The following is a 116932-nucleotide window of genomic DNA, read 5'->3' as shown; positions in this document are numbered from 1 at the left end:
GAGAGAGAGAGAGAGAGAGAGAGAGAGAGAGAGAGAGAGAGAGAAGGGAGGGAGAGGGAGCATGGGTGGAAAAGAAAAGACAGCCTAGGACAAAATTTTGTGGTAACATGAGAAGTCAGTGGGCATGATATGGATTATGAGTCAGGAGAATGAGGAATGCTAAAAGAGGTAGGAGGACCAGAAGAGAGTAACATAAAGAAAACCCAGAGAGGGGAGAGTCTACGTTAAAGAGAGGGTGGTCAACAGGATCAAATGTAGGAGATAGACCAGAAAGGATGAAGTTTGAGAAAATATAAGATTTGGCCATTAAGATATCATTGGTAATGTTAGTAAGAACATTTTCAATTGTATAGTAAGGTTGGAAGCCAGATTGTGGTGGGTTGAGGAGTGAGAGGAGAGGAAATTGAGTCAATAAGTATGGGTTGTTGTTATTTTCAAAGAATTTGGTTGATAAATGCAGGGCATTATGGAATTATAGCTTGAGAGGATGGTAGGCCCTAGTGAATGGTCTTGTGACAGTTTTCTGGCATAAGGGAGTCCTGAAAAGGAATATCCTTTAAATAAGTTAGTATGGATAACTTTGATTTATTTTAAGTTAATTATAGGATTAAGCTCCTTTCTTTAGGAAAAGCTAGCCCTGTCAGTTAAGCTAACATAGATATTCTCTTAAGTCTAGGTTACCTATGGAATAGGGATTAGGGAATAGTAGATTGATAAGACTTTATCATTTAGTAGCAGATAATTTAGAGTAAGACATATACCTTTGTAGAAATAAAATAATCACAGGATTATAAGACTTTTTGAAGGCTAATTTCCCCTTTCTGACAGCTGGAGAAAGAGGGGTTGACTAAAAGTTAAGTTCCTCTTTCTAGTCTTAATAGATAAACTCACCTTTTTCTGGAGCTAGAAGTTGTATAAATTGAGTAATGTAATCTTCTAAGGTGGGCCGCTAGAAGATAGGGAGTATCTGCTAACTACAAGCCACAAGTTCCTCTTTGCCAGTAAGCTTTCTGGTTATAAAAGGTATCAGTGGCAGGAAAAGGACTTCTGGTGTGATCTCACTTTGACAGCTAAATATTACCAATGAATTTTGGGTTAAGAAAACCTGGTAGAAGCAAACCAGTCAGATAACTTGTTTTGTCCAATTGAATTATGTTCAAAGCAAGTTTCCTATTTTTTTATTCCTCATTTCTGTTACAAAAATGAGCCCTGTAACACTTTTGTCACTTACTGAGAAATTAGTTGACCTGATTTAATGATAATATGCTAGTTTTACTATTAAATTATTTTCACTCAGAAGTAATAAGACTCAGAATTTTTCTTATTTCAGATAATTAATTTTAACAGTCCCACTTGGGAGGACAGATGCTCCGCTTTTGACTCTTGTTTTCTAGGGCTAGGGTTACAGAGCCCAAGCCCCTACCAGAGGTAGGAAGGAAAGTCGAGAAGGAAAGTCTCTGTCTGGAGACTAGGCTTACGTCTAAGGAGAGGCCTAAGGGCCAGCCAGAGACATCAGGGAAAACATACACCCCTTAATGAGTTCATTTGCCATGAATAATATGTCATAACAATGGGGACTAGTTTAATATTCAAGTTTTATTGACAAACAATAGAAAAAATGGGAAAGAAGGGAGAAAGTAGGAAGAGGAGAAGAATAAAACTCATGTAAGCTTAACATTGCATTGGGGAGCACAAGGATATGGGTCCATTCAAGTGGTCCATTCAGGTGGGAAGGCTTGGTCCCATGGGAACAACATGCTTCCAGGGAAGGGAGATGTGCTTCCAGGGAGGAGAGATGGACTCCCAGGGAGGGAAGATGTACTCCTAGGGAAGTGAGATATATTCCAAAGTACTTTTCTGAGAGTGGGATACTTCAATCCTGATCTCAGTGGCCACCTAAAGCTGGCAGATTTGCATGTTAAGGTTTAGGGCACATAGCAGATTTTTGAGGTACACAGGTGCAAAGGTGGGTAAAGGACAAAGTGGTAGTTGGCAAGATAGGACATACAGCTATAGTAACCTTAAAATATTACCATCCCTATTTTTCCATGGCCTAATCTTATAGCAATGATTTCCCTGCATAGATTTTATGAACTACAGTCTCCTATAAGATGAGATTGTCATGGTAGTCTCAAGACCACTAGACCTTATTTAACAATATGAAGGTTTTTTAAAGATAGGGTGAACTTCTATATGTCTGAAAAGCAGTAGGGATGAAACCAATTAATAGGATAACATTGATGATATAAGAGGGGGGAAATAGGTGAGGATGTAAACTAATAGACAAGGTAGAAAAAGATGGAAACAAGTAAACATGTAGAGATGTTGCCCTTGGTAAAGAAAATGATCTTTTTTTTGTCACAGACTGGGGCAACGAGGGGAGATTAGAAGATTATGTCAAGGAGTTTTGAGATAAAGAGAATGGTAAAAGAGAGAACTCCTGTGGAATGGCTCTTAATTTTCTTAGGAGAGTAAGACACATGATCCTTAGCTGTAAATCAGTGGGGTCAGGTAGGTGTTGTGGGGATAAAAATTATCCAACCTACAATAAGAGAAACTGAGGCAAAGCTCTGAGTCAATGGCACTTTATTAAAAGGTCCATGGTCCCCTCTAATGAAGTGGACCTCAGATCTTCCTTATGATCTAAGATGCCACCTCCTTCAAGGGTCCTATTTTTATAGGGCTCGATATGTAAACATTCAAGAACAGCTATAACAGATGGAGAATAATTTCATTGGTTGACATATGATGCATAAACTAAAATAAGCAAAACAATATATCAACAGAGTCATGAGCTGGGCAAAACAAGGAATATCTCCACTGACTAGGATGGCCATCTGCTCATGTTAGACAAGAGAGAATGGTCCAGAGGTACAAAAATAATTTTGTGGGACTTTTCATGTAGTTGAGTCACCTCTGCCACACTGGGCTCAGTCACCATGACCAGGAAAAACAAGGGTGGAGAGCCTCCAGTCATCTTCCCACAATTACACACGTGATTTTACAATCTGCAGCTCACCACTCTGGGACCAAATATACAGAACTTAAAATCATATAAAATTGATTAATACTGATTGGAACAGAATAGGGAATAAGATAGAGAATCAATTAGGAAGACTAATAGGACTGTTGTTTTATGTGATGGCTTAGTTGAACTTGAATAGTATGACTTCATAATGTATGCAGTCAACTTTGTAACTTCTAGCTTCATTCAACAAGGTAGTGTGAGTGAAGGAGTTAGATGATAGTAATCCAGAGCTGATATTAGGCAAGAGAGAAGCGATGACAAGACAAAGGGACAAGACATTCAAGAGCTGAGGACAGTCTAGATTTGAAATAACTAATCATTGGGTTGAGATTGAAGGGAGGAGAAAGTGAATCAGGGCAGAAGTAATGGACTGAGGTAGTACAGCAGGGTAGAGAAATTAGGGAGCTTGTTGAGGGTGAAGAGTAGGTTTAAGAGGTTTGAGATATTGGGAGAATTGGAATGATAGTAGGTTATGTTCAGATAGCTAAATGTCAGTTCCTAATTAGAAAGTGGAAGACTTGTGGGTAAGAGTGAGATCTAAGGTGAGACCATCCCTGTGTGGCCGATGGAAGGAAGGGTAGGTCATGACATTTATGGAAATGTTCATGACACCCTGTTACTACTAAAGTGAGCTGAAATTGCAAGATCTCATCTTAATACCTAAGTTATAGAAAGAAAATTAAACCACCAAATTTATACTAGCACCAATGACAGAGAAAAATAGCACCCAAACAGCCTCTGAAATGCTTTGGGGCATATGAAAGGAGATCCCTTTCGCAGTGATATAAAAGGAGCACAGAATTTGGAGTCAGAAGACCTGTGTATTTGTCAACATTTAATCTCTTATAGTGTTCCCACAACTTTGCCTCCCTCTACTCTACCTAATCTCACATTCTTTGGTTTTATTTTTATTATTTCTTTCTCTGTCTCTCTGTCTCTCTCTGTCTCTCTCTCTCTCTCCCCTTTTTTTCTTTTCTCAGCTCAGATAAAGTGGGTTACATAACACTGCCTGCTCTCCTACTTCATATATTCTTCTATTTCAATTATTTAAATGTATAATACCTCTTTCTAACAAGTGTTGTTTTCTTTCCAACTCCTTTCATATTCCTTACCCTGTTTAGGAGCCATTAGAATCTATTTCCAGGAGTGCTCAAGGTGGAGGCAGAGATGCAATGAGAAGAGGTCAAGAATCTTCATCTGTTGGTGAAGACCATTATCTTTTACAAACTTTTTATTCTTTTTAAGGTCCTGTCATCCTGCCTTTAAATACCTTTTCTATCCTCTTTAAGTCATGATTGCCCAAGGACTTTCTCTACCCTCGTGGAGCTAGTCTTCCCTGGATACCCAAGCACTTTCTTCATGCTTGTGAGGGGTTAGACTAAGACATGACTCACAACCCTATTTTGTAGAAGCTAATTTCCTGAAGTATACAATCTTCTGCATATTTTGCTACTTAGTTCCTTTAGCTTATTGATCCTCTTTGTCTTTTCACTGAATATCAATTTATGGAATTAAAAAAATAAAACTCTTAAAAAAGAAAAAGAACACTTTAAAAATAATACTCAATAATACTCAATAATCAATACTCAGTGATCTCATTGTTTTTGGATCTCTTTCCATTGATACTTATTGCAACCTACCTATGCTTGTTAATCCTTTGTATTATTCTCCAAGTCTTTACATAAGGTCACTAGAAGAGGCCTACTCAATATAAGTAGGTGCCCATGCTTTAAAATCCTTATTTCTTACTGCCATGTTTGGGTTCTCAATATATACCTTTAAAATGATGGGACAGAGTCTCAGAATATGACTCTTATCAGAAACTTTGTTAAAGCTGCTTCTGAAAGGATTTATCACAAATGTAGCAATTACTTTGACACTGTCTTAATCCTTAGAAATCAGGCACTCAGAGAAGAGATACACAAATGCACATACTTTTTCCATTGCTATTGCTACCCCCCAAACCCCACTTCTCAATGTATCCAGCACAAAGACACACTTATGTCAAGAAATTAAAAAATTGCAGCAACATCATTCTAATACTCTCACTAGGTTTTACTCTAGCTCCATGAATGATTCTTTTAAAGAATGATTTAAATGCTTCCTTTTTATTGAACTTCCAGTTATTTTCTTTGATGGTTAGGCTGAACTTTGCAGTTAGGTTACTTTTGAGTGCCAGTTTGTTTATTTCTTTTTCTCTTTGGAATATAAAATTCCAATTTTTCATTTGATGTCTTGTAAGCATAGAGTAATCTTGTGAAGTTCTGATTATTTCTTCTTGCAATATTTAGGATTTCTTTCCTTGACTCCCACACTATACTCTCCCTTGGTGATTTTAATTCTAGGTCTTCCTTCCTTCCTTCCTTCCTTTGTTCCTTCTTTCCTTTCTTCCTTTCTTCCTTCCTTCCTACTTTTCTTCTTTCCTTCCTCTCTTTTTTCTATTTTTCTTTCTGTCTTTCTTACGGATTCTTTCAATCTGATCTTTGCCATTTGCTCTCAATATTTTGAACAATTTTTATCTATAATTTCTTATAGAAATTTAATTTGCTGAATTTGCTATTTAGGGTTTTTTCATTTTTTCCCCCCTGAAAAATCTATAATTCTTAGATTATTCCTCCCTATCCTATCTATAAGTTCAGTGTTTTTGTTTTGTAGAACTAACATGCATTCTACTTTGGTTGTGTTTTAATTTTGCTACATTATTTTTCCTTTTGTCCATGTATTTGTATATTCTAATTTTGTCTCTTTTTCTCAAAGTATCTACTGATACAGAGAGTGTCATGATATTTTTTTATGACTTTTCTAGTTTTGTTTGGATTTCCTGATTTTATCCTTAAGGACACTAAGTTCTATCTTTATTTATTTCTTGATCTTGACTGAAAGATGGATAATTATTAAATATGAGTTGTCATATACAATAAACAATTTCTTTTAAAAGTTCATAATTTAAAAACAAAATCTTTTACAGAATTCACTTCAGGGTGCCACAAAATCTGCCTTTGTTTGAAGTCTTTCTTAAGTGTTCCCTTGTTTCCTTTCCTCCCCTTTTAACTTCCTTTTGCGTGTTGTCTTCCTCTATTAGACTGCAGGCTCCTTGAGGGTAGATATTTTAAAAAAAACAAATAAACTTGTATTTGTTTTTCCAGTGCTTAGCACAGTGTCTGGCACATAGCACATGCTTAATAAATGTTTATTGACCAACTGATTAACAGAAAACTGGCCTTGGAGTCAAGAAGATGTGATTCTAGTTCTGTGTCTGTCGCATACTGGCTGTATGACCCTGGACAATTCACCTAGCTTTTCAGTGATCTAGGAAACTATGACTATAAGTTACAGAGAATATGCCAAGAGGAATGTTAGAGTACATGTGTCACCAAGAACTCACTATGCCAGTATAATCAAGGTTTCAGTCAAAACAAGTCTTGGACATCTTCCCTTATTTCTTTCATCCTTCTTCTGAACAATTTTAGAGTTTCTTTAAATTACTCCTTTGTCATTTCAAGGTTCTTTTAGAATTTGTTGTATCTTTTACCTTTCAAAGGATATTTTTGACTCAGTTTCCTTTGCTGCCAAGTACTTTTTCACTTAGATTCACTTTTCTTTGAATACTTGCACATTTACCCTCCTTAGTCAGCTTTTGTCTGTCCCAAACAATTATTATTTTGAATTTTTTAATGATGCACTTGCCGAAAGTTTGCATACTACCAAATACTTTAAGATAACCTAGTCATGTTGTGTCTCTCTGCTAGCATCTGTTGCCTATTTTATGGTCTTTCAGACTCCCACAGTTGGATGAAGAAGGACTCTTTCTTCTGTTTTTTAAATTTTATTTATTTATTTTTAGTTTTCAACATTCACTTCCACAAGATTTTGAGTTCTAAATTTTCTCCCTCTCCTTCCCCTTCCCCCTCCCCAAGACAGTGTGCAATTTGATATAGGCTATACATATACATTCATATTAAACATATTTTCACATTAGTCATGTTGTAAAGAATTAGAACCAATGAGAGAAACCATGAGAAAGAAGAAACAAAGAAAAAAGAGCAAATAGTATTCTTCGATCTACATTCAGACTCCATAGTTCTTTTTCTGGATATAGATAGCATTTTTCATCATGAGTCTTTTGGTCTTAGATCCTTGCATTGCTGAGAAGAGCTAAGTCTATCAGTTAGTCATCTCACAATGTTGCTGGTACTATGAACAATGTTCTCCTTGTTCTGTTCACTTTATTTAGCATCAGTTTATGTAACTCTTTCCAGGTTTTTCTAAAGTTCACCTGCTCATCATTTCTTATGGAATAATGGTATTCCATTACATTTGTGTACCACAACTTGTTCAGTCATTCCACAATTGATGGGCATCCCCTCAATTTCCAATTCTTGGATACCACAAAAAAAAGCTGCTATAAATATTTTTGTACATGTGGGGTCCTTTTCCCATTTTTATGATCTCTTTAGGATACAGACGTAGAGGTAGTATTGCTGGGTCAAAGGGTATGCAGTTTTACAACTCTTTGAGCGTAGTTCCAAACTGCTCTCCACAATGGTTGGATCAGTTCACAACTCTACCAACAATGCATTAGTGTTCCAATTTCCCCACATCTTCTCCAGCATTTGTCATTTTCCTGTTTTGTCATGTTAACTAATCTGATAGGTATGATGTGGTACCTCAGAGTTGTTTTGATTTGCATTTCTCTAAACAGTAGTTATCTAGAGTACATATCTCTTTCATGGGGTGAGAGTGGTCAGTGGCCCCAGTTACCTCTATTCCCCACCTTTACCTGTCCCATTCTTCTGTTTTCCATAGTTCTTCTCCGATGGGCTTTCTGCAATCCCTGAAGCTAACTAGAAAGGGGAGGGGTCTAAGAAAGGTCATTCAATACTGTGATGAGAGGGTGCTTCCAGAAACCTTGGCACGTAGATTTCTTCTATGTCTTTCTCTCCCTCCCAATACTGACTGCTTGTTACCTCCTTTACTGTATTGATTAGTATTAATTAGTCATGTGTTTCTGGTCTTCTTCATGTTCCGCTTTCTTGTTTCCCAAGGTTCATATTCTTTGCTGCTCACTCCCTTTTCCTTCTTCTCAGGTGGTCTGATTCATGGAACTCAACTTGTCTTAGTAGTTTCAGATTTAGAGCTAGAGGAAGCCTCAGATGTTATCTACTCTCTCATTGGTTTATACATGAGGAAACTGAGGATCAAAGAAATTGCCATGTTACACTTGTAATTATACTTGTAATAAATAAATAGTAGAACTGGGATTTAAACCTAAGTTCTCTGACTCAAAATCAGATTCTTTTACCCTTGTGCCATGATGCCTCTTTGGTAATGTGGACATTGTCAGAGTGTTATCTTCAAAATCTGGGTGATCCAAATTGCAGCATCACAAGCTTGGGGCAGTGGAGGCCTTTGGGCAGCTATATGGAAGAATGGAAGCCAAAGAAGAGAGGCCCAGGATTCTGCCCACCCTAAGAGTAGTAACCTCTTTGGCAAACTGAAAGTATTAATTTCAAAAGTTAGGTAGCCACTGTCATACTTGGGCTACTGGAATCCTGTTCTATCCATTGTGGGAGAGGGCAATGGGGAATCCAGGAACCCTAGGAGTGCTCTATCAAGGTGGTGAATTGGTCTTTAATTATTATTATTATTTTTTTTTGAGGGAGTGGTAAAAATTACCTTGTGACAGTTTCTTTCAATTTTCTTGTTTCTTTCCTGGCTCAGTTTTACTGCATTTGGGAGCTTTTTATTTGTTTATTTGAGGTTAGAGGTATGCTGGGGAGAAGAAGGTAGTCTCTAAATTACATCTAAATTGGTGATCTTCCCAGGATCTCACACTATTTCTTAATGTCTCTCAGCCCTCCTCTATTATTTCCTTCTTCTATTTATGTTAAACTCATGGTTATGAGTGTTTTTATACAAAGCGATTTTAATCAACTGATCACAAATACATATTTGAGCAGCTTTCTGCACTGTGTATTGAGATAGATACAGAAGAAGCATAAAACATAAAACCTGCCTTCAAAGAGCATACAAACTCGTTGGAGTGTTTCATGAAACACAGGAAATAATACTGAACAATATAGGACACAACTGATTGCCAAGTTGTATGATCCAGATAGACCAGCAATTCTGTAGGAATTCAGGATGGGCGATTCATGTTGATAAATTTCTCTTTCATCTTCTAAGGAAGATAAGTCAGAAGCCAAATTCATTCCAAGAAGATACAGTAATGAAAAGATCAATTAATTGTTTCTGATAGAAATGTTTCTTACTTTATGAGTTTGCTTCCCATATTGAGTTAGAAACAAGGACAACAGATGTGCAATAAACATTTTTATTTGTATTATAAATCTGAGCAGCAGAAGGTAATATTAATCCTTTTTTTTTCTCTTCAAATGTTTCTTTTTCATCTATTCTGCCAACAAGAAAGGAGGCTGGGGGAAGGGTTACAAAACAAGTAAGGCAATTAGAATTTCCAGTTACCTTAAAGATAGATGTTCTATTTCTTTAGAGATATATGTTGCTTGGTGCCAGTGACAAATTAAAATTCTGGGCCTGCCTCCCACAAAGCAAAATTTTGTAAAGAGAACTTCCTCTAGTTCTTGGTCTCATCTCTGCTATGCCCTCCATGATAATAATGAGAACTCACATTTTTATGTTTTAAATTTTACAGATCATTTCCTCCACAATGCCCTGTATTTAAGGTATTTCCCTCATTTTACAGATGAGAAAAATGGATATTCACCAGTATGAATGACTTTTCCATTGTAACACTGCTATGAAGTGGCAGATTTGGGACATCAGATCTCCTGTCTCCATTTCCAGTGCTTTTGCTATATCACTGAGGCAAGGAGTTCTTTCATTTGTCCCCAGAGTACTTTAGAGGCTTTTGTGGTGCTTTTTTTCCCTCTGAGATGGTTTAATTTCCCCTCTACTGTTTGGCTCAAGATGTGGCCTTGCAATTTCAATACTGTATGCTTTAGAAATGATATGCATCATAATTTTTGTTGGTTCACAGGCATTTTTTGTTATCATTGTTTTCCTTGTCTGTTCAATGAGAATGATAATACTTGCTTTGCATATCTCACAGGGCCATTGAGAGTATTGAATTACATAACAGACAGGAAAATTCTTTGTAAGGGTACTATGCTATAGAAATAGAAAGTGGTATTATTATTATTATTATTATTATATTTTGTACTGTTAACTTATTAATTCCATAGCACTTGGGAAGACTCCTCGTTCTGATGCCATTTCCCATATAAATATGGCAAAATTTTTGGATGGAACAAAATATGAAGAGCAGGACCAGATGACAAAATTTGTCTACAATTTTGTTCTCTCCCTAGTCTCCTTTCATGGCTAGTCAGAAAGTTAACTAATATTTATTAAGCACTTATTAGGTTTCAGGCATTGTACTAGCTGTAATAGGTCCATTCTTCTTTTTCCTTAATTTAGAGATCATAGAATCATAGATTTAGAATGAGAAAAGATTGTAGAGGCCATGAAGTCTGACTCCATGCTCCTATCTTGCTGATGAAGAAACTGAGACACAGACAATGACTTGCCTATAGTCAAACAACTAGTAAGGAAGTGCCTAAGGTAGGATTTGAAATCAGATCTTCCTTATTCCATGTCCAATGCCATATCTACTATACCATGCTTATTCTAGTATTGATGTATTGATTCCCTTGGGTAAGAAATCAATCTAATAGGCTAATTTACACTTGTGAGCTTACTATTTTGGCCCTATGTGAATGTTTAAATGTATTTTAAAAGGCAACTTTTTTTTTTGAGGTAGAGGAAGTATGTAGTAGAGGTCTGTGTTTAACTTAAAAAGTTCCAAAGTCGCTTGGAGGTTCACAAATGATTAAATGACTTGCCCATAGTTATGCAACTTAATGTGTGTTAGAAGCAACATCTAAACAGAGGTATTTCAGACTCCCACCATATCATGCTTCTTCTCAAGAGATCCATAAAGGAGTTGGAATGCTAGATACAAAAGTGGGCCATATTTGTCCTCCTTATATTGCTAAACACAGTCTTAGCCAGGCAGGCTCAAAATGAAGAATCTTTAGCAACAGGACCATCTTGCACAAAAGAGATGGGTGTGGCTAGTGATGGGAATAGATTTACTGAAACAAAAGCAAGAAAATCAGCTTATGATCTTTCTCTGCAACAAGAAAGGATTAGGAACTTGTCTAACCTTACTCGAGAATAAGCTGTCTACAAAGGTAGACGCCTTCCTTGAGTTCTTTGATATTTTGAAAAAAAAAGAAAAAGAAAAAGAAACTGAAGCTGTTTTAACTGTATTCTCTTTAGACCAAAAAAAAAAAAAGCCCTTATGCTGAAGGTATCTTAGAAGCAGGAAATGGGGTACTGAATTCAATGTCAGCCTACAAGTGCTTCCAGAGATGCATTGTCTTCCTTTCCTTTTTGTTATTCTTCAGGCACACAAAGGTAGGAATACCTTTTCTGGCTTTTTTTCTTTCTCTTTTTTTTAATGTGTATTTTTCCATATGTGTCCTAAAGAATCAGAATTTAAAATGATTCAAAGGTCACATAGATGTTTATTTTTTTCGGGTGTTCAGAGAAACTAGAAGCTTATAAAGATAACATCAGCACAATTTTCTTTAGGCTTACAAAGTGATTATTAGGTTATTTATTTGAATGACTACATTGACAATTTTGCTAGGTCTTAGAAAACTTCAGCTATTTACTTGGAATTTTGCGTATTTTTTTAAAAAATCTAATTGAATTACTGTTATGTTGTACTTCTCAGCTTTACCTGAAGAGGAATTTGTGGATACAACTGTAAAACTTGCCAAGAATATGATTTTCGAGTGTATGTATCCAGGATCGGACTTTGTAAGCCAGGCGGAATGGTTCAAGATCACAATAACAGGGAAAAATTCCATGGCTATTTTCAGTCCTACGTTTGGTGGGCTTATTAGGACAGACTATATCAGTAGGATTCACTTTTTGAACTCCAGTGTGACTGCAAACGATGTTTCCCTTTTTTTTCATAATGCCTCGAAAGCTGACCTTGGCCTTTATTACTGCATTCTCCAACTTTTCCCTCTTGGACGTTGGGAAAAGGTGATAAATGTTGTCCAATCAGGTAAGAACAAACTTCTTTGGCACTAACACTCGTTCCCCTTATCATTAGAAACTTCTACACTTTAGTAGAAATGGATGATTAGTCACAATCACTAGACTAGTCACACAGTATTTTGTAATCTGGGAGCAGAATTTTTAGAGGGGCTAACAATTCAAATCAATTTAATTGTTCTTAAAATATGATGAGTTTGTAATGGAATCATCTAACCAGTTTGAATATGAGATAAACGAGAGTACAAAAGTTATATATTGTAAGGCTTTCAATTGGCAAAGCCTATCCTAAGTAAAGTTGGGAAGTAGGTTGAGTTTGTCTTCTACTTTCCCTTTCAGTACTATTTTCTTCCGTCTTTACAACCTCACCTATATCTAGGCACTAATGAATCCATATTACTAACCGATGCCCAGGGCTCCCTTATTGCATCAAGGATAGGCCTTAATCAATGTCTTGACCCTGAATCCCTCTCATCCTCCCCAATGTTCCATTCATTAGGGAGTTATTCACTCTCAGCTTGCTATCATTTTGGAAATGAACCTAATAGAGCCCTGGCCTTGGAGTCAGGAAGATAGGGATTTGAATAAACAAATAAAGCATTTTTTAAGTACTTACAGTATATAAAACACTGTACCAAGCATTGGGGATAAGACTAGAAGAGGATTTGAATCATCTTACACTTACTAGTTATGTATCCCCGTTTTCTTCTCTTTTAAATATGGATAATAATTGTACATACAATCAGTGGGGCTGTGAGGATCACATGAGATAATGTATGAAATTAATTTGCAAACCTTAAAGTTCTATATAAATATCAGTTATTATTAATAATATGAATTAATTTAATAGCTGATCATGACTTATTGCTTTACTTCTTCCAGGACAATTTGAATTTTAATCCAAAGGGAAGTATTTCCAAAGATATAATTCCAAACTCAAGAGACAGGAGAGTAGAAGTGATTTTTCCTTAGTGAAAGGAGGAGATTCTTCTGAGTTTCCCTTAAATTATACTGTAGTGGCAACCACCTATTATTAAGTCAAGCCAGCCCTGTCCACATGACTTCTGTCTATTTCCTATTGCCCTATTTTTAAGGGAGTAACAGCTTGAAATTGTCACTGACATTGCCAATAGAAAACATCAAAAGGTAGGGAGTTAGGAAAGGACTCCAAGTCCTGTTGATATTCACTTGTACCTAAGCACAACATGTTCTCCCTCCCCCCTCACCCCTCCCACCGCCCCAGCCACTGGCATTCACTTGGTGTCTGTTGTTAAGATCCCTTTGCTCGACTATTCATTCACTAAAGAATCCATTTTACTATTCCAGTCCTTGTTGGTTTCAGTTTTCACTCATCTGTGAAGTACTTTTTGTAAGCTTATGGAGTACAGTCAACTCTTAGTTATCTGTGATAATAGAAGACAGCTTTGGCAGGCATGAGAAATATCAGTATGTTACCCACCAGATGTCCACAATTGGCTGGAGACAAACCTGGGTTTCACCTTCCTTCTCTGGGTAGCAGGTTATTGTACCTTTAGTCCCAAGTGAGATTTTCTGCATACTGCCAGAAGTCACCCAATTTAAATGGCCTCATCCCAGATGGGTAGGCTGTTGGGAATAGAGAAAAGGAGATGGATTTGCAAAGAACTAAATTGAAGTAGCAACCTTAAGGTAGGATTCGTTGAATCTTTATGAGTAACAAACTATGGCCATGCTTTCCCATTTTCTATCACAGGAGCAGAGGATATAGAAGTGAAAGGGCCTTAGAAGTCAACTCATCCAAATTTCCCTATTTTATAGATGAACAAACTAAAGTCTAGGGAAGTTAAGGGCCTGGACCAAAGGCACAGATATTAAATAGCCTTGGCAGGATTTGAACTGAGGACCTCTGATTCTAGATTCAATAGTCTTTCTGCTGCTGTATTATTACTTGAGCTGTAGGAGTGAGGGCGTTAGCTTTGCAGTTAGTGTGGAGGAGTGATTTTTGAATTTGTTCCGATGCTGCATTTGCGTTTTCTCCCCTCTCTTTATTTCTCTTTTTGTCTTTGTCTCTGCCTCTATTTCTGTCTCTGTCTGTCTGTCCTCTGTTTTGAAAGGCCAGATTAGAGAAAAATTATTAGTCTGTCAGTATTTGATTGGATATTTTCCCTTTTTTGTTTAGGAAGGAAAATGTGATTTCCAAAATTCCAGCTGCATTTTTGTAGTAGCGATACCAAGTCTAAGTAATCACACCGCCATAAAAGAAGTTTATTGAAAATGGCCAGTCGTCACACATAATGTATTTACTTCACAAATGCCTATTCTATAAGGAGGGCCAGGGGACTGTTTTTCATTCACTTCACAGAATATAAGGGGCAGGGGCTGTATGAAATATTGTGCCTGTGTGGCCCAGAAGATTTAAATAACAGGGCTAGGAAGTGAGAAAAAGTTCCTCCAGAGGCTGTCCCTGCATGGAGCGATACTTCTAAATATTCTAATTTGGTCAAAGCCCTGGCAAGGCTTTTCTGAAATTTATCCTTGGGAGGGCCTCAAAAATTTAACCTAATAGGCTAACATTTCAATCTGAGGCCTACTGGGGATGGAATGGAGTGAGAAGTTTTATGAAGAAGAGAAGAAATCAATAGCCTTAACTATATTGCTTTTCTCCTTTTCCTTCATGATCATTATTACACAGGGGGAAATCCTCACTCCCAGGTAGGCTAGGAGGTTGATATCAACAATACTTCCTTGAAATAAGCCAGCTTGGGCTCCTTTGAAGATATATCTTGAATAATAGGAATATTCCAAGGGAGCCATCTATACTTGTCTAGCCACGGTGGCTTAAAGTCACAAATGCAGTCATGCAGAGGTCACTTGCCCCCAAATATTTGTGAAACAAAGCTAAGGTTCAATCATTTTACCTTTTCTTTCTTCTTTCTTAATATCCTCTATTTCTTCCACTTTAAAAAATCTTTCACAACTTTTTTAGTTCCTTTTCAGTATTCATGCTCAGCCTCTTAGAGCAAAGCAATTTGTAGGTTTTACTATAGAGAACTCCATTTTTTAAAGGCCCGTTCTAGCACTAAAGTTCTGTGATTTTATGGTGATGCATAATTGTGTGGGGTTCAAAATACAAATATCTCAAGTAGAAGTTATTCTGGATGACCTAAGGAAAGGGAGTGAACTGCTAACTTTTCCATTTCCATTTGATAGGCTTAGGTTTGAAAAAGGTCTTTAGTATTTCAAACTTCTTTGTAAGCAATTAATCAAGAAATATTTATTAAAACCTACTATGTACCAGGCAGTGTGCAAAATTAAAGGAGGGAAGGGGTCATATAAAGACCAAAAAAATGAATGAACACTTGTCTTCAAGGAGTTTATATTCTATAGGGAAACACCATTGATGTATATTAGTAAATAGAAAATATTTTTTAAAAAAATAAAGTAATTTTAGAACAACATTAGCAACTAGAGTATTCAGGAAAAGCTTCATGGAAGAAATGGCACTTGACCTGAATTTTGAATTAAACTAGGGATTCCAAGAGGTGGAGGTGACAGGATATAGAATGTTGTAAAAGAATAACAGCAAATAGGTTCTAGGTGGCAACGAGGCTTTCTAGCGGGTATCGAGCCACAAGTGGCAAGGTCCTCCAGTACTTGAGAAGATTCAGTCCCCCTCCTCCCACCAGTAACATGAGACACCACTGGCTAGGGGGCTTAACATTTGAAAATCAATAATTCACTTACTTTTCCTTCAATTCAATAATAATTTCTTAACTACTTACTATGTGCCCTGTACTATGTTAGGTGTTGTAGATAAGAAGACAAATGTAAAAACAGTCTTAGTCCTCAGAGAACTTACATTCTATTGGAGAGGAAGAATCTAAGGAACATATATGCAGATTAATATTAAAAAATATGGACAAAGTAAACAGAGTAATTTGTGGGATTTGGAGTATGTGTGTGTATGGGTGAGAGGGCCAGGAAAGAAGGTTTCTTGAAGGAGGTAATACTTGAGTTGATCCTGGAATCCAGGTAGGGATTCCAAAAAGCAGAAATGAAGAGGTTGTGGGGGCCAGTTTGTGCAAATGTGTGAAGACTAGAGGGCAGCTAAGTGGTATAGTTGATAGTGCTGGGCCTGAAGTCAGGAAGACTCATTCTCCTGAGTTCAAATATGGCCTCAGTCACATAGAAGCTGTGTGACCCTGGACAAGTCACTTAACCCTGTTTGCCTCAATCTTGTCATCTGTAAAATGAGCTGGAGAAGGAAATGGCAAACCACTCCAGTATCTATGCCAAGAAAACCTCAAATGGAGTTATGAAGAGTAGGAGAAGACTGAAATGACTGAACAACAACAACAACCACCACAAATAAAAGACTAGAGATGGAAAATGTCCTTGTGGGAGATAACAAGAAGGTCAGTTTAGTTGACCTGTATATACCAAAGGCTTATATATTTGTTGAATTGGCTGACCCATTCAGTCATTCTTTCATCCAACAATATATTGAGCACTTAGTATCCTTTCTATACATTACAGAGGATACAGAAGAGAGTACAACTCAATGATTGCTTGCTAGAAGAGCTCATGATCTGCCTAGAGAGACACAAATAAGTACAGAACTTTCTTATAACTGGGGTGATAAGAGGAGGTTTTATGGAAGACAACTTCAAATTGAACTTGAAAGATGGATAGATTTTGTTAAGAGAAGATAGGAACAGAAAAGGGCATTTAAAAGAGAGGAAATTAGAAGGGTGAAGGCAAAGAGATAGAAAAGGACAACATGTATTTTGGGTTAGTGAGTACACAAATTTGATTAAAGCAAAGGGTTCTTATGGAGAGGAAGAAGAGGATAAACTTGGAAAAAGAGGTTTAGATCAACTTGTGAAGGGCCTTGAATGCCAAGCTAATGAATTTTGGTTTTATCCAGTAGGTTTTGAATAGGGGAGTGATATGATGAAAGGTGTGTTTTAGGATTATCTAGGTAATGGTGTGCAGGATGAGCTGAAGGGAAGCAATATCATAGGTATAATGGAAAGAGTCAAAAGATTCAGGTACATATCCTAGCTCAATCATTATATGACTGTGGATAAATTACATAAACTTTCTGAACCTTACTTGCCTCTTCCACAAAATGGGAATAATTATATTTATATTCCATTCTTTGCAGGGTTTAGGAAAACATTTTGTTAAAAATAAATCACCATTCAAATGTAAGTAGGATCATAGCTCTAGATTTGAAAGTCAGGTCAGAGGCCACCTAATCTAGTCCCCTCACTTTACAGATGAGGAAATTGAAGCCTATAGAGGTTGGATTGAAAATTCCTTGGGGGCAGGGACTGTCTTTTGCCTCTTTTTGTATCCCCAGCACTCAGCACAGTACCTAGCACATAGTAGGTGCTTAATAGATGTTTATTGATAGATTGATTGAAGTGACTCAACCAATTTCTCTTGGATTATAAATGGCAGAGCTGGATTCAAACTCAGATCTCACGACTGCAAATTCAGTGTCCTTTCTACTGTTACCATGCTTCCCTAAGTATTATTATTATTGTTGTTGTCTTCCTCATAATTGGAAAGATAGTTTAAAGGTTATTATAGTATTCCAGGCAAGAGAGGTTAAAGATATAAAGTTGGAGTGTGACATCAAAAATTTAAGGGAGGGGGCAGCTAGGTGGCACAGTGGATAGAGCACCGGCCCTGAAGTCAGGAGGACCTGAGTTCAAATCCAGCCTCAGACCAAACACTTGACACTTACTAGCTGTGTGACCCTGGGCAAGTCACAACCCCAATTGCCTAAAAAAAATTTAAGGGAAAGGACAGATTCAAGAGATATCATGAAGGAAGGCTTGTCAACTGATTGTATGTGAGAGAATCAGAGAGAGGAAAAATTAAAAAAACTAAAAATAACCAAAAAGCAAATGTCTAAAGTTTCCAATCTGAGTGACTAGAAAAATGGATCATAACATTAATAGCAATAGTAAACAGGATAATTAGTTTGATTTTGGCCACAATGATTTTGTTGTTATTGTTTGTCTTTCATTCTTGAAGAGGACTGTGACATCAGGAAGATGATGTCATGACTTGCAAGTGAATTGGATTTAAGTGAGGGAGGGTTGTGCAAAATCACCAGCCTCACTTTCTCCTCTGGAGCCATGAAGGTCCAGTGGGGAGATATAGATCAGGATTTTGAGATACTGGCGGAACACCCAGGTAGCGATGTCCAACTAGCAAGAGAAGATGTGAGAATAGAGTTTGGGAGAGACATCTGGGAATAGAGATGTAGATTTGAAAGTCACCCGTATAGATAACAGTAGCAGTTTGGGAAAGGATAGATCCCCAAGAGAGAGAATGTTATAAACTGAAAAGCCACAGAGGATCGATCCTTGAGAAATCTTTATGTTTAGGACTTGGGGAACGAGTAGGACCCAATGAAGGCAATTGGGCTCTGCCCTTTGACTTTGTTCTGTTTGTTGATAAAAATGCCAATCAATTATGCATTCATTAGATTTGGACAATATAAATGTGGGAAGGATAGCTAACATGTTAAATGATGGGATTGGATTCCAAAAAGAGCTCAATAAGCTGAAACGATTGGCCAAACTTAATATAATGAAGGGTCAGCTAGGTGGTGCAGTGGAAAGAGCACTAGGTTGGAGTCAGAAAGACTCATCTTCCTGAGTTCAAATATGGCCTCAGACACTCTCTAGCTGTGTCATCCTGTGCAAATCATTTAACCCTGTTTGCCTCAATTGTAAAATGAACTGGGGAAGAAAATGGCAAACTACTCCACTTTGCCAAAAAAACAAAAAAACACAAAAAAACCCCTCATGTAGTCCTGAAGAATCAGACATGACTGAAAAATGACTGAAAAACAACAAAATGATGAAAATGAATAGGGATGTATAAAATCTTGAACAAATACAGAAGCAACGAAATTGTAGTTCATGTGGCAAAGATCAGGGAATTTTAATGGACTGCAAATGGAACATGAGTGAACAGTGAGACTTCTGATCTTACTCAGATATTTGAAAATGATCTGTGATGCCATCAACACAGGGAACATAGGTGGAGCAGAAGCAGAATTAACAGACTAGGTTGTGAGAAAAAGCATAATACTAGTATAAACCAATTGTACGAAGTTTTGTTGTGAAGGAAGTAGGAAAATAAGGTGGTATTTCAAAGGAAGCAGCAGGGCCAAGTCAAAGTTGTTTTTTTTTAAAGAAAGGAAATTATACATATTTGGAGGTATAAAGGAAGGAGGTAGTGGAGAGAGAGAATGTTGAAGAGTGAGAGGGGATAACTGAAGGAACAAATTCCCAATGGAGTCCTTAGATGATAGGATGGAACATATGGGTGGAAAGCTTAATTTTCCAAAGGAAGAGAGGTATATTCTGTGATACGAGGGGGAAAATGAAGAGGATATATGAAGAGAAAAAGAGAGGAAGAAAAGATTGGGAGATTGGGGTATAGAAGCTGGAAATGGTCTAAGCTTGGATTGTAATCACATTTCACGTCCCCTGCCTTTTTTTTTTTTAGATATATAATTTCCTTGGTATAAGAACTTTCTATTGAAAAAAAATATCTTTTATAGGTGTGAATCAGAAAAAAAATCCTACAATTATAGTTTTAAAGAGTTGCCTGGGGGCAGTGAGAGGATTAGTGACTTACCCAATATCACTCAGTCAGTATGTGTGAGAAGTTAGACTTGAGCATATTTTCCAATAAATATATTTATGTAGCTTGTAAGTTATACCTCCTTCAGATGCCAGCAAATAAAAGTTCTCACAACTTCACCTCTGATGTCTTTATAAAACTCAGTGTTGTAGGTCTCCACTGATAATTCATTCAACCAAAACATGTGTTTTAAGGAATATGTCTCCAATGTTGTGATATTGATAGTAGTATGCATAGGAGTATAAACATGGATGGGACAAGTGGTTTTCACTTTGCTAAAGGAAAACCAGTGGTGAGTAGTTATTCCTGGCAATTCAACTTTTTTTTTTTTAAATAGAAGATATTTGAAATCCTGACAATATGACTGTAAAAAAAAGCAAATTGTGCTAGAGCCACAATTATTCTTTACCAATGAATTTTTTCATTAAGTTTTTCTCATTTCTCCATGGGAGATATATATTCCATCTGATGTTTTTATAAACCTAGCAGAGGATCAGAACATCTAATTGTCCTTTTTAGTTAAACTTCTTACATTACCTTTGAGGAAGGCTATAATTTGTTGTTGTTCAGTTGTTTTCTTTCTTGTCTGACTCTGTGACCCCATTTGGGGTTTTCTTGGCAAAGATACTGCAGTGGTTTGCCATTTCCTTCTTCAACTTATTTTACAGATGAGGAACTGAGGCAAACAGGGTTAAGTGATTTGTCCAGGGTTACACAGCTAGTAAGTGACTGAGGTCATATTTGAATTTAGGTCCTACTGACTCCAGGCCCAGCACTCTATCCACTGTGTCACCTAGCTGCCACAAGTCTACAATACATAGCAGCCCATATTTGACTTTTCTTGAAAATGTGCTTTGAAGCTTTATGAGATCAAACTTATGAGATCAAAGAATGTAACTATTTTATAGAACTTAAGTTGCTCATCTTTCAAGAGTCTGCAAATTTTAGCTGCTTGATCAGGAGTTTGATCAGGATCAGGAGAAAGATCATTAAATAGGCATTGCTTAGTAGATTTAAAGCAAAAAAGAAGAAAGTAGACTGAATTTGACTTTGGTGAATTAGTATGTTGATTTGTTTATATAGACACATATAGAGTACTTCAACTTGTCAATAAAGTATATGTGAAAATGATGTGAATCAGGATTCCATTACAGGGCTTTGCTAAAAATGCATAGTTATATAGTTAACAATATATTTCTGAACCATATTACTGAAACGTGGCAGCTACGTGGTGCAATGGATAGAGTGCAGGACTTAGAGCTGTGAAGACTTATTTTCCTGAGTTCAGATCTGGCCTCAGACACTAGCTGTGTGTCCCTAGGCAAGTCACTTAACCCTGTTTACCTCAGTTCCTTATCTGCAATATGAACTGGAGAAGGAAATGGCAAACCACTCTAATATCATTGCCAAAAAAACTCCAAATGAGGTCATGAAGAGTCAGATACATCTGAAAAATGACTGAACAACAAAAATTCTGAAAGTATAACAGAGACTTACTTTATTTAGAAATATGGAGAGAAAGAAACCTTATTTACGTCAGTGATTTGCCTCACTCTTACTATAAAATTAGGAGTTTCAGTTATCATGATGTTCAACTTTCAGATTTTTTTTTTTAATATCAGAAGAAAGCGTCCACTTAACTGAGAGACCTACACCAAATGAAAGATTAGTTCAGATTCAGGTGAGGAAATATTATAATATTCAAAATTTCAGAATATGTGTAGGTATCTTTCCAGTTTAAATGGTTTCATTAGGTTGTATTTTTGTTTTTGTAGGGATTTTTCTCTGTGGTTTTTTATTTTCTATTTTAAGTTCTGAAGTTAACTAAGATCAAATAAAATGAACATTTTTATATACAAAGCTAAATAGAAAAAAAAAGATTGTTCATGAAGGTGTGAATCTATGTTACAAATAGCTTGCTTTTCTCTTTATGTATGTAGTAAATTCAGTGTATTATTTTCAAAGCTGCTCTACTTGTCTGTGTTTCCCATTGACCTTTGATAAGTTTTCTTCCATTTTTTTTAATGCTTCAATGACATTCTTGTTTGATAACCACATTTCTCTTTTACTGTCTACCCTCCAATTGCTCCCACCCCACATTGAAAAAAAATATAAAGCCTTTGTATCATATATGGATAGTCCAGCAAAACAAATCACTATGTTAGCTATGTCTGAAATGTATGTCTTTTTCTGCACCTTGAGTTTGTTTTCTCTGTGTCAGGAGATAGGTAGTGTGTTTCATCACCAGTCCTTTGGAATCATGGTTGGTCATCACATTGATCAGTGTTCTTAAGTAATAATAATACAATAATAAGTCACATTTATACAGTGTTTCAAGGTTTGCAAAACACTTTACAAATATCTTTTTTCCTTATAACAATTGTGGGAGGTAGGTGATGTTATTATCCCCTTTTTACCAATAAGGAAACTGAGGCATAGAAAGATTAAGTGACTTGCCAGAGTCACAAGGCAAGTACCTGAGGCAGGATTTAAAACATCAGATTTCAAGTACTGAGCTCTATTCACTCTACTAACTACTGTCCAGTTGCCTCTAATAGCTAGCATTTGTAATAATGACTCAAGGTTTGCAAAGCACTTTACATATATTAACTCATTTGATTGTTACAATGACCCCATAAAGTGGTTGCTATTATTATACCCATTTTACAGATAAGTTTTTCAAAATTGTTTTTCCTTACAATGTTGTTATTACTGTATAAACTATTCTCCCAGGTCTGTTTACTTGATTTTACATTAATTCATACATATTTTTCCTGGTTTTCAGGAATCTGTTCTTTTCATCATTTCTTAAGGCACAATGATAGGCTATTACTGAACATTCGCATACTATAATTTGTTTAGTCATTCCTTAGGTGATGAATGTAGTTGTTATTTGTTTTTGTTCTTAATTTCATTTATTTTTAGCATTTAAAATTTTTTTGCATTCCAGATTTTTTCCTTCTCTCTACCCCTTCCCCTATCCATTGATAAGACAAACTATATGTATATGATTTCAATTATACATGTGAAATCATGCAAAACATATTTCTATATTAAACATGTTACAAAAAAAGGAAGAAAAATTAAGAAAGTTCAATTTGCACTCAGAATTCATCAGTTTTCTCTCTGGAGGTGGATAGCATATTTCAACATGAGTGCTTTGAAATTATCTTGGATCATTTTATTGATCATATCACCTAGATCTTTCACAGTTGATCATCATTACAATATTGCTGTTACTGTGTATAATGATCACCTGGTTCTGCTCCCTTCACTCTGAATCAGTTCATATAGGTCTTCCCAGGTTTTTCTGAAACTATTCTGCTCTTCATTTCTTATGGAACAATAGTATTCCATTACATTCATGTACCACAACTTGTTCAGTCATTCCACAATTGATGGACATCCCCTCAATTCCCAATTCTTGGCCACCACAAAAAGAGCTGCTATAAATACTTTTGTATATATAGGTCCTTTCCCTTTTTCTTTGATCTCTTGGGATACAGATCTAGTGGTTATATTGCTGGGTCAGAGTATGCACAATAGTTCCAAATTGCTCTCCAGAATAGTTGGACCATTTCACATCTTCATGAACAGTGCATTAGTGTTCCAATTTTTCTACATCCCTTCCAACATTTGTCATTTTCCTTTTCTCTCATATTAGCCAATCTGATAGGTATGAGGTGGTATGACAGAGTTGTTTTAATTTGTATGTCTCTAATCAATAGTGATTTAGAGCATTTTTTTATATGACTATAGATGGCTTTGATTCTTCTTCCTCTGAAAATTGCTTGTTCATAATTTTTGACCATTTATCAATTGAGGAATAGCTCTTATTTATAAATTTTACTCAGTTCCCTATATATTTGAGAAATGAAGCCTTTACCAGAGAAACTTACTGTAAAAATTATTTCCCAGTTTCCTGCTTTCCTTCTAATTTTGGCTGTATTATTTTGTGTGTGTATGTGGGGGTGTGTGTGTGCAAAACCTTTTTAATATAATATAATCAAAATTGTCCATTATACTTCCTGTGATCCTCTCCATCTTTTGTTTGGTCATAAACTCTTCACTTATCCATAGATCTGACAGGTGAAAGTTTCCATGCTCCCCTAATTTGCTTATGATATCATCCTTTATCTCTAAATCACGTACCCCTTTTGACTTTATCTTGGTATATGTTATGATATTTGGTCTATGCCTAGTTTCTGTCAAACTTCTTTCTAGTTTTCCCAGCAATTTTTTGGTTAAATGTTTAATTATTACCCTAAAAGCTTGGATCTTTGAGTTTATCAAAAACTAGAATAATATTATAATTTCCTGCTATGTAAGTATACTAATCTATTCCCCTAATCCACCATTTTATTTCATAGCAAGTGCCAGATTGTTTTCTTGATTACCACTTTGTAATATAATTTGAAATCTCGTATTACTAGGCCACCTTCTTTCACATATTTTTTCATCGATTCTCTTGATATTATTGACCTTTTGTTTTTTTTTCAGATAAATTTTGTTATTATCTTTTCTAGCACTATAAAATAATTCTTTGATAGTTTAATTTATATGGCTCTAAAAAGTAAATTAATTTAGGTAGAATTGTCATTTTTATTATATTGGCTCAGCCTGCCATGAACAATTATTATTTCTCCAGTTGTTCGGATCTGTCTTTACTTGAATGAAAAGTATTTTTTTTTTCATATAGTCCCTGTGTTTGTCTTAGCAGGTAGACTCCCAAATATTTTATATTGTCTTACAGTTATTTTAAATGACATTTTTCTTGCTATCTCTTCCTGCTGGTTTTATTGGTAATATAGAGAAATGCTGATTTACATGGGTTTATTTTGTATTCTGTAACTTTACTAAAGTTATTGTTTCAATTAGTTTTTAGTTGATTCTCTAGGGTTTTCTAAGTATAACATCATGTTATCTGTAAAAAGTGATTGCTTTGTTTCCCCATTGCCTATTCTTATTAGTTCAATTTCTTTTTCTTGTCTCATACTATAGTTAACATTTCTAATACAATATTGAATAACAGTGGTGATTATGAACATCCTTGCTTCACCTTGATCTTATTGGGAAAGCTGTTAGTTTATCCCCATTACAAATGGTTTTAGATCTTGGTTTTAGATTGATACTACCTATCATTTTAAGAAAGACTCCATTTCTTCCCATGCTTTCTAGTATTTTTAATATGAATAGGTTTTGTATTTCATAAAAAGCCTTTTCTGTATCTGTTGAGATAATGATATGATTTGTGTTGTTTTTGATATTGACATTGTCAATTATGTTTATAGTTTTCCTAATGTTGAACTGGCCTGCATTTCTGGTATAAATCTCACCTAGTCATGGTATATGATCTTTGTGATGTATTGCTACAATCTCCTTGCTAGTATTTTATTTAAATTTTTGCCTCAATATTCATTAGGGAAATTGGTCTACAATTTTCTTTCTCTGTTTTTGCTTTCTTTAGTTTAGGCATCAATTTGTTTCACAGAAGGAATTTGGTGGAATTCCCTATTGAGCTTTTTTTTTTTCAAATAGTTTATGTAGTATTGGAACTAATTGTTTTTTAAATGTTTGGTAGAATTCCCTTCTAATTCCATCTGGTCCTGGGGATTATTTCCTTAGGGAGCTCATTTATGACTTGTTCCATTTCTTTCTTTCTTTCTTTCTTTCTTTCTTTCTTTCTTTCTTTCTTTCTTTTTTTTTTTAGGCAATTGGGGTTAAGTGACTTGCCCAGGGTCACACATCTAGTATGTGTCAAGTGTTTGGTCTGAGGCTGGATTTGAACTCAGGTCCTCCTGACTTCAGGGCCAGTGCTCTATCCACTGCACCACCTAGCTGCCCAACTTGTTTAATTTTTTGCAGTTGCTGTTTAACAGCAACAAAAAATTATCCTTTGGTTTTGATATATAAAGAAATCTATGGTTTGATTGATGAATGAATGAATAAATGAATGAATGAATTTATTAAATAATTGAAAGCATCTAGGGAGCAGTATGCATGAAACACTGAAAAGTGCTAGTTGTATAAAGTTATATAAAGCAAAGAAAGTCCCTGACCTTAAGGAGCTTACATTATAATAGGGGGAGACACTGCCATATGGAAGACATTTTGGCTAGGAAAGTCCCTGGAATGGTGTGACTGGCCTTAGGGGAGTGAATTGTCACACCCCTTCCAGAGGCAATGGCAGAGTTTATATAATCATAGGTCTAGGCAGTTCAATTAAAAAATATTTGTCCTTGGGTTCAGGAATTCCACTTCCAACACTTGCTGCCTATGAGAACCTGGGCTAGAAACTTAACCTCTGTGGGAACACTGTCACTTGAACACCTGTGTCACAGGATCATGAGCAAAGTACTTTGTAAACATTAAAGTACTATATAAATATGAATTATTAATTCCTTTTATTCTGGTTTTTGCTTTCTATCTTGTTTTGATTACACCATCTTATTTAAAAAGCACAGCATTAAAAACAACCAATATTTATTCATTTATTTCTAATTTAAATCTTTCTTTCTTTTTTTTGTGAGGCAATTGGGGTTAAGTGACTTGCCCAAGGTCACACAGCTAGTACGTGTCAAATGTTTGGTCTGAGGCTGGATTTGAACTCAGGTCCTTCTGACTTCAGGGCCGGTGCTCTATCCACTGCACCACCTGGCTGCCCTAAATCTTTCTTAATGAGAAGGAAATAACCTCTTTTTAAGAAAGATTGGCATTCTAGCTTTAATTTTTCTATAAGGATTTGTCCTTCTCACCCCTTCCACTTCACATTGCAATGCTTTACTCTCTTTTCTCCATCTCAAATTCAGTAGCAGAATGTATAAAAATGGCCCCACCTGCTTCATATTTGTGACAGGTACTAAGTTGTGACTTGGGAGTGCTCCCTCTCTCAAATGTTGCTGTCTGTCAAAGGAGATGCCAAGAAACGTTAAAAAGGCCAAGGAGAAGAATTTGTTTTTTATTCTCTCTACTCTAGGGTCACCCATATGTACTAGCTTGGTTTCTTTCCCTGTGTATATTCCTTCAGTTTAGTCCATCACAGTCAGTTTTGTTGTTTGATGTTGGTTTCATTTGATTAAAAATAGGAAGAAAAAAATGTGGAAAAAAATCACCTTCAAACCTAACATTTAAAGAAATAAAGTCATAAAGTCTCTTTTATGGCCCATTCCAACTAGATCAGTAACAGGTCTTTTACTTTTTCATATATATATATATATATGTATGATTATATATGTAAATATATATGTACATACATACATACATATATATGAAAATAAAAGTGTTCTGTAAAAATGCTGCATTTCAGCAGTTTTTAGTTTTAAAAGGAAACAAAAATCTTCAAAAGCACCTGTAAGAAATATTTTCAGGATAGCTTATTGATGAAACTGAACTCTTAAGGGCTTGGAAATCTTACTCTTTAATGAAGCTAAGTAGTAAACATAGAAGATAGATGGTAAAGGAAATTTTAAGACTTGTAGAAGGCAAGGTTATGGTCAATGCTCTTCTCTAGAGTGAAATGAATAGGAATTTCCAAGAGAAGCTTTCCTCCTAAACTATCCCAAGGCTATTTTTAAAAATTGAACCCTAACTTTCCATTTACCATGCACAAGGAACTATACTCAAATATAGGAATCTTCCAGAGATTCTAGCTCCCTGTCTCTGATGGTGCAGTTCTCCAACCTAAAACAAAAAAAAATCAGGAAACTTTAAAAGGAATAAGATTATTTTTAATTGTACATAAGATTGAAAGACAGGGTGGTATATAGTGTAGAGAACTGGCCTTCAATTCAGGAAGACCTGGATTCAAGTCATAAGTCAGCCTGTCACGTATGGACTGGGCAGGTCATCTAATCTCTCAGGGCTCAATTATTCAGTTGTTCTCAGTCAGTTTCATCAAACTGGTTTGCCATTTCCTTCTTTATCTCCTTTTATAGACGAGGAAACCATGACAAAGGGGGTTAAGTGACTTGCCCAGGGTCACGCAGCTAGTGAGACCAGATTTGAATTTACATAGATGAGTCTTCCAGACTCCAGGCTTGGCACTCTATCCACTGTGCCACCTAGCTGCCCCATTATGTAAGGGGCATATATAAAACCAGAAAGCTTGTATGCGATCAAGGTTTCAAGTACTTAGCAATTTAGTCGTAGAAGAAGCCTCCAACTAAGCCCCTGAAAAAGGAGAAGAAACAAGCTAGCATCAACCTCAATTTCCTCACCCACCCCCAATTTGACCGAAGGAAGACCCTGAGTACTGCATATGTTCAGGAGATTCAGATTTCTCATCAGAGTTCTAGCAATGTCCACTCACCTCTAGGAGAGTTGTGGTTGGCAACAGTGTCTGCAATGGGAACTGAAGGCAGAAGGAACAAGATAAGGAAAAGCAGATACATCACTTTATGTATGAGGAACCTAGCAGAAAGGCTATACCACATTAAGAGGAACATCCTTAGGACTCTAGCAAAAGGACTTCCAGGAACTCTGTTACCACTTTATTTCATGTACTATGTAAGTTTGAACCCACTTTCTCTTGGACGGTATATGTACTGTGGGGATACCCTGTTGCAGACCTTGGGGACAGGGTGTGGCAGGACATTTTATACCAATTATACCACCATACTAAAGACCCATTTCTTCCTGGTAATTTATTCTGGTTAAGTAATTGATATTAAGAGATAATCATGCAAGGGAAGCACAGTGGTTGGGAGCTATAGAATTAGAAAAACTACCCCAACCTTTCAGAGCTACCCCAAGAGCCCTAAAATGATATAGCAACTACTCTTTGGAGACCCAGCCTGCAACTGTGGATTGGGGATGGGAGAGTAGCCTTAGAATATATATTTATAAATAAATATCAAATATATAAAAAAGTAAATACAAGGTAATTTCAGGGGACATGCACTAGCAGCTGGTTGTGGGGGTGGTGTCAAGAGGAATTAGGAAAAATTCATGTAGAAGGCACCACTTGTGCTGAGCTTTAAAGGAATTGAAAGATTGTCTGAGGTAGAAGGGAGGAGAAAGTGAATTCTAGATATGAGGGACAGGCTATGGCATGCAAAGGCATGAAGATGAGAAATGGAATTTTATCTATGAGTTGAATAGGCCAGTTGGGTTAGAATATATAGTGTGTGAAAGGAACTAATTAATAAGCCTGTAAAGGTTGACTGGAACCAGGCTGTGAAGGGTATTACATAACAAATAGAAGAGTTTGTGTTTTTTCATAGTCAATTGGGAATGGTTGAAACTTTTTGAGCAGGGGAGTGATGTGATCAGACTGATGCTTTAGGAATATCACTTTGGCAATTGTGTGGTGAATGAATTGGAAAGGGGAAAAACATCAATCAGGGAGAGAAATTAGAAGACTACTGCAATTGTTTAGGTGAAAATAAATATACAGGTAAAGTGTAAGTGTAGGGATAGATTAAGTCAATAAACCAACTCCCTGATCTAAGATGCGGAGGGCATTAACTCAGGAGGTAGCCATGGGAGTAGAGAGAGGGGTATAGATGTGAAAGATATTGTGGAGGTAAAATTGGCAAGAATTACCAAAGTGATGATGGAAAATAAGAGAAAAAGAAGATCCAAAGATGCCTCCCAGACTGCAAAACCTGGGTGACTAGAAGGATAATGGTGTCTTCAGCAGAAAAAGAGAAGTTAGGAAGAAAGATGGTTTTGACAGAAAGATAATTGAATTTGTTTGAGACTTCTTAAGTTCAATATGAAAAAAAAACTTAAGTATCTACTATGTGCTAAGGAAAGAAGACATAAATAAAAAAGTAAGTCAGTTATTGTGCTCAAGAAATTCACATTCTCTAAAGAAAGACAGCAGAGAGAGGAGAATTCAGCTACAGGGCAGATGGAAAGGCCTGGTGGTATTAACAGCTCAAATGACAATGCCTTGTGGACCAGAGAACTTAGTATGGAGCAGATGGTAAAGTCCAGTGGTCCACACTGTTACTGGGGATTCTCTGATTATCCAAGCAGTGGGAGCGGCCAGGTCCCTGACCTGGGGATTTTGGGGGAAGGTATGGTGGGCCTGAGAGTTTGAGTGGAGAAGTGTTGTGGGTTTACCGTCTGTGTGGTGGGGAAGGAGGAGTCAACATACAACGAGGAGGAAGCATCCAGTACCTAATGGAAATTGAAAATGAGGTCTGGAACAGGATAGCAGCCTGTCCTAGCTGGACTCTCAGACTGCCTGTTACTCTCTCAAATATCAACAGGATATCCACTTCAAAATATCTAAAACTTGGTGATACAACACTGGAGAACAGGAGACAAACTCATGCTGGATACATAAATATGAAAGAAATCTGCTTAGTGGTTATAATTTAACCTCCGGAAGCTGCTGAGAGGTGAGCTGTCATGACGGGGAGTTGATTGAGAAGTCGTATAGAGCAAGACGCTAGGGAGAGTTCTTTGGTATACATATGTTTAAGGGAAAGGACTTGGATGAAGATCCAATAGGAGACTAAAGAGTGGTCTGACAGGTAGGAGGAGAACCAAGAGAGAAGCATAAAGAAAATGCAGTATGGAGAGTAATTTTTTCCTATGGACTTCCCCTATGAGACCATATGAAAGTTACAAAAGCATTTGAAGAGGCTGACTAGTCCTTAAAGTCCTTTAACTTTCATCAGCCTTGTTCTTCACACCTCTTCAGCTGCTTTCACAGAATCAATCATTGATTCTAGAGGTGGAATGTGATCTCAGAGGCTATCACCTCTAACTTTCAGCAAAACTTCTATTGCAGCAAGCAACCACAACAGCTGTAGCATTTCCTCTTCAAAATTAGCACATTTTGGGTTGCTGTTTGGAGGAATTTGAGATGGGAGAATGAGAGACATTCTGAGTAAATGGGTATTTCCCGTGATCAGAAAACATTTTGTGGTTGGAAGCAATAGGTAGGCTTGACTCAATAGCATTTTAAAATCAAAGACACTTCGAGCTATAAGCAACTTCAAAGATCATTCAATCTAGCCCTAGAGTAGGAAACAGGTTCTTGCCCAAGCTACACACATAGTGAATCAATAGCAGAGACTAGACTGAGGTTAGTTCTTTTCTTACTATACCATTTCAATCTAATAAACATTTATTTAGTGTCTACTATGTTCCAAGTACTGTGCTAAGTGCTGAGGATACAATCAATAAAAAGACAGTCCCTGCCCTCAAGGAGTTTACAGTCTAATTCGGGGGGACAACATGTAAAAGGAAGGAGGAAAATGACAAAGATAGGGGGAAAGGCACCAAGGAATACCTAGCACGGAGGTGAGGGGTGCACTTTATTTTTGTGGCGTTGAAACCAGGCAGAAGAGCAGATGCAGAGTGGAGTGAATTGTATACTGTATCTGAAAGAGTGGAAGAGGCTGCCTAGGAAGGCATTGTAAACCTTTAAACAGAAGCTATATAACCAGTGTTAGAGATGTTACAGAGGAGATTCCTGTTTAGGTATGGGTTTAATTCAATGCAATAAGCATTAATTAAATACCTTTATGTTCCAGGCACTGGGGATTCAAAAATAAAAAGGAAAACTGTCCTTGCCCTCAAAATGCTTACATTCTGTTGGTTTAATCTAGAGCAATAGTCTTCAAACTTTTTGATTACTTGTCCTTATCAACAAAAGATTTTGACCATGTATATATATATATGTATATATATATGTATAATATATCTTCCCATAGAAAGGCATTCTACAGTTATGTGTATATATATATATGTATATATATATACACACATATATGTTGAATATAAGTGAAATGAATATATATTCACTTATTTATAAGTTATAAACATATAATATAGTATGAGGCAGTTTAGCACAGTAGATAAAGAGCTGGCCTAAGAACCAGGAAGAGCTAGGTTCAAGTCTGATCTCTGACACATATTGGTTGTGTGGCCCTGAGCAAGTCACTTAACTTCTCAGTACAATTTTCTCAATGGCATCTGCATAGCTGCTATTATGGGTTTCTGGATAGCTGTTATATTATAATTATCCTCAGATTGATATGTTGCCACTGGACCCAGATGGTTCTGGAGGAGAAACCAGGCTGGTGACGTTGCTTAGCCCTCCTTTACTTAAATCCAATTCATTTGCAAGTCATGGCATTACCTTCCTGATGCCATGGTTCTGTTCGAGAAGGAAGGACAAAAAACATCAACCATCCTCAGTGAGCAATCCCTGGTTAGAAGGGATGACGTTGGAACTTTACACAGGAGAGTGGGATGGAGTTGGGAGAGGAGGCCATATTAAGAGGTCAGGTAGGTATGTTTATGTTCAAGTCAAGCCCCAGTTATTGCCCTTTGTGGGAGGGTAGTAACTGACCCATATTCCTACCTTCCAGTTAGTTGGTCACCAGTTCTTCCTGTGAGCTGCAGATCCCCAGGGGACTGGAGACCCCTAGACTAGGGGACCCTCGTAGTCCAGAGATTCTATGAGAAATTTGTGAGCTATGGAGAAAATATCTTTTTTTTCCCATCATATAAATGTTTATATTTATGTAGGGAAACAAAGGAAAGGAATAAGATAAGTAAAGGAGATATATGATTAGAACCTTTAGGAGGACACTTAAAGCCATTCATTCTGAAAGGCCTAGGTGTGCATTGAACTTGGGCCAGGTGGGTGTATACTTGTGGGCCACTGGAATTCCTTTGGATTTCTCTCTGTAGTGAAGTGCTTTTTCTTTCAAATTTCTTGTTGTCATGGATTTGTACCTTTGTTTTTCATTTGTTACATTCTATCTTATGTTTATGAACTTCTGCCTCAGATTCTTACTATCTGTATGACTCTGGGCAAGTCACTTAAATTCTGTCTGGTTTATTTTCTCATCTATAAAATGTATATGATAGTACCTATCTTCCAGAGTTGTTATTAGGATCAAATAAGATATTTGTTGTGTGCTTTGCAAACTTTAAAATACTAGATAAATGCTATTGTTGTTATTATTACTATTATTATTATTATATTGTCATATGCAGGATCTGTCTTTAAAACATCTTTCTGTTTCTCATGTTTAGCAGAGTGCTATGTGCATATCAAATGCTTAATATGTCATCGTTAAATTGAATTAATGTTGTAATATGAAACTATCTGTCACTTCCTTACATCTCAAATGGAAATCCTTGATTTCCACAACATTGTAATGTGTTGGGTTTTTTTGCTTTGTTTTTAGACAGGCTTCACCTTTTCTTTGGGAAAATAAGTAACAGATTGTTTTATGAAAGCTTCAAGCAGGATATGGAGCATACGGAGAATTTAAGAATATCAGTTCAGTTCTCCAGTGACTATAAGAATATTCCTTAGAGAAATTTCTCTTCAATTTGCTCAAGGAAAGTTTTAATTACATAACTCAAGAGATGGGGCTCCTGGCACTTCCAATGAGAGATTATTCAAAATCTAATAAATCTCAATTTTTTTAAATTCCATGATTTTAGCTGTTTAGCTAATTTACTTCTAAATATTGTCTTTGTCTTTGTAATCAGCCCAAGGAGACAAGACCCATGCTCATACCAAAGAGGTGGGACCTGGCTTTTGTAAACATTCTCCACCACCCACTCCACTCAGCACTCTAAAGGGCTTCGTGAATTGTACTTACTGTTTTTGCTTTGGCAGTTGGTATCTCTGAGAAGAATGAAATCTTGTGCACAAATGCTATAGGCCTAAAGAACACCATTAAAGAAAAGACTCCTTAAGAAAATTGACAATTCTCAATAAGAGAACACACTAGTTCTTACACTTGTGTTTAATTTCTTAGGAAGCTACCAGGTCTCAGAGTAACTGAAGGAGACAGATATGTATGGGTCTCTATGTGTGAGTATGTATTTGTGTTGTATAGTTATTTTTATTACTTAATAAGGAACTATAACTAGCATTTTCATGAAATACTTCATTTTTACTGCTACTTCAGTGAGTACATTCAGATTTTCTCTTATTTCTATTACTGGAAGTGTAGCATCTTTCAGGAGACTTTTGAGTTCTGATCGTACTAATCATTTCACTTAGTCAACACATTTCCCCTTAAATGTGGATATCCCCAAGTCTTTATCTTTTACCCTCTTCTCTTTTCTCTTCACAGATCTCTCATTTGAGGCAGCTAGGTGGAATAATAGATGTCATTGTTGGTCCTTCTTCTCTAAAAGGACCATGGCATCAGGAAGGTGATGTCACAATTTGCAAGTGAATTGGATTTAAATGAGAGAGAACTGTACAAAGTCACCAGCCTCACTCTCCTCTGGAGCCATCTGGGTCCTGTGGCAATATATGAATCAGAATGACTGGAGATGGTCCCCAGAATAATAGGTAGAATATTGAACTTGGAGCCTGGAAGATCTGAGTTTAAATCTGGCCTTAGATATTTACTAGCTATGTGACCCTAATGAGCCCTTAATGTATTTTTTTGTGATGTTACCCATCTATAAAATGGGTAACATCATAAAAATTGTCATGAGGTGCAGATGAGAAAATATATGTAAAGTGCTTTGCAAACTTTAAAGCATTATATAAATGTTAACTATTATTATATTTAGGTGTTAACATATTAGAAAAATTTAGAGAATTCTTATCTAGGTAAATGTCTTGTTAGACACATAACTGTAGAATGCCTTTCTATGGGAAGATATATTATTAGAACTCAGGCAACAAGGTTTTAAACAGTTCATATTGTTTCTGCGATTCAGTCATTGCAACCAATACATTGGGTGAAATGTGAATTTGATATTAAAATCCAAATATCACATGTCAGTTTTAAAACATGAAACTCCATGCAGTAGAAAAAGTTTGCATTTCATTAGATATTTCACTCTTTTAGGGTCCATTTATATGGGTTAGAGGAAAAAGGGAGAAGAAGAAGATAAAGCAGAATCTTTCAGATTCAGGACTTACATGAATAAGGTTCTTGATTTTAGTGAGTAAATACGTTTTTAGGAAGTAACAAATATAATTTAGAGGACTGCTTTAATATCTTTAGACCCTTTGAACCAATGAGAGTGAAATTCATCTAAGGGCACACATATTAGCTTTGCAGATATGGATGAATCTTCAAGGCAGATAACTCGTGTCCCAAGATGGTAATGTAAACCTCAGTTAATAATACAAATAACTACTTAAATATAATACCTGATATTTGCCTGGTAAACTTTAAAGTTTACAAAAAACTTTCATTTGCACTTCACATTCCTATTGGGGGACAGTGAAGGGATTTTTGGCCCCCTTTACTGATGAACAACCTTGAGCTCAAAGTATTTAAGAGACTTACTTAAGGTTACACAGCAGAATGGCTTACACATAGACTCGAATACAATTCAACAAACATGTATTAATTCCTATGTACCATACACTGTACTATGCTCTGGGATTAAAAGGATGAACACGATACAAGTCCTGTCCCAAAGGAGCTTGTAGTTCAGAAGAAGGGGTAAGTAAATAAATTATTAGTGCATAGAGAAGTTAGATTCTGAGGTTTGCTCTCTATGTACTATGTTACATTACTTCACACAAAGTAGGAAATTAATAAATGTTGTTGAATTGAATCCTAGGTAAATGGAACAACATGAACAAGGGATGAAAGAAAGAAAGCTTGGAATATGTTTGAGCAATAATGAGTGATTCAGTTTGGTTAGAGCATAAAAAGGGTAATGTGAGACAAGGCTAGAAAGGTAGGTTGAAACAAGACTGTGGAGATCCTTTTGCATCAACTACTCTGACCTTGCTCTCAAAGACCAAAACCTGATATATCTCGTCTTCAGGTTTCTAGTGATACCCCTTTTGGCTGTGTTTTTGATCACTGTTAATGTCCAACTACCACTTAACCAATTAACATCAATTAGCTTAAACAAAGATTTTTTTTTTACTTTGAAGATTGGATAAAAACAGAAGTACAAACATGTCTTCTGAATACCATGGGGGATATTCTTGGTTTCTGGGAAAAGCATATGCTCTGACTTAGCACAATATCTACTCAATATTGGTCCCACCAAGTTCATGTCCAAATGTGCTGTCACTTGTAAATAATTCTGTCATCTCAGTTGTTGATGAGCAGAGTACTGAAAGCTGTCCTTCAGGAGCTTGATACTAGACTGGCTGGCCACAAAACCTGGCATGAACTCTGCTCATGGCCCTTCTGGGGGCTCACTCTCCTGTCCTTTCAAATCTCATGAAGGTTTAGCCATCTGAAGGTTCCTTCACCTAAAAGAGGAAAGAATAATCATAAAGGAGCAAAGAAAAGCTATGTGACACATATGTTGGCCATAGATGGGAAGGGCCAGAGGTCTCTCCCCTTATAGCATTGTTTTTCACTAGAAAATAGGCAAGAAAGAGGCAGATCAGGAGGATTAGGCCTGGTTGACTAATGCCTTTTGAATGTACTTCTGTTCTGTATGTAGCCAATTAAAAAAAACTCCTCTTTATCACATGGATAGTAGATTAGAACCAGATACAGGTTGTCTGTGCATGCTCCAAATATTTTCACTGGACTTCCATTAAACATCTTATTCCTCTCTAAAAGCAGGTGCCCCAGTGTCTTCCATATGGGGAATTACATCATCTGACCATGCTGATGCCTGTTCTCTAGCCCTCCCTATATCCCAATTATGCTTGAATGAGTTTAGATTTTATTTGTTAGGCAATATGAAGCCACAAAAGATTTTTTATTTTAGTGTTAAATGATCAGAGCAGTGCTTTAGGAATATTAATCTGGAATCAATATGGATGAGACCAAGTAGGAGCTTACCTCAAAGCAGTCTAGGTGGGAGGTAATGAAAGACTGAATTATGAAGCTGTCAATTAGAATAAATAAAAAGAAATGGAGGCTTAAGTCCTATTTGGGCACTAATGATCATATTTGTGATGTAATTAGAAAATAATTAATATTATCTTTATTTACCAGGCAAATAAACTTGTCAAGATCACCAAAAAAAAAAAAAAGTAATTCATCCAAGATCTAATGAAATCTCCTGATAGGCGTAAGCTAATAATGGCTCCTAGATCCTTTTTCATGAGTTATAATGGCTCAAAACACATCTCAATAATATGGCTTTGATTATTTCCCCCTAGATTTATTTCTTCAAATTAACTTGCTTCCACATGCCCTTATTAAAGTTCATGGACCATTTTTTCCTGCATAATCATTTAGCCTAAAGCTATCTGCCTACAATTTTCCCTTCTGTTTGGCATTTCCCTACCCCTAAAAATGTACTGTCATGGTAAGCTGGAAGATGATATAGTATTTACAAAAAACATTAAATGAGATTGGTGTGGTAAAACCAATGGATCTCCCTTATTCCCTTTAACATTTCTCCTTTGAAGATGTTTCTGTTTATCCCCACTTTTCTCATCTTTAAGACTCTTCTTTCATTCATAGGAAAATTCCTACTAATCCAGAAGCCACTTTCAAAATTTTTGTGGTTTAAATTTGTTTTTAACCTAAGACCTTGTAAAAAAGCTTTTTGAAAGTTTAGATATGTTAGTCACTGTCTTCTTTTGTTATTGAGATTATTCATCTCTGCAAAGAATCTTAGGAGTTTTGTCAGGTATCGTTTTCTTGTTACCATTTTCTCTTTTTGTTATAGTTTTTTATGTATTCATGATTTTACTCCTTTCAAACACAGATGTAAAACTTATGAAGTTGTGCTGCCCAATGTCTCCTCTATAGTCTTTTGGTTTTTTTTTTTGTGATAGTCACATTGGTCCTCTGGCAGTCATGTGTGACACATTTAGCAATCAGAATTAGATCTGCCTTCAGAATTCTTGAGTGGTTGCCATCTTGTTCCAGTGAAATATATTTGACCATTTTGCTTATTAGCTCTAACATTCACCATTATTGGATGTAGTACTTTTTATCTATATGCTGTAAATGATAATTATAGGATTCCCTCTAACATTTCCTCAGTGAGGCTAGAAGTCTGTCTCTTGACAGATCCTTTTCATTTCATTTTAATCCCTTTGTTGTCCTTCCTTTTTGTCATTAAATATCCTTGAGATGATTTGGCTGTGTTGAACATTCATAAAGCTTGTTTGTTTGTTTTAATTTACTTTTACTCTATTGCTTCTCACTGATTCATGCGCAATACTGTTAGTAGTAATCTGCTATACTCCTACATAAAGTTTTTTGAATGAGCTTATATTCTTTTTTTTATTCCACCTGCATTTATTTAGCCTTATTGAAGTCAAATCTCTTTTCCTTTTTTTCTTTTAATTTATTTATTTTTAGTTTTCATCATTCACTTCCAGAAGATTTTGAGTTCCAGATTTTCTCCCCATCTCATCCCTCCCTCTACCCCAAGATGGTATGCATTCTGAATACCCCTTCCCCTAATCTGCCCTCCCTTCTATGTCTCGTCGCCTTTTCTTAACCCCTTCCCCTTCAATTTTCCTGTAGGGCAGGATAGATTTCTATACCCCATTTCCTGTATATCTTATTTCCCAGTTGCATGTGAAAACAATTTTTTTAAACATTTGTTTTTAAAACTTTGGGTTCCAAATTTTCTCCCTTCCTCCCTCCCCACCCACCCTCATTGACAAGGCAAGCAACTCAATACAGGTTATACATGTGTAGTCATATGAAACATTTCCATGGTAGTCGTGTTGTGAAAAACTAAGTACATTTCCCTTAATGCTATCCTGACGCCCATTTATTCTATTCTCTCTTTTGAGCCTGTCCCTCCTTAGAAATGTTTGCTTCTGATTATCCCCTCCCCAAATCTGCCCTTCCCTCTATCTTCCCCCTGCTCTCTTGTCCTCTTACCCCTTCTTTTCCTTTAGGGTAAGATAGATTTCCATACCCAATTGAGTGTGTATGTTATTCCCTCCTTAATAATGAAGAATAAGATTCACTCATTCCCTCTCACCTTCCCTGATTTCCCCTCCATTGTAAAAGCCTTTTCTTGTCTGTTTTATGTGAGATAATTTACCCTATTCTACCTCTCCCTTTCTCCTTCTCCCAGTATAATCCTTTTTCATCCCTTAATTTATTCTCCAGATATCACCCCTTCATCTTCAACTCACCCTTTGTCCTCTATCTATCTATCTATCTATCTATCTACCTACCTATCTATCTATCTATCTATATTTTTTTCCCTCCAACTACCCTAACACTGACAAAGGTCTCAGTTACAAATATCATCTTTCCATGCAAGAATTAAGCAGTTCAAACTTAATAAATCCCTTATGGTTTCTCTTTACTGTTTTCCTCTTCATATTTCACTTGAGTCTTGTATTTGAAAGTCATATTTTCTATTCAGCTCTGGTCTTTTCATCAAGAGTGCTTGAAAGTCCTCTATTTCACTGAATGTCCATTTTTCCCCCTGAAGGATTATACTCGCTTTTGCTGGGTAGGTGATTTTTGGTTGTAATCCTATCTCTTTTGCCCTCTGGAATATTCTATTCCAAGCCCTGTAGTCCCTTAATGTAGAAGCTGCTAAATCTTGTGTTATCCTGATTGTGTTTCCACAATACTTGAATTGTTTCTTTCTGGCTGCTTGTAATATTTTCTCCTTGACCTGGGAACTCTGGAATTTGGCTACAATATTCCTAGGAGTTTTCCTTTAGGCATCTCTTTCAGGAGGTGATTCTTTCAATTTCTATTTTGCCCTCTGGTTCTAAAACATCAGGGTAGTTTTCCTTGATAATTTCTTGTAAGATGATGTCAAGGCTCTTTTTTTGATCATGGCTTTCAGAGAGTCCAATAACTTTTAAATTCTCTCTCCTGGATCTATTTTCCAGGTCAGTTGTTTTTCCAATGAGAAATTTTACATTGTTTTCTATTTTTTCATTCTTTTGGATTTGTTTTACAGTGTCTTGATTTCTCATAAATTCACTAGCTTCCAATTGCTCCATTCTAATTTTTAAGGAAATATTTTCTTCAGTAACCTTTTGGACTTCCTTTTCCATTTGGACAATTCTGCTTTTGAAGACATTCTTCTTCTTATTGGCTTTTTGGACCTCTTTTTGCCATTAGGGTTAGGCTATTTTTTAAGGTGTTCTTTTCTTCAGTATTTTTTTGGATCTCCTTTAGTTAGCTGTTGACTTGTTTTTCATGATTTTCTTGCATCACTTTCATTTCTCTTCCCAGTTTTTCCTCTACTTCTCTTACTTGCTTCTCAAAATCCTTTTTTGAGCTGTTCCATGGCCTGGGACCAGTTCATATTTTTCTTGGAGGCTTTGGATATAGGAGCTTTGACTTTGTTGTCTTCTTCTAGTTGTATGTTTTGATCTTCTTTGCCACCAAAGAAAGATTCTATGGTCTGACTTTTTTTGGTAGGTTTGCTCATGATCCTAGCCAATTACTTGAGTTATAAACTCTTTGTTAAGGTACGGGCTTGCTTCCAGTGTGGAGAATGTACTGTCCCAAGCTTTGGGGGTTTTGTGCAGCTGTTTTCAGAGATACTTCTAGGGACCAGCAAATTTTCAGTTCTTCCAAGGTAGTATGATCAAGGGCAAGGTGTTTAACTCCTTTCCTGGCCTGTGCTCTGGTCTATGAGTGACCACAAGCACTGTTTCCTGCCTTGGAACTGTGAGGAGGATTCTCTCTCCAATGCCAGTACAAGCTCCACCATACCAGTGCTCCTCCTTGCCCTAGGACCGCCACCCAGAACTGTGACCCAGATCCAAGCACAGGCAAAGCAAGAGAATCCTGCACCAGCAAAGAGATCCCTGCAATCCCCCTCTGATCAGCCACTGGATTCCCCCTCAGTCTGGGGTTGGAAGCTCAGCAAGCAGGTGCCACCCCAGGGCCCCACTCAGGGACTGGGGCTGGGACCAAGCTTCTCTCTCACTGCAGTCACAGACTTTTCCTACTGACTTTCTAACTTGTCTTTGGCGTTCATGGGTTGAGAAATCTGGAAACTGCCAGAGCTGCCCATGATTCAGTCCTCTGAGGGCTGCTCCAGGTTTGCTGAGTCCTGTTTTGCCTGAGTGCCCATGCCAAACTTCATTCCTCTCCCTGCCCAGCGTGATATACCTTTCTGATTAACCATCCAAGTTGTCTTGGGCTGGAAATTTGTTTCACTCTGTCTTTTTGTGGGTTCTGTTGCTTTAGAACTTGTTTAGAGCCATTTTTTACAGGTATTTGGAAGGGTTTGGGGGAGAGCTCAAGCAAGTCACTGCTTTTACTCCCATGAGTTAATGTTCTTTTGTTTGTTTGTTTGTTTTAGGCATTTGGGGTTAAGTGACTTGACCGTGGTCACACAGCTAGTAAGTGTCAAGTGTTTGGTCTGAGGTCAGATTTGAACTCAGGTCCTCCTGACTTCTGGACCAGTGCTTTATCCACTGCGATGAGTTTATATTCTTAACACGTATTATTATCCTTGTCTGCCATATATTCCTCTTGTCAAGGAGATCAAGAGTTTGCTAGGGGGTGAGGTAGTTTCTAGAAAAAAATCTTTTCAGTGTGGTAATTGAGTTACCTTTCTTCATCCAGGCTTAATCTCTCTTCTGACCTCTAGACTTTCAGCTCTAATTGCTTATTGGAATATAGAACTGGATGTCTAATAAATATATTACACTTAATATATCAAAAACTGAACTCGTTCTTTCCCTCAAAACCTCTTTGTCCTAACTTCTTAATTACTCTTGTGGGTACCACTACTCCCCTAGTTACCTAGTTTTACTACTTAGGTGTCATCCTCAATACCTCATTTTCTTTCCTTTTCCCTCTCTCCTAACATATCTAATCCATTGACAGATCTTTTGGATCTGCCTTTGCAACATCTTATATCCTATTCCCTTTTCTGACACTGCCACAAACCTGGTACAAGCCCTCATCACCTCACATGTGGACTATAATAGTTTGCTGTTTATCCTCCCTGTTTCAAGTTGCTCTCTACTCTAATACATCTTCTACTCAGCTATCAAAGTGATCTTCCTAAAGTGCAGGTTTGACCATGTCCCTTCTACCCTCCAGTGGCTCTCTATTACCTTCAGGATCAAATCTAAAATCTTTTGTTTGGTTCTTAAAGCCCTTCATAACCTGGTTAATTCCTACCATTCTAGTCATTTTACAATTCACTCCTAACCACATTCTCTGACAGTGGCATTCTTGCTATTTCTCAAAAGAACTTGCTTGAGTCTCACTGAACTTAGAGTCAAGAAGAGGGAGATTCAAATCCTAGCTTTCAAACACATTAGCTGGGTGATCCTGGGCAAATCATTTAACCTCTGTGTACCTTAGCCAACTCCTTAGGATTTATTTACTGTTACAAACAGATTAAAATCTGTGTGGGCAGGAATTGCCTGCATGAATGAAATCACAACTCCTTCCTTTAGTTGTATATATAAATGACTTAGGTGTATATCTCTTGGTGACTTACATAGATGTATATGTGATGGACATGAGGGAGGATAAGAAGTAAATAAATGAATAAACAAATTAATAAGATGTTGGAAAGCACTGTTTAGGAGTGAGAATCAAGAGAGTTGTGTACTACACAGAAGTCTTCCACCTATATATCATAAATAACTTCTTTGAGAAGAAAGTTGAGAGGTACTAGACAAGAAGACCACTACATAGTAACCCTAACAATGAAATCAGTCTTATTTTAACAGAAAAAAATGGGTTCGTGATGTGGGAGACATTGTCAAATCAGATGCCCGTATAAAGTAAGACCAGTGATATATTATGGAAAATAACAAATTGCAACCTAAAAAATAAATGAGAATAAAAATTAGTAGATAGAGTCAATTGAAAAAACTATATAACCTAAGTAAATTATTGACACTGAAAAGTGGAGTGATTGATACAATAGGCATTGCTAGAGACTATCACTATTTCCTAAGCAAATTTGGTAGATGCCAAGGTAATAAGTAAGCATTTATTGAGCAGTTACTTAATAAGTACCAGCTACTGTATGAAGTGCTAGGGATACAAAGAAAGGTAAAAACAATCCCTGACCTCATTGAGTTTATAATCCAGTGAGTGAGAAGCATGCAAACAACCATCTGTACAAGATACATATGAAATAAATTGGAGACGATCAATAGAGGGAAGGCATCAGCATTAAGGGGTATCTGGAAAGGCTTCTTGCAGGAGGTAGGATTTTAATTTAGACTTGAAGCAATTGAGGGAAGGCAGGTGGAGATGAGGAGGTGAGGTTGGTGAGAATTCCCGGTATGAGGAATAGCCTGTAAAAATGCCCATAATTGGGAGATGGAGTGTTTTGTGTGAGGAAAAGCCAGGAGACCAGTGTCACTAGATTACAGACTAATTGGGGGAATGAGAAGGTATATACAGAAATTTGAAAGGTCAATGGTGGAGGTAGATGTGGCAGGTTATGAAGGACTTTGAACTCCAAATAGAGATATTTAGATTTTGTCCTAGAGTTGTCAAGGAGCCATTAGTGTTTAAGTAGGGAGTTGACGTGGTCATACCTGCACTTTAGGAAGATCACTTAGATAGCTGAGTGGAGGATGTACTGGAGTGGGGAAAGATTTGAGGCAGGTGGACCATTGTGTTCCTTATCTCTAGACTGGGGATGATAATCCCTGTTTTATCCCCTTAACAGTTGTGAGGATTTAATGAAATAATGAATGTGAATGTGCTTTGTAAACTATAAAACCCTGCACCAGCATCACTTTCCTTCCTCAATCAAGTGGTATTTCAAATATATTGTCCTTGTTTTTCTAAAAACATTTTTCAATGGTACTTGTGTTTCTCTGGGATTACACTTTTAAACTGTTCCCTTCCATCTTTCCAAACTTAGGCCTGCATTTTTTTTGGTAGCTCCCATTGCTAAAATTAGGAAATTTTTCAGGGAATTGTTTTGGGCCTCCTATTCCAGCCAGAATTTAAGACCTTGTCATGGAGTGAGTATCATTTTTAGAGAGGAGTTCACAGATGCTTTTTACCCTAGATCCTTTGTGTAGTTCAAGACAAAAATTAAATATTTCCTTTCCTTGTAGATTCTAAAACTACTTGCTCTAGGAAGCAGCCTTGTGTGCAATCTAACACCCCTCCAAAGCCCAGAGGAAGAATTCTGATCATCTACATGTGGCTGATCTAACTACTCCATGTCTATTACCTAAGCTCAATTTGTGCTTACAGACTTCAGGCTCATCCTCTTTATTCTAATCAGTGGATCTATAGAATCTATAGGATCTATAGAGATTCTATAAATAGTATACTGCATTTTTATTATTTATACATTCAGTTTTCACCCCCTGTGGTTTTATATGCCATGGTATACCCACTATTATGTTATACCTCATATATAATGAACTTCATGTGTTTGTGTTTTCTGCAACATGACAGCAAAATATACCATTGGTCCCTCTGTCACTCAGTCTTTGAAATGCAAGTTGAAGCAATGTCCTCTCTTTCTACCAATGATTCTGATTCATCCATTTAAATTGATTAAATTTCTTTAAGTTAAAGAGATACATTTATGTTTTCTGTCTTTTCTGTCACTAATCACATCTGCCACTTCTCTGAATAGATGAATGAGTCAGAGAACTATTTCCAGAATATAGTGAATCCAAAAAATCACCAAATAAGTTGGAATTGAGTAATAATTCATAAAAATGGTCTTCTTTCAGCTCCAATATACTGATCTATAAAATGGGCATGAGAATTCTTGTACAATCTACTTAATAGAATTGGCATGAAGCTCAAATACTATCATGTATGTGAAAGAGTTCTGTAAAATGTAAGTCTTTGTCACAGTATCAAATCAAATCCATTTTGTCTTTTTTTCCTCCAAAGTTGTTCTTGATGTTATTTTTAATCTGATTTACATGTATTCAGTGTTTGGGAGTAGGGCACAAAACCTAAGACTCAACTGTCTCCCATCTTCCCCTTTCCCCAAATATGATGTTTGGTTTTAAATCCTTCCCACCATAGTAGATACTCTTCAGGCTTTTATCTTCACTGAATCGAAGTATACCACCTTAACTTTACTTTCACTAATTCAATCAGTCAGTCAGCAAGAATTTGTTAAGTGCTTACGATATTCCAGAAATTGTAAAAAAAGAAGACAAAAACAGTCACTTCCCTCAAATATTTCACTTTCTAATGGGGGAAATTGAACCTATAGGAACTAATGAGATCATCAAGAGAGATAGTGCAGAGCAGCAATGTCAAACAAAAACAGTGGGGCACTTTATTGGTACCTAAGGATACCTGTGAGCCATATATTGACTTAGTTTTTAAATGTGATATTATCTATGTTTTATTTTATTTTCTACCTGTGTTGTTAAATATCTTCCAATGACATTTTAAACTGGTCCAGGTTTCACTGAAGAATGCTGCGCGCTTCGTGTTCGACACCTCTTGTGTAGGAGAACGGAAGAAGGCCCATGACAGAAATGTGGGATAATTGCTATTGGGTATGGCATAGATGACGTGGATGTAACAAAGGAGATTTAGAAAACACCATCAGAAAAGTAGGAGAAGAACTTGCTCAAATTTTCCCCTTTCCAATTAATTTTGTTGCCTCAATTCTAGAGTTGGAAACTTAGAGATTAATTGGTTAAACCAACTCATTTTACACATGAAGACCCTGATGCTCAGAGGGGTTCAAGGACTTGCCTAAATTCAAAAAAGTAGTATGTAGTAGAGCTGATATTAAAATCTAGGCCTTCTAATTCCAAATCTTATTCTCTTTAGCCTCTGACACATTGCTAAAGACTTTTATTATATTTTGAAAGGGAAAAAATAGCATTTCTTCTCATTCTCAGTGACTTAAATTTTGTAAAATTATTTTTTTACTTATATGTCATATTTTAGCTATTATATAAACTCTTGTGAGCATTTCTGCTCCCCCCCCCCCCACTTGTTAGTATGTTTTTTGGCTCATTTAATTGGTAACAATTGGTCATTTGTCATGGGGAGATATTTCCTGTCTTAGTGAGATTGAATGAGTGGGTAATTAATGTAGTAGGGGTTTTCAGTGCCAATAAGAAGATCAGGCATTTTCACAGCTTGAATATAGTCATCTGTGATATCCGGTGACAGAAAAGAAAGATTAGTTTCTGGGTCCTCTGCCCAAATAAACCTAGAAGAATCTAAAGGGTAGTAGGATCATAAGGAAGAAAAACTAAATTGACCACATTAAGCAACTTTGATAATTTTTCTGGGGGAAGGAAATATATATTCATAATATTTATGGTATTTATAAATTGGGAAGAGCCTTTAATGTAATTTTATGACATTATAATTATGTTTCTACTAAAGTTCTACTCTGAAAGAATCAATTTGACTCTGGTATCTCAAAGATTATCCTCTGGTAGACAATTTTCTAATGGAAGAAAGTACCAAGAATTTCTTTTAGAGATGACTCCAATATCCTGAAAAAACACAGAACTTTCTAAAGATAATCTTTGACACAAATTTTCTATCTGGAAAAATGGAATATTTTCTATTTATTTAGTCAAAGTTGCTTTGGCAAATTATGAAAATGGTAACACTAGACCTTTAGTTTACTTTCCTAATTTCCTTAAAGGAACAAGTTTCAGACATGACAGTAATTTGTATGATGGATCATTGGGTATTAGAATCATCTTTAAAAGTATTCTCTTTTTTTGTGCTTCCTTACATTGGAAAACTGCTGAGTTAGACAAAGTTGAGAAGTTTTTCCTTCCTAAAAAAAGATATGTAGCTAGTATATAGTGTGAAGGTCCCAAAGCACTTTCACATATGTTACCTCATTTGATCCTCACAATAAATCTATGAGGTAGGTGCTATGATCTTCATTTTACAAATGAGAAAATTGAGGCAGAGAAAGATTGATTATGTGACTTGAGGGTCACATGCTAATAAATGTCTCAGGTAGGATTTGAACTCAGATCTTCTTGATTCCAGCCCTGGTGCTCTATTGACTGTACCATCTAGTTGTCCTTTCAAATTGCTTTAGGACAAAAGAGTAAGTATATGAATAAAGAAAATAAACTCATAATGGAAATTATTTATGTTAAATTCAAATTTATGTAGTGTTTAGAGGTTTGTATAGGTTGTTACACATATTAAAACAATAGCTTCCACCAAAAACCTCTTCCCAAGGACTTGGGAGTAAGAAGTCCTTCGTTGTGGTGCCAGATCTGCCACTTACTGCTTGTATGACCTTGGACAAAGCATTTAAGTTTTCTTGGTCTTCTCCTCCCTAAAGAAGTTTAGATTAAATGATCTCTGAGATTCTTTATTATTCTAACATTTCTGCAATTGGCATAAAATGTGTGAACAAGCAGTGGGTATCAAGCTTATTTCTTAAGAAGAAAGCGAGTAATGTGTAGGTGTAGAGCTTTTGAGTACGAAGGTGACTGCAAAGGGTCAAGTCTCTCATGCATGAGTCATAAAAAGAGAAAAAGAAAGCATATGGTTGGAGTTGTATCTTTGGCAAGATAAATGACTTTGACGCAACAGGATACATGGAGCATTGAATATATGTGAGGAGTGAATATGAGCATATGAATATAGTGGGCAGAGTGTATCATGGGGCAAATGCCCAACCTTGAGGGCTCTTCTAGCAGTTCACAAGGGTGAAGACAAAGAAAGGCAAGAGATGTTTACAATTAAGTGTGAGGCTGTGGGACCATTATTTCCCAGACCAAGGCAGAAGGAGAGAAATAAGTTAATTTTACACAGTTTCCCCAGGGCAAGCAAACCACTAAGCTACAGCTCCAAGTCCTTACAGATCCATTTTGTAGTTTGATTAGATGTGGAAGGGGAGCATAATGGGGGATGGAGGTGAGGTAATAGATAGCCCCATGGGGAAGCTATGATCACCACAGTTTTTAAAGAGCTGGTTTGCCAACTCCAACAGAGTCTGGTAGTACACAGAACACTCTATAACATATTATTAGTACTTGTGAATCAGTAATGATAAACAATTTTTATTGTCAGACCTAATAACCATTTACTGCATTGTTCAGCAAAATGATAAGGAAGGAAAGCTTTGCCAAACACCATTTGTGTCACATACTGATGATGCTCTTTTCCTCTTCAAAATTTGGTCCACCTTAAGAATTCAAGAAGTTAGTCTTTTTTCTTCCTCACTTTCAGAGTCAACAAACCAAGGCAACAAATATTTATTAATCATTTATTTTGTGCACTTAATAGGCACTGTGCTGGGGTTTGGGGATACAGATTGGAAAGGCAGAAAACAGTCCCTGCTGTCAAGGAGCTCATCATGCAGTTTAGAGGGCAGCTTCTTATCTATGTTATGATGATCCTTTAAATCTTATGGGGAAAATGAGCCTCATTGTTTACAATGGGACTCATCTTGGGACTTTCATCTTGTTCACTTGGGAACAAGATCATTATCTTGGGACTCAAATTTGTGACTTTCTAATTCCATTACAAGTGATTTTTTTCTCCCACCTTACTTTACACTAGTTCACCCAGTTCAGCAAATTAGCTTTTTCCTAGATATGTAGTTGGAGATTTTGCATTTTGCTCCACATTGTCTTGGAAGCTATCTAAAAATCAGGATATCAAGATAATTTTATCGCTTGCCATTTAAGCTAGTAATGATTTATTTATGTGTATCACTTAGGGGTCTAAATTGAACCTAGGAGTAAATGATATTTTCCTGTTGAATACAACTGAATCTATCAGTAAGCAAAATGGATACTTTATTCTTATACATTACTCTATAATAATGTGCTTTGGAAAGGAAATTGTAACAACTATGATTAACTCCACCTTGATTGAAGCACACATTACAGAGTATCTGTTATCTCTGCCACTGGCTTTACAACATCCTGTGATTAGACCTAGATTCAGAAATTTTATGGCTTTTGTTTTGTTTTTAAAAGGCAAACACATAAATGTGATAAATGCAATTTCAAGGTAATGGAGTTAGGAAACCATTACTGGAGGCAATTCTGAAGGAAAATAGAGAGTGTAAAATGATGACTTAAAAATGTTTAAAATTATGGAGGTAGAAATTAAATTGCAAGCTTTGGAGGGAACTGTGTGCTGCACTGGGGAAATGGAATTTGCCTTGAATCAAGGGAACTAGTTTAGAGTGAGTTGAAGTAGTCTGAAAGAATGACAAAAACTTGGAGATCTAGTCTTTTAAAGACTTCCATTTCTTTTCTTTAAAATTCTATCAAAGCTGATTTATTTTTATTTAGGGCATGCCTTCTGTTGGGATTCATTTTATGTCAAAAAATTGAATCTTTAGTTTTGGGATCATCTTTATTTCCATTTGTATCCCTCTTAATTCCTTACCCAAAAAGCCATCCCTGAAACAAAGAAAAAGAAGTAAAGAGAGGGACAACTAAGACAATACAATAAAACTAACCAACATATAGGTCAAATTTAAGGGTACATATAGCATCCTGCACCCAAAATCTCCTACCTCTTCAAAAAAGAGGAGCTATATTTTCTTATCTCTTCTTTGGGACAAAATTTGATCAAAGGCCTCAATTTCATTTTTTTCTAAGAAATTTTTATTGATATTCTTCATTTTTACATCACCATCAAGGACATGCTAGAGCCACCTTGAACCAGGTAGCAGGAACCAATTATTAAATTTTGAGTATGAGCATATTTTGTTCATACTAATTCTTAATCAATTAACTTAGTACTAATAAATCAAGCCCTGATTTTTAGAATTTCCCAATTTCTAAAGCAATGAAATTAGGAAATTCTACTAATCAGGAAAATCTACGAATTATTATTTTGTTAATTGTCTAGGCATAATAAAGTGATGAAGAAAATAATAATGTAGGTTAAACTTAAAAGTGTGTCTTTCACACATTTGTTGGGGGGAAGAACTGGTTACATTTATTTGCACAACCCTGTCATATTTCTCAATATATTCCTCATCCCTCCTCCTTCCACAGAATCATCCCTTGTAACAAAATTAAAAAAGAGAGGAAAATATTTTTTAAAACAATAGTAAGATATGGAAAAAGTCTGATATCATATGTAATGTTTACGTTCCACATCTCTCCTCCCTGCTTCACAAAGAAGCAGGATGAAGTGTCTTTTCATGTCTTCTTTGGGGCTAAACTTGGTCATAATTTCACAGCATTCAGTTTATAAGGTTTTGCTGTTGTTGTTAACATTTACATTGCTGTAGTCATACATATTATTTTCCTACTTTACATCAGTTACTTTACTGTTTACTTCTTTTTATATCAGTTAAGGCTTTCCATGCTTCTTTGCATCCATCATATACATTATTTATCATACTGTGGTAATATTCCATTGTATTAATATACCCCCAAGTTTAGGCATTCTCTGATTGAAAGATGTCTACATTTTTTCCAGTTCTTTGCTGTTACAAAAAAGTACAAAAAATACTCTAAGTATTGTGATGTATATGGGGCCTTTATGTTTTATCTTTTATTATTTATTATCATTATTTTGGTGAGGCAATGGAGTGAAGTGACTTGCCCAGAGTCACATACCTAGTAAATGTCAAGTGTCTGAGGTCAGATTTGAACTTAGGTCTTCCTGAATCCAGGGCTGGTGCTCTATCCTCTGTACCATCTAGCTGCCCTTATTTTTTATCTCTGAACTCTTCAGAGTATATCCCTTAAAACAGAATCTCTGGGTCAAAGACCATGGATATTTTAGTTTCTTTCTTAGCATAATTACTAATTACTTTCCAGAATGGTTGGACCAATTCATGGTTCTACCAACAATGCCTTAGTGTGTCTATCATTTTATAACCTCTTCAGCATTGATTTATTCCTATCTTGTGTCATTTTACCATTTTTCTGGTTGTCAGGTGAAATTTCAGAATTGTTTAATTTGTATTTCTCTTGGTAAAAATATCCAATCAAAAATATTTCTTTGGAAAAATATAGACATCCTTCAATTAGGAAATGCCTAAAGTTGAGGGCATATTAATTTTGTTTGTGCAAAAACTTTTTTTTTATTTAATGCAATAAAAATGATTTATTTTATCCTTAGCAATCACTCTTTGTTCAAGAATTTATTAAGTTAATTGGTTAAGAATTTCTTAAGTTAATTAAGAATTTATTCCATAACCATAGTTGTGAAATGTTATTGATCTGATTATCTTGTAATTTTTTTAGGATATAATCTTTAATACTCAGGTCATATATTCATTTTGAGTTTATTTTGCTATATAGCATAATTTGTTACTCTAAAGCTAATTTCTTCCAAACTCCTTTTCATTTTTTCTAGTAATTCTTGTAAAATAGGGAGTTCTTTCCTAGTTAATTTATGCTTTCAAATTTATAGAACATAGAGTTATTGAGGTCAACTCTTTCTGATTTCCTCTTAATTAATCTCTTCCATTAATTTACTTTTCTGTTTTTTAGCCAGTGCTGAATAGTTTTGATGGTTACTGCTTAAAGTATTGTTGAATCCTGGAAATGATCTATTTTCTTTTTACTATTATCTTCTGCCTCCCATTCATTTCCTGTGTTATTCTAGATATGTTATTCTTCTGAATGAATTTTGCTATTATTTTTAGTACTGTAAAGTATATTACTATTGGTTTGATTAGTATAGCATTCATTCTGTACATTATTTTGGGTACAATTGTCATTTTTGTTATATTTGCATGCCCTAGCTATGAGAATTGAATATTCCTCCAGTAATTTTTTCTTTTTTAATTTCTTTAGTTAATATTTAAAAAATTGTGTTCTCGTAGGTTTTGAATGTTCTTTCGACGACTGACTCATATTGTCATTTCTAGAACTATGTCAAATAATAGTGGGCTGGGAGAAAGAACATCCTTATTTTAACTCTCTTTTTTATTAGGAAAGCTCCTAGTGTTTCCCCATTGCATGTAACAGGTTTTAGATAGATACTTTTTAATCATCTTTTTAAAAAAAATCCAATATGCCTATATTTATAGGTTTCTGCTGGTTTTTCTTTTTTAACATAAATGAATGTGTACTTTTCTATTTCTATTCCTATGATTGTGTGGTTTTGAATACTTTTATATTTAATAATGTTTATGTTAATTATTTTCCTAACATTGAACCATCTGTGGTTCATTATACCATCTCTGGTATAAATCTAACCTGATCACAAAGAATGATTTTTGTCTGCTAAATTACTATAATATTTTTTACCAGGATTTTATTTAAATTTTAAAGCTTAATATTCATCAACATATATTTCTATAGTACTTCTTTTGCTTCATTCTTTGCCAGTTTAGTTATTAGAACTACATTTGTCCCATGAAAGGAATTGGGAAGTATTTTCTTTCTCAATTTTTGGGAGCACTTTATATAGTGTTGGTTAAAAGGTAGAGCTCTTCTGAAAATCCATCAGGACCAGGGTGTTCCCTTCCTCTTCTTACCCCTGGAATTCCTATAAAGCTAGTTTTATTTCTTTTCTGAAATTGTACTATTTAAAATATCTCACATAAAATGCACTAGAGAAAGTGACTAATCCATCATTCAGGTCATATGATCCCTAAATCCAAGTACATCAAGTTAATTTTTAAGAAACAAATGTTTTATAACAGATTTCATTAGACATCAGTGATCTTTGGCTATTATTTTGCTATCAAATCATTCTACTAATATAATTGAAAGATAACTTATTTCAGTAAAATTGTGAGAAAGAAAAATTATGTTTCTTTCTTCTCTATCTAGCATGTTCAAAGGATTTTTTTATTTTTGTTTTATTAATTTCAGTAATGTGGAGAATTCCAGGTATGGAACTCTTTTCAACCTGCCCAGAACTTAGTAGATAACTAATAAGGAATTGCTTGCCAGGGTCACACTGTTAGTAAGGCAAGATATAGAATTTGGACCCAAGCCTTCCTGACTCCAAGCCCAGGTTTCCATCTCATATGTTACCTTTACTATTATATGCAACTATAATCACCAGCAAGACACATTCCTTTTTTCTGAGTGGAGCATTGTAAATTGAATCCTAGAGTGCATTAAAATGTATGTTGTTGGGGAGTGATTCAAATAAAATTGATTTTTTGGATTAAAAGTTGGTAATATTTCAATAGTGATACATGAGGATATGATAAGGTGCTTCCCATTTCTCTTTATACATTCTTCAACAATACAGCAAGAATTGTAGTGGAGAGAACATTGTACTTAAAGTTAGGAGATCTTGTTTGAAAAATGGATTTTTTTTCAACATGGGGAGGTTCTGACACTATAGTGGCATGAACATGAAATGCTCTCAGAATTATATTATGAAGACACAAACAGAAACAATTCTGTTTTACAATGAGCAATGAAGAATTCTTTCCTCCTGTCAACTCTTCTATAGAAAATACCCAACAGAGGCCACGCAACCTTTGCTTAAAAACTTCTACTGATGGGGAAGCTATTAATGCTAAAACAACCCCTACTATTTTGGGATATGTATAATAATTTTGAATTTTTTCTTAAAACACATCTTAAACATAGTAATAACATATATGTACACATATATTATCCAGATATTTGCTTTAACTCCCTCTGACTGGAGAAATTGAATTCCTGACTTACTGGATTAAAATTTCATTATTCAAAAGGCTGAGGAAATGATAAACATTATTTTTGACCTGATTTATCAATAATTATCTTTTTAATTGCCAAAACTGAAATTATGGAAACATAAGTTTAAAGGATACATAGGTTATACATAGGGTAACATGAAACCTTTTAAAATACATATATATGTAATGTATATATATGATACACATTTAATATATTATATATAATATATAGCAAATTATATTGAGACAGAGAGATTGATACAGAGAGAGAACTTATGGTTAGTAAAATACTCAACATAAAATATTTCATTTGATTCTCACAACAACCTTGTAAAATAGGTGCTATTACCCAATTTTACAGCTGAGAACTTGCAGTAGGGAGAGGTTTAATGACATGCCTAGAAATACACACACATTAAGTATCAGAAACTATATTTAAACTCAGGTCTTCCCGATTCCAGCACTCTATCCATTGTGCTGCATGGGTGCCATATTTGTTGACTCTGTTTTCAAATACTGCAAATTTATACCTTGAGGAGGACTTTTTTTCATAACCAATCTGTTTTAGATAGCCAGGGTTTGAATTCCATCTCTGATATTAGCTTTTCATCTTTTCTTTCTCAGGAACCTTGAATTGGGAAAAATAGACCCAAGGAGATGAAAGAGGGATAGAAACAGAAATTTGTCTTGTAGTTTACCAAATGACTAGCTTTATTAAATTTTTCAGCATCAGCATACAAGCTGGTGTGTGTGTGTGTCTGTAGATTAAAAACAAAGAGCATTCCTATGTGTAACTATAAAAATGTGAATGCTTCATCACAAAGGCTAGAACTAAATGATGGTCCCAAGAAATGTATGGAGATATAAAAGTTGTCACAACAAGTATCTGCAAAATGAAGAACTCAAGGTATCAGATACCCAAAGCTTTTAGTGTTCTTTGAAAATTATTTAAAAGTTACTTGCATTTTTAATCCATAGGCTAGAAATAGGTAAGGAACAAACTGGTATAATTTTTCTAGGGCTCTAGTTTTAAGGAATTTAAAGCTTTCCTAGATAGACATTTGGAATTCTTTAAAACTGGGTTCCTGAAGCATTACTATTATCAGATGCTATTGGCTCAGGCTAAGGGGATGATGGCAGTGACCCAAGAGGTTGGCAAGACAGTGAGGATTTTGGTGGTTCTATTAGAGAGTATAGCAGATGGAGAGGAGTGCTATTGAATGTATCTCCCTACTACCTTGGTATGTCAGGGGGCACTGTGGTATTCTGCAGGCCAGCATGGGTGTAGTGTAGGGATTCTTAACTTTTTTATTTCTTGGTTTCATGGATCCCTTTGGCAGACTGGCGAAACCTTCTCCAAATAATGTTTCTAATTAATAAAATAAAACCTGTAGAAACACAATGGAAACCAATTATATTGAAATGCAGTTATTAAAAGATACCTATTTTGAAAAACAAGAACGTAATTCTGAGGTTTGGTACTCTGGCATAGTATATTGAACTCTGGGTTTGGAATCAGGAAGACAGTTTCTAATTTCATCTGTGGTACTTCCTAGTTGTGTGATCCTGCTCGAGTCAATTAATCTCATTCTGCAGGCAACTAACTAGAGTTTCTGATAGTGACAGAATCACTGTATACTTCAGTTTTAAGTAGCATTATGTTAAAGGACTGCTCATTCCTTGCTTATTTGCTGATGCTTTCTCCCCAGCCCTAGTCACAGGAAACATTTCTTTCTCGGATGAAAATGCAGCCTGATACAAATCCCCAACCAAAATTTTATTGCTAAGTTTTGCAAGCACAAACTGTACCATGTCCTCAGGCTAGGACATTCTGAGCCTGCCCAAGGCATGGAACTGGGATAGGGTGGGACGGGACTGGAGTGCCCAGTGAGGATATAGTTGCCCTGAGGGAGGAAGCAGGCAATTTGGTAGCTTCCTATTTTAACTCATTCTTCTTAATGAAATTAAAGTTAATTCTTCTAAGTTCTATTACTTTGGTTGCTGAAGGACTTGCTTGTGCTATCAGCACCCTCTAAAATAGGAGCCCTAGGGCAAAGACTGTAGTCTTCTGTTTACTTGTTGATTTTTCCCTTGATTTCTATTAAAAGAATGAGTTAAGTTTGGGTCTGGGAAAAGCTATATTTTTGTCCTCTGGCAAGTGTGGCTACTCCGTGGCCTATAGATAATACAGATTTCCTTTCATGCCTCAAGTGAAAGATACAGGCTTCAGACATTCTTTTTTTCTGTTCTGTTTATTTTATTATTTATTTATTCATTCATTTATTTATTTTAACGTTCTTTTTAAAATTTTGAGTTCCAGATTCTCTCCCTCTCTCCTACCCCTTCCCCACCCACTGAGAAGGCAAAAAATATGCTATCAATTATACATGTGAAATCACGCAAAATATATTTCCATATTACAGGCTTCAGACATGTTCCCTCTTGTACTATCTGGGTCTCTCCTTGTTTACTTGTCAGTTCTGTACTGGCCTGGTAACTACAACTACTCCTGTTATCACCCACAATTGCATTAAAAAAAATAATGACTGATTTTTTGTTTTAACTGCATTAAAACTTAAGCTAAATAATTGCAGCCTTTTCTGCAGCATAGCATTGTGAAAAATCATGCTTATTTTGTTGCTATTTGAAAAGCACCTGGAGCTTTCTTGAAGCAAGTTATTAAAGTAATAAATAGTCACCTGACAGATGCTTTAATGAGGCTGTGATGCAGAGATGGATTGGTTTCTACCACGACCATTTGTTAAGCCTATAGTTAAAGTCCTAGGCACTCAATAACACTGAAAATCTTATTAAGAAGTCAATTAGAAAATTAGACTGGAACAAAGACCCTCAGATTTCAAGTCTGAATGTATATTGCCTGGACTATCTAATGGTTTGTCACCTCTTAAACTGAGTTTATATGTAAGGGGAAAAAAGCTTATTATAATCCAAAGATAAATTAATATTTTACCCTTAAATTCTGCTTAGTTTAAAATTCACTATTCATATCCATGTGGTTTTTTCTCTCAAATGATAGTTGCTCACAGTTGTAATTGATCAACCAATAAATATTTATGAAGCATCTACCATGTGTAGGGCAGTATGGTGAATATGGCCATACCCTCTAGGTATCATTAAGAAGATTTGGATGTCAAGGGAATCAATGAAAAAAAATGTGAAGGAAGGCAATCTAGCTACACCAGATCTCAAATTATTATAAAGCAGTAATTATCAAAACAATCTGGTGCTGGTTAAGAAATACAGTGGTGGGTCAGTGGAATAGATTAGGTACAAATTATGTTATAGTAAATGACCATAATAATGTGGTATATGATAAACCCAAAGATCCAAGATTTTATACCAAAAACTCATTGTTTCACAAAAACTGCTGGGAAAACTGGAAAACAGTATGACAGAAGCAAAGTGTAGATCAACATCTCACACTGTATACCAATGAGTACGTGATTTACCATAAAGGGTGATACCATAAGCAGATTAAGAGAGTATGGAATAGTTTATCTGTCAGATCTATGGATAAGGAAAGAATTTATGACCAAAAAAGATAGAGGAACATTACAAAATATAAACTAGGTAATTTTGATTATGTAAGATTAAAAAGCTTTTGCACAAATGAAACCAATGCAACAAAATTATAAGGAAAGGAGAAAACTTGGGAAAAAATGATTGCAACAAGTATCTCTGATAAAGGCCTCATTTCTCAAATATATAGAGAACTGAATCTAATTTATGAAATTAGAAGTCATTCCCCAAGTGATAAATAGTCAAAAGATATGAAAAGGCAGTTTTCAAAGAAATCAAAGCAATTTATAGTCATATGAAAAAATGCTCTAAATCACTATTGATTAGAGAAATGCAAATTAAAACAACTCTAAGGTACCCCCTCACACCTATCAGATTGGCCAATACGACAAAAAAGGAAAATGATAAATGTGCAAAAACTGGGGTACTAATGCACTATTGGTAGCGTTATAAACTGATCCAACCATTCTGGATAGCAATTTGGAACTATGCTCAAAAGGATATAAAACTGTGCATACACTTTGATCTAGCAGTACCACTGCTAGGTCTATATACTAAAGACATCCAAAAAAAAGGGGGAGGGAGGACCTATTTGTACAAAAATATTTATAGCAGCTCCTTTGTGTGGTGGCTAAGGAATTGGAAATTGAAAGGATGCCCATCAATTGGGAAATGGTTAAACAAGCTGTGGTATATGATTATAATGGAATATTATTGTGCTATAAGAAATGACAAACAAGGCAATTTCAGAAAAACCTGGAAAGACTTACATGAACTGATGCAAAGTGAAGTAAACAGAACCAGGAAAATGTTATACATAGTAACAGCAATATTGTTAGATGAAAAACTGTGAATGACTTAGGTATTCTCGGCATACAATGATCCAAGAAAATCCTAAAGGATTGATGATGAAGCATATTATCTGCCTTTAGAGAAAGAACTGATATTGTGAATACGGACAGAAGCATGCTATTTTTCTACTTTCTTTCTTTCATTTTTTTCTTTTATTCAAGTCTTTTTATACAAAATGACTAATATGGAAATGTTTTACATGATTTCATAGGTATAACGACTGATTGCTTACCATCTCAGAGAGAGGGAAGGGAGGGAAGGTGGGAGGGATAGAATTTGTAACTCAAAACTTTAAAAAAATGTTAAAAATTGTTTTAAATGTAATTGAGGAAAATAAAATGTATGTTAAAAAAAAAGATCTGGATGCTGAAGATGAATGATCATTGGTTAGGCAGAATATAACACAGATGACCTGGACAGAAAGAGGAAATAGATAAGTCTGGGATACATCAGAGGCTTCACAAATAGGTATGAAATAGTTGTGATGGAGTACTGTGCATTCTCTCTGTCTCTCTGTCTCTCTCTCTCTGTTAAAAGGAGATGGGCTGATCATTTCTTGACTTCTTTTTGATGATGATTTAATCTTTTAAAAGATAGTCGAAATGCCAAGGGAAAACTATATTCTGGATCAGATTTTTACCCACGAGGAGGAACTATTTGATAGGGTGGAAATAATAGGAACCTTGGTGAAAATAAACAAACAAAAAATGCTACTCATTTTAGAATTTGTGGTACAGAAGAGGAAAGCCAGGAATAGTTTGATATATTTCCTAAATTTGAGAATAATAAATAATAAATTTTGAAGGTTTCAGCATAAGGATAGGTAATATACCTCTGATAAAATTCTTTGGGGGAAATTCAGCTCAACTAGGATGAGAAGCACTTGAGAATGAAATTCTGGAGGTACAAAGAGAGATAGTTCTAATTAGGAGGAAAAATGGGAGTTATCTAAAGAGACCAATGTGCATACATAGGGAATTCATAAACTAACTTAGATTTTTAAAATGCTATATAGTTCAATTCAACTATCATTTATTCAGATCCAACGGTGTGCTACATGCTGAAGATACAATGGCAAAAATTTAAAAGTCCAAATGTGCACAAATAAGCAAATGCAAAATGAATACAAAGTAAGTTTGATACATGAGGAGTAACAACTGGGAGAATCAGGAAAGGTCTGTTTCAGGCAGTGACACTTCATCTGAACTTTGAAGAAAGGTAAGGATTCTAAAAAGTAGATGTCAGGAGGGCAGGCATTACAGAAGTGGGCAAACAACCTGTTCAAAAACACAGAGATGGGTGAAGGAATGTTGTACACAGGGAATAGTATGTAGGCCAGTATGACTGGAATATGGAATGGAAAGAGCAAGGTACTCTAGAAAGGTAGGCTGGTGCTAGATTATGAAGGGCTCTAAATGCCAAACAGAAAAGTTTGAATTTTATCCCGAAGCAATAGGGAGAAATTGAAACATCTTAAGCAAATGAGTTACATGGCTAGAACTATGTATACTTCAGGAATATCTTTTTGGCAGCTGTGTGCAGGATGAAATGGAGAAAGAGGAGACTGGTGACATGGAGACTAATTAGGAAGCTATTGCAGTGTTTTAGGTGAAAAGTGATGGGACCTGGACTAGGGTAGTTATTGTAGGAGTAGAAATAAAGGTGAAGAATGAGAAAGATGTTGAAGAGGTCATACAATAAGACAGGGTAATTGTTTGGATATGAAGACTTCCAAGGTTGTGAACCTGGATAGGTAGAAGAATTTTGGTGCCATTGAGAGAAACAGAGAAGGTTAGAGGAGAGAGGTTGATTTGGACACAAGAAAATGAGTTCAGTTTTTGTTGTTTTTGAGTTTGAAATCTTTATGGCAAAACTAGTTAGAAAAGTCTAGGTGAGTTTGAAATGTGGAACTGGAGCTCAGAAGAGGGATGGAATACATCTGCATAGAGATAATAGTTGAACCCATAGCAGCTGATGAGACCACCAAGAGAGAATGTATAAAGAAGAGAAAAACACACATGACAAAGGCCTGTGGTAAGGGTATGTGTAAGGTTTGGGAAAGTAGATGCTATTATTATCCCCATTTTAGAGATTAGGAAATAGGCTGAGAGGATAAGTGGTTTGCCCATGGTCATAGACTTACTAAAAGTCTGAGGTAGGATTTGAATTTAGCTCTTCATAACTCTGAGTCCAGAATTCCTACTCATTGCACCAATTATCAGGAACCAGATTAAAATGTAATTAGATAATATTTAACAAAATAAATAAAAACACAGTAGCACATATAAGGTGAATTTGTGATTTTCTAAGTCAACATTTGGCTAGCAGGTTTCTATTTCTACTTTTGATACCACTGGTATAAGAAAGAAAGCTTAGAAGGAGAAGAGGTTGGTGAGAAAATCTATGGCAATTTTCTTTCTTTTTCTACTGACAAAGAGAAGATCAAAGAAGGGATAGAACTGCTCTCAGAGAGTATTTCATGATGATACCTGAAAAAAAGGGAAGCCTCTACTCACATTTCAATTTTGATTTCTCTGTCAAGGAGAATGACTGTTGAATGAAAGATACAGAAAATTAGTATTCAATAGGTAGCTAAAAAACAAGGTAAGTGAAGGATATGGCAAAAAAAAAAAAGCACATAGCTGTACTTGATGTACTAAATTCTGACCTCTCTGGACTATACCCTTGTTTTAAAGGAAGATGTGATGACTGAGCTATTGTCAATAATTTTCATGAGATTGTGGAGAACTGAGGTAAAGCAGACTTCAAGGATCACAAAAAATGTCCCAGTTTTCCAAACTGGAAAAGAATAAAATCTACAAATTAAAGACTAGTGAACTTGACTTTAATTCCTAGGAAAAAACCTCTTAATTGTATCAATAATGGGGTGGTTGGTGAACACTTATAAAGTGAAATGTTGATTATAATGGGCCAGCATATCTTCAAGAGAAGGTCAAGCCAGACTAAGTTTATTTCCTTTTTAGGATAAGATTACCAATCTGGCAGACGATGAATTCTGTGGATTATAGGATCATTGATTTAGAACTAGCAAGGATCTTAAAGCTCACTTAGTCTAACTGCTGATTTTGCAGATGAAGACATTGAGAGGTTGCATGAATTTCCGAAAGTCACACATATTGAGAAATTTCATAATTACGAAAAAAATGCGAAGATTGGGGTTGGGGATCAGATGACAGTGCAGATAGGTGGTCTTAGGACTGGTTGAATGGTTGATTCCAAGGAGTAGTCAGCTTGGAAGGAAGTTTCCCATGAAGGGCGCTAGGATACTTGGCCTTATACTGTTTAGCATTTTATCAAGAACTAGAGTTGTCACAGATCATATTCTCAGCAAATTTCAAAGAACCAAAATCTTGGAGGGAAAACAACATGTTGGATGACAGAATCATGATCCAAAGAGATCTTCACAGGCTAGAACATTGGGCTGAATCCATAATCCATTTTCATAACAAGGACAAATGTAAAATTGTACACTTGGCTTTAAAAAAATAAATTTCACATCTATAAGGTAAGGAAGTCAGGGCTAGACAGCAATTTGTCTGAAAAGAGATCCAGAGGTTTAATGGGACTGCAAACATAATATGAGTCAGTATGACAGCTGAGAAAATGAACGCAACTGCAGGCTACATTTTGGTGGAAAATAATGTCTATGACTAGGGAGATAATACTACAATTGTGCATTGTCTTGATCAGACTACAAGAATTTTATTTTTAGTTCTTAGTACTACATTTTAGGAAAGATCTTGAAGAGAACTGGCATATCTTTGTGGATAGAAAGCTGGCCTTGGAATCAACAAGACTGAGTTGCAAACCCTGTTTCTGGTGCATTCTGGCTTAGAACCCTGGGACAATCAACTTAATCTTTCAGTGCTCTAGGTAACTCACTAAGACTGTAAGTGTCAGAGGGGCAGCTAGGTGGCACAGTGGATAGAGCACCGGCCCTGAAGTTAGGAGGACCTGAGTTCAAATCCGGCCTCAGACCAAACACTTGACACTTACTAGCTGTGTGACCTTTGGCAAGTCACTTAACCCCAATTGCCTCACCAAAAAGCAAAAAAAAAAAAAAAGAAAGAAAAGAAAAAAAAGACTATAAGTGTCAGAGAAGGTGCATAGATAGAGGAAGTTCTCAAACTAGGAGTTTGCAACACAATGAAATAGCAAGTCTGGTGAGGAAAGAAAAAAATGGTAAGCTAAAGGGCATCCAGAAGAGAGCCATGAGGGTGGACAATGGTTTCAGTTTCATACTATAGGATAAGTTGAAATAATTCAAACTATTTCATTTGGAAGAGAGAAGAGATGGAGGATGAGGAGAGGAAGAATGCTAGCAGTCTTCAAGTATTTGAAGTATTAGAAAGGCTGTTACATGGCAGAGGAATTAAACATGTTCTGTTTGACCCCAGAGGGTAGAACTAGGAGCAATATCTGAAGCAAATTTAAGTTTGATGGGAGAAAAAGCTTCAAAGCAATTAAAATGATCAAAAACTAGAATCAGCTGCCTTGGGAGGTAGGTGCCATAGTAGATGCAATGCTAGAGTCAGGAAGATTTGAATGAATGAATGATAAAGCATTTATTAGTTACATACTCTGTACAAAGAACCATGCTAAGCACTGGGGAGTCCAAATAGAAAAGTAAGATAGTCTATGCTTTCAAGGAGCTCACATTCTAAAGAGGAAAACAAAATATATAGAAGGATTCAAGTCATATGGAAAAACCCAGTGGAACTTAGGGTGTAGTGGCAATGAGGATGTCAGTACGTTTTGTTTAATGTCATTTCCATTGATAAAACCACATCAATTTTTAATGTTAATTCATTTGAGTGTCAAAGACCTCAACAATAGGAACTTTCCTTTTTGTATCTTTAATAGCTGTGATTGCTGAGAATTCAGGCCCTTAAGAATTGGTAGAGGCAGTTGACAGGCCCTGGATGATGGCTGCAGGAGGTAGATTGGAAATAGAGTTGACTTGAGTTTAAATCCTACTTCAGAAGGATATTAGCTGTTCGGCCCTGTGCAAGTCACAGCTTTCTCAGATTCCTCATCTTTAAAATGGTAATCATAATAGCACTAAGCTCCCTGGGTGTGATGAGGATAAAACAAGATAATATGTATCAACCACTTTATTAACCTTAAAATGCATTATAGTTATATCTTTTAGGCTCTTGGCTAATATAATGATTAATTCTGTTTCCTGGGGGGTATGAAGACCACCAGAACCATTGTGGGGATTCTCCAGAGGCTCTGGGGTCAGGCTAATTTTAGGACTTGAGGCTAGCTGTTAGAAAATTGGAGAAAGCATGGTTTGTCTTCACTGCTAAACTATTTTCCATTTCAAGGACTCTTTCTCCTTTTCCTGGCCTTTCCAAATACCTAACACAGTCACATTGCCACCTAGCTACATAGAACTCCATTCTGGTCCCTCCTTCAAGGCTGCCCTCAATGTAGAAATGTTTTCTTTATTGTACTCTCCACCTCTCTAATTTAATAAGCATTATATGTATCTTTTTTGAAAGGAGTTATTCAGTTACTTATTGTAATCATTTTGTGAAAGTAATTCCCACTCTATTTCTGACTTATTAGGGGGAGGAATCTAATGAGAACATGACTATATTTGAGATCAATGAGGAGTTCTGATAAGAAGACATGTAAAAATAAGATGCAAGCAAATGTAGATAAGTGAAATTGGTTACAAAAGGGTGGAAAGGTCATGCAAACATAGCATAGATTTATGTAGCACTTCAAAGTTTTCAAAATGGTTTTGGTATATGATTTCATGAGACCCTACAAGAAATCCTATGAAAACAGGTGCTACAGTATTATTATTGATATTTTAGAGATAGGGGAATTGAGGCTCAGAATGGCTAAATTATTTGCTCCTGGTCACAGACCTAATAAATGTCATAGGTAGGGTTTGAACTTAGGTTTTTGTTACTGTAAGCCCAGTACACTGCCATGCTACCAGTAATATATTATTTTAGGTATGGTAGAGAAGACAGGAATCATAAGTAATGTATATAACCCCTATAGGAGTAGATGGGAAGGTCATAGAATCATAGATAATAACAGGCTATAAAGAGAAGAAATGAATAATCAATTTGAATTTTCCTTGTGTTTTCTCTACCAATAAAAATGATACTCAGATAAGAAAGAATATTTTAAAAGATAGTTAATAGCATTAAGTAAGGAACTGTTGAATCCCTAGTGGTTGTCAGTGAGTTCAAGTCAGCCGACTTTAAGAAACTGCATCCTATGGTTCTGAAAGATGTCGATAAATGGGACTGTTATAATGGAAGAGAGCTAGATTGTTGGATCTTTGGGATTTCTAGAAAAAAATGGGAAAGTGACATATGATTGAAGGCAGGCAAATATTATCTTGATTTTCAAAAACCATGAAGAAGGTAGATATCTGAAACCATGCAACAGAGAGAACGATGATGATTCCTAGTAAAATACAGAACAGATCATTAAAGGGATGATTTGTCAGAACTTAGAAAGGGAAGAATAAATACCCATGAGCCACGTCAGACTACTAATTTCCTTTTTTAAAAGGGTAATTAAAAGTTTTGATTTTTCTTCAGTAGATTGTAAGCTCATTAAGCACTGTCACTGATTTTATTTTTGTCCTTGATTTTCCAGCATCTAGCACAGTGTCATACATAATAAGTGTTAAGTAAATATTTTTTGAATGAAATTGTTAGGTAGTATGCCTGTATTTTGTTTGTTTGTTTTTTTGGGTTTTGTTTTTGACTGGGCATTGGGGTTAAGTGACTTGCCCAGGGTCACACAGGTAGTAAGTGTTATGTGTCTGAGGCCGGATTTGAAGTCAAGTCCTCCTGAATCCAGGGCCAGTGCTCTATTCACTGTGCCACCTAGCTGCCCCTGTATTTTGTTTTTTAAAGAATTTGACAAAGTCTCGCATAATCCAAGTGAACAAAATGGAGAGATAGGGGCTGGATGACAGTTCAAGGGGAAAGTTTCAGGACTGCTAGAATTAGAATATTGCTCTCCAACTTTGCTAAGTTTAAAAAATGGAGAGGAAACCTGGATTTACATGAATAGTTTAACAAGGCTAAATGACACTCTCTGCATAGTTTATATAATATGACAGCTGCACAAAGATGACTTAAATTAGTAATTCAGTTTAATAAGCATTTAATACTATATACCAGGCACTGTACTAGGGATACACAGACAAAAATAAAACAATCCTGCCCTCAATGAATTCACAGTCTATATGGAGACAGAACATTTTATATCTCTCTGTCTGTCTATCTATCTATCTATCTATCTATCTAGTAATTTCAGGAAGGTACTAGCAACTGGAGGTGGGGATCAGGAAAAACTTGATTTAGGAGGTGCTATGAAAGAAGCAATTTACTCCTACCCTAAGTGCACAAGACTTCTTTTCAGTAATATACATTACTTTGTCCTCTCACCTCAGATCTTAATGGACTGGCCATCCAACTGCATGCATTTATAATCAACATAATAGGCATTTATCATGTCTTTTGAATCATTAGGTTAATCTCTTTTGAATAATAATAGATCTCATTGATGAGGTCCTGTAATGTTCTGGACCTTGATGCAACTGGACAATCTTGTTATCTATAGGGTATTTCCCTTCCATGTATATCCTAGGCAGTATATCCTAGATGATAGTGAAGAATACCTTTGAAGAGTATATGTCTTCCATTTTATGCCTCCCATGATTCTAATAATAGAACCAATGAACTGTACTTTCACTACTTGCATTCATCAAGGAATCTTGAATGGTCTTAACATATGGATTAGTGACTCCTTATTGGAAAAAAAAAGTCTTCAGGGCTGTTTTTTTTCCTACAATGTCAGATACTTTATTGAAATCTCTAAAAGATAAATAGAAAGGATCTTGTACTCTCTGCACCTTTTAGTCAATTGTGTGATTGTAAAAATGTGGTCTCTTGGGTGATCTTAATATTTTCTGGAGTGAGGGAGGTGATAGTCCTATTGTATCTTGCTCTGGTAAAACTACATCTAGAGAATGTTTTTGACTTCCAGATTTTAGGAGTGATATTGACCAGTGACCAGTTGACCAGTAAGTATTTGAGGCCAGAGTTGAACTCAGTTCTTCCTCACTTCAGGCCCAGTACTCTGTCCACTGTGTCACTAGTTGTAAGCAATAAAGTGCTATATAAATGCCAATTATTATTCAAATAAGGAGATTTAAAACCATGCAACTGGAGGATTTGGAATTTTTATCCCTGAGAAGAGAAGCAGGGAGAACAGGGAATTTTTGAAATTCAAATATTTGAAAAATTACTTTGAAGAAGGATTTATTTGTTCTGTTAGACTCATGAGGGCAAAATTAGTACCAAATGCAAAGATGTAGGAATGCAGATTCCAACTCACTAAAAATAAATACTTTCTAACAATTGAAACTGTCACAAAATTGAAATCACAGCTTCACAAGCTGGAGAGTAAAGTGGAGCCTAGTAAACTCTGTGTGATTATTACGGGTGTTGTAGGAGGGGATTTATGCTTTTTTATTATATGACTTCTAAGTTTCCTTTTGATCTAGGATTCACAAACTTGTTTTTTATTTTTAAAAATATTTTATTAACTATACATGAACATAATTGGTTCTTTTATAATCCTATGTCTTTTATTTTATGTACTAAAGAAGGGATTCACCTAACTGATGTGACAAATAAAATAAAGGCTAAGAACCACTGCTTTAAGGTTCAGTGAGTCTAGGATTCTATGAAAGGTTTAATGTGTTATGCTCCCCTCCCCCACCTGATTTTCATTTTTATTGGGAAACTATAGATAAAATGCATTTCTAATGGTAGAATTTGAAGTAACAGGAGGAAAGAAAGGTTTTTGAGCTGGGGCCTTCTTGGTTTCCCTTAGACAATGCCACATAGTGTACCCTTCCTCAGCATGTATGTAAAACAGCCCTGGATGAGGGTGGGAACCCCTCCCCTACCTAATATGGCCATCTGGGGCAGCAACTTATACTCCAGCAGAGAATAAGTGTAGTTAGAAATATGACCTTTCCTAGTATGGATATGGCATTTGCTAAGTTCTCTGCTTTGAAATATCCCGTGAAATATCTCCTTAAAGATTTAATTTTATGAATTTCATAATGACAATAGGCTGAAAGACTTTCCTTTTCCTGGGTTAAAGGATATTGGAGGATTGAACTAAACTTCTGATTTTTCTATAGAAATTTGTCAAGCAGAAAGTCTGTGGTAAAACTCTTAGATTAGGATTTCAGTTGCTATGGTTTTGGTGCAACTCATCCTAGTATTCTTTGGCTTTATGATTAACTGTCAGTTTCTATAAGATCTTCAAAATTCCTCCCTCATACTATGAAGTGGCTCCTATCTTTATACACTTCAGATTAATTTAACTGATACTGTATATGACTGACTTAGCCAGAGGTGTGTGCAGCTTTCTGAAGTAGAGACATTTTTCTCAGTCTAGAATGAGGAAGGACAGCGAATTATTTTAAACACTAGGTCACTTGGACCAAAGCTACAGATGAGACTCAACCCCAGTGGAACTAGTGCTGAAATCACTGAGTTTTGGCTAGGCAATGGGGTTAAGTGACTTGCCTAGGGTCACCCAGCTTGTAAGTGTCAAGTGTCCGAGGCCAGATTTGAACTCAGGTCCTCCTGACTCCAGGGCCAGTGCTCTATCCACTGTGCCACCTAGCTGCCCCTGATAGTGAGTTTTTAGATTATTTCAAGGAATTATGCTGGAATGGAAAGAGTATAGGAATTGAAGTCAGGCAAGCTTTGGGCTTAACTCCTACTGATGATACCTACTAGCCATGTGATGATAGTAGGTCACATCCTCTCTAGGCTTCAGTTTCCCCAAAATATAAAATGCCTATGGTTTCTGAGAATGTTTCATAAAATAATATACTGAAGAAGGAAGTAAACACATACTTTGTGCCAGACACTGAGCTAAGTGCTTTACAAATATAATCTCATTTGATCCTTACAGCAACCCTGTGAAATAGATGCTACATTTTATAGTTGAGAAAACTGAGGCAAATAGAGCATAAGTGACTTGCCCAGAGTCATACAGCTAGCAAGTATCTGAGGCCAGATTGAAATTCAGTCTTTCTTCACCCTAGATTCAGTATTTTATCCACTGTGTCACCTAGCTGCCTCAAGTGTTAGAAACATTAAAGTGGTACATATATGCCAGTTATTATTTATTTTTAAAGATATGTAGAAATCGATTTCTTAAGCTGTTTCTCATTAGGAGTATGTCCTCTAACACCTTTGTTGTCTTTTATATTTGAAAAGGTTACAGTTACTGGTAATCAACAAAAACGTTCCATGGTTTCAAAAATGTTCGATAGTTTCGATCTTACCTTTCGTATGTAAAAATCAACCTTTGGTCTGTGGTCATGGGTTTTTGCAGTTCTTTCTGTTCCACTTATCAGATGAAAATGACCTCAGTTGTCATTTTCTCCAAGCGTGATCCTGATTGTCTCTGTGATGTTCCCAACTATTGCTAATCCAGTGACAGTGAACTCACTACCTCTGGATGCTGCTCTTTCCATTTTTTAATTATCAGAAAACTCTTTCTTAAACAGAAGACAAAGACTTTTCTTCTCTGCAACATGCTTCTGCTCAAAGAGTACAATAATTGCTTGTTCCAGGAAAGGTGATGCTGTCCCTGTATAAAATTTTGAAGTGGGCAAACTGTGTCTTTGGCATCTGAGGCTCCACTTTCTGAAACTCTTTCCCTGATCTATAACTTTATTTTGACTATCCCTCTTCACTCCCTCTCTTTTAGGCACCCATCATCCTTCTTCCTTTCAAAGCCTGTCCTCAAGCATGGTTATTATTGACAACTTAGTGTAATTTTAAATCAATACATTGAAATGCACATGTATTTCAAGTATATTTTTAGTTGTGGAATACAACTTCTGTTAAATGAACTTGAATCATCATTAGTGGAAAGGAAGTTATCTAAATTATAAGACCAAGCATTTGTTTATCCCGCAGGATATCTGCCAAAGATATAACTAGCAATTAGTGATCCTTGAGTAAATTTAGGTGAGGAGTATTGGGAGACAATCTATCTGACCAGGTGGCCTGTAAGAGGGGAAGACATCAGTCAGGTGAGCCCAAAGAGTGGGGTTCTGCAAAAACAAACAAACAAACAAAAAAAAACCAGTAGCTTCCCAAGGCTAAGGATGGGAAGAGAGGTGGTCACTCATATGGCAAGGGACTATCAGAAGGAAGATGTTTACACCCTGAAAAAAGCCCTGATCAACCTTCCCTAATTACAAGCCTCATCTCTGCCCCTAAGGAGTTTATAATCTAATTATGGTGAATTGATCATGTCCTAAATGCCTAGTTATTGGTAATGTTTCCTGGAATGTAGTTCTTCCTCAGCTCTTCCTCTCAGAATCCTTATTTTCCTCCAAGGCTCAGTTCAGGAGCTGCCATGAAACTTTTCCTGATCCACCCAGATATTAATGCTCACTCTTTCTCCAAATTTCCTTGTATTCACTTATATGTGCATGTATTTTTATCTTCATAGTAGAATATAAATTTCTTGAGAACAGCCACTATCACATTTTTTCCTCCATATCCTCAGCACCTTGCATAGTGCCATCAGCATTTTAAAAAAATCTGGGCTTGTGATTTAATCACTATTGAGACTCTCAATGAAGAAATTTCTTCCACCAATGGAACAACTCATCTGTATATATAACCTTAGAGAGTGGCTTAAAGACTTGGGAAATTGAGAGGTTAAATGACTTGCCTATGCACTCATGGCTAATTTATGTCAGAAGCAGGACTTGATTTTTTTAACTGTAAGCTAGTGTCTATCCACTAAAGTATCATCTCTATGTGTCATACATATAATGGATACATAGTAAAAGTCAGTTGATTCTATGCCAGGCATGAGGTAGGTTTATTTACATTTTATAAAAAGGAAACTGATGGAATTTGATTTGTTTTTCTTTGTCTCAGAGGGCAGAGCTAGGAAGACCATTTTGAATACCGATATTAATTATCATTAAAAGATTTTTAAAAGCATTATTACCTCCAAAAGGTTGTTATGCTGCTACAAAACTTGGATATATGAAACACTTTATTACTTCTTTTCAGAAGGCTTTGAAATCCATGTTCCATCTAATAGCCACATGGTATCAGAACATGGAAAAAATCAACCTCATATTTTTACAAATAAGGAAACAGGTTTTTAATGGAATTTGATGTGTTTTGCTTTGCCTCAGAGGTCAGAATTAGGAAGACTATTTTGAATACCAGTATTAATTATTATTGAAAGATTTTTAAAAGCATTATTACCTTCAAAAGATTGTCATGCTATAACAACAGATATATGAAATGCTTTGTTGTTTCTTTTCAGATGATTTTGAAATCCGTGTTCCATTCAATAGCCATATGGTATCAGAACCTGGAAAAAATGTCAAATTCATATTTCAGTCTCAACTGACCAGCCCCTTGAAACGTGTGACATGGGAGAGAATTCAGTCACATCAGATTGACCACTTAACTTTCTGTAACTTGAGCAATGGGAAAAGTTATGGCTTAAAATACCAAAGAAAAATATTGACAAGCTGCAGCCAAGGGATGAAAAGTAGCTCTATCATCATTCACAATGTCACTGCTTCTGACTCAGGATTTTACCAATGCTGTTTAACCACCAACACAGGAGAAAATGAAACCTTTGTGATGAAATTAACTGTAACTGATGGTAAGTAAAAAAAAAAAAATGAAATGTTGGATTTTTATAAATGTAAACATTTCCAGCAACTGTTTTTTTGTTAATTGCTTGCTTCACTCTTGAAATGAAGAAACTGCTAAGCCTGTCAGGTTAAGATACATACTTGATAAACATGATCTTGGAGTGATCGCTAATATTTATTTGTGTATCAATATTATCCAGTCAGTCTTTACAACAACTATTCAGGACACAAACACTATCCTAGGTGATAAATACAAAAATAAAATGACAAGCAGATTGTTCCCTGAACAAACTTACATTCTATGGAAGAGGATATGAATGTAAATTAGATAATTCATATATATCCAATACTGTATCTCTAACTAAACTGTATATTTTTGAGAGCTGAGACTATGTCTTCTATTTCTTGAGTACTCTACCAAAGCATCTTGTATGTACTGTTTCAGAACTTAATGAATCTTTGTGGAATGTGATTGAATGGACCAATCAATTCTGGGTATTGTTCTATACTAGTTTGTCATAAACTCGAATCTTTATGACCTCCACAATCTTTACAATTGGGACAGAATGAAAAAGCAAAGCTCTCATTAAAGAAGGATACTCACTCTGAGGGAAGTCATGGGAATGGTCTGTATTAAGTTCCATCTTAAATTTGAGTAAAGGACAGGAGACTTGAATCTCTATCCAGGATTAAAATCTGGACCCTAGCATTGCTCTCTCACTCTGAGGAACATGCCAAAGATAATCCTTTATTCTTAGTACTGACAGAAGTTGTCTATCACTTCATGCTTTTATTTTCCATATGCCTTTAGTCAGCTCATTTACTTTGGCTTGAATTTAGAGTTTTAGAGCCAAGTCAGGTTTGGGCTGCCTCCTTCATATTCTTGACAGTGCGCAGGCTGACATTTCTTTCTGAAATGGAACTGAAGAAGAAATGTTTAAGGTTCTGTATAAGCAGTAGCAGCTGTATGTAACAAGAAGAGAGTTCTCCAAAGTCATAGTTGATTTTCACACTTAATCACTATGGGCTAACACATGCCTTTATTATTTCCATTGATGATAATCCCAGTTATGGGTGAGCTCAGTGTTGAATTTGTAACTCTGAGTCAAAAAGAGGTCGACAGAACATCTCTTTATGCAAAAAACTTGGAAAAGGGCCAGCCTTTTAAATACTGGCTCTGCTTCTTTTTGGACAAGTAAAGAAGTTCATGTCTAAAATATTCCTTGTTTAATAAGGCTGTATTATAGAATTGTCCCCCAATAGTCTAAAAAGTATGAATAAAAAGTATCAGCCAACTATCTCCAATGGACCAAGACAAGAAAATAATTTAGGCAGGTAAATGATACAGATATAGGTATGTTAGGCTGAATTTTATTCTTGCTTAGCATAAGCAAAAAACAAATAAGAATTTTTATAATCATTTCATTATAGTGGGAACAATGAAAGTGCTCTTATAGGGTTGTGTAATGTATAATTAATTGATGAGACATTCTTCCAGTCCACAACAACTTAGGAGGTTAGAAGAAGAGATCTGTGACATGGGGGTGGAGGCTGACATGGAGCCTACATAAATGCAGCACAGGAGTGAGACTTGGGTATGGTAGGTAACAGCAACAGTAGAAACTTCATGACATCTCAAGTCATAGATGGTTAACGGCATTGGACAATTGGTCAGAAAGGGATTACAGAGGACACCTGTGCTAGCACTGGGTACAGGACCAGACTCTGTGTGACAGCTTCATTGCCTATACCCACTTCCAGGTCACAGTTCAAGGGTGGAGAGGAGAACTTTTGGTCATGAGGGAGCAGGGACCCTGAGGAACAGTAACATTTATGGTCCCAAAGGAACAGGGGCATTTGGGGGCAGTATTGATTTCAATCCCAAGGAATCAGGGGCCCTTCCTGTATAAGGACTAGAGCTTGGAACAGGAGAGTACTGACCACACCTCTTCCTGTATCACCTGGGAAGCACCAAAAATTTCCAAACCCCCAGAACTAGCTCTTAAAACAGTAGTGAGAAAAAACCTCCCCCCTACACCAACACTGGGAATAGAGCCCAATTTTAACATAAAGTTCAAAGTCAAGAAATAGACTGAGAAATGAGCAAAAAAGAAACAAAAAAAATATAACCATAAAAAGCAACTATAGTTACAGGGGAGATCAAGACACAAACTCAGAAGACAATGGTGTGAAAACAGATAAAAGCAAAGCCTCAAAAGGAAAAAAAAATGTGAAGTCGATACCAGCCCAACAAGAGTCCCTAGAAGAGTTAAAAATGATTTTCAAAATCACATAAGAGGGGTGGAGGGAAAATTAGATTAAAGAAATAAGAGGAAGGGAAAAAAATTATGAAAAGATGATTAACAACTTGGTAAAAGAGGCACAAAAATACTAAAGAAAACAATACCATAAAAAAAGAATAAGCCAAATGGCAAAAAAGAGTACGAAACCTCATTGAAGAATATACTCCTTAAAAATTTAAATTGAAAGCTAATAACTCTGTGAGACATCAAGAAACAATAAAACAAAGTAAAAAGAATGAAAAAAATAGAAAATGTGAAATATATCTTTGGAAAAAAAACTGACCTGAAAAACAGATTGAGGAGAGATAATTTAAGAATTATTGGACTACCTGAAAGCCATAGACAAAAAAAGCCTAGACATCATATTTCAGTAAATTATAAGCAAAAATGCCCTGATATCCTAGAACCAGGGGATAAAATAGAAATGGAAAAAAAATTACTGATCACCGCCTGAAAGAGATCTCAAAATGAAAACCCCCAAGAATATTGTAGCCAAATTCCAGAGCTTCCAGGTCAAAGAAAAAATACTTCAAGAAACCAAAAAGAAATTCAAATACCAGGAAGTCACATTCAGGATCACACAAGATTTAACAGCTGCCATATTAAAGGAGAGGACTTGGAATATGATACTTTGGAAAGCAAAGGAGCAAGTATTATAAACAAGAATAACCTACTCAGAAAAACTGAGTATAATACTTCAAGGAAAACTGTGGATATTTAATGAAATGGAAGACTCCAAGCATTCCTGATAAAAAGACTGAGATGAATAAAAAAATCTGAATTTTGAATACAAGATTCAAGAAAAACATACAAAGGTAAACATGAAAAAGAAATCATAAGGGACTCAATATGGTTAAACTGTTTACATTCCTATATGAAAAGATGATACTTCTAAGACTTTCTCATTATTAGGGTAGTTTGAAGGATTCTGTTTAGACAGAGAACCTAGGAATGTGTTTATTATGTTGGGATGATAAAAAAAATAGATGAACAAGAAAGAAGGATACATGGGGAGAAAAGGAGAAGGGAAAGGAAGAATGGGAAGAATTATTTCACATAAAAGAGACACACAAGGAGGAGCTAAGGAGGATGGAAGACAAAAGGAAGAGAAAGGAAAGGAAGAGGAAGAGGAAAAGGAAAAGACAAAGGGTGTTGTGGTGGGCAATACTTAAACCTCACTCTCATCTATATTGGTTCAAAAAGGGAAGAATACACACACACACACACACACACACACACTCCATTGGGTATAGAAATTTATCTTATTCAATAGGAGAAAAGGACAGGAAGGGGATAGGGAAAAGAAGAAATTTGTGATAAAAGGGAGGACAAATAAAATAAAGGCCAAAAGCAAACCAGACTTTAGAGGAGGGACAGGATAAAAAGAGAAAGAGAAGGATAAACACAAGAAAATAAGATGGAGGGAAATGGATTACTAATTGTAATCATAACTATGAATGTTAATGGGATGAACTCATCCATAAAACAGAAGTAGATAGCAGAATGGATTAGAAACTATAATCCAACAATATGTTGTTTACAAGAAACATACTTGAAACAAAGAGACACAAACAGAATTAAAATAAGAGAGCTGGAGCAGAATCTATTATGCTTCAGCTGAAGTAAAAAAGGCAGGGGTAGCAATCATGATCTAAGACTAAGAAAAAGCAAAAATAGATCTAATTAAAGGGATAAGGAGGGAATCTACATTTTGCTAAAAGAAAACATAAACAATGAAGTAATATTAATACTAAACATATATGTATCATATGGCATAGCATCCAAATTCTTAAAGGAAAAGTTAAATGATTAACAAGTAGAAATAAGCAATAAAATAAATTAATGCAGGAACTCAAATTTCCCATCACAGAGTTAGATATATCTAAGCGCAAAATAAATGAGGAAGAAATTAAGGAGACTGAATAAAATTTTAGAAAAGTTAGAAATGATAGAGCTCTGCAGAAAATTGAAAAGGGATAGAAAGGTGTGTACCATTTTTTCTCAGCTGTACATGGCACCTACACAAAACTGTCCTATATTAGGGCATAAAAACCTCACAACCAACTGTAGAAAAGCAGAAATATTAAATGTACCCTTTTCAGACCACAATATAATAAAAATATGTTTAATAAGAGGCCATGCAACCATAAATTAAAAAAAAATAATTGGAAAATAAATAATCTAATCCTAAAGAATGAGTGGATTAAAGAACAAATCATAGAAACAAGCAATAATTTCATTAAAGAGAATGATAGCCATGAGACAATATACCAAAACTTGTGGGATGCAGACGAAGAAGTACTTAGGAGAAAATTTATATCTTTAAATACATACATTAATAAAAGAATGAAAAAATTAATGAATTGGGCACATAATTTAAAAACTAGAAAAAAGAAACAAATTTAAATATCAAAATGGAAATCCTGAAAATCAAAGGAGAGATGAATAAAGTTGAAAGTAAAAAAAAAAATTCCATTGAATTAATAAATAAAACTAAGAGCTGGTTTTTATGAAAAAAAACCCCACCCAATAAAATAGATAAAACATTGGTTAATTTGATTAAAAGAAAAAAGAGAGCCAAATTACCAGTATCAGAAATGAAAAGAGTGAATAAACCATCAATGAAGATGAAATTAAATCAATTATTAGCACTTATTTTGCTCAAGTTTGCCCAATGCCACTAAAACTGACAATCTAAGTGAAATAGATTGATAGGTACAAAAATATAAAATGCCTAGATTAATGGAAGAGTGTGAGGGATTGTCTGATGTTGGCTACGTGCCATGTGGGGGTTGTGGCAAGATGGGGCAGGGACAAGATATTAGGAAGTAACCAGAGCTCACGCTCCCGAGGCAGGGGGCTGTGCCATGTGGAGTTGTGGTGAACTTGGGTAGGAACAGGATACGGGGAAGTAGCTGGAGCATGTGCTCCTGAGGCAGGGGGCTGTGCCACGTGGGAGTGGGACGGCAGAGAATGAGCTCCCTTTGTCACGTCCTCTCCCTAGGTGCAGCGCTAACCCCAGACGTCTCCTTCCTGTATCCGAGCCTAGCCTCCTGTGTCACGTCTTCTCCCTTGGTGCAGCACTAACCCCAGACATCCCCTTCCGGTATCTGATCCTACAATCAATGTCTAGTAGGCGGGCTGAGGAGGAGGGGCTAGGAAGGTATATAGGGGCAGTAGGGGTCGGAGCTCGCTCTCTTGCTCCTGCTCTCTTGCTCTTGCTTTCCTGCTTGGCCTTGCTGTGATGGCCTCTGAATAAAGCTCGAGTGTTTGCACCTCCTGATCGGCTCATCTCTGTGTTTATCTGGGTGGGCTCCGAAGACTGGTAAGTATGACCCTGGCAGCCTGCTCCTTATAGGAGGAGAGTGCATGGCGCGACCGGCACAGAAGAGAAAATAACCTAATACATGACCTTAAATACCTATCATAGAAAAAGAAATTGAAAAATAATAAATGGCTTTCTTAAGGAAAAATTCCTGAGCCCAGATGGATTTACAACTGAATTCCACCAAAACATTTAAGGAACAGTTAATCACAATACTATATTAAATCTATAAAAATGTAGGTAAAGAAAGAGTCCTACCAATTCCTTCTATGACATAAATAGGGTTTTTAATACTTAAACCAGGAAGAGCAAAACCAGAGAAAGAATCTAGAAACCAACATCCCTAATGAATACTCACGCAAAAATTTTAATAAAGTACTAACAATGAGACTATAGCAGTAGATCACAAAAATAATATACTATGAACAGATGGAATTTATACCAAGATTAGAGGGCTGGTTCTACATTAGGAAAACTATCAACACAATTAACCACATCAATAACAAAAACAAGAAAAATCATATTATTATCTCAATAGGCTCAGAAAAAAACTTTGTTACAAAATACAACACCCATTCTTACTAAAAATACTAGAAAGAATAGGAATCAATGAATCTTTCCTTAAAATAATAAATAGTATCTATCTAAAACCAAGAGCAAACATTTTCTGAAACAAGGATAACATAGAAGCCTTCCTAATAATAACAGGCATCTTTACCCATGCTTTCAAGGATATCCATTATTATTACTGTTATATATTGTATTAGAAATGCTAGTTGTAGCCATACAACAAGAAAAAGAAATTGGAAGAATAAAAATAGGCAATGAGGAAATAACACTATTACTTTTTGCAGATGATATGATGGTATACTAAGTGAACTTTAGAGAACCATCTAAAAAGTTAGTTGAAACAATAATCAATCAACAATGAGCAAAGTTATAGATACAAAATAAATCCACGTAAATCAAGATCATTTCTATATGCTACCAACAAAACTTAGTAAGAAGAGATAGATAAATACAACTTAAAATAACTGTATACAAATATAATACTTGGGAGTCTATGTCAAGACAAACAGAGACTGTGTGAACACAAATAAAAACACTTTCCACACAGATAAAGACGGATCTAAACAACTGGAGAAACTAATTGCTTGTGAATAGATTGAGCCACTTTAATAAAAATGAGAATTCTACCTGAGTTAATTTACTTATTCAGTGTGATACCAATCCAACTACCAAATAATTATTTTATAGATCTAGAAAGAAATAATAACATAATTCATATGGAAGAACAAAAGGTCAAGAATATCAAGGGAATTAATGAAAAAAATACAAAGTAAGATGACCTAGCAATACCAGATCTCAAACTATATTATAAAGCAGTAATCATCAAAATTGTGTGTTACTGGCTAATAAAAAGATAGGTGGATCAGTGGAATAGATTAGGTACATGATATATGGTAGGAAATGACTATAGTAATCTAATGTTTGATAAACCCCAGAACCCATGTTTTTGGGGTAAGAATGTAGCATTTGACAAAAAATGCTGGGAAAACTGGAAAGCATGACATTTAAAAAGTTCTGAGAAATAGTTTCTGGTAAATTAAAATCAGTTTTATTGACTATATGTAGAAAGCAGTCAACAAAAACAGGCTTGTTGTCCCCACATTAGCCATGAGAACAAACCTGTTGAACTATTGATATTTATAAAGTCTTTTGAAAAACAGATGCATCTGAGGGTGAAAATCAGCTTTGACTGGTCAACAACTAATAAGAGAGAATGAATATTATAATGGGAAATGGGTTATATTACAACGAAAATCTTTGGGGTACATGACTTGGATCACCAAAATCTTGGTAAAAGAGACTTATCAATTTCCAAATCACGTGTCTGATAAAAAGGAGAATCAACATTTCCCCAGACCTGTCTGAACAAACATAATGAGCAGAAATCCACACATTGGCCCAAACTTAGAATTTCTTTTATTGTCTTTCACTAGAACTTGGCTTGGGTAAATCTTTGCCCAAGATTTCTTACACTGGTTGATTTTTAGAAAAGGAAAAAAAGCCTTGGTCCTGATCCAATAATTACTTATTAGTACAAGAGGGAAATAATAATTTCTCTCAAAAGCAGTTTGGTAGAAACTAGGCATAAACCAACATCTAATACCATATGCCAAAATAAGGTCAAAATGTATAAATGATTTAGACATAAAGGATGACATCATAAATAAATTAAGGGAGCATGGAAAAATTACTTCTCAGATCTATGGATAAGGGATAAGTTTATGACCAAACAAGAGATAGAGAGGATCATGGAAAGTATAAGGGTCAATTTTGATTGCATGAAATTAAAAAGTTTTTTCGCAAGCAAAACTAATTCAGTCAAAATTAGAAGGAAAAGGAACCTGGGAAAGAATTTTTATAGCAAGTTTCTGTGAAAAAGTCCTCATTTCTCAAGTATATAGTGAAATGAGCCAAATTTATAAAAATAGGAGCCATTTTCCAATTGATAAATTGTCAAAAGATACAAACAGGCAACTTTGAAAAGAAATCAATGCTACCAGTAGTTATATGAAAAAATGCTCTAAGACACTATTGATTGGAGAAATGCAAATTAAAACAATTCTGAGATGACATCTCACACCTATCAGATTGGATATTATAAAGGAAAAGGAAAATGACAAATTCTGAAGGGGATGTAGAAAAATAGAAAAACTAATGTACTGTTGGTATAGTTGTGAACTGGTCCATCCATTCTGGAGAATAATTTGGAACTATGCCCAAAGGGTTATAAAACTGTGTATACCCTTTGACCCAGCAATACCTCTACTAGTTCTGTATCTCAAAAAAGATTAAAGGAAAGGGAAAAGCACTTATTTGTACAAAAATATTCATAGCTGCTCTTTTTGTGGTGGCAAAGAATTGGAAATTGAGGGAATATTCATGAATTGGGGAGTGGTTGAACTAGATGTGATATATGATTGTGATGGAATGCAATTATGCTATAAGAAATGAAAAGCAGAATAATTTCAGAAAAACCTGGGAAGTCTTAGCTGAACTGATGCTAAGTGAAGTGAACAGAGCCAGGAGAGTATTGTATACAGTAACAGCAATATTGGGAGCAGCTAAGTGGTACAGTAGATAGAGCATGGGACCTAGAGTGGGGAAGACTCATCTTCCAGAGTTCAAATCTAACCTCAAATACTAGCTGTGGGACTCTGGGCACTTAACCTTATTTATCTCACTTTCTTCATTTGTAAAATGAGCTGGAGAAGGAAATGGCAAACCACTCTAGTATCTTTTCCCAGAAAACCCCAAATGGAATCACAAAGTCAGACATGACTAAAAATGAATGAACAACAACAAAACATTAATATTGCAGTGATAATCAATTATGAAAGACTCTGGTCAGAACAATGATCCAAGACAATTCCAATGGACCCATGTTGAAAAATGCTATACATCTACAGAGAAAGAAGTAATGAACTCTGAGAGAAGACTGAAACATATTTTTTTTCACTTTCTTTTTTTGGGGGGAGGGGGGATTCATTTTGTGTTTTCATTTGAAACATAGCTAAATGAAAATGTTTTGAATGACTTCACATATATAATCCATATATTTGTATTCTCAAGGGATGGAGGAGGGAGGAGAGGGGAAGAAGAAATTTGGAACTAAAATTTAAAAAAAATAAATGTTAAAAATGTTTTTAAATGTAATTGGGAAATATTTAATGAAATAAATAAACTATGTTAAGATTTTGTTGTGTGTAAGTCACTATAAAAGGTACCAGTTTCTTTGATGAAATGAGATCAATAGAATTATTCCACTCTCAGTTGAATTTGGCTATGGTTGTAGAACTAGAATCAAAGTTTTTAAAGTTATGTATGATAGCTCAATTTCTAGATGAAACTACTCTTGCCAGCCTTTACAAATGAGCTGCCTACTTAAGCATGGGCTATTGTCTCCTCATGGCCTTTTCACAAATCACCTCATTTAAGAGACACCATGTTTGAAGAAAGTGAAACTTATTTTTTTTGTGTCCCCACCAGCCTTGACATTGGCTTATGATTAATTCTAATGCATACAATTTCCACCCCCAACCCCACCTTTACTCACTATTCTGTGTAACAAAGCATTAAGCCATGCAGGATACATTACAAGTACAATACCTAATAAAAAACAATTAGCATTCTATACGTAGAATGTGAAAATCTCAATGATCATGGGTCATAAGTACTTTGACAAAGTTATATTTAGGAATGATGTAGTATTATGAATTTGGAGTTAGAAGGCCTGGGTTCACATCCCTGCTTCTTAGTATCTATGTGAAATTATGGTAAGTTACTTAACTGTTCCTTAAAATACTTATCTGTAAAATGTAAGGTGAATATGCCTTCCAGGTCTAAATATGATATTGGACTATTATTGTGGCTTACATGACTTACAAAATGTTGTATTTTATGAGTGTTGCACTGTGTAGATAAAACAAATTCTTTTTAAACACTTGAATAAGAAAAGGAACCAGGACTCTCTATTTCTTGAAATTCACTTTTTACCCCAAGTCTTCAGTCTGAAAAATCAGTTGTAACAATTGAGCTACTCTCTCTTCCTTGGAACCAGGACTTGAAATGAAATATAATTCAGACAAATGTGCTTATTTTATTCCCATTTAAGATATTCTTCCACACTTATTACTTGCCTTTTAGAGACCTGCCTAATACATCCATTTACAAAATGTCCATTTATACCACTTTTTCATGCATTGAATTTTTCCTTTTGAACACCTTTAGGAGACATTAACAGGCTTGTGGGTATCTCTAGAAAATTGTTAAGTATAGAATAAAGATGGCAGATTTCACATGGTTTCCCTAATGGGAAGAAACTAATCATTTGAGATTTTAGAATTTTGTCTTTGGGCTTCTAACACATAAGACAAATATCATTTTGTGCTTAATAGCAATTTTAGCTTTAAAAATGTCTTGTCCAAAAAAGTGTCTGTTCATTTAATTCTTTGATATGGCAAAGTTATTGATTCTCATAAAGAAATATCAAAACCTTTTGACCAACAAAAGCAGTGGTCAGGCCTCTGTAAAAGGGGATGCTTTATTCTCTAAGTAAAGGCAGGAATTATGGGAACAAAGGAGGGTACCTTTACTCTAACCTATAGATTGTGCATATTCAAAACCGTGAGTTGTATTTGAAAGGCAATATCTATGTCAAGCATTTTCTCAAGCTAGAAGAATATTATTAATTGAAATAAAAAAGAAGCTAAACAATGGGCGATTCTCATTAGTGATTGTAGATGAATTCTTTATTACCATTGGGCTACTTCACCTTTATGACATATGAATGAAAGCTTCAGTGTTCACAGTCATGGTAATAAAATGGCATAGTTTCATTTGTATAGCTCAGCAATCTTATTTATGTAAAAAATAAAAATTCTCCTTTAAAATGAACTATGAATTTTTTCATATAACTTCTAGAGATTGTGGCATAGCAGATAGAACACTGGACTTTGGGACTGGAGTCAGGAAAAGCTTTGTTCAAAATCTTTCCTCAGACTCACACTATCTGTATGACTCTGGACAAGTCCCTTAACTTCTCTATGCAACTGTTTCCTCATCTGTAAAATGAGTGGATTGGATTCAGTGATTGCAGAGAGCCCTTCCAGTATAGCAGCAAAGAACAAATTGGATCAGAATTAATAAAAAGAAGATAATTAGGGAAAAAGGAAAAGAACCTATATGTTCTATAATATTTGTAGTAGCTTTCTTTGTGGTGGCAAAGAGCTGGAAATTGTGGGGATGCCTGTCAATTGAGGTATAGCTGAGCAAGTTGTGATATATGGTTGTGATGGAATACTGTTGTGCTGTAAGAAATGATGAGCTCAATGATCTTGCTGCTGCTGCTGCTGCTGTTTGTTCTTCATTCTCAAAAGGACCATGACATCAAGGAGGTGATGCCAGGATGTGCAAGTGAATTGGATTTAAGTGAAAGAGGGGTGTGCAAAGTCACTAGCCTCACTTTCTCCTCCAGAGCCATCTGAGTCCAGTGGCCAGATGCAGATGAGGACAACATGATGCAGTGAGGGACCTTGGCCTTTTCAAGCTAAGGTCTTAAACTGGTCTCAGTTTGACTGAGGCAACACTTAACTATAAATGAGGCAGAGAATGGCCTCTTAAAAAATCTATCTGGGACGGCAAGATCCTCAGGGTTTCTGGCCAAAAAAGAAACTATTGCTATTTACATTCATTCTGAGTCAATCAGGGCCCAAACAATGACCATGTAGGGCTTGGCCTAGGCCCTATTGTTGGTCAATCAATGTTGTCCTGATCTATATCTGGCCACTGGACCCAGATGGCCCAGAGGAGAAAGTGAGGCTGATGACTTTGCACAGTCCTCCCTCATTTAAAATCCAAAATCAATGATCTAAGAAAGTCATGGAAAGACTTGCACAAAAAGGTGAAGAGTGAAGAAAGCAGAACCAAGAGAATGTTGCATATAGTAACAACAATATTGTTTTAAGAATAACTTTGAGTCATTTTGATTATTATAAGTGCCCAGATGAACTACAAAGGACATATGAAGGAAATCTAGATCCAGAGAAAGAACTGATAAATAGAAGTATGTATAGAAATAGTCACACACAGACACACACACACACATACATATTTGTGTCTAATGGTAGTCATCTCTAGGGTGAGGGGGTGGATGGGGATTGACCCAAGTGCTAGAGTAGCTGCACTGTTATCCATAAAATATTAGAAGACATAAAGGAAAACCTTCAGCATACTAGGTAGTTCTATCGTGAAAGATTTCTGTGAGATCATGGACAAGTGTAAGAAATGGTGGGTGATTTGTGATCTCTATCCTCATCAATAAAATCATGACCCAATGGAGCCCTCAAAAACTGGCAGTCCAATCCAGCAGCAGGGTCAGGACTGTCATCCTCTTAGCTTAGAGAGCTTACTCTTCAATCAAAAAAAGTTATTGATTTCCCATTGTGAGTAAAATAGAATGCAAATTTCTTCATTCTAAAATACTAGTTGTTGTTTAGGATAATTGGGAGAGTAATTGTATTATAGCTTTTCTGGATGTGTTTTTAAAGTGAAAATATATGTACACATACCAAAGTCTTAATGCTCAAACAAAACAAAGCCCTCAAATGCCCTAATTCTGAATTGTCTTCTTTGGTACTTAATTCAGCAAGAGGATTGCTTTCAAGACTGTCTTCTGAACTACCAAATCCAAGATCAATCTTGAGATATAATGAGATAACTGCTTTTAGAAGTCTTGGCTGTTACTTTAGTAAGGAAATCACATCTATCATTTGGCTCTATGGGATAGTCTGGCAAAATGTCCTTTGTAATTACTAACAGAGAAGCCTTGCTTCTGATAATCATGCATTGATTTTCTTTTTGGAAGAGCACTTAGTAAACAGTTTTCACCTTCCTTTACTTTGGAAAAATGATTGAAAATTGTACAAAGCACATGTAGTTCAATATTCCATCTCAAAAGTCAGTAGTTGATGTCAGCATCTTATATAAGAGCTGTAAGAAAAATGAGATAAAAATATACAGATGTGGTTAGAGGAGGAAGAAAGAAAAGGCTCAAATAAAATTAGCACCTGCCAGCTATAAGTGGCAGGTGTAGGACTTTGAAATGGTGCCCGGGAAAGAATATATCTAAAAGAGTCATGGAAAGCTTGGGTCATATTAGCTGGATTCTAGCTATTTTTCAGTGAGAGAAAAGAAAATCTTCTTTTTCATCATCATTATCATTAACTTAACAAACATTTATTAATGGAAATCTATGATTTAAGAAACAATGTTTTGGCTTCCCTTGTCTGTTCTTCAACTTATTATAGTTCTTAAAATGGAATTCAATTCAACTCAATTTGAAATATATTAAAAAAACACCCTAATATATGCAAGGTACTTTTAGGTGCTTGGAGTTCAAAGACAAAAATGAGTGGGGTTAACTTGTCCTCAAGGAATTTTCATTCTATTGGAGCATTTTGACATGATTAGTGTTTCTTTCCCTCAAATGTTGGGAGTGCACCAGAATGATGAGGAATGAACACGTAGCTTATGGTGTCTTGAATGAATTTGCTCAGACTGTCTCTAAGTTAAATAAAAGTGTTTATTGGGGATAATGCACCCAGCGAACTCTGTTCCTTAGGGAAGGCCAAGCAACAGTGGGCCTTGATCCCTATGGGAGACACAGCACTTAGCCAGGTTAGGTGTCTGGTCTACATACAGTTTGATGGGATAGGGGAAAAGGGGAGCAGGAAAAGAGGGCGGAGAAAGCAAGACTCTGGAATGCCTGGAATGTCAGGTAATCTGGAGTGCTTTTGTAAATGCATACATATAAGTAAGGGGAACAAGAAAGGGGAGAAGAACTGTTCTGGAATGTCAGGTAGTTGGAGAGGTGCTTTGTGAAAAGGATACAGATAAATCCATGGTGGGATCATCAATGCATAGTCTTTTTTATCACTTTTTTGTCTGGTCACATCCTGAATTTTATCTCATATCTCACATCCTATATCCTGTTTGCCCCATCTGCTTGGAGCACTCCTTTCTATCTCATCATTTGTTGTTAAAGCAATGTAAACCTCCTTTTTTTTTTTTAAATCAATGGTTCTATGATTTGTAAATGTTCCATTTCTTCTCAGAACATTGGAATTAGACCAGTGCCTCTGACAAGGGATAAAAAATATATAAATAAGTAAATACAAAGTAATAATTGAACTGTATAGTAATAGAAATTCCTTTCAAGTATGGGCTGACCAAAATGACCCCTGATGTCCCATCTAACTCTCAAATCCCTAAGATCTGTAATGCAAAGTAATTTGCAGAAGGAGGAGACACTAACACCTGGGGGAATTGGGAAAGACCACATAGAAAATGTCACTTGAACTAACTTTTGAAGGAACATGTGGATTCTAAGGCTCAGAACAAAAGAGAGAATGCATTTCAGGCATTGGTAGATGGACTCTTTGAAGGCATGGAGATGGCAGATGAAATGTCAAGTTTGAAGAACTTAGGACAGTTAGACTGTGCATAAAGGGATTATGATGTATTTATGAAAAATACTTGAGAGACAGTTTGTTGAACAGTGTAAACATCAGGCTGAGTCATTTACATTTTATAGAGAACCACTGAAGAGCTTTTAACATGGATTATTAAAGCTAGTAGAGATATTCAGGGTTACTTAATCCAAATCCCTAATTTTATATATGGTAGTGAAGGGAGGAATTGGATCCCCCACCTCTGCTTCAAGTTCAGTTGATATAATCACAGAAATGCATAAATATTATATTAGTGAAGTACAAAGACTAGTCTATATGATTCCATTCTTTTATCAAGTGTGAAAAACTTCTTTGATTTAATTGAAGGGGAACTGGCCATTGACTGAGTGAAGACTGTCCTAAAAGTAAGGTAGTTCTTAAAAAAACCTACTATGTGCCAGTCACTATGCTAAGCACTGGGTATACACTGAAAGATAAAAATAAGTTCCTGCTAAAATATTACAACAATATATTACAAAGATTATACTTTAAGATCAAGTCGGATTTATATCAGGAATGCAGGGATTATTTAACATAAGGAAAACTGTTAACATAATTGATTATATCAATAATAAAAATTTTAAAAAATATCAATAGATGCAGAAAAAGCTTTTGATAAAGTACAACACTCATTTCTATTAAAAACACTTGAAAATATTGGTATAAATGGGTTTTCTTTAAGTTGATAAAAAGTATTTATCTAAAACCATCAACAAGCATTATTTGTAATGGGATTAAGCTAGAAGCCTTCCCAGTAAGATCAAGTGTGAAACAAGTATGCTCACTGTCACCAATATTTTTCAATATTGTATTGGAAATCCTAGCAACAGGAATAAGAGAAAAAAAAGAAATAGAAGTAATCAGAATAGAGAAATGAGGTAATTAAACCATCTCTTTTTGCAGACAATATGATGACATATTTTGAAAATCCCAAAGACTCAATTAAAAAGTTAGTTGAAATAATAATTTTAGCAGGATATAAAGTAAATTCACATAAATCATCAGCATTCCTATATATCATAAACAAAACTCTGCAAGAAGATAAAGATAAAGATAAAAGATAACCCACTTAAAATAATTGTAGACAGTATAAACTACCTGGGAGTATACCTGCCAAAACAAATCCAGGAACTATATAAACAAAATTATAAAAAAACCTTTTTATACAACTAAATCAGTTTAAATAATTGGAAAAATATTAATTGTTCATCAATAGGCAAAGCCAATAAAAAAGAAGACAATTTTACCCAAATTAATTTATATATTCAATGCCATCTCAATTAAATTACTAAAAAATTTTTACTGAATTAGAAAAAAAATAACAAAATTCATTTGAAAGAACAAAATGCCAATAATACTAAAGAAACTAATAAAAATGTAAAGGAAAGAGGTTTAGCAGTACCAGATCTTAAACTGTATCATAATGCAGTAATTATCAAAACTATCTGGTATTGGCTAAGAAATACAAAGGTAGATCAATGGAATAGAGTAGACATACAATTTACAGCAGAAAATAATATAATTACATTGTATTTGACAAGTGTAAAGACTTAAGATTTTGGGATAAGAATTCATTATTTGGTTAGAAAATTGTTGGGAAAATTGGAAAGTAGTATGGCAGAAGCTGGGCATAAACCAATATCTTACACCTTTTACCAAAATAAGGTCAAAATAGATACAAGAGAGACATTACAAGAAAATTAGAACATGGGACATATTAGTTATCAGACTTATGGATAGGCAAACAATTTATGAATAAACGAGATAAATAAGAACAAAGTTTGGTGTAAAAAGATAACTTCATACATTACACAGTTTGTTCGTTTTTTTTACAAATAAAACAAATGTAGCTAAGATCAAAAGGAAAGCTGAAAACTGGGAAAAAATTTTAATAGGCATTTTCTCTGATAAAGGTCTCATATCTTACATATATAAAGAACTTTGTCAACTCTATAAGAATACAAATCATTCTCCAACTAATAAATGGTCAAATGATATAAATAGGTAGTTTTCCAATGAATAAATCAAAACAATTTATAGTCATATGAAAAAATGCTCTAAATCATTAAAGATTAGAGAAATGCAAGTTAAAACAACCTTGAGATATAATTTTACACCTATCAGATTGGCTAAAATGTTTGAAGGGGAAAGTGACAAATGTTGGCGGGAATGTGGAAAAATTGGGAGACATTCATTGGTGGGGTAAACTGATCCAACCATTTTGGAGAACAATCTGGAATTATGTCCAAAGAGTTATTAAACTACCCTTTGACCCAGCAATACCACTACTAGGTCTATTTCTAAAGATGATTAGGGGAAAAGGAAAAGAATCTATCCATTCTAATAGCATCTCTCTTTGTGGTATCAAAGAACTGGAAATTGTAGGGATGCCCATCAATTGAAAAATAGCTAAACAAATTGTGGTATTGATGAGGATGGGATCTAGACCTCAAAAAGGAAAAATCCTGGACTTTCCCACTAGGCCAAATCTCTGGCATTCACCTGAGGCTATAATCCCATCAACTGGCCTTTCAAAGGACCATAATGGGGAAACTGAGCCAGGAGGATCCCATCTTAGACTGAGGCTAAAATTGTCCTCTCAGCTTTTCCCTATGCTGACTTCCCACCAGTATCACATTCTCTGAGTAGCTTGCAGCATTTCTCTCAGATGGTGGATTATTGATTATCAATGAATTATGACCCATCAGACAATTCAAAATAAAATTCTATGAGCTTTTACCTCAAACAGCAAGTTTTACTAATCACAGCTTAGAGAAAAACTTTTCCAGGATTTACATCTCAAACTTAAATTTATCCTAATGTAAAAAGCCAATCATCAGAGATTTCTATACACTTCCAAATTCTCAGCAAGCCATACATAACCCAAACAAGCTTTTTGGCTAGTCTCCACATTAAAACAATAACCAACAATAGCTAAATTATTTTAGTGGTAACTGAATTATGAAAAGTTGCTTGACATAACTGATACAGAAAGTTCACCAATTTGAAACTTTAAACAAACCCATTACCAATCAGGTGACTTCAGTTTTGTTAAATGCACTTCCAAATTACTTTACACAGAGAATCAACATCTCATCATTAACAGTTAAAACTACAAATTTAAAAGAGCATGCTTACCCAAGTTCAGAGGCCAGCTTCTTTACCTTGAGCGGGATGTGCTGAACCTGGATGATGCTTCCAGGCAAAGGTTGCCCTAGAGCCTAAGGCCATTGCCAGGGGGGCCCATGCCATAGCTGCTGTACCTCCCCCCTCCTTCCTTTCTGAGGTGGGGGAGGGTGAAATCAAAGGTGAGGGATAAAGGGTGAAACTCTCTTCTCCTATTGATGGGGTTGGAATCTGAGCCCCAAAAAGGAAAAACTCTGGCCCTGATGGAGGTTGGGATCTGGACCCCAGAAAGGAAAAACCCTGGACTTTCCCCACATGGCCAAATCTCTGGCGTTTCCCTGAGGCTATGGTCCCATCAACTGGTCTTTCATTGTGATTACACCCAATCTCCCCTCTATTGTCTTGCCTCCCTATGGCCTCAGGCCATTTCCCACCCTTGGTCCCACCTAGGCTCTATTTCCCACCCTTGGGAATTCTATTACCTCATGGACTACTTGGCCACTATCCCATGATCTTTCGGTATATGAGGTCTATCTTGTCTCCATTAAGATGCTCAGATTTTTGCAATCTAGCCAATAGCCCATAGATGCTCAGACTCCTTAAGAGTCTAGCTAATATGGCAAATCTTCAATAAACTTTGTTTTTGGCTGCAAGAAGCCTTGGGTCGAATTCTTTCGGGCAGGACCCAGGTATCATGATTTTGGGGTGCCAGGACCCCTAACCTCTAGACCGCATCACTATGAAAGAGGTTAACAGATACCCTCTGGACTCAAGGGAAGGGAGTGACCAGGTTGTACAGGTGTTTCAAAACTCCTTAATGATTGATCACAAAACCTCCAGAATCTGCCAAGATATTTTTAGCTGTTCTAACTTTCCCCTGTAACCTCCATGAAGGAGAATTCAGGGGTGTAGAAGGAAGGGAGTAAGTAAGCCTCAGGGAACCAAAAAGCAACTGCAGTTTTTCCCCAATTCTCTAACACTGAGAGAACTGACAGAATTGGACATACACTTCCAGATTGGGCATCCATCCTTGTCCTCTATGCTGCGGAAGTTGTACCCAGGTCCATGGCCTCGAACTGACCCAGTGGACTGAGAGCCTGAGCCTTGTAACTGTCTGCTCGAAAAGCACCTCCAAGCCTTGGTGCTTGGAGAGCGACCCCAACTGCAGAGCAAGAAAGGGAGGGAGAGGGGGCTTACATACCTTCCAGTCTTCACTGGAGAAGAACTTGGAGTTAGGCAGTTTCCCTGTACTGGCCACCAAAATTATGCGGTTTAGGGGTTCAGGGGTCCTGGGACCCCAAAATCACAACATGCCGGTCCTGTCCGAAAGAATTTGACCCAAGCCTTCTTTCAGCCAAAGACAAGGTTTATTAGAACATCTGTCATATTGGGCAGACTCTTAAGGACTCTGAAAATGGTTAAGCAGTGGCTAGATTTTAGGAATCTAAGCCTGTTAATGGAGACAAGGTGGACCTTATATACAGAAAGACTGTGGGAGGGACCTAGGACTGGCCAGCAAACTGGGGTGAACAGGACTCCTGGGCCCTGGACCTTGTGGCCAAGAGAGAATGGAGCCTAGCTAGGATTAAGGGTGGGAAATGGCGGGGGAGGGGGGCCCATACTTGGGGAGATAAGACAAAGGAAGGCCAGCCTAGGTTAACAGAATTGGGAGATTGGGTGTAGCCCACAATGAAAGGCCAGTTGATGGGATTATAGCCTTAGGCTAATGCCAGAGATTTGGCCATGCGGGAAAGTCCAGGATTTTTTCCTTCTGGGGCCCAGATCCCAACCCCATCAGTGCCAAGCACTGTTCTTTTTTTTTTTTTTTTAATTTATGGTATAGAAGAAGCATTTCCATAAGATCATATAATAAAAAAGATGATTTTACGTGAAACTGCAAATCTGCTCTGTACAACTGGATATTCTTTTTCAATATACAACAAAATTATCTTGTAAATTTCTGTTTTTTTCCTTTTTTGTCTCCCCCCCCAGACCCCCATGGCTGCCATTAGACACAAATACGTATACATATGTAAAATTCTTCTATACATACTTCTATTTATCAATTCTTTCTCTGGATGCAGATAGTGGTTTTCTTCCTATGTCCTTTATAGTTAATCTGGGTATTTATAATAGTCAAAATTACTTATTTGCTCGAAGTCCTTCTTAAGACAAAAGGCTTCAGATCTCCTTAGTATTATTTTCTGAATTCTGTCTGGGGCTCAACCTCAGGGACTCCTCTCCTCCTCCCTTAAGCCACAATTGGGGATCCCACCACGTTGTCCTGAAAATGTTCTTGCTCCCTGCGGTACTGCACTCACCAGGTGGGCATATCTTCGCTCCTCCCGGCCCACAGGCGCAGCAGGAGATCATTTCTGGTCAGCACTGCTAGGCCTGGCTTCTGGAAACAGCATGGGGTTCTTCAATCTTCTCCCACTCAGCCATCTGCTGTTCCCTAGATGAAAGTTTGTGAGGTAAAAGTTCTTGATGTGAAATTTCTTGAGGCCTACTCTGCTTCCCTCAGGGCCTGCTGTTTGTTAATTCAATGGAGTCAACCTGGAGTTATTCACATTACTTCACTTAGGCCCAACCTCAGCCTCTGGAGTCTTTTCTTTGGTCTGGAGGACAGCTACTTTACCCTTTTATTTTAGCTGCTCTATGTTCATTTCATGGCAATTTTCTATCTATTTGTGGGGGAAATCTAGAAAGCCTGGAAGTTTCTGACCCACTTGCCATCTTCCCAGAATGCCCCCAGCAATATTGTTTTAAAAATAACTTTGAGTGAATAAGTAATTTTGATTATTATAAATACCCAAATTAACTGTGAAGAACATATGAAGAAAGATGCTATCTACATCCAGAGAAAGAACTGATAAGTAGAAGTTATGTGTAGAATAATTTTACATATTATAAATTTATACCTATATTTGTTTCTAATGGTAGCCATCTCTGGGGTGGGGGTGGGGGTAGGGAAGGAAAAAAGGGGGAAAAAAAGGAAATTTACATGATAACTTTGTTGTGTATTTAAAAGGAATAGCAAGTTGTTCATAGTGGATTTGCGGTTTTATGTGTAATCATCTTTTTATTGTACTATGTTATAGAATTGTTTGTTTTATTTCATAAATTAAAAAAAAATCTGTTTCTGCTTTCAAGGAGATCATAGTCTAATGTTCAAACAAGTATGAACAAACAATACATATAAAGAATAAATTGCATTGTTTTACCTCTTTATGGCTTCCGGCCATTTCCCACACTTAATCCTAGCTAGGCTCCATTCTCCCTTGGCCATGATCCAGGTCCCAGGAGTTCTGTTCACCCCAGCTTACTGGCCACTCCCATTCAGATCTTCCTTAGACCCCTCCTCCAGTCACCCCCATCTACTTGGCCACTCCTAAATCCCTCCCACAGTATTTATATATATAAGGTCCATCTTGTCTCCATTAAGGGGCTCAGATTCTTAGAATCTAGCCAATACCTCACAGACTCTCAGATTCCTCAAGAGTCTGGCTAATATGGTAGATCTTTAATAAACCTTGTCTTTGGCTGAAAGAAGACTTGGGTTGAATTCTGTGTGTGTGTCATGATCTCAGGGTCCCAGCACCCCTAAACCTCTAGACCTCATCAGCACGAGTTCCCTAAGCCATGTGTATTGCTCATATATGTGTTTCATTCACTACTAGTGATCCTAAGCTGGTGCCTACTTCTCCCACAGACACTGTGTATTTTTAGATTGGTGTACCCCGGATTTTTTTGAGAAATATTTTGTAGCTACCATTTTTACTGTGCCATCTTAGTAAACACCATTGTTTTGGACTAGTTAACCATTGGAGGGTAGTGCACGGGTGTTGGCTGTTGAGCTATAGTTTTAGGAGACTGTACCCACAGGATACTTTGGACACTTTTGTCTTAGCACTGGATTTCAATGACTCTGGAGGAGAGAGAGTGAGGCTGATGACTTTGCACAGCTCTGCCTCACTTAAATCCAAGTCATGTTCAAGACAAGACATCATCCTTTTAATATAATTGGTCCTCTTCAAGAACAGAGGACGAACAACACAACAACTTTGGACGTTGTAAGAGTAGTCATCACCATTGGTAGTGAGTACTTACAATCTTGCAAATGCAGTATTGGGGAAGTAGTCCCTAAAGAGGAGATGCTATACTATTAGGCCTTCATCTGTGATATATGTTGTGTCCCTTACACATTTTTAGGGACCTATTGGAAAGAGTTTTCTTCTGGGATTCTCTTTGTATATCCTAGTTTTTTAGGGATCTATCCATTGGAGAAAAATTAGAATTTTTTTTTCTGTTTTAGTCTGCTATTGGGCAGTCAGTTTTCATATATCTTTCCTTTATAAGTCAGATTAATTTCTTTAATGTAACTTTTGCATGGCTAAGTACTTAAGTCATAATATCTATTGTTTTCTGGAATCTTATTGTGGCATGAGTCTGAGTAATTTGTCTGAGGTTATTATGTACAACAAGTACTTAAAATAATAAAGTTTGCCTGAGGTCCTACAAGCCTCAATTAATCAAAACCAAGTACTCAATTCCCTTATAGGAGCACTACACTTTGTAAGGGCAGGGGCATTGTAAGTTTGACTTCTCTTCACCCTAGTATGGGCTGAGTTTGGATCTCCATTTGGATTGGATAAATTTCAGGTACTCTGTGTATTGTAGGGATATATTGAAAATTCATTCAGATTTCCAGTTCAAATGTGCTTTGGTTTATAGGGATTTCTGAAAAAATTTTGAGTGTCTATTTGTTATAATCTTAGAGAAATTTTCATTCAGGGCCGTTTGCTTTCTTACTTGAAGGCAAGCAAGGGGAAGTATATTTTCTCTCCTTTCATGCCATTGGCTATATTTAGCAGTAGAGTTACTAATTGTTTAGGAGATACTACATCCAACAGTTCAAGAATTTGAGGTTTTAGAGGCAGAGAACAACTGTGTAGGAAGTGTCCCAAATCAGCAAAGAGTAGTTTCCAGTCTGATAAATTAAAGTCAGTTTAACCACTATGATTTGATTTTTGTTATGTCCCGTGCATTCAGATTTTATTCTCAAAGAAAATATTAATATATACTTGTAAGGCTTCTGTGTAGTTTCCAAGTCTTTGACCTCTCTCATTTCTTATTCCTAATCCATATTTTCTGGTATATTTCTTACTATTCTTAATTCTTTCACTTTAGCTTTGAAGTCACCTGTGGCATACTCCCTTCTCCTTTTTCTCTGCCTCCCCCCACTTATATATGTGAGAGAGTCACAGGGTGACATATATTTACATTTTGATTTAATTCGGAGGGTCTTTCTGAGATCTTGTTAAAATGCATTTCCTAATTATCTACAAAAGATGTTGGTATGTAAACTGCACTTATTTTTGTGCTGAAATATTTATCATGAGAATTGAAATACGAGATGACCGAATGTCTTTGTTACCTTCAGGCACATGATAAGACCATTTCCTTTATTTAACTTTCTAAAGAGAAGTTGTGAACCATCCTTTTCTTCAACTGCAACTTTCTTCTTTCTCCTGGTTTTATTTGAAGTGAAAATGTATAGAGTGACACAATTCAATTCTAGTAGTGTGCCTAGTTGTTGCTCATTAAACAAGAATGTCATGTTTAGAGTACCAATATTTTGTATTTTTCTTTTATAGAAACGTAGCCACAATTAATGACTTCATCACCAAGCAGCTAGCCTACTGGCAATGAGTCTATTTGTGCTTAGCTAGAGTTGTCCTTAGAAAGCAGTCTTTCATTCCAATGCTTTTCTTGCATGGTAATACCTGATAGACCATATGCTCTGCTGGTATAGCCTTTGATAATCCACGGTCACTTCTATGCCATGATGAAACTTTGTAGTAGGACTTCTGTGAAAAGTCACATTATAGCACTTTTTTATATGAATACCCCAAAATAGAATTATATAGCTAAGATAGACATTCACAGAATTCTTAGAGGCAAAGTTCAGGTTCTATCCTGCCTCTGTCCAAATAGTTACCATGTGGGCTGAAATTTTTAAGTGCCAGGTCACATAAGATCCTGGCTATTCACCAGACAGAGAAAAAGCATTGTAAGAAACTATTAAGCTTGATTTTAAACCCCAGCTACATCATTTTTTTTTTCACTTTTTAATTTTGGGTTAGTCACAGGAAGCCTTTGTGGTTGACTGTTTTCTGTTTTTCCTCAACTGCTAGTGGTTTTCTTAAACTACCTTGTATTTAACTACATTTATAGCTATTTATTATGCATTTACTCATATATCACCTTGTTGTCTCTTCCATTAGAATATAAACTTGTTAAAAATAAAGATGATTTCATTTATTTCATTGTATTTGTATCCCCAGCACCTAAAACAGTATCTAGTATATAGTAAGCACTCAGTAAAAGGTTATTCATTAATTTATTGTTGAGGATTATGTTTTGAAGCTCTTTAGAAGAACATCATTGGCTGTTTACTTAGGAGACAGATTAAATTTGGATGCCATTGTCGTAATTTTCCTAAATATCATTTCTATTCCCTAATAGCTACTTCCTGAGAAACAAGGAAAGGTTTCTGAAACACAAAGGATATGAAATTGATTTGTGCAAAGAAGTTCACCTTTCAAATCTCAGAATAACATTAGCATAATGGAATTTACTAGCTAAGTATTTCAACTTTACAGATAAGTTCAATAAATCATCAGGGCCACCAATATTTTCACCAGTCTAAAAAACCATCATTGACCTTATTCATTTATCAGTGTGATACCCTCCTCTTGTCAAGGCTAAGGGGAATCCTCAGTTACTTCATGCTTAGTTCACTGCAAAATCCTGAATATAAAGGCACTAGTGATAGAAATAGATTTCTTTTCTGTATTAAATGCTGGTTGTGTGTGTGTGTGTGTGTGTGTGTGTGTGTGTATACACAATGTATGTAATTTCTATCCTGGTGCAGATATGGCCTGAGATTCTTTGATTGAGGTAGTGTTTTATCTTGGTGTGCTGAATCAGGTAATGATACTTCCCCACAGTGTCCTAATATCGGAGACTAGTTAACATCCAGTATGATTTTAATTGAAGAATTATCTTCTATTTCTATCTAGGACAGGGAGGCAAAAATTGGGACCATTTTGCCAAGTATAGACTTTGGTTGCCTTCCTTTTCCTGCTATTGATGGATTTCAATATTTTGATATATTTGCTTTCTTTGCCTCTCTTTGTGAAATGTGTAATGTCACGGTCTATTATAGAGTTCTCCTATTTTCCCCTCCCTTCCATGTTGTCTTCCCTTTCTCCCCTCCCACCTCCCAGAAGTAGCAAGAGGATAAGGATCCCTGAGTTTTGTTCAAACAGAGGCTAGTCTGATATTGGAGATTTAAATTACTTGACTTATTTTCTATGACTCTAGGAAATAATAGACCCTAGTGATTGTTGCTGCTCACCTTATGCCAGGAGCATTTCCATCAAGGGCCTGTTCCAAGGGTTTATACTTCAACCATAAGTAGTTGTGATGGGCAAGAGCTTGGCTTGTAGAGTCACTGTCTAGGAGTGAATTATTAATTTATGTATTCTACTGACTTGGTTCAAATTGTTTCAACCGTATTTATGCTTTAGGAAGGGAGGGGAAATGGTGGTTTTATGGTTCAAGACACTTTTGTCCTTCTATGAATCAAGACAGCCCTGAGATGTAAGTAAAAGCACCCTTGCTAATCAACATGAAGCTATTGCTAGGACTGGGAAATAAATTCTCTTCCTTCCAGAGTAGGATTTAAGTGTTGTTTTTATTCTACCCAGGGTCTCTTTGAGATACTTGGGAAAAAAGAATGTCATGAACTATTGATTAACTCCCTGAAACAGCCATGTGAACTTGATTGCTTTTATGTTTGTATCCTGCCGTAGACCTACTGAATTGCTTGGGGAGATGGAAGTTTAGTTCCTAAGTCCTTGTTACTCACCTGTGAGGCAGCAAGGACAAAATGGGGGAAAGAATGAAAAGTAATTGTGCTTTTTGAGTAATCAGAGTAGATAAGAAAAAAATTAAAGGGTCAAGGCACTCAATTCCTTTAGAGACCCTGTGAATTTCTTTTCTAACAAACTCATCTTCTGTTCAGATGGAATATCTATCTGTTTTTCCTAGGGAAAGTTAGAACTTTCTCCCCACTTTGATATTTTAAAATTGGATATGCAGAGGAAACTCATCATAGTCTTTCATTTATATTGGAACATTTATTTGAAGAATTGAAGTACTTTCACCAAATTGACCCATTTTTTTTTCACATTAGCTCTGAGAAAGTTGCAGTTAGTTTCTCCAGTTTATAGATCAAGAAAGTAAGGAATAGAAAAATGGAGATTTCACACTTTCTGAGTTCAGTAGTCAGCCTTCTGCACTTTGTCCCCTACTCTCACAATGTAACTAACTCACTTTCTTTTCCTGAGGCCTCTCTTTTTCTCTATACTATCTCATTTGTTGATCTCATCAATTCCCATGGGTTCAATTATGGTATGTCTATGCCAATGAGTCTCAGATCTATAGCCCTACTCTCCTGAGCTACAGTCATACATCACCAGTGTCTCTAGGACATCTTGAAATAGATATCCCACAGGCATTGCAAACTCAGCATATTCAAAACAGAATTAATTATCTTTCCCCCCAAAACCCTCCCCGCTGCTTAAATTCTCTATTGCTATCAAAGGTATGACCATCTTCCCAGTCACCCATGCTTGAAACCTTGGTGTCATCCTTGATTCTTTAGACTCATTTACCCCACAAATCCAGTCTGTTGCCAGATCTTATTGCTTCTACTTTCACAGCTTCTTTCATATACATCCTTTTCTCCCCACTCACATAGCCAGAGCCTTAGTTCAGGTCCATGTAACTTCTTGCATGGCCTATTGCAGTACCATTCTAAGTGGTCTCTCTGCCTCTCATCTTTCCTTCCTCTGATGTGTCCTCTACTTAGTTAATATGATGATTTATTTAAAGCATAAATCTGACCATGTAACCCCCTGCTCAATGAACTTCAGTGGCTCCTTCAGTATCTCCAGGATCAAATGCTGCTGTCATTTAAAGCTCTTTATAACCTGGTCCCTTCCTACTTTTACAACCTTTTTGCTTTAATCTGTTCATACACTCTACCATTTAGCTTCACTGGCCTGTTTTTCAGTTTCTTGAAATGACATTCTATCTCCTGTCTCCATGCCTTTGGACTCACTCTGTCTTCTACATGGAATGCTCTACCCTCACCTCATCTCTATCTCTTGATTTCACTGGTTTTCTGTAAGATTCAGTGCATGTCCCTCCTTCTGCAGGAGACCTTCCTAGTCTCCCTAACCACTAGTGCCATATAAGATTATCTTCTATCTAATCTGTATGTATCTTATATGTGCCTAGTTATACACATGCTGTCTCCTCCATTAGAAGGTATGCTCCTTGAGGGCAGGAATAATACTGCTTTTGCTTTTCATTATACCTTCAGAACTTAACACAGTGTCTAGTACATAATAATTACTTAATAAATGCTTATTTACTGATGATTATCTCCTCATATGTAAGTCAATTTTTGTGGTATGCTACAGTCTACTTATATAGATCTAATATGTCTTTGCATTGTCTTTTGTCCATGTTGATTCTTTTGGGATCATGGTGATATAAGATTTGCAAGCATATAACATCATAGGGAAAATATTGATATTAAGAATATGGGCTCTTGTGGAAATGAGAAGGAACATTGATATAGTGCTATACAATTTTCCAAATAACATTCTTCTATTACAAATGGCCTAGCTTATTGTCCATATGCAGCACCTATGTAAAATAAACAGACAAACTCATTGGGTTGTCTATTTAACAGCATGTTGTAACCTGGCCAATCTGAATTTTTCACCTGCTTTGTTTTTTAATGTGGATGTTTAAATTGATCCATTTCAAATGACTGTAAATTTCTTTTTGTTGTTGTTGTTGTTTTTGATTAAAATAAAAGGATGAGGAGGAGAAGAGGCATCATGTTATCTCATCCAGGCTACATGTCCCAATTCTCCCACAGGAAGCATGCCAGATGGGGGAAAGGGAGGTGGCACTGGGGGAAGCCACTTTGGGGCACAACTGGAGAAGGGAAAATGGCAGGTGGCGTTCTAAGCCCTGGAGGAGGGTGGGAAGGAACAGCACGAGTTGGAGGTAATTGTGGAGGTAAAAAGTTGCGGTTGTATGTTGGTGGGGGAATGTTGGTTGGTAAAAATGATGCTATGGTAAGTGGGACAGGTGGCAGAGGGTTAGGAGGATATATGTGAGAATGGTATGGCAAATGAGTGGGTGATCCATATGTTGGAGGCAGAGCCCCATAAGTTGGTCAGTAAATTTCATTGAAGAAGGTTTATAACAATCTGGCATGTAATGCAATTAGTATGATGACATCTGTGTGTAGCACCATTTGATGAAGCCTGTCATTGATGGGTATTATGGCAGACACCCTTGTGTCTATCTGGAAGCAGCTAAGGTGGCTCAGTAGATACAGTGCTTAGTCTGGAGTTAAGAAAACCCGAGTTCAAAGTTAACTTTATATCCTTGCTGGCTGTATGACCCTAGGCAAGTCACTTAGCCTTTGTTTGCCTTAATTCACTGGAGAAGGAAATGCCAAACCACTCCAGTATCTTTATTTTCCATCTTATTTTATTCTATCTTGATTTCCACTTATTTTCCATCTCTTTCTCTACTGACTCGTCTTCTATTGCCTACAAACATGTTCATGTCTCCCCATCCTGAAAAAACCCTCACTTGATCCTTCTTTCCCTACTAACTCTCATCTTATATCTCTTTTATTCTTTGTAGCTAAACTTCTCGAAAAGGCCATCTACAACAGGTGCCACCACTTTCTCTCCTCACTTTCTTCTTAACCTTTTACAATCCGACTTCCAACCTTTTTATTCCATTGAAGCTACTCTCTCCAAAGTTACTCATGATCTCTTAGTTGCCAAAGCCAATGGTCTTTTCTCAATCCTCATTCTCTTTGACCTCTCTGAAGATTTTGACGTTGTTGATCGCTCTCTCCTCCTTGATGCTCTCTTCTCTCTAAGTTTTTAGGACACTAATCTCTCTTGTTTTTCCTCCTACTTATATTGCCACTTCTTTTCTGTTTCCTTTGCTGGATCCTTCTCCAGATCATGGCTTCCACCTGTAGGTGTCCCTCAGGTTCTATCCTGAGTCCTCTTCTCCCTCTATCCTACTTCATTTGGTGATCTCATTAGCTCCCATGGATTTAGTTACCACCTCAATGCTGATGATTCCCAAATCTACCTTTTTTGCCTCAATATCTCTGCTGCCCTCTAATCTCATATCTCCAACTGCCTTTAAGATATTTAAACTGGATGTCCAGTAGACATCTTAAACTCAATATGTCCAAAACAGAAATTATTTTCCCCCAAACCCTCCCCTCCTCCTATGTTTCCTGTTGCTCTAGAGGGCAACATCATCTTCTCAATCTCTCAGACTTACAACTTAACTGTCATCCTGGATTCTTCAGTATCTCTCACCCCTCATATCCAAACTGTTGCCATGGCCTGGCAATTTCACCTTTTTACATCTCTCGAATATGTTTCCTTTTCTCCTCTGACACTTCTACCACCCTGGTACAGGCCCTCAGCACCTCATACCTTGATTACTGCAATAGCCTACTGGTTTCCTTTCAAGTCTCTGGCCTGCTTCAAATCTCTCCCCATTCCAATTCATCCTTCATTCATTTACTCCAGCAGCAAAAACAAAGTGCTCTGTTCAACATTCAAAGACCTTTGTAACCTAGCCCTTTCCTACTTTTCCAGTCTTCTTATACCTTATTCCCCAACATATAGTCTTTGAACCTGTGACACTGACCTCCTGGCTGTTCCACAAACAAGACACTCCATCTTTTAGCTTTGGGCATTTTCTCTGATTGTCCCCTATGCCTGGAATGCTGTGCCTCCGCTGCTCCAACCACTGACCTCCCTGGCTTCCTTTAAGTGCAACTAATATCCTACCTTATAGGAAGGATTGTCTGCCTCTAGGTCTGCCTTTATCTATCCCATTATCCTGAAGAGACAGACTTAATAATCAACACTGAGGTTCCCTAGGCTATGTATTAGCTATCATCTCAAGTATCTACATTAAGTCTGCTCCACCATTCTTAAACACACACACACACACACACACACACACACACACACACACACTATCTTTATCCTTTCAAGGAGCCCATCAATGTTTGCTAATTCTTTTTCGAAGTTCACATCTGAGTTTATTGGAAGAGGAATGAATAATACCTCATCATTCACACAGACACATTCTCAAACATGCATATTAACTCACTCATAGATCATATTGGCAAATAGACACTCACAGATTATACCAAAGACAAACACACTGCTTGAAATTCATGTACTCAAAAAACTCTATATACCCCTGATAGCTTCTAATACACTTAAGTGTATTCAACCCAGGTTCATTCAACCTCCTTCCACCACAAATGCCTGTGTCAGGGAAACATCTTGATGATTCTTTAAAAATCCTTGGGAGAGAGGATGGGAGTGAAAATCCCGTTTTTGCTATGGGTAGCTATGAGCCCATGTTGCACATTTTGAAATTTTAACTCTGTGTAGGATATCCCATACTGTGAGGCAATTTGGGTAAGCACAAGTCACCTGGTTTTATTCTTCCTTTATTGTAAACATTCAGCAGATCAGAATGAGAGAGAAAATAGATAGAGCATCCAATAAGTGCTTACTGTGTAGCAGGCACTGTGCTAAGAGCTGGGGATAAAAACAACAACATCAATAACAACAAGAAAAAATGAAGATTGTCCATAATCTCATGGAATTTATAGTTTAATGGGGATAGGGGAAAGAGATAACACATTAAGGGGAGACAGCAAGTGTGTAGGTAGAGTAGACCAGAGAGTGATTTCAGAAGGAAGCAAGCAGCATCATTGGGTGTTTCCCATGACATGGTCGTTTCAAGGAAGGACTTAGTCATTGAGTTTACCTTATAGTGGAGTTATCCTGGAGGAGTGGGAACAAACAATAGGTTTGTAGATGGAACATACTGGAGAGTGAGCATTGGCTTTGGAATCAAAGAACCTGGTTTCAAAAGCTGCCTCTAAGGTATACCATCTGTATGATTCTGAACAAGTCACTTAACCATACTGGGCCCCAGTTTCCTCAACTGCAAAATGAGGGGGATGAATTGGATAGCTCCTGAAATTTTGTTTAGCTGTAGATCAATTATTCTCTGGATGAAACTAGCTCTATGGTCAAATGCATCAGACTATTTGTAAGTTTAACATAGAACATAGGAAATTCCTTTTATGAGCAGAATTTTCAAGACTGAATTTTGTTCTATCAATTCTAATTCTTTTTTTTTAATGAACAAACATGAGACCCAAGAAGAGTCTATATTTTCTGCATCTCTTAATCTGTTTTCTGACTGTAAAGATATGGTCTGCTATGGAAATTTGTTTACAAAAGCCTATTTACCTCCTAATATTTTCATCAAGAATACATTTTTAAAATACATAGACCCTTCACACAAAGATTTTACATAGCTTACACTTATGTATCACTTTAAAGTTTGCTTTTTTCACAATCCTAACAGGTGTTAATCTGTGTTTTATGGATGAAGAAATGGAAGCAGAGATTTTAAGTGATTTACCTAGAATCACACAACTATAAGTACAAAATAAGTACTAAGAATTTAACCTAGATCTTTTACTCCTAATCCAGCACTCTCTACTACTCCACACCACCTCTCATGAGCATTTGGGCCAATAGTTGCTAATAATAATTTCTTTCACCTGTTTACTTATAAACTATTGTCTGTAGTTGTAGCTATTATTTTGGATTCTTAGCTTATTTTAATATCTTAAAAACTGATCTTGATGTGCTCTTAAAATTCTATTATCTCTGATGGAAGGGTGAATCAATTAAAAAATCACTTCACCCCTTGCCCAATCAAACACCGCCCCCCCATTTAAAGTAAGAGATAAAATACTTTAACTATGATACCTTACTGAGTAAGAACAATTTTACTCAATCAGTGAAAAGCATTGAACTTGTTTAAACAAGCTAATTAATCTATTTTGAGAGAATAAAGGCCTTTGAATAAAATGAAGGGATGCTGCAAAGGAGATGTGTTGGTATTGGATGAGGAGACTTGTTCATGCCCTGTGGGATTTCGATAGTATAACAATCAAGTTCTGAACCCAAGCATTCAAATATCTTGCAGTCTAGAGGTGAGAACAGTTCTAGTCAAGACCCTGAAAGGGAATTGCTTGCTAAAAGGTGAATTAGAACTCCTATATTTCTCAACTCCTGAACAGAGAGAACATGGAAGAATCAGAGGATTTGGACCTCAGCATCCTATTAATACCCCTGGAATTGCAGCAACTGTTGGCAGTGTCTATATTGGGAACCAAGGAAAACTAGATACATCAAAGAAAGGCAGGCTTAGGACTCTACAAGGAGTCCATCAGAAAATTACTCCACGATTAAGGGAAACTCCAGAGGGCTCCATAATGAGGACAAAAAGATAACTGCTGCATATCCCTTTATCACATATACTCTATGCTTGAGCATACTTACTCTTAGACTGTTCCTGTACTTGTGGGAGAGTATGCCCTTGGTTTAAGAGAAAAGCTTTTTATCAACTTTTCTTACTATATTGCCTTAGTTAATATCCAGGCCTATAGGCTAATTATGTTTGTCTGGTTAATTGATATCATTTGATTATCATTGGGTGGAGCACACTGGTAGGGGCTCTGAAATTACAGCTTTAGAAAGAATACCTCCGGGCAGCTAGGTGGCACAATGGATAGAGCTCTGGCCTTGGAGTCAGAATGACTTGAGTTCAAATCCAGTCTCAGACACATGACACTTACTAGGTGTGTGACCCTGGGCAAGTCACTTAACCCTGATTGCCTCACCAAAAATAAAAAAATAAAAATAAAATGAAAGAATACCTCCATTCTCTCAGGACCCCCTAGCAGCAGCCACACTCTATAGTTCTGGCCAGCCAGTTCAAATGGGGAAATGGGGATTGGGATTGCTGTTCCAGATTATATATTACTCTCATATGGATTTATTTTTTATACATTTGGTAAAGTCTAGCCACTCTTTTCTACTTCAGCATTTTACAGCAAGTACCGTTTCGGCCTCGTTACATAGGACATTGGGGATATGGTGATAAAGTACAAATGTAGTGGCTCCATTACTGTTACAAATGAAGGTAGATTGCTTAAAAATACTGGAAAATACTACATTTTACTTCTATGTTCCTTTTTCTCAATTTTATCTATCAATGCTATGGAGATGATCTCACTTAGGAGGCTCTCACTCCTGTCTGTCTTAGTCTCATTTTCCCTTTGTTTTTTTTTCCTAATTTTGTGAGTCATCCTCCTTCTTTAATATTTTACAAATGAACTGATGTTATAAACAGCGGTTGGCTTTGATTGCCATTTCTCTTTTCTTGTATAGGAGATTACATTTACAGACTGAACTTTTGGGGGCCCCTCATTGTGGCAATTATTTTGAACCAGCTAAACTTCTCTAAAGAATGATAATAGTCTGGACTTTTTTCCATTTCCCATTTTTCAGACTTGACAGTACATTTAAACATTGACTGAATTGGAGCTGCTTTGCTCTGTGATCTCACACAGTGTTTTCTCCTCATCTTTATTTTTTCTTCTAATTTGGTATTGATTTTGACCTTAGCTCTATGCAGTTGATGATAATATGACTGCACACAGACAGCTGCTCCTGAAATGACTCCTGTGTCTACAACAAATTTTTTTTTTTTTGGCTAAGATACTTGATTTTTTTTTGTCTGTGTCATATATCTCAGTCCTTGCCATGTCCAGAGTTTTCTAATTCTCTTCATGAAGAAAATGTTCATCATGTACAGATGTGAAGCTTCTGATTATTCTGATAGCTATTGACTTCTTTTATGTCTTGATTCTAAATCACGTATTATAATGTAGGTTTGCCATTCTCCTCTTTATATTGAAGTCGAGTCCCAAGCAATATGTGGACTTGGTTTATTTCTCATAATTGCACATTTTCTCACCGTCTGCAATATATGTTGGTCTGTGAGTCAAGCAATTATCAAGAATTTATTAATCTTTTCTTATGAGTCAGTCATCATGCTGGGTGGTGGGGATACAATAGCAATAGTGAAACATCTCTCACTTTCCCCTTGTGAGAAACATATACACATATGCAAAGTATATGCAAAATGCATATAAAGGTAGTTTTCTGGGGCGAGGCACTAGCAGTTTGGAGGATCAAGAAAAATCTCATGCAGGATCCAGTATTTGAGCTAAACATTGAAAGAAATAAAAAAAAAAACTTTGAGAAGCAGAGGTTAGGAGAAAACATGTTCCAGGCATAAGGAACAGCCTGGGTAGAGCCACAGAAATGGAAAATAGAAATAACTTTCTCTAATACTTGTCTTATCTCCCTAACTAGATTGTAAATAGGGTGAGGGTTGTGCATTAATGTTCTTTGTACACTCCAGAGGGACAGCTAGGTGATACAGTGGCTAGAGTGCCAAGCTTGAGTCAGGAAGACTCATTTTCCTGAATTCAAATCTGGCCTCCGACACTTACCAGCTGTGAGACCCTGGGTGAGTCATTTAATCCTGTTTGCCTCAATTTCCTCATCTGTAAAATGAGCTGGAGAAGGAAATGGTAAACCATTCCAGTATCTTTGCCAAGAACACCCCAAATGGGGTCACAAAGAGTTGGACATGACTGAAAAATGACTGAACAGCAACATATACTCCAGAGTTTCCAGCAGAATGCCTTCCACAAAGTAGCTAATCAAATCATATTTTTCAATGAATGAAAATCTGTCATACTATATCTTTAAAAAAAAATCACTTTGGAACTAAGAGCAGATAAAATGGCCTGCTTGAGTCCTTGGTATCTGTGCATTCCCCTCCCTGCCCCACCATGATTATCAGTTTCTTGTGGAGGCCAGGCTGAGTTTCTGTTGCTACAACTTCATCACCTTTTGTCATCCACAGCATTTAAGATAAGATTCAGTGGGTCCCTTTATTTATTAGGGGAGCTTTGGAATGAAATGCTATATTATTATTATTGTGGCCTGAGAATAAGAAAGGGTACATCCCATCTGGAAGTGGCAGGGGTGACATTAAAACCACTTTTGGGGAACCTGCCCTTATTTTGAAATGTTAATTTTTGTTTATTTGCTCCTTGTCAGTACTCATATCCCATGATGAAAACGTCTCATACCACAATTATATATGTATTTCTATTTTTGCTCATCACAGACTGAGCAAATAAAAAAAAGACTCTCTTCTTGTTTACTCAATTTCTTACTGTAATATTGCTTATAAAACAAAAAGAAAAATCCAAAACATTAGCTTTTATTTTTTATCAAAAATAAAAAGGAAAAAATCCTCAGCCAGAATGGTTGATTGGTAATATAAGTCAAGGAGTACTTGATACACTGAAATGAAGAGAATCAGATGAAATTAGGATTTTTTAGGTGTCAAAAGACGGATAATAGAAACAAAATCTAGAAACCATTAGGAAGATATCTAACCATTAGTATAATGGCACAGCTTTTCAGAAGGGATGGAAACTTGGTGGAGAGCTATTACTCTGTCCTAACTTTCCACTTGGGGCATACATGCTGCCTGAAAGAAGTTTACTTTGGAATTCTGCAAAATTGCTTGCCCAAAGGTTGGATGATAATAACAATGCTTCACATTTCTATAGCAATCTACCCTTTGTAAAATTCTTTTATGCATATTATCTCAGGAGATCATTAAAACATTCTGAGCTGTAGGAAGGTTTGTCAAACCTCTGTAACGTATGGAGAAACTGAAACAGAATGAGTGACAGGACTCAGCTAAGGTCACATAATTAGCAGTAGAGCTGGACTAAAGCTCAGGTTTTCTGACTCCTTGTCCCACATTCTTTCCATGACAAGGTTAAGGGTAGAGTAGAAATCTTTGTTCAAATTTATTGTCATCTGTTCGTATCACCTGGAGAGCTTCCTTAAACAAAATTTTGCTTGCATAAAACAAATTGCATTTTCAGGGGTGTATGTGCGTGTGTGCATGTGTGTGTGTGTGTGTGTTCGATATCTTGAACACTTAAAAATGATTTAATCTTCATCTGGGGAAAACAGCACAATGTCTATCTATGTAGAGGTGGCTAGATGGCTCAGTGGATAGAACACTGGGCCTAGAGTCAGGAAGACTTGAGCTCAAATATGGCCTTAGACACTCATTAGCTGTATGACCCTGGGCAAGTCACTTAACCTCTATTTGTCTTAATCTATGAGACAATTAAATGGAAAACCACTCCAATATTTTTGTCAAGAAAAACCCATACAGGGTCACAAAGATTCAGATACGACTGTAACATCTAACTTTGGGAGCAAATTAAAGAACAAAAAGTTTCTTATCATTAATTTCAAGTGTGATTGTTACCTAATATACTGTTTTTTTGTTTTTGTTTATGAACATGTAGCCAGTTAAGGTAGTTTGTACACATTGGCTTGTGCCATTTGAGGCAATTAAGTGGGCATAGTGGATAGAGCACTGGACTTGGAGTCAGGAAGACCCGAGTTCTGATCTTGCCTCATTCTTACTAGCTGTGTGATGTTGGGTAAGTCATTTGATCTCTCTGTCACAGTTTCCTCATCTTTAAAATGAAGATGATAATAGTACCTACCTCATAACATTGTTGTGAAGATCAAGTGAGATAGCATGTGTAAAGCACTTTACAAATCTTAAAGTATTACATAAGTACTAGCTATTAAACAGAAATTGGTTTGCACATGGTTTTCTTTCTTAATCCCCTGAATTGTTCTTCTTTCAGCAAAAACAGACCATCAAATTGTTTTCTTTTTGGCTGGAGGGGCAGTTTCATTCTTACTTCTTGTGATATCTATCATCATCATCATCACTTACTGTTGCAGGTGAGTACATTTGCTAATCAAAAGCCTTGTCTGCATCAAGTCTGATGTTAGAATAACTGTATGCCTTATACTGACAGTTTGTCAAAGTTCCTTTGCTATTATCTTCATTTCTTTCACTGTTACTACAAGTTCTGATGGGATGGTGAAATGAAGAATAGCAGAGGTGGTGATGGTGGAAAAAACCCCTCAACTAAGACATTTAATAATTGTCAGAGTTGACAATTTGCCCATTCTTATGTGATCTTTTGGGTTCTAGGTAATTACTGGCAGAAACCATGTCTTTCTATTTTCTTCTGCTTATATTGGAATCAATGGTGAATAACCAGAAGATAAATTTCTAGAGTCAAGGTGAAGACCATGTGTGGCTTGAGGAAGATGAGAGGAGAAAAAAAGTAGGGGGACATTAATTAGTGGTAGGAGGAAGAAAAGTTTCAACAATCTCTTTTGGTAGACTGTTGGAATATTATACTGGAAAAGACGTAGTTTTATCTTCTAGTCAACAGGAGCAGCTAGTCATGTGATGCTTTAAAAGGAAATGTTAAAATTCTGCAGATCAAGAAGGAAGCTGAGCCCCAGGGCATCTTAGTAGTTTGCCCTTTTTTCAACATATATATTACAACATAGCTTTTGCCACTCTCTCTTGCACCCACATTTTAATTGAAGTCATTGAGTTCCAAGGGATATATTGACTTATTTGGAGAATAAATTTCTCATAGAATTACCTACTTGTTCATCCTGTCCAACATCTGTTGGTACATCAATCAATCAATCCATCAATTAAGAAGCATTTATTAAGCACTTATTGTGAACTAGGTCTTACGTTAGATGCTCGAGATACAGAAAAAAAATAAAAAGTCCCTCCCCTGCCCCTACTGGGGGGACATGTTCATATGTAAGTATATACAAAATGCATATAAAATAATTGGGGAGGCACTACCAGCTTGGAAGGGGTGAGGTTTAGATAAGACCTCAGGGAAGACCAGAACTTAAGCCAAACTTTGAAGGCCAATAGAGGTTCTAAAGGTGGTAGCAATACCAACATGTCACATTTAGACAGAAAGTTAACCTAGTGAGTTTTTATCCCCATCTTACAGATATGGAAATTGAGGTTCAGAGAACTTGTGAGTTTTCCATGGTCAAATAGCTAGCTAGTACATGTAAGAGCTGTGATTTGAACATGAAGTTTCTGACTTTCAAGTCCAGTGCCTTTTTAAATATGACACACCAGACTTCTTCCTTTAAGCCATTCATTCCTGAAACAGGATACCTCCGAAGATTTTTGACATTTCTAAGAAAGGAGTTTCCCCCTCTTTTGACACCTCTGCTCCTTCTTACATCTAAAGTGAATTCGTTCTTTATTAGCACATTTTCTATTTTTTTCTTCTCAGTTGGGATGAAAAACAATTAGTCAGTTATTTCTGTAATAAGGATGGATTCTAGACCTATAATTTCATCAGTGTAAGGAACTCCCTGGTGAGCACATACCAATGCAGGTCAGCATCTTTTCTTCAGCTTATATTCTTAGAGAGCTGCTTAGAGAACACCGAGGTTAAGTTACTTAGTTAGCTTCACACGATTAGTATGTGCTAATGATGGAACTTAAATCCAGTTCTTCATGACTTCAATGCTGGCTTTCTATATGCTGTTCCTTCTTTCTTTTCTTTTTTTTTTCTTTTTTTCTTTTTGGTAAGGCAATTGGGGTTAAGTGACTTGCCTAGGGTCACACAGCTAGTAAGTGTCAAGTGTTTGGTCTGAGGCCACATTTGAAGTCAGGTCCTCCTGACTCCAAGGCTGATGCTCTATCCATTGCATCACCTAGATGCCCCTCCGTCTTTCTATGTAATAACCTTGCATATATAATTGAACAAAGTTACTCATGCTATTGACGTCATTTGCTATTTGCTTTTTTTCCCTTTCCCCATCATTGTTTTCTCTTTTCTTCACTAATCCCTTGTTGTGTTTTTCTCCTTTAAGGTCAATAAATATTTGTTGAATTGAAACATTTGTTAAACAATTCTCTTTGTATTACCTGTAACATAAGGCAGTTATAAGGTATGGGAATAACAGTGCACATAGACAGCTTGTTCAATGTCGTGGAGCTCATCCTCATGTGTCCATAGGAGAATGACTTGTAACTAACTAGCTGTAGGAAATTGGCGGATGCTATTTAATGGCAGATGTGAGCTGCAGGAAGGTAACAAGGCCAGGTTAATAGGTGATAGCAATTGACAGTTCCTCATAAAGGCCTACTATGAATCAGTCACATAAATAGCTCTGTGTCCCCTTGAAAAGGCACCTGGGCACAGTGGACAAGGAGTCGGCCTCAGAACCAAAAGACTTAGGTTTAAGTTCAACTCTGATAAAAGCAAGGGGCAAGTTACTTAACTTCTCAATGTCCTAGGCAGATGTCAAAGACTACAAGTTTCAGAGATGTTGCCTGCATTAGTAGAGGGAGTTTCCTTGTTTGGGAGATCTCTACATCAAATCAGAGATACAGACTCTATCTCTATTTGTAAGACAGTAAGAAAAGACACCAGAAAAGTGATGAAATAGCAAGTTTGAATAATCAGGATGCCAAAAGAAGAGTGTAAGTGATTTTAAGATTAGGCCACATACTATGACTTGTCCTAACAACTCTGTTGAATGTGGATTTCCAGGAGGAAGAGAATATCTAAGGCACTGTGGGATACTCAGACCCAGGTAAGGTTTCTCAAGGAAGAGTTTATTTTGGACAACATTCTTGTGATAACTTGTGTGTGTGTGTGTGATTGATTTTACATGAAAAACACTTTTTTATATTTGCCAATCTTGATTTTATTCCTAAGTGATCTGGTCATTGATAATGGCCTCAACTGACTTCAGCTAATCTTCAGCTAGCTTCAATTTTTTTTATTGATGTTTTAAAATTAGTCTCCTAACATTGGTGACCTTTTATAATAGATTTTGTTATGTTAATATTAGTAAAGAAATAATTGCTGTTCAACATGAACAATACATTGTCACTGAAAATAGCATAATATGTTCTATAAGCATGCATGAGAAAAGCACAGAGGCAATGTGGCGCATAGAACACTAGATTTGCAATTAGAAGGCATGGGTTACAAGTCTCATCTCTGCTAGTTACTTTGTGTGTGTGTACAGGAAAGTCACTTATTTGACACTTAGATCCTTCACTTATAAATAGGGGTAGCAATATTCTCATATCTTATCTCACAAGGTTGTAGTGAGGAAAAGCCTAAAAAAAATAAGTTATTTACTATGCTACTCTACCAGGCCCTTTCAAATTAGTAAATTCTCTTGTGTGTAAATTATAGCTTTATATTCCTTTTTAGATATATTCCTTTTTAGGTTTCTCAGTATTTAAATAACTCCTTCCCATTATTCCCAAGAGATTAGAATTTTGCTGGAGACTAAGGATAGAGACTAACTGTTAATCACATACTGCTTGCAGAACTTGGAAAAAAATTTAAGATAGGCGTGTTGGTTGATGTCTGTAGTCCCTGCTCCTAGGAAGATGAGGATGGTGGATCACTTGAGGTGAGGAGTTCTCAGCTCCAATAGGGCTAAAAGTCAATCAGTCAATCCACACTAAGATTGACATCAATATTGTTAGCCTCTAGGAGGAGTAGAGAGGCAACCTGGCCCAATTTGGAAAAATGAAACATGTTAAACTTCTCTGTGGGACAGTATTAGTATTGGCCCATGAATGGCCTCTGACCTACTATCCATACCCAATTTTCCTGCCCCCCACCCCAAATAAAAACCCCAAACAAAATAGTTAAGTCTTATAGGTTTAGGAACTGGACTTACAGTTTCATCCCAAGAGAAAATTCCCTATGTCAATGAATATAAACACCTTCTCCATTATTTTTAGTCTTAGAAAGTTACCTTGGGGACTGAGAGGTTAAATCATTTCCCAATAGTAACACAGTCAGTATGTCTCTAAGGTGGGACTTGATCTCAGGTCTTCCTGGTTCTGAGGCCAGCTCTTTATCAGTTATGGCTCTCTCTCTCTCTCTTTTTCTCTCTCTTTCTCTCTCTCTCCCCTTCCTTCCTTCCCTCCCTCCCCCCCATTTTCCCTCCTTCCCTCTTTTTTTCTCTCTCTGTCCCTCTCTTTTCATAGGTGTATCTATATTTTATCTTTATTTTTATATAACTATATCATTGATATTTTACATATATATTTATATCATCTATCTATCTTTATATCTAAAAAGAAATTTAAACAAATGATAACTAGTCTGTAATAGGATATGATGAGAAATTTCGGTTTTTTAAGATAGCAACAGCTCATTGCTCTCTGTTTACTTAGCATACATAAAGCTTTTGAAATGCTTTTGCTCATTTGGATTTTTTGCTCAGTTGGATTCATACTCTGGAAGTCAGCAGAGTTTGATTATGCATCTGTATAGTGATAATTTGTTTCAAGGACATTTCTTGACCTTTGAAAGCAAATCAGAGAGGTTACCAGAAAAAAAATAGAATCAAAATGATTTAAAGATTTCCAGCAGGAATACAATTTGGTTTCTTTGGGACACTAGGGAAATGTTAAAAGTGTTATTCAAAATTAATGAGTTATTTAACACTAGCTGCTATGACCACTCCATCACCACCTTATTTTATGATTTGTCACTTTTGTGTCTTTTTCTTTGACAATGCCCAATCAGGTAACTTGTCATGAATACTGGGTAAAAAAAAACAAACAAAAACTAAAAACTGAAGGATGCAATAAAACTCATTCATTCCCTTGAATTCAAAAAATCCTTTCTAAGCTGCTTTAGAAAATAACTTTTCTGATTCACCTATTCAGCAGAAAAATAGGTCATAGTAACACATTTATATAACATTTTCTCACACACGCACTCATAACTCTTTGAGCTATATTAAAGTGCAAATAATTTAATCTCCATTTTGAAGATGAGGAAACTGAGGCTCCGAGGGATAATGTGACTTGCTTGGGGTTACATGGCTACAAAGTGGCAGAGCTAGGACTTAATCTAAGATCTATCTGATTCCAAGGCCAGTCGTCTTTCCATGCTTCCTCTACAACCTCATCTAGACTTACATGCTGTCTATAATAAACAGAAAGTGACATGAAGATTTGAGTTAATTATTTTAATAAATTAGTCAAAAAATGTTTCACAATTGAGAAAAAAATATTGCTATCACTTTAATTTCTAGGTTGGTAATATCTGTAACTTGAAACAATTTGAGCTATCTTGTTAAATTTCATTCTAAGTGAAAATGACTTGAACCACCATCAGAAATTTTTTATGCACACATACAACTGATCATTTTGCTTGCTTGGTAAATTAAAACAAAATTTAATAGAAGTAATTTTGTTATTTGCTGTCCTGAGACTAGTATTAGAAGTGCTGAAGTGTTTCTGGGCTACATCTAGGGTTCCTAATTTTCACATATTGTTTATAAAATACACACAATGAAAGGAAACATTTTATATATTTTATCAGTATTTGAATAGAAGAAGTTGGAGTTCCTGTTCAGGTTTTTAAAGGAAGAGACTGACAGAGAAAAGTTTAAATGCTATGATATGAATGGTTAGAGATGTAAAGTATATGTCATATGCACATAATAATGTCCAAACTAAACTTACCTTAAATATTGTGGAAAAAAATACTTTCTCCCTGTAGTCTTAATCTCTTGGAGCATAGACAGGTTAGGTGATTTACCCAGGGTCACATGGTGAGTATCATAGGTGAGATTTGAACTGGTGTGCTTGGCCAGCTCTCTAGCATTTTAATGTTTTTAGGTAGACTAAAAACTATGTGATTCTTGAGTCACATTGAACTGAGGCTTTTGAGGTCCTTTTTGCCTTTTTCTTGTTCCATGGGCTGCTGTGTCTAAAGAACTCATCAAGTGGCCAACATAAAATCTCACATAAGATCTAATGTAAATAATGTATCTAACAATACATAATTTTAACACATATAATTGTTATATATACATTATGTTATAGACAGTATACACACATATATACATGTATCTAAATGTATATATATATGTGCTTGTGTATGTTACTATATTACTTGGAAAGATTTATGAATTAACTGAGAAGCTTTTCTGATGGAAGTGATTATATACACATATACATATATAAACATCTATACATACATATCCACTTATATACAATACACTTACAAACACATATATATGTGTATACACACACACACACACACACACACAAATACATATATATCCAGGGCATTGGAATAGGTTATTGGGGGTTGAAATGACAGTGTTTATGAGACCATGAAAGTGAAAGGCAGATTTATTTTATGGTTCTTTCCTTCATTCCTTTACTATACTAAAAGATTTCTTTCTGCTCTCTAGTTCACTTTATCCTTTCCAAGTGATGGGATCATAGATTTAGAGCTAAAAGAGACTTTAGAGGTAACAACCCCCTCACTTTATTGACAGCCAGACATCTGTTGTATTTCACTTCAAACTTATACTTTCATATTTGGAATGTATTTTCATATAGAAGTTCACTGTGGACACTGATAATGAAAATACCTTGTAAAGTCAATTGTGATAGGGTTTGGCTTCTTGTGCTGACAGGGGGTGAAGGCTATCAGAGCTCATGTATAATCTGCATTTTTAGTAACTACTGAAATAGAAGCATTTATTTTTCTGAAATTCTTTCCTACTTCTTTTTCTAGCCATCTAAAAACTATGCCAGAAGTGGGGTTCCTGACCAAACTCAAGACTACAAAGAAGAGGATATTTATGTCAACTGTCCTGCCTTCTCTCAAAGACCAAATCCAAGATAGCAATTCTTCAATCTGGTCCAAGCAAGCATATAGAGTCAAATATGTATTGTCTTTAGAGAGCTCCTCCTCTGTATTCGCAGATCTATATTGATTGCATTTACTTTGTTTTATACAGAGAAGACTGCATAATCAAGTAAATATCACTATTTGATTGAGAATACTCAGAAATATCTGAGAGATTGGTAAGATAAGTGGGGACAGGGAGGCATAGCGACCTCCCATAGATTATGCCTCTCCCTTCTGAAAGTCATTCTAATCATTTAGTCAGAGTCACTCTAAGGGCGTGCTCCTCTGAACCTTGTACTGCTGAAAGTGGAATGACTAGATGACTGATGAAAGAGGAGATGGTGTGAGGTGGCCTTTCCTTCTTCTCTTCATATGTCTTGGTGTACCTCTCTCTGTAACTGTTGTATTCCATCCCCAAATATTAACTTTTCCTTCTCATTTCACCATTATATTTTCATTTCTTTGGATTTTCTTTGAGTTCCCCCTTAATATCCAAATATCCCTTAATTATTATCTAATATATTAATAAGACATTGACAGTCAACTGAGTCAACTGAATAGGACACTATATTAGTAGTTGGAGTTGGGTGAAGAAGCCACCAAATGCAAACTCTTATTCTTTGTCCAAAGCAATGTGACTTCCCCTTCTGGTTCCCAACCCTATGTCTAGTCTAGGCCTGTTGGTTAGCATACAATAAGAAGTATAGAAACTAAAACAAAAACAACAGAAAATATCATGTTAGGCTTCAGTTGTTGTTCAGTCATTTCAGTTGTGTCCAACTCTCTGTGGCACCATTGGAGGTTTTCTTGGCAAAATTACTGGAGTGGTTTGCCATTTCCTTCTTCAGCTCATTTTATAGATGAGGAACTGAGGAAAATGGGGTTTAGTGAATTGCCCAGGATTACATAGCTGTTAAGTGTTTAAGTGATTTGAACTCAGGAAGATGAGTCTTTCTGATTCCAGGCCCAGCACTCTATCAACTGCCACCCAGCTGCCACTGGTATAAAACACTTAGTATATTGATCCTTAATTTCTGAAAGATATGATTCATTTTACTAAAAGGTACAGTTAAATTCTACAGATATTTTAAGCCTAGGGCAGGCCATTAGGTAAATTAGAGAAAAACAAGATCAGTTTTCCAGGTTGTTTACAGAATACAAGTATTGTAATTTATCATTGTAAACATATCAATTAATTTTAAAAATATTTTGGCCTTAATTTATTTTATAAACAAAACATTAAAATTGTTTTATAGGCTAGGACAATTCTTGTTTACATTGTGGCTCAGTGATCGAAGAGATATGTAATCAGTGTTCACTTTATACAGTTAAGGGAAACAGTGGGGGACAATGGGAAAAGCCCTAGATTTGCAAATCTAAGTTCAATGTCCAGACAGGCCACATACCATGTATATGACCTTGGACAAATCATTTAACTTCTCTGGGCCTCAGTTTCCCCATCTCTAAAATAAGAGGATTGTATTAATGATCTCTGTGGTTCCTTCCACCTTGAAATCTCTTATCATATGACTTCATATGTCAAGGGATAGATATGTCCTCTGTTGAGCAGATCCAAATGTTATTGCTATAGGATAGGTTATGGTCAATAGTCAATAAACATTTTTAAAGTGCCTACTATGTTCTAGACACTGTGCTAAACACTGGGGATACAAATAGGAAGAAAGTCCTTGTCCTCAAAGTGCTTATAATCCAATAAGGACTGAACATGTCATTTCCACACATATAGGGAACTCCTGGATGAAGAAATCGATGTAGATTGTACTTTCTCTGTAACTTATACTATTAAGCAGTTGACTAGAGCACTGAGAAGTTAAGTGATTTGTCCAGGGGTCACACAGTCAGTAATCATTAGAATGAGACTTAAACCCATCTATGCCTATCTCTGAATCCAGCTCTCTATCCATTATTCCATGGCACTTTTTATATTGTTAGATTATATTTTATTAGATTCATAAAGTGCTTTCCAAAAAAGTTTAGTTAAGGAAATAGAATCTATAGTTTATAAAATTTTGGCCCATTCTGTTATCTGTTTCATAACTGTGGTAGGCCAAATAGGATCTGTTGCCTCTACCTGTTGGTGAGATGACACATGTTTAATGAAGCTTGATTTAATTTTAAATAGTGAATGATAATTTCTTAGCTTTTAAAGAAAATAAGAAAAATCACTTTCAGGCCAATCCTGACAACCAAAATCTCCCTGATCAATGGAAATGACAAATAAAATAGATGTGTCTTGAAAAAAAAATTCAGAGAGAGGCAAATTCCAACTAAAAGAGTAATTATTACATGTAGTGTTCAATAGAACTAGAAATCATTACTTTTTACTGCTTTTGCTAATAGTTTTACTTCAATTATCTATAACAGCTTCCTTGATAGGCCAGAGTATTTGAGAAGGCTTCAATTTTTTTTTATTGCTGGTTTGAATGTTTTTATATCTATTTCAAACCATTCTCTAGAAATATCCATTTTATGTCATCTTTTTGGGGATTAGGTATGTATATATGTGATATACGAGTCATTATCTTGTCTGATGATTCCATTCTTCCTTTCAATAGACTACATTGGTTGCCATTAAACTCTAGGATCAAGTATGAACTCCCCTGATATTTAAAGCCCTTTACAACCTGGTCCTAAGGTATCTTTCTAGTCACATTATGTATTATTCTTTTTATATACTCTGTGTTTTAGCCATACTAGTCTTATTGCTGTTTTTAACAAATAATACTCCATTTTTCTAGTTCTATACCTTTAAACTGATTGTTTCCCAAACCTGAAATGCCCTTGCACCTCATTTTTCCTTCACAGACTCCCCAGTTTGGGCAACGTGACATCTCTTTCTCTTTTTTTTTTTCCTTTTTTTTTTTTTTGCTTTTTTTGATGAGGCAATCAGGGTTAAATGACTTGCCCAGGGTCACACAGCTAGTAAGTGTCATGTGTCTGAGACTGCATTTGAACTCGGGTCCTCCTGACTCCAAGGCCAGAGCTCTATCTACTGCACCACCTAGCTGCACCTCTTTCTTTCTTTCTTTCTTTCTTTCTTTCTTTCTTTCTTTCTTTCT

At 36.1% G+C, this 116932-nt stretch overlaps 1 protein-coding gene across 1 annotated transcript; it reads left to right on the top strand.

Annotated features, from left to right (window-relative positions):
• The first annotated feature begins 11407 nt into the window (after positions 1-11407).
• CD226 (CD226 molecule) lies at positions 11408-114606 on the top strand. The gene is made up of 6 exons (XM_027852442.1): positions 11408-11488; positions 11811-12149; positions 69935-70282; positions 106956-107055; positions 109713-109755; positions 113736-114606. The coding sequence occupies exons 1-6, from the start codon at positions 11443-11445 to the stop codon at positions 113844-113846; spliced, it is 987 nt and encodes a 328-aa protein (XP_027708243.1). The 5' UTR covers positions 11408-11442; the 3' UTR covers positions 113847-114606.
• The last annotated feature ends 2326 nt before the right edge of the window (positions 114607-116932 follow it).

This window comes from Vombatus ursinus, unplaced genomic scaffold, assembly GCF_900497805.2.
Source record: "Vombatus ursinus unplaced genomic scaffold, bare-nosed wombat genome assembly UNPS02009573.1, whole genome shotgun sequence".
In the NCBI taxonomy this organism is placed as follows: domain Eukaryota; kingdom Metazoa; phylum Chordata; class Mammalia; order Diprotodontia; family Vombatidae; genus Vombatus; species Vombatus ursinus.
Note: the sequence above shows the minus strand (reverse complement) of the source record. Positions and strands in the feature narration are given on the sequence as shown.

What these genes read in the sequence shown, in the direction of transcription:
- CD226 (XM_027852442.1), top strand. Translation starts at nt 11,443, where the DNA reads ATGCATTGTCTTCCTTTCCTTTTTGTTATTCTTCAGGCACACAAAG. An exon ending in ATCATCACTTACTGTTGCAG is followed by an intron (nt 107,056 to 109,712) that starts GTGAGTACATTT and finishes GTGGATTTCCAG; the next exon opens with GAGGAAGAGAATATCTAAGG. An exon ending in TGTGGGATACTCAGACCCAG is followed by an intron (nt 109,756 to 113,735) that starts GTAAGGTTTCTC and finishes TTCTTTTTCTAG; the next exon opens with CCATCTAAAAACTATGCCAG.